We start from the raw sequence: 144179 nt of genomic DNA on the forward strand, positions 1-144179 counted from the left end.
TTTCTGCTTCTCTCTTCCCCCCGCCAAAAGAACTTTTCACTTCAGGTTATCCTGACTCCAAACTCATTCCTGAGTTGAATGATAGGGCAGGGGACATGAGCAGTGGACAGTGGGCAGTTCGCAGCGTCTGCTCATAGGTTGGCAAGGGCACCATCTGGCCTGCTTTGGTCCAGTGGCTTCTAGCTGGTGGTGGCACAGAGCCAGTGGGCACCTGAGTAGTGGTGGCACAGCGGGGCACACTGGTCCTCCAGCTGGCTCCTAAATGTCCAATTTTCCATGGCAGTGCTGAACCCTCTGCAACAGATGCCGGGACCCACAGGGAGTCCACTTCACTCTCTGTCCTATATTCACCGTTAATGACCACACATATCATTGTGATTGTGGCTGGTGAAGCAAGGCAACACAGAAAAGTCAGTTTTACTTCAGAGTTTAAATTGATTGTGCTTTATGACAGTTTTTTTATTACGTTTCAGTGATCTTCTATTCTCTGAATGGCTCTAATTGGTCTGTAAAATTCACTGAGCTATTAAAGAGATCTCTGTGGAGAAAAAGAGAGAACAGGAGCATGCAGTCACTCAAAATTATTCTTATGCCTATGCTTTGAATTGGCAATTATCATCTATGCTGTAAGTATAGGAAAATTGCATGAGTAGTGTAGTTTAAAGCTCATAGTATTTTCCTCATATCCCTGCAGTGTAAACACTGCGCTTTTTGTTTGTCACAGATTCCAGAGCTGTGCAGGACTGACTGGATGCACAAACATATAGAGCCTCTGCCAGAACAAGAGAAGTCACTTTAAGTTGCCATGTTTGTCTGTATGAAAGCAAACACGCAAACAAGTACAAATGCTCTACACTCCCACAGTGCCTATGGCTTTGTTTTCCGGGTTTAACTTTGGCTGCAGCTGAAGCTGAAATGATCAGGAAAGCCACCATTTCACCAAGAACTGATTCATGATGCTTCATTTTCACAAATTGAGCTTTTTTTTTATTATTATTATTATTATTTCTCTCCAACAACTATTACATTCATTACATTACACTGTTTCATTCTTGGCTCCAAGATGATAAATCCTCCTGACTTTGTTGACTTCTCCTGTAGTGCCACCATGAGGTTGACATATTTGGTTTTTGGTGAAATATCTCAACAACTATTGGATGGATTGCCATGACATTTGTTCACACATTTATGCCTCTCTCAGGATGAACTGCAATAACTTGACCCTGTGACTTTTCATTTAGCACCATCAAGAAAAAAATACCTACAAAATTAATGACATTCCCATCAGCCTTAGGTGAATAGTGTTTAGTGTTAATTACCAAATGTCAGAGGCCATCTCTTACAAGTAGTGTGAAAGCACACCCTGACTCTTAGTCTTGTTTCCCTTTATATCATAATTTAAAAAGAGAGATTTTCAAATTATTATCTTTAGTAGAAGAATCTGAGGTAATGAAAGACCACAATTAACCAATGCCATATTATCTGAACAATGCACATATAAAAGAAAAAAAAAGTAATTTGTCAAGAGTCCAGAAAAATGTATTGTGAGTTTCTGCAAACCACAAATACATTACATATGATGTATATGATTAGATGTATATGAGCTGAGTTTCTCAGGAAGGGAGGGAAGGAAGTGGATGCTGTGACACTAAGGTGGACAGCAGCAGACTGCAGTTTGAGGCCATCAAAAGAAGTATTTTTTAACAAGTTTGGGACATATTCTGCCAAATTTGTAGCAACAAAAGTATTTGTTTTTGTTTTTGTGATCAATTTTTAATTAGCACCATTTCTTCAACACAGGTACACTGCTGGTACAGAGAAGCAATAAAAAAGTAGGTATTTTTTGATGAGAGTTTGGGACATTTTCAGCTGTGTTTGCAGCAAAAGCAGGGACTGTTTAATGAGTGTCTTCAGTCATGTCAGTCAGTGTCTTCTAAGGCATTTTTGTGTCTAAACCTAACCACGTTGACCACCAACATTAAAAATTGAAGCATGAAGTTTCAACATATCTGCTACATATGACACATGTAACATGTTCATGGTTTTCTAGAAATGTACAATGTCAGCAATTCTATTTGCAATAGGGTTGGAGATGCAGATAAAACCTAGTAACTGGACACTGAGTTAAGGTTACAAATAAACTTTCATTTTGAAGAAATGAATGTGTTGAACAGTAAGATATCTTTATAATTGTACACCAGATATTTTTGTTAGTTCAACACATAGTCGCTCTATTATTGTGTGCCATGCTCCTCCATAATTCAAATGCAATAAATACAGGATTTAACAGCAAACACAGCTGGATTTTTCAACAGTGGATTATGTCACTGACTGCGACAGAGCCTTTCAGCAGTGCAACAGTTAGTCTAAATATTCATCACTAAATTCTTCACTTGATTTGACTTAAGAACAATTAGAATAAAACCAAATCCCCTTTTCCCCCACAGTGGAATACTAAGGCAGACATCATTATAACAAACCCATGTCTGGGGAGTCAGTTCTCCAAGTGAGTAGTTGGATGTGTTGAAAAATATATCTAAGCCTCATGTTCCTCTGTAAGTTATCAGAAACCTGCAGAAGGAATGAGAGATGAATTCTGTTTCCCTTGTGGCCACTGGGGACAGAAAGCATCCCTGGCTTGGTGAAAGGACTGAAGGGGAAACCTGCTAGCTGGCTGGGACTGACTGCACTGATAAATTTCACAGGGTCTCTCAGAGTCACGGCGCTGTCAGCACAGAGTGATGGGCCATGCCAGGACATGATACACTGATCTAATTGGAGGATAGCTCAAAGACAGTAGACGAGATTCCAGTTGATCTGTAGCTATGGCTCGACTCCTCTGGGGGATTTTTTTCTGGTTTATATTTAGCTGCATATATAACACAAGCAGTTGAATTTTTTATTTTTTATTTTTTTGAAAACCAGTTTTTGTGTCTTTTTTGATTTGGTGCTAGTAGATATGTGAAAAGAACAACTGGTAAATAATGCGAAATGTTTCGTAAATGCCCCCCAGAAACAGCCAAAGACATGAGAGAAGCTTCTTGAAAATTTGATTAAAAGCCAAATGCAATCGATCACAAATGCTGCCAACACAAATGCATCCACTGCACTGAGGAGGAGGTCAATACACTGTTAACACAACATAGGGCATCAGGCTTCAACACCCCACAAACATTTTTGAAACTCTGGTTTTCATGTGTTCTCTCTATTATTGCATGGTCCTCCAAAAATCAATATCTCATCTCTCAGCCCGGTGGCAGGCTTGGAAGAGACCCCAGTCAAACAGCCAATACCCTCTGACAATGAAATATATTTTCCCAGACAAACAACAAGCATCAGTAAGACCTAAGGTGCTCAGACAGCTCCTTGGTTTCATACAGTAGGATTTTTTTTTATTTTTTATATTATAACATCAAGACCACTTTGCTGTTGTTATTAGGGATAATTTACAGTGAGTGGTGAGGCAGGACTCAATGTTCTGGATGCCACAACACTTCACAGGATACACACTGTATGAACCTACTGATGACGGACTGCTGCAGAGATTTAACCTTTGGTATTGTGGTCAGGGGTTAGTCTTATTCACTGCTGCTCTATTAAAAATCTTCCATGGCTCATTCCTCTGCATTCCCTACAATAACTAGTTTTCAACCATTAAAAAGGAAATAATAACCATTACTTCCAAAATGAGACAGATAAACTACTTGCAGCCCCTTGTCATAAATGTCATACATATAGCTTTGACAAGTGAGTTACAACAAAAAGTAATTTTCTCTTCAAATGTCAGACTGTTTCATTTGATTCATTGTAAGAGGCCTAAAATGGTAAATCTGCCATTTCTTTTTCACCAGAAGCAAGAGGCTAAAGCCATGCTAGCAACTCTTTGAGGCTAAATTATGGGCTATATCAGAGCCCCAGGAAGTGCACTGGACTTTGAGGCAAATTTCAAATAGTGGCCAAACAATGTAACAACAACTTCTGGGTCTGTCACATGATGTCATTAGTACCAGAAAGACTTTTCGCTTTTGCCTAACACTGGGAAAGCAACATCTGTATACATTCAACAGTGGTTTTTGCACAGTGGTTTTTGCACTAACTGTATATTTTTGAATTACATACTGTACATTTTGTATATATTCCCTATCTCTTCCTTTTGTAAATACAATTACATGTCTATGTCTGTCTTTTTTTCTATTTTTCTTATCCCTAACTTATTTCCCTCCCCTGTACTGTGAGCATTGCCAACCCGGAAAAAATTCCTTGTTCCTCATTTGTTGAACTTGGCCAATAAACGTGATTCTGATTCTGATTCTGATTTTTGTGAGCATCACAATGGCTGCAAAATCGACTCGTACTATCAGATTTTGAACAATTTGACCCTATTTGGAAAGTCTAGCAAAGCCACATGTTTAAATTATTTTATCTCCATTCAAGTTTGCAGAGCGCTAAACCAGAAGTTAGCTGCTTGACTGGCAAAGGGTGTTTGCTCTGTGGGCCTAACAATGTGGAAGATCCTGGCAATTTTGTACCTGGGAAGTTAAACCTTTGTGGTTTTATGCAATGTTGAGCAACAAACAAATGATTGAGTTCTCTTTATACATTATTGTTCTATACACAGTGCTTTGAGCTAAATGCTAACTATAACATGATAATGTGTTTGAAATATCAGTGCTACCATGAATAGCTTAGCAAGTTTAGCAGGTAAAATGTTTTACAGGGGCACTAAATACATTGTAGGGATGGTTGGGCTTGTGCTGTCCAATAAAACTGTCAGATTAAGCTAGCTAATTTATGTAAGAACAGCTCAAAAACATACATGTGGTTCTTAATTTACGCAAAAATACAAATGCCAAACTCAAGGTGGTGCTTGAGTAAAAGTCAGCGGATTTAAGGGAATGGGAATATCTTTAATAGACTAGCTGTTAGGACACCAATGAACTTTTTCTATCTCCAGAGCCACGCCTCTTGCATTTTCTGTAGCAGAGCAAATTTTCCCTCATTTATCTTATTAATCATCTCATGACCCCTCAGATTTATCTCATGACCCCTTGGAGAGGTTCCAACTCTTGTTTGAGAACCACTGCCTTAAACCAGTTTTGTTTGTTCACTTTTCCTCCTTACACGTATACAACGTCTGTAAGCAAATCCTGCCAGGGAACAAAACACATAGCAAATTGTTTCCCACTGGCATAAATCAAACAGCGGACAGGTCCAGAACAAGACTCACACTAATCTGAGCCGGGTGTCATGTGTATGCAGGCTACATATTCAAGTGTCCTTGTGAAGATAGTATCATTATTTCTCATATCGCCCATATTAATTGGGTCAGCAGCTGCAAGAAGCTTGACCTGTGCTGTTGCTTGGCAACGATTTCCAAAGCATATGGAAAAAACGTAAGATAGAACTTTTCTCGCTGGGAATTACATAATCAGATCAGTAACCTTGTTAAAAATATTCTGATACTATTGAGTCTCACAAAGCAGTCAAAAAAAAGTGTATAACAAATGTATTAATTTATTGGTAACACAAGGTTCAACAGACGAACAGTACACTAAGCAAAACACCGAAAGGAGATTTTCTCTGCTTTAAAAGAAACGCGCACACACACACACACACACACACACACACACACACACACACACACACACACACAGGAACTGAAGGAAGTGTCAATTTTGCAACACAATTAATTGAAAATAGTATTCACAACAAAGAGGCAAACCCTCACTTTAAACCTAAACACAATACATTACACACAGATTAGACCTCGTTTAAGTCCAGAGAGGTTCTGCCCTTTGGTGAGACACTAATATCTAATGTCCTCATAGAGCTGTAATGTATAAAAGGACAATTACAGAACTAAGAGCTGCAAACCAATTATGCTAAATAAATTGACCTCTTCACAGAATGGCCTTTGTCAAAAACAAGTGTAGTAGCAAACACCTACGCACTTCACAAGCCTTCAGCGCGCACACTCTCAGACACACACAACATGCAGTATTAAGTATAAAACATCCTTTACAGACACAAAGAGACACCTCTGCTGCCACAATGTGCGCACGCACACACCCAAAGGGAATTCCTGATTCTGGAGTGTGCCATCAGAATAATAATTAGGCCTTACAGTGATGTATATTATCAATCATTAAATTAATACATAGATTAATCAAAGGAACATTGAAATGGCATATTTCTTTACTATTTAAAGACATGTAGGGGGCATGCCCCCTAAAGACTAAATGAAATACAACTCAACAAGCAGCAGAAGAAACTCTGATTGGCCCAAATCTTGTCAATACACACCAAAGCTTTGTCCGCTGCTAATGCTGCTTTTGAGTCCATTTTAAGTTAAAGTTAGGGCAATGTCTTTAAGGTTCAATGTGTAGGATTTAGGTGGATATATTATCAGAAATGTTATATTATATAATAAATACATTTCCTTGACTCTTATCACCTGGAAATTCGAATTGTTCCATATCGACTACTGTAGAATGAGCAGAATGAGCAGTTTATATCTACATAAGGGAGTGGGTCCTTTTTCACAAATTTAACACTGGCTCTCTGTCAAGACAAGAGGGTCTGAAAAACACAGTTTATTTAAATGTTTAATTCCTTTCTAAAGTGTTTTTACCGATGTAAATCACTGGGTACGTGTCAGAGAAAAAGGTGAGCACACATTTGCAGGTGCTAACAGCTCATCATAGACAAGCTGAACAGTGGCAGAGAAACACTGATTTATATATGTAACTGCTTCATTTGTTTTTACCAGTTCTTATCACTGGGTCTGTTTGTTTTGGAGAGGTGAGACCTCTTCTGATTATTTGGGCTACCATGACAAACCTCCTGAACAATGAACACTCGAGGAATACTTACCGGGAGTTCACGATTGACACACGGGAGAAGTTTCAGCTGGTTGCAATCTGCAGTCCTCACCACTAGATGCTTCTAAATCCTACACACTGCTCCTTTACATTCAAGCAAGTCTGAAATGAATTGTAAAAGTTAAAGTAGCACAAAAATTAATGGAGATGAATATTATAATGGGGAGACAAATATTCAAATTGAATACAAAAAAGTACATTTTAAAGAACTTGTTAAAATGAACTTTGTGATATTTTGATTTAGTTTATCACTTCAGCACACAGTAAGGAATGTGAATCGTGAATCGTTAAACCGTTATTTTTGTTACTTTAGTATATAAGTATAAAAATGCCAGAAAATTTAATTAAATGATTTCATAGCCTTTTCGACACTTTATTAAATGGTTAAAATCAATCACTTAAGAAGTCTTTAACTATTCTGGTGGCACACTCTGGGCTACATTACTTATAATAATGTTGAACAAAACACTGTCATGGCTGGGTTATTAAGATGTGGTTATTTTCGAAAGTTCTGTCCTTTTTGAAAAATTAGTTTTCAGGACATTATAGTATATTACAGCCCATCATAATGCAGAGTGATGCAAAAGCAAGTAATATCATTCCACTCTGTCTATTGTGAATATATCAATTAGATTTGCATAACCAATTATGCAGCAGTAGTATTCAAAATACTGATGTTTTTTTGGTATATTTGGTTAAAATTCTATGCAAAGTACTTACTGAAATGTGTCAAACTTATATCAAGCAATACATTTAGTAATGTTAGAATAATTTAGATAGTATTTGCACTTTACAGAAAAAACTGAAGGGCATACTGTTTTGGACCAAATATATGTATTTCAAAAACCTCGTAGCATAGGAAAATATGTAAAAGGCAGTGAATACTTTCAAAGCCAGTGTAAAGATAAATGCTGCAGGTTTCAGGTGCCTTTAAACATCTTTTTTTTTTTTTTTAAACTTGGATAATGTTTCAAATAAATAAATAATTTTTCATGCTTTTACCATGACTGCAAACCTGCTTTTAAAACTTTTAAGGTTTATCTAGACATAAAGAAGCCCTGAGCTTTGGAGCAGAAGCCTCTGCTGCACTTCAATAGCGTGTTTATGCCAAGGGCAAAACCACCTCTCTGACTGAGTTGGTATTCAGTCCAGGTGCAACAGCCACATAAGCAATCATGAGGTGGCTTGTTGGTTAGATATTTGATCTTAGCTGATTGCATTTATTATCTCTGCAACTAATATCAAGTGAGGGGGATATGAATAGGTTATTTAAGTACATTGATGTTCATCATCATGTCATTTCAACAAGTGAGTTTAACAGTGACATCACATGAGAATAAATAAAAATGATAAAGTCTTAGGATCAAATGAGGTAACCATTCTTGTATGATATGAAAGCATATATAAGACATTAAAGGGAAAGTCCACCCCCAAATCAAATATCCATATTTTTCCTCTTTAATACAGTGCTATTTATCACTCTCAATTGTTTTGGTGTGAGTTATCAAGTGTTGAAGATATCAGCTGTAGAAGATTAGTTGATATCTTAAATATAGTGGAACTAGATTGCGCTCAGCTTGTGGTGCTCAAAACACCAAAAGATAACATTTGAAAAACTCAACAGAAACTCAGCAGAAATCAAGACCCGGTTACTCAAGATATACCACAGAACTTGAGAACGTGAGCAGTTTCATATAGGAACTATTTTCTGTCTATCAAACTACACCCACCAACAGTATCAATGTGCAGAAGGTACATTTGAAAAATGAAGATTAAGTGAATAAAGTTATAATTTTGATGACAATGGAAACTATTATGAAATAGGAATTCATATAATTTCAAAAGCTGGGACTTTTCATTCTGCCTAGCTGCATAAAATTTGTGATAAGTGGGCCTCTTAAGTTAAACAGAACTATCGTCAGGAAGCAGGGGCCTCAGATTCAGCTAAGGGACCCATAACTTAAAGCTGAAATGGATGTCCAGATATGTGCGGCTTTAACATAACTATAGTATAATTTGACATGGCTTTTTAGATTTGGATGAAAACTGTTATATGCCATATGCTGAGTGCCATCTAGCTCCATTATAGTCAAGAGAGGCCAGACACTACAGCAGATATCTCCAACACTCTGTATCTCACACCATAGCAATCTAGACTGATGAATAGCACTACAGGTAACAGGAAAAATATATTTGATTTAGGTGTGAACTGACCCTGTAATATCGCTAACTGTAACTAGGACATCTTCCATGTTGATGCCTATTGTAGCATAAACTGAATATGTTTCTGTCTGTATGTTACGATATGAAATTTCAAGGCACTAGTGTAGTTGTAACACTGGTGTGATGCATTTAAATCCACCTGACTGCAGTGTCACGACTGAACAAATACTCCTCTGATATAGGCACCAAAATAGTTTCCTGTGACAAAATTGAATTATGAAAATGCAAAATTCGAGCGAGCACCATGTCAATTAAAAGTTTGCATTTTGTTTTAAAGATGTTTTTTTTTTGTTTTTGTTTTTTACCAGAATTGGTACCATTTTAGAGGCTTTTAAAAAGATCATTGTACAAAAATATATTCAAACAAATGCAACTGCAGAAGCCGTCAGGACTGGCTTTTGGTGATCATGTAACATCACTTTGTCCCGCTGGATCTCAAGAACAGTTGTGGTCGAGCAACTTGGTCTTATCCAAAGAAAAGAGACGATTTAAGAGCTTGACGAACTGCATCTGGAGCCCGTTTTCAACCCGTCCTGCAGTTATATACTTCAAAGTTTCAGGAGTTCATAAGGTCATGGAGAAAGCTTGTGGACATCAAAAGAGACTGCTGGTTCCTCTGGCTCTGCACTGTCAATCACAATGCTTGGATGTGTCTCTTGGGTTTCCATGGAAATAGTTGAGTTCGTTGAGGGCGTTGCTCCAAAGTGTGGCCCGTCCACTGAGAGAAGCATGGGCGTCCCTGATCGTTTTAGACTGTCACTCATGGTCACATGCACCTCCTCTGGTGTCACACCCATCTCCTTGCTGTACTCCGATGGGGACTTCCTCTTTATCCTCTCATACGTCTTATCCTGGTTTTCCGTGAAAGTCTCGCTGTCCTGAAATCGCCCGAACAACCAGATGAAGAACCCGAAGAGGACAAATGCTGCCAGGCTCGGGATGAACGCCAGGCACTTGACATCAAGGCTGGCTCCGGTGTAGCGGCTGTGGAGAAACATGTCTCGCTCCACGTAGGTGACATTGCTGTTGGGATCGATGTTGGTGGAGCGCCACTCGTAGGTGAGGGTGCTGTGGTTGAAGAAGCTGAGCGTTTCTGGCTCCTCTACTGTGAAGATCTTCTCACCAGGCCCGACATACTGACCGTACTCGTATGGCTTGTAGAAGATCTGGTTTTTCCACATGTTCAGGTCCAAAATTAGCACAAGGAAGATGATACCGTAGTTGAACCACTTACCTGTAACGAGATGCGTGACCTCTGTTAGATTACAACGTTTGACAGATAAGCAAGGAATAAACACGCATGGACTGTACAGACAATTTAACAGACAGGTGGATTGATGTACAGCACAAGACTACTCCAAACAAGATTTAGAGGGCAGACAGATAGATACGCCGTCACCTTCATTTATCAGGGATCCCTCTCTCTCTGCATATAGCTCATGCACACAGACACAGATCCATTTGTAGGTGCTACTTCCACTACAGTATCTTCTAACGAGATCACTACATTACCATGAGACAGCCATCTCCCCAGTTGACTGATAGCAGGCAGATGTCTCCCCGGGTATACGTGACACCTCTCCCTTCCTCTCACAGAGATATGCTGTTAATAAGCTTTTAGTTAAACCAATCACGTCGTGCCGGAGCCATTTCCATAATGCTTAATGGATATGCAATGCATTAGGGTTAACAACCTTTCGTGAATCACTGAGCGTTTGAACAGCTTAACATTTAGCACGGGAACATTGGTTTTGCTTTCTCTTTATGAGTCGGCGTGTGCACGCGGCGGAACAAAATGGAGAAACCGGGAGGGAGAGTTTCGAATGGGGAAATACACTTGCTTGCCGTTAACATTAAGACACAGAGATATGAGGGAGGATGAGAGATGCATCTTGCGAGGCAGGGAGGTACGTGAGGAACGGCAAACACAGTCGTAGCCATGGAGCCACCTGTGTGTCACATCAGCTACACATGCATAATAAATGGTTGCTGTGGTTTAACCGTCAAACTGTTTACCACATGGAGGAAAAAATAGAAAACTGGGGCAGGGCGAGCATGCTTGGTATTAATCACTAATTCAGAAATAGGCCAAAGTTTGTCTTGCTCATGGACATTTTGATTTTTCTACTATTTAATCAGTTTATGAATATGAGTGTTAACTGACTTTGTCAAAAACTATTTAGTAAAGCCAGAGACACTCCTCATTTGGCAAGTGCTTTGAACAATTAATCAGTAGGGCTGACAATTAGTGGTTTAGTGAAAATTATTTTTACATGTCAATGTTATATTTTACCAGTTAAAATGTTAATTTAGGATTTCTGTAAAATACACGCTCTGTCGCCTCGCAGCAAGAGGGTCCCAGGTTCAAACCCGAGCTGGGGTGAGGTCCTGAACTTGGGTGTGGAGGAGGGCATCCATGTGGAGTTTGCGTGTGTCCGGAGGTGTTAATGTGAGTGTAAATGGGTGTCTGCCTCTCTGTGTCAGCCCTGCCCATATCCTGGCAGCCTTTACAGGGCGTACCCCCCCTTTCACCCAATGTCAGCTGAGGTAGGCTCCAGCCCCCCGCAAACCTTAAGAAGATAAGTGGTTACAGCTAATGAATGAATAAATTAATGAATGTAAAATAATTTTGACATGTTTCAAATATGTTTTCACAAATAGAACTACAACTTGACCAGTCAAAATGAAGAATTTGAAGATATCTGCAATTACATTTTGACTAGAGGAAATTCCTGTTTTTTTTTTTTACAACTAAATTGTGACCAGTTACATACAGGGTTCCCACACATTTTTAAGGACAAAATTTTGAAACTTTTCTATAAGACCCATAATAAAATTTCCGAGACCACTCACAACATATAACACGAACAGAACTGTATAGTATGTTACTCCAAATGCTAATTACTGTTTGAAAATTTAACAGCATCCTTTTCCAATCTCTAATAGTTACTAATGTTCGTATTCACTTCAAATACTTACAGTACATCAGTCTGGCACTAGCATTTAGGCATGAGGGAAAACAGAAATGATGATAATTTCAGTGTTTTCTTCATGCATTTGTTTATACATTAATTTATAGAAACAAGTCTGAAAGATAATGCTACAACACAAGAATGTAGGCATGCGCTTTTTTAAGCCATGGAAGTGGACGTGGAAAGTTATCTACAGAAGATTACCGTGATAATTAAAACAAAATTTCATGACTTTTCCAAAAACTCTTGATGATTTTTACTGATTCCATGACTTCTTCAGGCCTGGAAAATGAGATGGGAACCCTGTATAAAAGCAATTGTACTTTGTAGATTAAAAAAAAAGTGTTACAGGTACAAATATAAATTCACTGGATACAATTGTATTTCAAATATCTGAAATGACATTCTTATTAGTTAAAATTCCAGCTGACATGTCATTAATTAAATGACATCACTTATATCATAGATATCATTAATACATTTTGCAGCTAGTAAAAAAAATATAATATTAATGGATATGTCGACCTGTAAATATAACACCATTAAATGTTCATGTTAGGTATCTGTAATTGATGGACATCAATGGTAAACACTGACTTGTAATTGAGTTACAGATATCTATAATTAACATTTTTTCTAGTAAGAAATTTATTGCAGATATCATGAATTGTCCTTTTTGCTATTAGTATAAAATGAACTGTAGTTATCTTTATTTAGAATTGCTGTTGGTGAAAATTACATTACAGATATGTTGGCTTGGAATTTTACTAGTCAAAAAGTATTTGTTGATTTCTACAATGGTTATAACAAATCAAATGTTAAAAGGGCTTGCCATACTCCTCATGAAACAGACACGACCCCGTTCTTTGTATGCAGCAGCCGTGCACGTGTCGGTCTGTACCTGTGATATGAATGTGGTACTCCTCTTTAAAGATGCTCTTGCAGACAGGAAGCTTGACCTTCACGTGTGTTGTTGACATTCCTGGTAGATTCATATCCAGGTCACCCATGAAGTGAGGGAACTCCCAGTCCTGAAACACACAAGCACAAGCACACACATACACACACACACACACACACACACACACACACGCACAAGCACGCACACACACACACACACACACACACACACACACACACACACACACACACACACACACACACACACACACACACATACACAGACACAGAAACACACACACACAGACAGAGACACAGGCCTATGAATGGATCTTATGATAATGTACCCTCAGCTGTAGATAACGGAACACATTTAAATAACCAAGTTGGTGTGACAAATGTCAGCCATGTATGGCACTTTATTGGGTGATGAACACTGAACTCTCTCATACTCGTTGACACAAAGTCTCTGTGGACTCTCTTTAGGCACTGACTGGAGGTCAAACATGGTGCCAGCTGCTGTAGACTGGAGACTGCTACACTGTGTGTTTACAGGCTTGTGCAGTGTACTAATGTGCACTGGGATTTAAACATGTCAAAACACATCAACGGGCACCCCAAACTGACATTTAGAGGCTGCCCATGCCCTGTGGTGTCACTTAGCTCTTTTAGCTGTGTGGTTATAGTTGGTGGTTAGCAGCAGTCAAAACTCTTGATATGTCCATACGCACAAATCTATTAAATCAATTAAAAAAGCATATCTATAGATATAGATATAGAGAGCATATCTATGTCAAAAGGTCTCTTTCTTGTGAAAACCACAATATCCAAAATATCAACTTTTCATGGGCTAAGAAAACAATACTGTGATCATCCTTCTGACAATAAATAAATGTGTTGTATAGTTTATTTTGCTTAAGGAGACAGTTCACCCCAAAATTAAAAAATACATATTTTTCCTCTTACCTGTATTGCTATTTATTGATCTAGATTGTTTTGGTGTGAGTTGCTGAGTGTTGGAGATACCAACCGTACAGATGACTGCCTTACCAGCCATTTCACCACGCATAATGAAGCATGCATCTTCTGCTAGCACCACTGAGCTATTTAACATTACAGCTCAGCCGAGGAGGACGCCGTTAATAATGTCTACATCTCACTGTCAGGAGCACTAGCCTCTTGCACATTAGTAGATGCATGCCTTCCTCTGCGTGGTGGCGTGGTTGGCAGGTGTAGTTCTGTAGAAAAAAAAAAGTTCCTACATTAAACTGCTCATTGGACTATCTTGAGTAACCAGGTCATCATTTCTAGCAGGAGACAGGGCTCTTGAGTTTTTCAAATGTAGTTTTTTGGTGCTTTGAGCCAGGCAAAACCAGGCAGACATACCTATACAGCCGACATCTCCAGCACTCTACAACTCACACCAATACAATTGAGATTGATTAATAGCACTACAGGAGGAAAAATATGTATTTTTTTAACTTTCCCTTTAAGAGGTAGAAGAACTCTACATTTAACCCCTTCAACTGTTCTGAACTATCACCTACATTTGGAGACACATGGTTTTGACTGAAATGTGATAAAATGTTTTTGCTTCTGTGTTTGTTGAGAAAATGAATAATTTATGCGCTGTCTTCTGTTTCCCCAAATACTGACTTCTTCTTAAAGGCTTGATGTTGGAGATGGTTAGAAATTAAATTTCTATTATTGGACATAAATGCCATAATTGCTTTATTTTATAATCAATAAATTGCTACTGTAAGAAGTGTTCTACACACACACACACACAAACACACACACATATATATATGTTTTCAAATATCTGCATTAACTAATGTAACTGTATTTCGTTACCTTGCATCATGAAAGCATGTGATTAAAAAGGCAAACACAGATGAAACTAATGAAAATGACATATAGACTGATGGCAAATAATATTAAAATGTTTTTGAAACATTTCTTAACTGAGCTGACATAATCCTCTCACAAATTAGCTTTATCATCTCTATTAAAAACAAAACAAAACAAGGCACACGTATTTTCAGCCTTTTTCATTTTTAGATTAGCTACACTTCCCCCTCGGTTCCTGTTATTTGCACAGAGCGTCTTGCCGCATCACATTACCACATGTCTGCATTCACTGTATCCTCGTGTGATCCAGAGTCTCCCATGCCAATATCTATGAACAGCCTAACAGCTTGGTGATGGCCCCCTGGATATTAATTAAGTCCTCCACTCCTCTTCCATATCTGCAGTATCTGTTGCTATAGCACTAACAGGCATGGCATTTAAGCCTTGTGCCTCCCTCCCAATAAACAATGAGTCTCTAAGACATACATAGGAAAAGTAAACTGGCATGGTATATCAGCATATCATCAGCCTATGTAAATGTTTATACACATAGGACATAGAAATCTGAAATTTAGATGGGAAATGCAAAGGAACAGCACAATTATACACAAAACAATGAAAAAAGAAATCCAGCTTGGAGGCAAATCCAGACAGGGGTATTAATTAGTTTGAGAACAACAACGCCGATCTTTTCTCATGGAGGTGAGAGATTAACTATGACACCCCATGCTCCAAGATGGACGAGAATGAAGCTGTTGGGAGGTGCTGTGGCGGATTAATTTTTACTGACTGATAGAACGAACAACAGCCGCCAAAGCTTGGGCCGTGTAACAGCGCAGGCTAACTCATAAATAACTGTAGTAAATGTGCTTGCCGTACACTGGCAGAAAATGAGAAGAACCCGTCGTAAACAAATCCATGCAAGCAGGGAGAGATATATATATCACAGGGAGAGGGAGTGACGGGTTCAGAACATCTCTGGGAGTCAAAAGGGAGATGTCAAAATAGGGAGTGTGCCCTTCATGCCACATCAAGTCTGTGGCATTTTCAGAAAGCTGGCCTCAGCAAGACACCGGCAGCTTTGTGAGGAAACACTTCTGTTGGCTGAGCTGTTTCTATATATCTGCATAATCACAATAATTGGGTAAATGAATGAGAAAAACACCACTGTGTGAAGTAATTACTGGCCATAGCAGCCAGAAACGCTCCTTAAAATAATGAATTGTTTCAATAAATAAGTCTAGAAATCACTTTTAATGGTGCAGTTGTTCTAATACATATTACCATGGGAATTATAGTGGTGTCCTTGCCAGGTTTTCTGTGGAGTGGTGTATTTGTTACACACTACAAGATGTTCTCCAATGCAATTGCAGGCTCTCAGTAATTAGCATAATCAACAGAGTAGAAACGTATATTTAGGGGATCTCAAATATTAGTCTTGCAACGTGTCCTCTAATACCCACCAACAAGGCCCTGTGAAATATGTTCATTAAGCATTTGGAGGAGCTGTGTTGAATTAGGCTCGTAGTCAAAGCACATACATGATTGGCCTGCGGTTCTGGCTCCTGGCTAGCTGCGTAAAAAAAAAAAAAAAAAACGCCTTCTCCCACTCTTTTTCTCCTCAATACACAGATATGTGGTTTTTTGCCCAGACAAACACATTTGCATATTCATGAGCCACTGACACAGGCTTTATTGATGTACACACTCCTGTGGGAGGGAGGACATCGGGTGGGAAAAAAAGAGAGGAGGGAAAGAGAAAGTGAGAAAAACTCCAATCTTGTGAGTCATCATTAAAGAAAATAAACCCGGCTCACAGGGGAGTAAGGAGAGGAAAGGGTGAGTTCATTGCTGAGGTCTGGGAGAGGGATGGAGGGACTGAAAGAGAGGAGATGCAAAGGAGTAAACAACAGTTTGTATATCTATATATTTGTGGGTGTTTGTATGTGTGCGTGCATGCGTTTGTGTCCGTGCCAACTGAGTGTGATCAAACGCCCCCCTCGCTGCTTTGTGCCGCAGTGCCCCATTGATGAATAGCAGGGGAGGGAGGGGGAACTGGCAAGATGGGTAGCGGACTAAGCCAAGAGACATCCCAGCTCCCTTCTTTTAATTGGCCACAGGGGAGTGGGCTACCTGCATGACAATGAGAAGGTCGAAGACCAAGATGAAGGAGGCCAGGAAGGCTCTGGAGACCTCGTCGCTGGGCAGGAAGCCTCGATTCAGGTTGTCCCAGCTGATCCAGTCGGTGCTGATGACCAGAACCACCACTGACGTCAGAGAGATGAGCACTGTCCTACAGAGAGGAGAGGAGAGGAGAGGAGAGGAGAAAGAGAAACAAGTAAATGGAGAAAAGGAACAGAGGAAAGTGGGAAAAGGAGAGGAAAGAAGAGGGAAAGGGGCACAGGGAGAGAAGGGTATGTAAAGAGAAAAGATAAAGAAATGAAAGAAAACAAAGAAAAAGAAGAAGGTAAGGAAAGAAAGGAGAGGCAAACAGATGAGAGGAAAGGAAAGGAAGTACAGCAAAGACAAGTGAGCCCAGGGGAGGAGAGGGGAGGAGTGAAGATGAACAATATTGAAGGACCAAGAGAAGGGGGGGGGTGGGGAAAGGGAAGGAAAGAAAGTGGGGAAAGGGACAAGGAGAGAAAGGAAAATGAAGGCGTGGAGGAGGGATAAATCAATGAACGATACGCATTAAAAAAGAACAAGACCTTGAAAATGCCTTTAGATACCATTTCAGAGTGGATGATGTGCACATTTAATACTGTATATCTTGAAAGACAAACAGCTCCTCTTCCTCACCCACGTCAAACGCAAGAAAAGATAAATCAGATAAATTCAGTTCCTCCTTTCACGGACTCAATAATGTATTGAACAACAATTTTAGCTAGATTTGAAAAATGGCAGCAGATGCAGCTTCCAGGAAGATGAATGTGCACAGAACTGTGTCTGTTTGTGGATGCAGAGACAACGCAATTCAAAAAAACCTACTGCATTCGTATTTCCATGTATTTACATATTTAACACGAACCAAAATATTTCAGTTACCTGCATGCTGCGATTACTGTGTGTGTTTTTTCCCTCTTCGATATTTTACTCTCTGAATTTGTTTATGTCACATGACATTGCTGTAATTCTGCACTGAGAAAATTTTTTTCAGCCATCTGAGGAGAAGCACAATGGCTAGTATTATTCTCCTCTGTGCATTATGTCTCAATGTCACCCAGTGATTGCTGTGCTGTTGTGTGCATTCTCACTCCACACATCGGCTGGCTGCATTGCAGATAGAGATTGCCAGCTCATATCCCATCTCACATGTTAGGGAGATACATTTTGAGGGGATTTTATTATTCCACAGTGGGATTCTTCTCCTCAGCCATGGCCGATTTTTCGCACTGTCCTTTGCAATTTGACACGATCCTTCATCGTATATTGGCAAAGATACACCCAGCGATGCATTTATCAATCATATTTCAGGCTCTGAATTTCAAACAATAGCTCGTCAAACCCGGCATTGATTGTGACAGTGCGAGTCGGGGCATCCGTCAATAAAATGAAGGGCTGCAGAAAAAGTCACAGAACAATTCGACTACTTGCATTCTAATCGCAGGTGAATCAATTCTGCGAAAGGAAATGTTAAACACTGCAGCCAAACTGTCTTTGAAGTTTTAGATGTCTACGTTCGGACCTCTCTGTGTACATATCAAATGGATGTCAAACAGTTTCAACAGTATCCTGTTGTTTGCATGTCCTTTCGCTTCACACTATGACCCTAAAATGAACCAGCGGAGAGGCGTTTGCATGTCGTGTTTGACTGACAGCACTGAGCCGCTTTGGTGAATGAACACCGTGGGGACCGTGCACTGGTGGTGTAAGACACTCAAACACTTCTGCACGGCCGTCAAGTAATGGGCATATCAGACATGGTTTGCAGCATTTGTTTAGCAGTTATTTAAGGGTCACAGCTTGTGGTACGAGAAGTAAAAGGCAGGGCTATGGTTTGCCCTGTGACCTTGCTGTGTCCATTGATTTTCACCCTGTTCTTCTAATTAAAGGTGCTGACACTGAGTGAGGGAAGATTAACACGGCTATTGACTGTGTGTAACCCTGCAACGGGCGGGAGAGACCGTAAAACACACACGTGTGCACACACACACACACACAATCACACCTCTACAGAGCCTTGTAGGAATATATAATGCATTTAGTGAGCTAGTAGGTGGAGATAAATTGATAAGAATCTTATCATGTGCAGACAAAGACACACATGCTCCCACAGACAGTTTATCTCAACATACCAGAAGAGGACAATCCTGTTGTTGCCTTGTTTCCAGAACCTTCTGGCTGCTTTGCCCCAGTCTGGGTAGTGCTGATCCTGGAGCATCATATCTGTCACCTGCATGAAGGAGAGAGCATAAAAAATGACTTGATTACTTCTGAGGAGGAGAACAAGACAGTTTAGCTTAGCTAGACTGACAAGCATGTAGTCTGGTTGTGTCCACAGGTAACAACACACGCCGAGCAGCACCTGTAAAGCTCACTAATCAGCACCTTATATCTTGTTATGTAACTGGTGCAAAAAGCAAAGTACAAAAACAAAAAGTTGTCACAGTGACATATTTCCTGGCAGCGTGTGGCGACTTCTTTTCACAATTTGTTTTTTACACAAATTAAACAAACTAGATTAAACGTGTTAATAAGTGATCTTCAGGGTGTTGGTAGAGTTGTCTTTTGGGGAGATGAAGGTTATCGGTTTCCCCCTGCTTTTAGTCTTAATGCTAAATTAAGCTAACCATCTTCTTGACGCAACTTTGTATTTAATGAACAGACATGAGAGTGGTATTAGTCTTGTCATCTCAATCTTTGCAAGAAAGAAAAAAAAATCATATTTTTCTTAAAAAGTTTGTGAGTTTTCTAATAACATGTTTTTGTTATATTTGATAAGTGTTCATGACTGTTTCGCTGTTTTTCTACCCAGCCAGCATGTTTAAAAAAACAAAAAAAAAAGCAATGGCCATGCTAAAACAAAGCACCATCTGGTCGAAGTAAACATTCTCGTTTTAGAGCTAAAAAGTACACTAAAATCAGCGTTCCCACACATTTTACGGACAAAAAATTTTCAATTATTTTTTAAGAATGATTTCTGACAAAGTGGAATCAAATCAAATCGAACTGAATCTCATCTCGTCTACTTGTCTTGCATTTTTCAAAAATATCATAATAAAACTCTATTCAAACACAATTTTAGCTAGCTGGCATACATGAAGGGAGAGACAGAATGCAGTAGAAAATGGAGAAACCTACAAGATGGTAAACGTAACTTCACACATGGGAACATATTTGAGCTACGTTACTTCAACAGCTACAGAGAATAAATTCCACTGAAGATTACTGTAACAATTTCATTACACACAACAAAATTCCTTTCAATGATTTTTACTAATTCCATGACTTTTCCAGGCCTGGAAAACTAGAATTTCATGATATTTCTAGGTTTTCCACGAACATGGGAACCCAGAAAAATATGACTCCGAAGACATCTGAGGCAAGAAATAGGAAATGCAGAATTGTGATTTGTGATGGTGACTCAGGAGCACTGCCTGGTTTAATGGTTTGAACGCAGGTCACGAGCAGTGACTGACATGACTGACGGATGAGTTAGAGACTCACAATTTCAGCAAATATGACAAAACATTTTTTTAATCAAAGTTAGCAACTGTAGCTTTAATATGCCTTCAAGGAAATTGTTAAAACTATAGTATATACTGACATATCGCAAAATAGCATGCTCACAGTGTCGAGGCCAAAATTTAGGTAAATGGTATTTCGGGTTTTAACATGGCAATGCCCCTGCACAACACAAGGTAAAATACAAAATCTTAAAGTCTGTCAGAATGATATTTTAGTGCTCATATGGTTGGGATTTTGGAATTAACAATCACTGAGGGGTGTTAAGTGGGTGGCCCTGTACTTTTGATCATCATGTAAAAATCATATAATAACCATGTCAGTGCACACCGACTGGAATTCATTAATACCCCTTCAGGTCTCCAATTGTGATTATACACAATTTAATTATACATATGCTAAATAATGTATTATCCTAAACAACAAAGGTTATATACACAAGAGAAACGTGACTATATGGATATTCATATCCAAACATTGAATAATTTATATTGAATAACCCTTTATCTGTGATTAAACACTAATGAGCCTGTGATTACCTTCAATAATATTGACTTGATTCATTATTAATGTGTGCGGTTGCACCTGTCTTTCCGTCTTTATCAGTATCATCTTTATGATGTTTTCATAATGTCAATCTAATTGTCATTGCTTTCAATACATAGGTTTTCTCACATGGATGCAGAGTTGTATCAGAGAGCATTTTATACATAAGTATAAGCATGCCCTCTATATTCTTTGAGTAGAGCCACTGCAGGGGCAAGGTCAGTCCGTCAATAAAACGCCTCACTGCAGATACTGTGGTTTGTGCTGAAAAATGGATTTGAATCAGGCAATGTCTGACACGTTTCTGCCGTTATACCGTTGCAAAAACAGACACTTCCTGTTGGCTCATCTGGTGAAGACACAATGTAAATCTGCAAGGCGAAGGAGACACAGAGGTCATCTTCAAAAGTGTCTTGTTGAATTAATCGAATGTAAAAAAAAAAACCTTGTGAGTAATTTCTGGAATCAGCACTTTGCCTTGGCCCAACTTTCTCTCTCTCTCTCTCTCTCTCTCTCTCTCTCACACACACACACACACACACACACACACCTGATTCACCTTCTTACTCGCTGCTTCCTCCATCTCCCTTCTGACCAGACTTCTACATTTCCCTTTCCCCTTCACCTCTGTTTCTTACTCCTTACCTCCCTCCTCCTCTCTCCCCTCCTGTCTCTCCTTCCACCCGCTCTCTTTCTCTGTAGTGTGTACTGTGGAATACTAATGTGACCGGTGAGGGAGCTTGTCAAGTTGTCTCAGCCCCACTCCTCCCACCACAGGTAGTCCACTCCCGCTGGAGCTCTCCTCCTCTCTTTATGTTGACAAATGAACAGAGGAAGGTTTCTCCTCCAACACTCTGTCCCTCCCTGTGCATTCATTGTTTCCTCTGACCCTTCTTAGATCAAACTGCATGTTACTCTGAGGATTTGGTAACAGATTGAACTGGATCGGCACAGAGGGCCTCAAGTGTGTGCCTTACAACTGCTGAGAGAATACACCTGACCTAGAAATCAGATGAGAGTTTGAAGAACAGCTACACCGTGTATCTGTATGATTTTAATATACCAACTGAATAAATTGTGATCTGAAAACACTGCTAAAAGTATCCATGCTTTTAACCCTGCCTGGCTGTAATGCTCATTGCATTCCAGAAAAGATGGATGAATAAATGCTATTCCTTGCTTGTTTACCTCCGGTGGAGCAAATAATATGAAGTTTGGCCAGAGCAGCTGATGCTATAGGACTATCATTTTTGCTAATTAGCTCATTCAAAAGGGTGTATCCATTAAACTTTGGCCCTAAAAGTGTATCTCCAATTTAACCTCCCAGACTTGGCGCTGCATTGTCAGACAGTAAAATGCCATGAACATGTCATGTGGGATGGATTGTAGGGGTTGGGAAAGACTTTCATGTTTATGACATGTGTGCATCATCTCATATGACAACTTGGGATGATTGCATGGCTGCGAAGTTGAATGAGGAGGGGTGAGGGTTAAATTATGTGCATAGACAATACAGCACCATATGCATTATCCATTTGGGTTTCATTCACTTGAAAAACTGTTTTTGCCTTTTCAGGCACTTTCATATTGTGAAGCTGTAGTTGGTAACTTGCATGATAAATAGTTTTTCTCATATTTCCTAAAACTTCACTATATCCTGACAGTAGTGCATGAGACCGATAATAAAATTCACCTGTTCTGTGTTGCAAGAAAGCACTTTTTGTGATGTTACACAGCTTGCAACAATTTTTATAGAAAAATTATTATAATTATTATAGAACTACAAAGTACTCCTAATAACCTGATACAGCCCTGTGAAACAGAAGCAGAGCATATTAAGTCCAACAAATTTAAGACTTAGGATGTATTTATTTATTCTCACAATCATTGAAATGACATTGGTCCTCTGCAAAAAAAAAAAAAGAAAAAAGAAAAATGCCATTTAATGCATTTATCTAAAAATCAGCTGGAATTTGGTTTTTGAAAATGGTTATTAAATAAACATTTGATGAAATTAACTTCTGAACAAATTAATGCTGACCTGTTAGAACTGATAAGTTTGGGGATTTAAATTACAGAATTACCAAAACACACTGCTAGCATGGCTAAAAAAATAAATTCATGTCAATGTTTTTAATAATGCAGGATTTAAATTCAAAATGAAATCTTCCTCTTTGTAAATGCTAACTTATCTAATGTTAAGGATAAATAAGAGTCAAAATCTCACCATCCAAGCAGTGACAAAGTCTCCCATCCATGTCCCCACCGCAGCAATCTTCATAAAGCTCTCATTCCTGATGCCCATGTACTCTGTCACCATGTGAGGCCTGCGAGGAAAAAAGACCAAGTGAAAAGGACATAAAAAATGCAGTATGTGTTATGAGGGTAGTAAAAAGGGGGGAAAAAAGGAAGGCTGACAAAAAAGCCAATGGGGAAAGAGCCAGAAAGAGAGGGTGAAAGAGAAAATGGTCACTGCTGCTAAGTATCATGATGCTAGCTGTCAGAGTGAATCAATATCAATCTGATGCTGTGAAAACAATGAGCGATGGCTTCACCTTCCATAAAGCCCTGAGGATTATAAACAATTTACATCAGCGCGATGGAATTTATGCAGCATCACCGCTTTCATTTGGCCCTGCAGTGTTTGGCCACTTTATCCATTTGCTTGGCAAATTTGTCTCGTGTCGAGTTGATTTCAAATCAACGCTACCATCCCGAAGAGATCCCTCCTGTTAACGTGCAGTTAACATCAACCGCAGCAGCACAGAAGCGAAACACAGACCGGGTCAAGGCACACCATTAGAGAAACAATCTCACATGCAGTAGTATCTGATAAGAAATGACATGCTTTCTTTGGAGTCCTAGTTACGCCTTCATCTCTGTACAGTAAGTGAAGATGAGAAGCTTTTGTGCAGCCCCACAAACCCACGCAACACACACACGCAACACACACACACACACACACAACATCACTCTGTTTTCTCCAGGTAATAACACAGGGAGGGAGGAAAAGTGGGTCAGTCGCCTCCTATATGGGACCTGTGCCGGGGAGAGGAGAGGAGAACAGAGGGGAGCGAGGAGGCCTGTTTGATCTCCTGGCAGCCAGTGTCTTAGAGGCTGAGTGGAGCAGGTGGGCACCCATCACCTCCCCCTTAAGCTCCAGCTCACCCCCCACAGGTCACATTCATGAATATAATAGATGGCGATGGATAGGGCTCTGGCTGTGCTTTCAAGGGGTCGTGCTTGAAGTCAATGGCTCCATTCGTCTTTGTTTTCCTCTGGTCATTTTCTGGCCGCCAGCAAACACCAATAAAAATGTTTCTGTTGTACAGAGGGCTCTGGAAAATCTCACCTACTACCCCACTGGTGTTCAGTTCATTTCCTCTCTCTATACATGTGTTTCCCCTCAATGGTTTATTTTAATTAATCTTCGCTGATTGCATTAAGAGTTCTATTTAGCGCACGGTTCACTTTCCAAATGAGTCGCTGTCATACAAGTCTAAACACTCTCTTGAAAAGCAATAGAGAGTAATCCTTTTAAGCTATTAGCTAATGTAGCAGCTTTAAAAGGTGTTCATTTTTAATTGATGCTAATTGCTCGTGCCTTTTTACATTACACATCCAGATCTGAAAAGCATAATAACTGTTCACAGGCAATACAGAACAATGATGAGTAGTTGTGGCGAGCCAGTAACACAAAATGCCAACTACCTGTTTACTGCGATTGTGTGAGAAATACTCTTCCCTAGGAAAGGAAACATTGTAAATCATATGTCGTCAATGCAGCATGCATTTAACAGATTTGACAGGATTTTATTGACGAAAACGTGCAGTACCGCAGGTGACGTATTGCCTCGCTCAAGCCCGCAAATAAAACGGCCTTGATTGGAATGGCGATTTATATCTGCATTAAGTCAGTTAGACATTCAGTGGCCTGGCACTGCTCCAGTTACCAAGGAGATCCCATTGGGAGTCATTTACCCGCAGCAAAATTCTGATCGATACTTCTGGAAACGCTGTCTGGCACCACATGCAAGCCTTTAAATCTAAAAAAACTACCCCACCGCCAACCCCTGCCCTTCTCACATATTTAATTGAGCAAATGTTACCCCTGTGCTGAAAGAGAGGGTTTTATTTTTTATTTTATTTTTTTCCGCAGAGCACCTATGATGAGTTTGGGGACTCCTCGCACTGCATGATCAGAGGCAGAACTCTCTGACTTATTCATGCTGACTGAAAATTTAATGGCCTTTAGAGCCGGATGACCTAATGAGAGAATTCAGTGTAGTGGAACATCAGTACAGTAGCACCATGAATAATCAGCCCCAAAATGGCTCCCGTAGCTTAATCGCAGAGCCAGTGGCAGTGTCAGTGCCAGCGCGGCCGGCTCAGCCAGCTTTGACCCTCTGTGGAATGTTATCAGGTTTCCCACACTTGTTCAGACAAAATATTCAAGGACATTTCAATGCCTTTCAAAGTCTTGTTCCATCGCATGCAAGAAATTACAATTTTGCGCTACAGAGGGCACAGAGTTATAGAGTTCGGAGTTTGGACGTTACCCCAGTGTGACATTAACCAGAGAAAAAGGCCATTCTAACTGTTGCATTAAAATGGTCATCTGCCAGCCCAGACGCCAGAGGAAGTGTTGGCAATGTACATTTCTGAAAACCACGAATATGCACTGCAAAAATCCATGCTATGGTCTCTAAGTTTGGAGACGTAATTATCAAGTAAAAATGTTTAATATAAATGTGTAACTATTTATTTTCATTGTTTTTACTTTCCCAAAAATCAAAAAGACCAAAAATACATCCTAGTCAATATTCCTTATTATATCTTAAGCATGTAGATTTAGATTTATTAAAATAATTAAATTAGCTTCCTTCACCTGACCATTTGTCATCTGCACGCTTTCAACTTATTCATTCCCTCAACATAATTTCTACATGTAAAACCTAATGAGACTTAATTTAAAACAAAAAAATAAAGAAAATTGTTTTGTCTTAAATTTGAGAAATTGAGTGGATATACTTAACATAAGTAAGTTGAGGTTATTTAGTTGCGTTACCAACTTTAATTAACTTGTACTGACATATACATATATACATCCAAATATATGAATTTGTGTTCACTTTAATTAAGATAAAACATGATTTAAATTAATAAAATTAGTGAACTGTTGCTACTTTTAAAAAAAAAATTCTCAGTGGGTATTAGCTTTTGCAGTGTTTCACATTTTCATGTTTCATGCATATCATATAAACATCCCTACAGTAACATAATATATGGACTGCAGAGCACAAACAAACAAACAACAACACTTGTCTTATGGTGACTTTTTGTGGCGTTGTTTGTTGAAATGAAATTGGTTGTTTTTAAACAAGACATTGAGATGTTTCCCAGCAGCGTTTGAGCCACAGAACCTGGGTGTGGGGACTAACCCGTCCCTGCGTTTCTAGCAGCTTATGTGTCACCAAATGTGGGTGTTTTAAGCCAAGACGTGATCTTTTCCAAGCCACAACCAAACCACGCCTTCACCACAGCATAGTTGAGATACATAGTTTTAACGTAGCTAAAGTTACAAGCAGTAGTTAAAAGACAATGTACAAGTATTCAATGCAAACTCTTTTTCTGGCATTTGGGTTGCATCTGCAGGATTGTGACATTATTTGGTTTGCTTTAATATCTTCACTGTGATGCCTTTGAGATTGCTTGGCTAAAATTGTGTACCGAGACATTTCCTCATTGTATTTAAATTTGACAAAGCTTGAGTTCCTGATGGTTCTCCACTCTTCTTTGTTCAGCCATTACTGCTTATGTTCACATCATAATTCTTCCATCTATATTCACTCCAGTCGAACTATAGCTTTCATCATACAGTGGATCACCTACTGTGCACAAGATTGTTTTTTATAATTAGCTGAATACTGTTGTATATTAAGTTGTGACAGACCAGGCGGTAATTCGTTATCATTGTATTGGAGCACACAGTTACTTTCAGAGCTTTGTATTACGGTGCAGAAATAGTAGGGGTAAGTAATGATTTTTTTTGAGCATTGATTAATCTAATGATTAATTAGAAAATACTAAAAAAAAAAAAAAACACTTCAAAATACCCAAGGCCCATGGTGATGTCTTAAAATCACCAGTCTAAACACTGACTAATCTGCAGTTTATTTACTTTAAAGGGAGGTAATTGTGCATTGAAATAGCGTTTCGTCGTTTAGCGTTTTTGTCCGACTAACATTCCAAAACCCAATAAAACAGTATCACACAACATATGGCAAAGGAAGAGCTGCTAATCCCAACATTTTCCACATTTAGTTTTGCAGTTTTTGATGAAAGGGTGACTAAAATTGTTGATTAATTATCAAAATAATTGTCCATTAATCTGTCAATTGACTAACTAATTAACTGAATTATTGTTCTGTGCACTAATTAAATATACAATATAGAACAGTGGTGGAGGTCTCTGTAGGTTACATAGGCTACCAAAATTGCACACACAAAAAAAAAATCAAACATAAGGGAAAAACTGATCTAAAGATCTAATCCTAATAGACGGTCTGTGGTAGGGGTACCACCTCTAGGCCTGGCAAGGCTCTCTATCACTATCAAAATTGTTTGTGCTTCATTTTCAGTTTATAAAAATTACATATTTTATTGTAAGAAAATACAGCAGTTTAGCCACTCATTGTAATGGAGTAGGGCTGTTAAGAGGTTTTATCAGCATAAAACTATTCAAGCATATTCCCAGTTTAACAGTTTTGATTTTCCCATTTCATCCACAACCCACACAGCAGCTTGGTGCCAGAACTCTTTTGCAATGTCATGCTTTGCTATAAACCACGCACTCTTCCATATATTCATCAACTTAAAGGAAAAACTTAATGGTTTAATTTTTTTATTTATTTTTTATCAAAGTTCCGACTCAAGGATTTCCAACGCCCATGAGAGCCTTGATGATTAAGCTTATAAAACAGCTGCTGAGCGAGCTTTCACCACTCTGACTCATCAATACTCTGATTTCCATTATTTTTTTTCACTGTCCACTTAGACTTATGCACCTTCATGCCGGGCTTCATAAACTTGTTTTCCCTGTCAGACAGCCAGTGATTTAGTGCCCGTGGTAACGGAGTGACCTCTGCTGCCCTGTAAAGGCTGGACTCATTCAGAACATTAAATTGCGACCTTGACTGGTCCAACATTGAAATGCATTGCTTGTCCCGTCTCCGTGCACAACAGTACCTAACGTCGTATTTACAGTATACAACGCTGAGCAGCAGTAGTTACCAGGGAGCATAAAGCTGTCAACACACACTCTCTTCACTATCACTAAAGCATCTCCCAAGGCAACTTAAAACTTCAATCTCAATTCATCACTCAGCACAGAATCAGCCCACGTATTGTATTAAACTCGCTGGAGATTGAGTCCTTTCGTCCTTATCATTCCCCTGGCTCAGGAGAGGGAGTGAATACCATCAGGCAATATCCCGGACAGCCCTGTATCAGGTCCACTATTCCCCCCATGATCTCTGCAGTAGGACAGCAGAGTCCAAAACTAGCCCTTAGTTCCAATATCCATAATACTATACTATTTAGTATGCCAGAAAAAGTTTTAGTATGTCCCAATACAAAGTATGTAAAATGCAGTATGTCAAAAATACCAGAATGTCCTACTACATCCAGCCGCATTTTGCAGTATGCAAGCCAGCATGCTTTTCTGGTTATTCTTACCCACAATCCTTTGCAAAGCTGCAGATTCATCACATCTTGACAGCTGGTGCAATCAAGTGACTGATGACCAGTCACATGGTAATATTAGCAATATATATTGTTTAATTGTGATGATTATAATGATTATATTGTCTGATTGCGTGCATACTGCATACAACAGTACATACTTTGCAAGGGCAGCCACAGTACCTACTACAAGTAAAAAGAAAAAGTATGGGATTCGGAACGCACCACAGGTCTTCATACCCTAACACTGATTTACATGAACATTAGTTTCTTTGTCATTAATGATAGTAAATGAAGAATCTTTGGGTTTTGGACTGTTGATTGGGCAAGACGCAATCTGAAGACTTCCTTTTGTGCTCTGTGAAATTGCGACGTTGATTTCTTTTAACCATGACCACGAGGTGGTTACTACTGGTCCCCTAACCTTAAGTGGTAATTTTAAACCAAACCATGATGATTCGCTCAACATAACCAAGTCTTTTTTTGTGCGTAAACCAGACTTTAATTGCTGATTTAACTGATTTATTTTTCACCAATAATTTGTAATAGGCACAGACTGATGATGTCATCCTGATAGGGGTGTCAGATCAGAAAACAAAGATACGTTTCGTTCCAAAGCGACATATTTTGTCTTATAATTTGAACGACTGTTCATCATTTCTTCTTAAAAAAATAACTCCTCTCCTCTTACTCTGCCGTGAAAGCTGTTACTCCATCAAAATGTCCTGACTTCCTACTTCGCTACAGACAAGAGTCAATCACTTTTAATTTAGTTTTTCATTTAAGTATTCTAGAGGTATTTTAGCACATAGAAACACGATATTCTGCTTTCAGAAATCTGAATATTCTACCCGGAGAACTCCAATCAGTGCCGTGTTTGCAGGTGCAGAATGCAGTATGTAAATTAGCAGTTTGTAAAAATATGTTGATTAGGAGGAAAAGGTTTATCTATCTGCAATGTAAACATCCTTTCCTGAATATGATCATGTGAAAGTACTTGTTTAAAAGGTACCTTGAATATTTTAATTTTTACACATATTGTCACACATACTGTTTTCACGTTACAATGCTATTTTTCAGAAAACCCATGATTTTATACTGTATTTTCTTAGTCTGACAAGTAGAAGTATTTTCTTTTTCCTACCAATTTATCCTTTCTATTAACACAAAATCACTGCGGTGCCCAGTAGCTGACTTGGAAGAGCAGATGCCCCATGAACAAAGGCTATGTCCTTGTCACAGGAGCCACAGGTTTGATTCCAACCCGCGGCCCTTTGCTGCATGTCAACCCCTCTCTCTCCCCCTCACTTTGAAGCTGTCCTATCAAATAAAGTTCAGAATCACCAAATTTGGAAACACATGGTTTGCACTGGACAGCAGCATCCCCACAGTATGCATTCTCACACACATTAGCAACTGGTAAAATAAATACTTGCTCTTGTTTGCTGTGTGTGGTATGTTCAAGCGTCACGACTTCTTCTTTATGATTTAGTCTATATTGAAAAATTGGCCACACAACATGCAAACTGCTGGGCTTTAAAACAATGGAATTGAGATATTATCAGACAGAGTAGTTATGAAACATGAGGTAGAAATGACTAAGTGTGTCTGCGTGGTATTACACACAAACATGCGCACATGCCGGGGCAATCCATCTGTTCTGCTAAAACACCCCTCCCCACCTTCCATTCACACATACACACACAAACACACTTACACTCATCTATAATATGATACATATAGTATTCCCTGTGTACGCACACCGCCATCAAGGTTATGATGTTTATTGTTTACTATGTGGCTGTTTCTCTATATGTGACAGTGAAGTATGAGGTGGAGGCAGGCGGCTGCAGCCACCGCCGACGCTCCTCCCCTCTGTCCCAGAAAACAGCAGGATAATATAATCAGAGAGGAAGTGACCGACTGCACCACTTCATATGGCCCACAGTCTGTGTCTGAGGGATTCTTAGAGGAGAAAAACTGACTTTGGAGGGAAAGCTTTACGCTAACTAAACGCTTGTTAAATACGTAATGAGTCATTTTCGAGATACCAACGTAATGTGCATGTGTAGGAGTGTGAAAGACAGCTGGAGATAAGCTTAGAAATTAGCTGTGGGTGTGTGAAAGTATGAGAGTAGCAGCGTGAGGAAGGCAAAGAAAGATCAATGAATCCAAACTGCGAGATGTTTACTGCAATTTACAAACAGCAACAGGTTTCTATAACAAGGCTAAATGATAAAGCTGTTTCTGAAAATGTCTACCATATTTGGTGTTGTATATATACTAACACAAACAAGTCAGGTCAAAACACAGAAATTCACAAGGATTATTTCTTTTACGGCCGCATAAAAAATGTTTTTATTGTATCAAATTGAAATTATTTTCTCGATTCAATTATTAAACTTTTTGCAAATGAAAAGAGTGATTTCCGACAAAGAATAGTAATTTTCTTCCATTTTGTAGACCAACAGCACAATCAATTAAATGTTTCATCTGAGCATCCAATAGCCAAAAACCTTCAATATTCTACCATGTAACAAAAAACATGAACCAGAGAATTTGGGGTATTTTTGTTTGAAAGATTAACTAATTACAATTTATTGAATAAAACCCAACTTTCAATTTCATAATACAATAATAATAAATCTAGTATCTATTGTTTATTTTAGTATTGCAAAACCCACAAACCATCAGCTGAACTGTGTTCTGAGAAGCTCACAAAACTCTGCTACAGAGAACTGTTGATTGGTTTGTGTGGTCACACCTCAAACTCCTGCACCGAGACAACACAACATGGGCAAGTCTGTTCACTGAACACTCAGAGACCTAACCGAAATTAACTGATAAGTAATGCATTACTGCCCAATGCCATCTATGACTATCTATATTCATATCTAACTTAAGACAGAACAGAAAAAGCTTTTTTGTCGTAAATTTCAGCTTTAAAGCATAATATCTGTATTTTTCAACCTGGACCCCATTTTCCATTTTTTTTGTTTTAGTGACTAATGGAGACGATAACTGTTGAAACTGTAGAGAGTATTGAGCCAGAGCGCTGCAGATGATATTGACAAAACAGGCTACAATGTAACTTCTGGGGGCATATATGCACCGCCAATTTATGTCAACTAAAAGTGCTTGTTTTTTTCCACTGACAGGCAAAGATTTAATATAAGTGTTTGACAATATTATGACAAGTAACCCTACAGAGATTTGTTAAAGAGTAAGATCCTTTTTGTTTAACCAAAAATAGCTCCAAAATCGCTAACACCAAACCCACCAGACTCCATTCAAATAAAAAGTCAACAGAAACCAAATTAGTCTTTAACAAAAAGGTCTATCTCTGCAGGGACCCTTCATAATGCTGTCAGGAACTTAAAATAAAAATCTGAGCTTGCCAGCTGCAAAAACAAACACATTTAGTATATGTAGATGGATGGTGCACAAATGCCCTGAGTAGTTACATTGCAGCCTGTTTTGCCACCGACAGCTGCAGCACTCTCGCTCAATACTGGACCAATTTTCAGAATTGTTGTGTCCATTAGTCACTTAGAGACAGACAAAATGGGAAAATAGGGCCTGGATTGAAAAATACCAAATGTGCCCGTTAAGTAGAGGCCAGATCACAGAACCCATTGTAAGAAATATGCTGCTGTACTGTCGGCAGCAGTAAGTCCCATGTGTGAATGCATGCAACAGGAGGCATCTACATACCACAACATGCTATTTATTCAGCCTTCTAAATCCATTTGTCCATGGTATTACCCCAGCTTAGTGCCAGACAAGCAAACAGACATACGAGGGGGACTAGCATGCACGCAGCACAAAGGCTCATCGTAAACAAAGACAAATACCCTCATACGATGGGGTCTAATCCCACTCAGGGTATCACTTTAGTCAAATGCCACATCCATCCCTCCCTGCTCCTCGTCAAAGATATCCACCAGCTGCAACACTCCCTCTGACCCTGGCTCCGCTCTCTCATTGCTCAGCTTAACCCCTGACATCCATCCGTCTATCCGATTACTGAGTAACAAACAGATGAAGTATAAAAGTCATTTCACAGCTTTACTGTCCAACTCCAGCTCCCTCTTATATCTCCACAAACTCCCTCCCTCTTTCCCTCCACCTCCACTTACTTTACCACCCCCTTACTCTGAATTAGTCGTGATTAATGTGTACGCCACGCATTGGGCCGTCTTAATTAAATAACACCATCTAATTAGGGGCTGATTTCGGCTGGTAATGGCGCCATAAGATGGTGGAATGGGATTGTGTGGCGTGACAAAACATTCATGAAGTCCGTCAAACTCCCTGGGCGGTCACACTCCCTTGGTTTCATACAAACAGCCCCTTCCTAATCTGACAGTTACATTAAAATGCAAATAGCCCAGATGTGAGGGTTTGGTAACAAGTGTGGCTTACAGCTCCCAGGGCGCCACAATGGATGGGCTTTTACCCCCCCCCCGCCTCCGATATGATATAAGTCAGGTAACAGGCTGATAGCTGTTGACCTGGAAGTGGCTGTTTAAATATTGGCACTGTTGGGACGTGTAAGATTGCGCAGTCTGGAAATCTCTTTGAGCTCAGAGATAATGGCTTTGATGAATTCATTTTACATGACTAATCATCATGAATAAATACTTGTCATCCACGCAGATATACAATCTCTTATCGGTGATTGTTTACAGTGCTGGTGGTGCCGTTTATCTTCTTTCCTTGTGGATGTATCGCTGGTTTTAATTAAATCAAGCCCAAGACCGACTGAAAGGTCAAAGAAAATTAAAGCATATTAATGAGCGAAGGGCACGGGCAGCATACAGCATCAGGTCAGGGAGACAGCAGGGAGAGAGATGCCAACACCCCCCTCATCCTGCCTCGCCACACAAACTCATACGCACACTTTCTCGCCCACAAACATGTCCCAGCTAACTTGAGCGAGGTGCTAGACGTGAACAATATGCAGTTGTGTGTGTGGGACGCCCTGTCTAGCCACCACAAGAGCATCCCCTGCAGTGCACCAGCATGGCTAGATGTCAAAGCCAGCTAACCCATGCCAAAATACCTACCCTTTAAAAACCCTTGGCAGTAATAATACCTCACAGCGGCTTGTTCTTTCAGCATAAATGAAAAGGAAAAACACCATTCACTCCCACAGAGGGGCAGCTGCAGTCACAAAGGGATATTGTACTTTTCCTTTGTGCCTTGGTAAAAGAAAAAACTACAACAGCCTCGCTGCGGGGCGAGGGTTGGACTAGTGAGGGGTAGGGAGCGATGCAAATGGGGTTTGGACATAGATCAAAAGACTTAAGTTTCACTGCATCATCAGGGCTGGAGCACTTCCCCCTGACTCCCCATCCTCTCTCTCAGCCACCTTTTTCCTCACTCTGCTGCATCCATGCTTTCGCGGCCCGGAGACCCGTCTACCGAGGGGCATCCTGGCAGAGTGTGAACATTGCTCTTACATGTCGGTCTTGAACAGAGATGTGAACACTAATGGTTTTTGGCAGGGCCCGGGTCCTCAGTGGACACATTGCTGGAGCAGAAAAAAAAGCAGGGAAACAGGGACAAGAAGGGGAGTGCAGGTGTCTTGGAGGCAGCGGGGTTCACTCGCTTTACAACAGCACCATCTGTCTTTGTGAGGAGAGCTTTACAATGTTGAATAACTGATGTCACCGCTGAACACACATCCAAATAATCACGGGTTTTGATGTTGTGTCAGCCAGTTTAATTTTCTAATGGTTGCGACTTTTTATGTCTGGATAACTGAAGCGGCTAATATGGGCGGAGTGACTTGTTAGATGGATGTAAATTATGTTTCATTTTATAAATTATATATAACGTCTCTCAAAAATGTCTGAGTGACTCATTATTTTTCCCTCTGCATCATCCAGATGTCATCTGGTGAAACACTCCTGACAGTAAAAAAATGACAGAAAAAGATCCCATTTTCTTGACATTTCAAGGCGGAAATGAGAGGCAGTAAAAAGGAATCCTCTTTGTGACAGATGCACTCAGCGTGACTGCAAATGTAACTTTTTTTCCCTGAGCAAGCAACATTCATCGTCTCAGTGGGCCTGCCCCCTCTCCCGCTCAGCCGCTCGCTTCTTTTTTCTTGGCCAACCAGAGAGGACGGACAAGATGGATGCCCATGTCACCGGCGCTGGCCGGAGTGACAGATGGGCTGATTATACAAACTCATCCCTCTGGCCGTAGAAAAACACAACACCTTGCCTGCAAGCTAATAGCCTTCATCTGCCTGCACCTTATGGGTAGTTGACGCCTGTTGTTAATATGGAAAAGCAGCACTGTAAGGACAGATCCCATTACAGCCCTGGCCTCCCTCTTGACAGCTTGCACCTGAATAGACACCTGCCACACGGTCTTTTTTTTTTTACAGCCCCAAACACACAAAATGGTAAATCACCTCACGGCGACCTCGTGTCTGGCTGACTGGCTTCAAGGGCATGTTTTCCTTCCTCTAGACGGACACATTGCAAATGCATAAACGGATTCCTGTCACCGGCTTGATGTGTGGGTGTCAAGCTCTGCAGTGCACAGCGGTTTCTCAGCAGGTGCGCTGGGGCAACAGGAGCCAAAAAAACAAAGTGTTAACTGGGAGAGGAATGGCAAACATCTTGGTTTTTGGCCAGAGAGGTGTCAAAAAATAAGTCAGGATCATGGGAGAATAAGCGTGGGGTGCTGAAGGTGATCTTTCAGGATTAACCACCCTCCCCTTGCCTGCTCCTACCTGTGATTTAAAGTCGGGGTTGATTAATCAGACTGCTATCGAGTCTCTGTTCAGGCGAGACGTTTCGATCAATCACGCCAGCCAAAGGGGAGCGCACAGTCGCTCTTACAAATGGGAAGCAGAGAATGAGGGAAAAGGGGCAGAGAGAGAGAGAGATTGAATGGCTTACTCCATGCTCCCAGCCATCAGCAGGAAAAGGTTGTAGATGTGTGAGAAGATGAAGAGGAAGAGGATGGTGCTGAAGAACATGGTCATCCAGGAGCCATGATCCTCGCGGAACATTTTCAGGCGCAGGTATCGACCTAAAGGGAGCATGACAAGGACACTGCTGTCAGTGGAGGTTCAAACAGCATGTCAAAGCTGCTAACATGTATGGCCACGAAAATGGAGATGAAAGTAAATAAATTAGTCACATAGATCAATAACGTCCTACTCTGTCAGACACGTGCCCTTTAGGCAATGAAATGAAGATTAAAGAGCCACTTTGAGGTGTCACTTTCACGGCCTTCAAGTAATTGTCTTATCCTGACCAATTTTAACTGTCACCATTTCATCATCAAGCCAAACAGAAAATATTCCACGCACATGATGTCATGCATCTGTTAGACCTGCTGTCAGCGGATTGATGCTCGCTTGTGTTTTATGATGTGCATGATTAGAGAAATTATTCAGACATTTGTGACCTGTGGTGTCTTTTTTTAATACAATCCTGGCTTGGAATCAAATTATGGAGAAATATCTCTCTGGCAGAGCATGACATTAGTTTAGATATGCAGGCATCTGCACAGAACACATAATCACAGGAGCTTGTCCTCTGGTGGCGGCGCTCAGCAGACCTCATGGAGACAACAAGGTTCATTATACGACTAAAAGCTTGTTTTTGTGCCTTGAAAAGACTGCAGTTTGTGCTTCTAGCTCCTCTGTGGCTAGCTATAAATATAATGACAATGTGTTTTGTATTTTAGCTGATTCTAATAACACAAAGAAAAAAAAATTATACCTTTAATTCAAAGGCTTGCTTTTTTTCTGGTAAGAGTATCATTACAAAAAAACCTTACATAAGTTCAGTATAAATAACTGACATCAACATGTGGATGCAATTAGGTGCACATAATGTAATTGCATAATGTAATAGTCCTTGATCTACCTCCCACACTGCTCGTGTAAAAAAAGCATTCTGCTTTTCACATTGTGTCATGCAGACCTGGGTCAAATAGGATTTACAAATAAAATACATAAAACAAAGTTCAAATTCAAACCACAGATTTAGAGATACCCAAATGTTTGGTCCTTTGTGTTGGTCAAGTTTAAAAAACACTGGATCCCACATCTCCCATAACGCAACAAATAGCATTTTGTTTGACCCTGGCTACAACCTGGAAAGGTAATAATGCTATCGTCTCTACTCGAACAGTGGAAAAGAGCTCAGCTGGCCTTGAATGCAAAGAGAAAAACACAGTAAAGTTTGATTTTTATAAACCTGCCACATTTCTTTATTCTTTCACTTATGCTAAATTTTGACAAATCGTGATTTGGGAAAAAAAATTGTTCATGAGAGAACAAGGTGTAACAAGCTTACCTTCCTGCAAAGTATTACATTATCCATGATTAATAAACATGCAAAAAAAAAACCAAACTACTTAATCAGATTTTAAATAATAAATTTCCACTAGAATCCCCGAGGATGCGAGGAGACACACTCTCCTGGTCGCTTGATGAACTTCCCACTGGTGACCTACCCAATAATGGAATTCGCGTGATTAATGAACGCACTGCGAGCTGGGCAGCCCCTGGTGCTCTGCTCGCCATTTCAAACAGCTAACGAAATGGGCACCTGCTCTGCTCATACACTTTCTTTTACTGTGTCTTCTGTAATTTATACTTGAGTTTCTGAAAACATTCAACGCCTAATTTGACTGCTTGGTCCATGTTTCCTGAGCCAGACCCATCGTGCTGGACTGAAGTTCAATGTAGTCTATGTTATTGAAATACAGACCAGCGAATGCACCATAATTCCTCATCAAAAGTCTCAGCAACACTCCCACCGTGCACTATGCGATTGCTTCTCTTGCTATCCATAGGAAATTAATAGAAAAAAATTGAGATGCCCCCCATCACCACTGCATCTGATAGACATACTCCGTTACAGCTCTACTCTCACAGAATTTGCCTTAAATTTTTGGGTCTGCTGCAGTTAAAGACTTCGAGCAGTTCTGTTTAGAAGGTCAGGAGTAATATCGTATAATAAAGAGGACACATCTCAGTGCCACTGTGGTTAGTAAACAGCAAACAAGATTTTACATAATCAATTCTGAAATGTGTCCATTGTACCATCTTTTCAATTAAAAAAACTGTGGAAAAACACATTTTCAAACAATCTCTGCCCAGTAAATGCTCATGTGTTTCAAACTCCATGCGCTCAGTTTGTATCACAGGTAAAAAATAAACACACTCAAGAAGACCCTGATGACATCACTATGACATCATCTGGGTCATTTTCTCAGACATAAAAAGGCTCAGTTCAGAGCCAAAGAAGACATTTCTTACACATTTTAGAGTCTGAATACAACTCCTTATGATGAGGAAACTGACAAACGTGTAAAAATGGGTAGAGAGCCCCTTTAAATTCAATAATGATTCACAAAAAACAGTATTACAAATTTCTGACACAATATAAAGTAGGTGACTTGATGACAAAACAAAAAAAAAGTGTCTGTTGTGTAGTTTGTGTGCTAACTGCTCACTCGGCCAAAGATCGTTTATGAGGTAAAAGAAGCATCACTGTAACATCACTGTACAGCCCGGTTAATCTTCTCTCTAGCAGACTGTGTCACGTCAGTTTCAGGAGTCATTCTCCCAGTTAAACTTTCATCAATATCATAATTATTAATGAAAGATGATCAAATTTATTTAAAAAGGACAAGTGTGTCAAATTTGGGAGACTACAGCTGTTATTTCAATGTGCAATACATATTTACATATGTGGTACATATTTGACTGAAGTTGCGCAATAAACTGATCTTTGACCATTTATTAGTGTCTTTTGTGTTTGGTTCAATTGTTGATTTTTTCAGTAAAAGAATGTTAGAAATAAATTCCTTTAATTTTTTTAATTCAAAAAGTAATTTTAGCAGTACATTGAAATGGGCACAAAGTCAGAACTGAGGACACATAATATCCATTTATTGCAATGATGGTGTTACTGCATGTTTTCCTCATAATGTGCAGCCCTAACGTTTAAGCGGCATTTAGGTAAATATTAGTATCAGATCAGAATCTGCATCAACAAATACCCAATATAAGGACACCAATGACGACCAGGTCCAAAAAAAAACTTGATACTAATATGATAATATGAACAATCCTGATGTGGTGACCCCAGCCATCAACTGCTTCAAGGTTATTCAAATGACTTTTATGAAATTCTCTATGACTACAAGCTTGGGTATACACCTCTATTTTTACTACTTTAAATATTGCTAACACACACGCACACTCTTTTCCTCTGCTTCGTCTCTCCGAGCTGTGATCCGGTGCCAGAAGCGGCCATCTTCCCAGGAAACAACTCTTTGTTTTTCTCTCCTCCAGCTCAGTCAGCATCCCTTTGAGTTACAGCTCCTCAGAGAACTCATTGTGTTTGTGTCCACACTCACACACACACATACACACACACACACAGAGCCAGAAAGACAGCAAAGCAGAATGCTCCATTTATTTTCCCATTACAGCCTGGCTGGTTCACTCTCCAATAGTTTTACATGCTGTTCAATCTCAGCTTGCTCACTTTTAGTTTTTTTTTCTCCGCTGCACACATAAAAACAAAGATGTTGAGATTCCTACGGAGATGAAGATCTTTGTTGAGTTAAAGCGCAGTAATAATGAATGAACCTCCTGTTGTAGGTTCAAATGTATTATGCAAAAAACGTCTTTAACATCTCAGTAAACAACAGATCTGTAACTTTGGTTATCTATTATTGTGAGCTTTACAGCAGATAATATCAATTTTAATGTTCCCTTAATAACAATAATGAACCTTACATTTTTTGGAGGGTTAGCAAAAGCAAAGTGGCGAAGTGTGAGGCCACACCATACGTCTTGCTCTGTGGTATTTCAGGGCTCATCACAGATGCATAATTGAATTGACTTGCATGGGTGAACTTAATTGCCTCCAGTGCCAATGAGCCCTGGCTTAGATGTAGGAGCACAGTGTGTATCGGCAGATCTGACTTTTAAAGCAGCATGCCGCGCCAGCGAGCACGGCCGCCCTCTCACAGCCTATATGGGCAGGATTTAACTAGGGGGTGATTCAAGAACTATTCAGCCAAGTCAGTTGAGTCACTGCACCTCCCGACAGCAGAGGACCCCGATAAGGTGTGATTCATGAGCACTGCCTACTGCCAGGCTCAGCCCGGCAGGAGACAACAATAACAACACACATGGACAGGCAGCCACACACAAACACGGGCACCAAAAGAGAGAAAAAAAACAAAACTGAGAGGGACTTACTTTTGCCTACTTTCACTAAAATTACAAACACACTCACTCACGTGGGCTGAGATGATACATTACTGAAAAAGATGCACTTACGGTCTGAATACTAATTTACAGTATTGACAGTATCGCTCCTCTTGTGCTATTTATAGTGTTGTGTTTGGGATGAGATCATATCCTTCTCTCATCAAGGTGTTTCCAAGTGAAAATCAAACATGTAGCTGTGTCTCCATCTAGTGGTGAGAATCGGACACACACCAGGGAGCTGACTAGCTGGTATGCAGATAAACACCAGGGTGAAATATACTGTATATTATGTAGGTACATCGAGATGCTGGCATCAGTGGTGGACAAACTCTGTTAGTTGAGTTAAAATATAGATACTCCTGGTCAAATATTACTTCAATACAAGTGACAGTTGCTGAGTCAAATTATTACTTGAGTTGAAGTTCTGGAGTACCTGCTTTTAAAAAAAACTTGAGTATTCAAAATGATTTTTTTTTTAAAAAAAAAAACAAAAAACAAATCTCAGTGCATTGTTGTATAATGTAACAATATATTTAAACATTTAAATGAGGCTGTGATTAACTTTGTGAGTGTTAAACTGAGCAAACATTAAAAATGATAAAAATCATTCTTCACCTCAAAAACTTCAAACATGGACTTGAGATATGGCCATTATTGATCTGGTGGAAATCTTCATCTCCACCAACTGCCGTTACTAACACTGCATAACCAAATACAACTGCCTGCTGATGAGCTCTACTTGTCCTGACCAAATACCTATTCTGAGCAGCGCATGCACAGGGTAGAGGTACAGGAAAACAAACCACATGCAGACATGGATGATCACAGTTTATGTACTTTTGTATTTTACATAAAAGGAAAAAAAAAAAATCTTCCGCTAACTTCAAAGCAAATGTAATGAATTATGAGAACCTTCCTAGAAATGTAGTGGGATCAAAGTAAAATAAAATAATAATACTAAAGTAAAGTACAAATATTTAAAAAAATATACATAAGCACATCAGTAAGTGAATGTACTTTTTTACTGTCCACCACTGGCTGGTTTATTCAAGTCTGACCTTAGTTTAAAAAACTGCTGCAATGCAGTTCGGACAGCAATCTATAACAATGTCCCACAGGAGTAAAATCAGATTTATATCCTGTATCCACACAGCCAGCTAACAATTTGTGACATTGTGGTTATCTTAAAAACAACCAGTGTTTTTTAGAAAACATACTGTGTCCTATTTTCAGGGGGATGGTGTCCAAAACAATCCTAGTCTTAGAGTCCTAGAGTCTCTTAGTCTTAGAGTCCTAGAGTATTAGACTATCTGATGGACTGTGCTGTCTTGTCATTCGAATGCCACATCTGTATTTAAAAATAGTGTCAAAACTATTAATTTATCAATACATAATGATATTGAATATTTGAAACTGTTTCAATACTAATTTTCTATAGCAATGACACACCGGCACCAGTTTTTACTTTCTCTTCTTTCTTTCGTGATTTTACACCAGTATTATGGACAATAAACACTGACATTTCTAAGATGTCAGAGTGAACTGGTCTCTGATTGGTATATAACTCATACAAACATTACGAGCATTGATGAAACCAACTCTTTAAACTCATACCTTCATTTGCTCTCTCTTATTATTAAGGTAAGACGTCCTTGGTATGTTATACTTGCTGTATTTATCTTTTAATCAATTTTCCGAAAATGGCATCAAGTATTGATATTTTTTAAGGTGTTGTGTCAACATTCATTCCAGTATTGTGACTACAGTGGACATTCAGGGCAAGCTGTCTTGATTATGTACATTTTTCTGAAAACAAATTCAGTTTTAAGGATTATTTTCAATTATGTAAATATCTACTCTAACAGCTCATACTGTTAAAACTGATGACCACACTGAGCACAATGCTGCCACTTTAGTACACTGGTAAAACAACTTCCACAATATCTCCAAATCAGCAATGAAATGATCAATGAATGGAAACCATTAATTATTTTATTTGGTAGCCTTTACCTAACTGACACCTAACTGAATCTAATTAAGAGTAAGAAAAAAAATACTGTGATTTTAAACATACTGTAACACACTAATCCTTTTTTTCTGTAATACTTCATTAGATTTCCAAGACAAACTATATTGATATCCCACCATACACAAGACGATGAAAAATGAAATAAAATTAGACTAACAGAAATCTAAAAAATAAAAATATCTTTAAAAAAAGAATTTGCTCCTTCAGCTAATAATCACCAGTGTCCAACATCATCCCACCATACAGCCATCATAAAGCAAGGTACCCAAGCCGAGGATCATACCACAGTAATTCTTAAGTGCATAATAAAGGGTTGTTTTTTTCAGATTGCACTCAGTCCAGCCTGTTTCAGGCAATTAGGGGATTAAAACTGCTGACATTACGGTTATCTGTGTGATAATGAGATCACATGCAATAATTCTGGGAAGTGCTCAGGTTATAAAGTCACTGGATTTATAGGAGTAATCCACTCACAGGATATACAGAAGCCCTGGAGCCAGAAACACAAACGTAAACATCAGTTACACCTGCACTGGTGCACACAGACGAGCAATTACTGAATGTATCTTATATGTTTCAACAGTGGATTGGTTTAATCCTCCATTTCCTGTATTACACACACACACACACACACACACACACACACACACACACACACACACAGGTCTCACGGGTAAGGCAGCGCAGCGACAGCTCCTGACAGATGAGAAGCACACACAGCTGGTGGAGGAGGAGTGAAGGCGACCTGAGATGTGATCACCGGCTCCATTCATCATGGTATCGTTCTCCACCGACTACAAGTCTGACACAGCTGAAGAGGGTGAGTGCAATCTAAACCTGACAAAGATTTTTAAATGTTTTTAGGACTAAACACTTAATAATCTAAATCAAAGTCATTAAACTTTTAAATAATTTAAGATACAATAACATACTAGTGTCGTTTTTTTTTAAGTTACTCTAATTTCCCTCAAGGACTGTTGCTTAAATAATGCCAATACTGTCTTCATTACATTATCACTTGCGGTGTGGCAGTATAATAAACATTCCTGTGTGTTTTAGCACTTATATATTAAAGTTTATCATCATAAAAAGTGCATAAAACTTTAAATAAATAAATAAATCTCTCAATCAGTAGGCACTGACGAGGAGACAGGGAGACATGATCTAGGTTGAAATGTGCTACAGGTTAATCGTTAAGATCTGCTCACCTGAGCAAAATGGATGTATTATCTGTGATTAAATGCAAACAGAGGCCGACACATTGGAGGCAATAGATCAACAGTCCCCAGGTTTCATTGTTCGCAGCACAGTCATGCATTCACTTCCTGAACATGCTGGTGATGTTCAGAGACTATGGAGACAGCTACTGTAAATATAAAAGGGCCCTGGAGAGAGTGGGTGAACACATCTCCCTTAAAGTACTCTCTGATAGCAGGGCTTACCATCAGAGTCAATAAAACAGACTGTGCCTACATTATTCTGGGTTATTAAAATCTTGAAAAAGAAACCAACTAAAAATAACGACGCCATGTAATACAGAATGAATATCCACTGTTTTTTAACCCTATAAAACATTGTGATTTACACACCTTTAGCATTAGAGCCTTTAAGTGGTGGAGAACTGGGTTATAAAACAATTTCTTTATGGGTATTTACTCTGTCTCTTATTCAATAGCATAATACATGTAACGCCCAAAGGTTCACTGAGTCAGTTTGGTGCAATTTTCTGTGACTGACACCTGACCTGGCAGATCTTAATCGCTGTTTGCTTTAAACTATCCCTACTTGACAGTTCAAGCAAAATAAAGAAAATAACAGGAACACTTTGGCAGTGTTGTTTGACTTGATTTGTGGGGTGATAAAGGGGAACTCCACTTATTTTTACCTATCAAGGTCAATTTACTGGTCACAGCAAGTACTACGCAGTCAATAATGACAGTTATATAATGTTTACAGTGGCTCTGCAGGAGCTTTGACAAGAAAATTACTCAAGAAACATTTTAACAGAAAGCATGTGTTACAGACATGAATGTCTGAAAGGCTTGCATTTACCCGTCTCTTTATTTTGACTGTTCTTTTTCAAAACACACTGCCAAATAAGAGCCTCGGATTAAGTCCAACACCAATGTTTTCTTTCTGAAGTCAAGTGCCAATGTTTTTTAAAAAATCTCACTGTGAACAAGCCCCGAGGAACAACGGAAGCTCTGAAGCCACTGTCACATAGTGGCCAAATGTGGAATTACATCGAGCATGTCCATAATGTTATGCTACGACCCAAAACATACTTTTTTCCATAGAATCACATTATGAAAGAGACATCTGTAAATCAGTGGATACATTTTAGGAGCATCACAACCCCCACAAAATGTCTCACTTTGGTGATTTGATGATTTTGGTTTTTGAAAGTCTAGAAAAGCCGCAGGATTAAATCATTTTTATCCCCATTCAAGCTAGCAGAGCGCTAAACCAAAAGTTAGCCATCCACTGGCAGAAGCCTCTCTTTATTCTCAGATCTTTAGCAGAATAATACAGTAGCAGAACTGACTCTTTCTCCTGTTTTCAAATCCCAGAGGTGCTTCTGGAGTTCCTGAACCAGTCAACAGTATTCTGCGGCCAGTTTAAGAATGGCCACTGGTATTGCTACATCCTGCTGGTCCTCTTCTCTTTTGCCCTTCCTGTGGGGATCCTGGGAAACTTAGCAGCTCTTATCAACTTCTCCTGCCTCAGGAGAACCACAAGCACCAGCAATCTTTTCCTCTTGAACTTGGCCCTGTGCGACTCTGCCTGGATCCTCACCCTCCCCTTCACCCTCTACTTTACCTTCCAGAGGCCGCACCTCAAAGACGTACAGATCTTCTGTCAGTTCAAGAGGATCTCCTTCAACATTAACATATACGGCAGCATCCTCTTCCTCACTTTTATCAGTTTCGATCGCTACGTTGGGACGGTGCATCCAATCAGCTCTCTCCGCTGGTGGGATGTGGGTAAAGCCAAGCTGTGCTCAGCCTGCACATGGGTGGCGTTGGTCCTGAGTTCTATTCCTGACTTATTTGTGACTTTTGCTATTCAGCGACCAGAAAACGCCACAGTGTGCATGGACCACATCCAGGGCCCTTTCATCTACGTCAAGATAATCACCATTATCCGAACAACAATAGGCTTCCTGCTACCATTTGGGGTTATGCTGGCTTTTTACATGATGACAGTTCGTGTTTTGTGGCGTCTCCCGAGGGGTAGGGGGCAAGGAAGAGCCCAGAGGACAGGAGGGAAGCCTCTGCGTCTCATCACTGCCGCCATACTCGTCTTTGTGGTTTCCTTTGTGCCATACCACGTCATGATCATCACCTTGGTGTTCATGAGGATCCATAACCAGGTGACACCATCTAACACCAACGTTCTCTACGCCACCTACGAGTTCTTTGAGGCCATGTGCAGCGTAAGCAGCTGCCTGGACCCAGTGCTGTATATTGTGGCTAGTGAGCAGTTCCAGAGAAAGCTGCTGGCCTTGAAAAGACGCCAATACAGGAGGCTGTGCTGCAGAGCCAACAGGAGAGTTGGGGTCATTGGGTGACCAAGCTGATCCAAAGGATGACTTCTCTGTCAAGTTACCTTGACTGCATCAATGTTACACAAATGCCAGTGTTAATGTTAATGGTGCAATTATCATGGCCTAAAGTGGGCTGGTAAATTTGCTGGAACTGGAATGAGAAAAGAAACTTATGAGGCTGCTAAATTTCTATCAGTGCAAAATCAAGGTTAAACCTCATTATTGCATGTTTTGCATTGCAACAACATTTTATCAAAATTTAAGACTTGTTGACTTGCTGTCATGAATGTTTTGTTGCCAAGCAGAAATGTAAATCAGCAGTGGTCGTCCTCATTTGTGCTTTGCAGCTTTACCACGTAAAACCTGTACATATGGTAGTTTGACTGATAGATATTGTAAAAAGAAAAACATTAACAACTGTAGTGCTGCAACCAATGACTATTTTTTATCACTTATTCTGCTGATTGTTTTCTTGATTAATTGGTTTATTAATATCATGTCAGAAAACTGTAACAAATGCCCTTCATTCTTACAACCCTAGTAGACATATTCATATTGCTTCTTTTATCCGTCTAAAAATCAAAAACCAAAAGAATTAAATCTATAAAGATAAATAACAGAGGAAAGCACCAAATCAAGTTTTTTAAGAGAAACTGGCATCAGCAAATGTTTGTCATTTTGGCTTGATTTCTGAAATGATTACCAGATTGAAAAAAATAGCTGCGCAGTAATTTCTGTTGATCAATTAATAGCAACATAGAGGCCAGCGCTATAGGTGTCTGCCAACCATGAATAGGTTAAAATCATACGTTCCATCATACTGTTTATAAAATGACTTAGTATGAGCTGACTTTGCCTATGGGATGTGGAGGTGATGGTGGAGGGTGTGACACCTGGGCAAGAAGCCTGCTTAGCTGTGGAGGAAACCTTGAATAAATGGGTGCAGAAACTTGACAAATGCAGATGCTTCCATACAGGGCAAAAGGCCAAAAACCTATAGTTTCCCTACATTTATCCTTAATTCTATGTGCACTTGTATCTTAACAGGATGCACAGTTGAATGAATACATCATCCTATTATTTGTTTACAGTGATGGTGAGACCAACTCTTGTTATAGTCTAATCAAAACATCTCTGCAAAAACACCCACCAACACCTCCTGTTCAAATATTTTGACAGCAGTGCAGTCAACTGCAAATCACACATGGAAAATGTGATCAAAATTAACAATGAAAGAAGTCAACACCAGGCCTCGACAAACCAAAACATGGCTCATGTTCGGGCACACAGTAAGTGATACCCATCATATCCATATTGATTCCTGAACTATTGATAGCACAGTCTTTCGATCTCAATCAATGCTCTCTGTGTTTAAGTCAAGGGCAGCTCCACTCAATTTGAGCGTGTGCTTTCATCTATTTTAGGTTTCAGAACGCAGCTCGACTGTATCCTGTTTTGTTTTGAAGCATCAGAACAACACTCCTGCCCTCCTTAGGGATCCTAATAAACACCCCTCAAACAAAAACCCAGATTGCAGAGAGCCTTAGCACTGTCTGGATCTTAGCATGTACTTGCATCCCCATTTATCTCACATTTGCTGGGCCGCAGCATCATTTGGGAATAGGCAATGACTACGGCCACTGGTTTCCCCAGAGCTGAACTCCTTTGTAACGTAAGTGTCTGGATAATAAATCAGAGCTGGAAGTGACAACAGAACTCCCTCTGCAGGGAGACTGCAGCAAGTAGATCTGAGGCACAGAGAGCTGGCTACTGGGCCACTGTACCACTGTACCACTGCACCTGTTCCTGGAAGGGGCCTGTTAGATCAGTTCATTTTGTTATTTAGGGCTTGGCTCCAGACCAAAGGAGTCATACATTTCAGGTAAATAAGCAATTTCCTTTTGGCTTGTTTCCTTTGTTTGGTAGCTCTCGTCATTATTGCTCCGTGTCTTTGTCTCCCTGTCCGCTGTGCAAACAGCTTTGTGTTTTGTCCTTTACTGCAGGCACATGGAAATGAACTACATGATACAAGTGCAACACATTAATAATGTCTCTGTAATGATGAAAAATTATCTGTAGGTATATAAAATGGTCAATGCATTTTGGGGGTGGTAAATGTCATTGGTTTCCATTTTGTACTTGTATCTCATTCTAATGACTTTTGTTGAACTGCAGAAGATAAGAACCAAACTGCACATCAACATGAACACACAATGTGCTGTAAACATAATACTGACATATTATCATCTTTTAAAATTGATAGGGTAAATGTATTAGCAAACTTTTGTGAGTCTTGTTTGTAGACATCTTATCCATTTAAGTCCAATATTATGTCTTTTTGAGCTAACTTTTAGTCTCCACCAAATCCTGATGAAATAATGTCTTTTTAGTGTTTTTAGCTGGTAAATGCTCACTATGCCCACTATTTACGCTCACAATCTAGTTGCTAACTGTTACCCTTTTTTCCACTGAAATTAGGGCATAGTGCATATGTGTTATTTAAATATGGAAAAATAATAATATGGGCTGATAATTATGCAGATAATTGCAGATCAGCCATATAGATCAGCCAGGGTCACTTTGGTTTTTGCAGATTTCTTGGCAATACCCTGTGCAGAGAGACTGTGTAGATGCCACAATAGTGCCAATAGTATTAAAGCCAAATTAGACGCAAAATCAAAAATATCACTCAATTTAGTATCCCCCCACCCAACTTCCACTAAGCCATAAAAACGGGTTCCAACAATAAATGTTAACATCTTTATGTTAGATATTTTTAACATCTTTTTCCTTTTTTAAACATTCATAAACATCACTTTAAAAAATCATCATCAACATCATCTCGATTTTTTAAACATCTTTTGAACACATTCTTTTTAAAGACATTAAAGACTTTTAAATCTTTAATGTTCACCCACATTCATCTTCCACAGTCTAACACAGGGCTGGATAACTGGAAACATGAGACTTGGAATATACAGCCGGAGTTGTGTGAGAGTTTGTAAACAGATGTTTTTATATAGTTTTGCTGTTGTTAAACATGATTCTAAATCTATAAATAAATCAATATAAATGCGGGAAAAGCAGTTTTCTTCAGTAATTCAAGGTAAAATGGCACAACTACATGCCTGATCGCATGATTTACAAATAGTCATTTTGTGTGTGTGAAGTTTTCCTTTAAAAGTGACAATTTGCTGCTTTTTTCTGTTAGTATTATTATATTCAGTAACTTTTGGGTTTTAGTTAGATTAAAACAACAGTCTGAAGACATCACAAAACATTTCTGAGGCATTATGATATTGTGTGGTATTTTTCATGTTTTCTGATTTTTATGGACCGATTAATTAATTGATGGCGTGTCAGCGGCTCAGTGGATAGAGCAGGCGCCCCATGTACGGAGAGTCCTTGCTGCAGCAGTCGCAAGCTGGACAACAGCCTCGGCCCTTTGCTGCATGTCGTCCCCTCTCTCTTCCCCTTTCACACTTACTCTCTGTCCTATCTGATGAAGGCCAAAAAAGCCCAAAAAATATCTTCTCAAGTATCGCTCAAGAAAACATTGATAGATCAGTTAGTAATGAAAATATTCAGTAGTAAGAGCCTTCCTTATGTCACGAACTTGCAAACTTATGGTATATTTAATTACTGGAAATATGTATGTTATGCAATTAGAGACTTGAAATTATTAAAGTTCATTATCAAGAATTGAATTAAGAATTATAATCTTCATTATTATGTATTATGGAAATCTAAAAAAGCATTTATTTAATATTATTACATTTTAATTTTACTATTTTGTCAGCAAATCTTTGCTATTAATAATGTAGTAATGTAACTAAGAGAAGTGTTTTTTTGTTTTTGCCTTTCCACACAGAGGACACAAAACACACTCAAACACCCAAATCAAAAGGTCTACAACGGTATACACTTGCCACTATAATAAATTTGATCATCAGTACATTTGGGGGTTTTTCGTTTGTTTTTTTTTATCAATTGACAGTTTAATTTAGTCTACAAAATGCCAGAAAACAGCTAAAAATGTACTGGTTTATTTTAAATTTGAAGTGACATACAACAGAGGAGAGAAGCTGTAAATGTTAAACGTTTTTGCTTTATCAAAGGCTTAAACGATTCAACCATTATCATAATCGTTGTTGAATTATTTCCTGATGATAAATTAAAAGACTAATTGTTTTGACACTAACACGAATGAACATAGGGACATGAATTCAATCTAAATAGTAACACACTCATGGACAATAAAATACCCCGCAGCAACACACATACACACACACACACAAAGCACGCAGAGAGCCTCTATCCTGCCACCCACCCATCCACTCCTATACACACTCCACTTTGACCCGCAGCCACACAGTGCCGTACAGAAGCCATCTCAGCCTTTGCGTGGCACAGTAATAACATATGACAGAACCCAGATGGCATCCTGCAGGCCACACTCATCAAGATCAGGAAAAGAGGGCGAGAGGCACTCCAACAACGCAGCAACCAATGACATGTCTCACGTTCTCCAACACACACACACACACACACACACACACACACAGAAGCTCAGCTGAGCATCTGATAGTGTTAACAGCTCTGTAATTAACAGAAACAGGTTTTTACATCAATGTCACCTTCCCTTGTGCTGTTCAGAGTGTTTAAATGACTCCTTCAGGTGGAGATGAGCGGTCAGCCATTGATTGAATTTAAGTGTCGGTAATAAGATGCAAAGGAGGGTTTAATCCAGTTAGGCAACACTACACATGACTCAGAATTACCCTTCACTTTACCTTTTAAAAGTCGCAGAGCCTTGGAGAGAGATAGGTGAATATATTATGGTAATCTAAGGAGTAAAGCAGCACGAGGAATAAATGAAAAGCAGTTTCACTTTTCAAATTATGGAGATGGGCAGTGAGATAGTCATTAACTGCGAGGGTCAGCACATGAAAGCTTTGGTGCTGTGGGGCTGCATCGCTGCAGAAAGAAAAACTAGTTATGTGTAGGGTAGTTGTTACAAATATTACATAAATTAACACTCCATCTATTGATCAGTTCAGTGTTAAAAGCCTTTTTCTCCCGCCATAACATTGCAAAGATGGAAAACAGAAGCAAAAAGACAGCGATTTTTAGGACCCTACTGAGAAACTACTGCAACAAAACGAGTAATGAAAAAAGAGTAATGTCTGCGTGTCTGAATGATGTCACCAAATTAAGATTAAAAACAAAGATTTCATGGATTCTCAACAATCCAATGTTTCAAAGGAATAGTTTGACATTTGGGGGAACAAAGTAATCTGCTTTTGTGTCGAGCTAGATGAAAACAATCAATAAAACCCTCATACAGCTCTTTCTAAAGGTCTGCCTCTAGATCCGACTCTCTAAAGTTTAACATAATATAGCTTGTTTGATGAATCCGTGCAAACCTAGAATGCACTTTCTTCACAACATCGACGGTGATCTCTACTTCTTCTCCCTGATAGAGCAAAGTTATTGTTTCCTCATATTTCCAGTCTTTATGCTGGTATTGATCTTTGCATCTAACTCTTGATGAGTGTATTTGCCAAAATATCAAAATTATAATTTAACTTTGTAGGTTGGACATAGCTTTGGTGTCTTTATTGACTATGTTTACATGCAAACTAATATTCACTATTTTTCTTGCGACAACATTCTGAATTTGATATGGGCATGGTTGGGTAGTAACATCACAAGTACAGTCACAAGTTGAAAAAAAAAATTATTTTTTTAAGGAACGAGTACTTGCAATGTTCTTTTTTAAAACTGCACTTCTACTCTTTACTCATATATCATACAGTATATTTTTGAGCCAGTAATATACTCTTTACTTCACTACATTTGCTAATTATACCTTTGTTACAACTAGTCTGCTCTAAATGTGGGTAGAGATGGGAGAAAGTGTGTGAGGAGCACCTCAGCTGTTTCCAGCTGGAAGAAAAAAGCACCAGCACCTGTCTTTTCATCATGATGTGATGAAGAGAGAGCAAACCCAAAAACAAGAGGCAGCTTTAAGCAACAATCCCTGGCCACAACTTGTCACACTTTTAGTTACATGATGACGTACTTGACGTGCCTCCTGAAAAACATTGATATCTCCGCTTCTAAAAAACTCCTCTTCTAAAGTCTGCAGCACATTCAAGTAAGTTGCGCGCACTATGGGTGAAAACAGTTTGTCAGCTATGTTAATTTTTCATGTGAAACATGAATCTTTGATGTTATGATAAGAAAGAGCAGGGTAGAGAGGAAGAGATGGAGAGAGGGTGTAAGTTTGTACATATCTCAGTTGTCAGGGCACATTTATTGGAGTATGTACAGCTGTGTGCAAACAGGAATATTAGTGGAATATTCATTTTCTTCAGCCATGGAAAAAGCTTAGAGATATTGTCCTTTTCTAAACATGGGGAAAAGTGGGAATATTTTGTGCATGTTAACACTGTCAGTGGGTTTCATATGTTCCATTCCCACATCATTTTGACCTATGGCACTTTTATTTTCTTGTTCTCATGGATGTTGTCAGTTAAGGTTTAAGAATCCTTTGCTGTCACTTCCCCTGGACTAAGGAGCAGACTGACATCTGTCAGCTTTGATCAATGACTTTTCAAAAATCTGTCACAAAAATCCATTCTATTTTTTAGTCTTTGAGTGATCTTCATATGTTCACGAGCAAGTGTGTGAGTGAGTGAAACTGAGAGACATAGAGAGGGAGTGTTTTTACTAGTGAATTATTGACTGGCTTGGTCTAATTAAGCCTTATAACTAGTCTACTACAGCGCACTTCCACTAAAAGTGACAATGTAAAATGCATTTTCTTAGTCATCCTCTGTGGGTGAAAAATCACTGCAACCTACAGCTTACTCCTTGACCATGATAAGGCCAAAGGAGTCGGTTTTACAATTTAAAAAAAGGTGTCTTAATCTGTGGCTGAATGCAAACAAACTACATTCAAACCGAAATAGACATCTCACAAACCTCGTGACCAAAGATTTAATACAAATTCATAATGACAGCAAGTCTCCCTCTGAATGACCAGAAGTCATTGGCTACCGCCCACTACATTAGAGAGCACACATAGCCTTGAGAGGCCAAATGGAACAGCATAGGTTGTTCCTTGAACCTCAAATGTAGTCTTAAATCATATAATCTGTCACAAGCTATTCATCAGAGAGTTTATTCTTTTTTTCTTCAACAGAGCACAATACTGTGCACCTCTGCCTACTCTAAATAGCAGCATGACAGAACAACATAACTGAATCTAAGGATTGCAAAGAAACTGTTACGCGACAACTGGATTAACATTTGTGTGGGTTTCTGAGGGGGTAAATCCTATATTGTGCCAAACATGGGAAGAACACTAAATTGCTAGAGGGAGGAGGTGTTGTAATTCATTGCAAAATGTTTTTTAGGCCATCATAAATAACGAATGATGAAGATGATTTGTCAGCTTCCAAAAACAATGTCTCTTCCCAAAGTTGGTACAAATTGATTTGAAGTTGAGCATAGCTGCAAACAGAATGAGTGTGAAAATGACTTTGGTTACGTGAAGTACTATGTTTGTGGAATGGTAGCAGGAAAACACCTTCTCAAAAAGTGACTGAAGAAAACACAGAAGCTGTGTTTGAAACTGTTCCCTATCATGGTATATACATAGTGCACTATATAGTGTGTTCGTCATTCGGTAGTAGTGTTTGAATTCTAATTTCATTCATGATATAGTGCAATAAGTGCAATATAAAATACCCACAATGCACAGCAAATTTGAGTGTACATATGATGTACCCTTCATTTAACTCCTATATGCCACAATGCAATGCAGTCATGTATTTCCGGAGGAAGAAAATTCGAGCGTAGTGTCCGAAATCTTGTTTAGTTATTTCCCCTTATAGTTAACTATTTAATACACACTATGTAGAGAATAGTGAGTGAGTGAGTGAGTGAGTGAGTGATCTTCAACACATCTAGATTCTGATACCAAAGGGCATTTTTCAGGTGCTCAAACCTACTATGTTCCTACAGAAGTGTTCCCACTGCCTTCCTACATATCAGAGAGCAGGAGAGATCTGCCGGGCTTTAGTAGAGACATCATGATGTGCAGTAGGTGGGCCATGTGGGCCTGTGTGACAGATCTATAATAGATGATAGATTTTACAGTGGGCCTGGTGCTACAGCACAGCTCTCCTGCCTTACCTGTGATTACATAACTGAAATGTTATGCAGGACACATCTTTCCTCTCCAACTCTCAACTATCTCTTTTCCTCTCTACCACAGATTCACTTCATCTGTCCTCAGTATAAAAACACACACGGACCTGTTCACTCACACATATAACGTCATATATTCACACAAAAAACATCACCACTCTCTCGCACTTATAAACACACCCACACGCAGAAACACAAACCATCTGTTCAGAGGCTTGTTGAAGCACATTAGCTGTACCTGGCTGCAGGATGAGCTGCTCTACACTGTCCTCTATACCCTCAAGCCAATGTGAGCTTACCCTGATCCACACACACTGGGCCTTGGTGTAAAATCTCAGAGAGAGCTAACTAAAGTTCATGTGATGAAGCACCTACTTAACTATTATGAGTCATACACATTAGAAAATGCTGGCGAAGTAATATGTTAAGGGTCTCCAGCTTGCACAGTATTGACTGAAAAAAAGTGCTCTGTGCTGAGTGTGAGATTTATGCACAAATACATAATGTAAAAAAGCTTTAGAAGGGTCAGTTCACAATAGTGCTGAGCAACATACTGATATTATATCAATATCCTGTTATGATACTAAATGGACCTTGCTAGTATTCGGACCACTCAAAACACTTTTACACTTCTTATCACATTCACCAATTCACACAAAGGAAAAACTTGTTGCAATTACACACACACGCACAGCCATCAAGAGAAAGTTTGGGCCCAGTATCATGCCCACGGATACTTTGACATGCAGACTGGAGGAGCCAGGGCTCGCACTGCCAACCTTCCAATTGGTCAATGACCCGTTCTAGCAAAAACAAAAGATGAAGTAGTCCCAGTAAAAATTGTTCACAACATGTTCAGTGGATTATTCAAAGCTATGTGACTCCACAAAGTCACTACAAATAACTCCCCATAACATCACTGCTTCTCAGTTTTACATTTGTGTTGAGGTACAAATGAAAAACAAACGGGAAAGAATGTGTTATTGGAAAAACTGTGAGGTGCTGGTAGGCAGAGGGTATTAGGCAGGCTAGCTTTTACCCTTACTTCCTGTCTTTATGCTAAGCTACGGTAATCATATCCTGATTCCCACACATTGATATCTGGTGTTAAACTATTAAACGTCTGCTACAAAGTTTTGATTTTCTATTTTTGGAGGTGGATCATTCATTAGGGGTATTGTTGAAATACATACACCATTTGTTCATTTATTGCACCACATGCAGAGCGTACTGTGGGCACAGACAGAGCGGCAGTACAGAAGGCGCAGTGAAATTGAAACTGAACTGTTCATTGAACTAGGTCTGAAAGTTTGCTTTCACTCACATTCAGCTGCTCCTCTCATCCATCGATCTGATCTAATCAATTTTAAACGGATCAACTGATTAATTATTCAACAAGGGACCCAAAACTTCCCAAACTGCTTCGGTGAATTTAGAGAGGCAACACAGACACACACAAAATGACACACACAGGCTAGAAAAAAATAACCTCCCACCGTCATCAGCTACCACCACACATAGATTCTAATTCTGTGAGAAAAACTGATTTCCCAACATGTCAAACCGAACCAAACTATCTACATCGATACATAGAAATTGGGTAAACCAGCCTTTACAGTTCATATTGACTAACCCCAAAGATCAGTGTGATTTTCAGACACCAAATTCTCATGTACTAGCAATTTAGGTTCTTGTGAAATTCAATGCAACATTCTTTTGTATGGTCCAGGTCCAAACCATGCATATAAAAAGACGATATAATATATGTAACCTATTTCTTTTAGGCCTTTATCAGATTAACCTGTCTATCTTAGTCTTGGAACTCTCCAAGGACCCAGTATGTATAAAGCATCAAGTAACGCTATTTGAGGTACTGACCCAAAGGAAGAGAAAGCTCCTAAGTAAGGAAACACTACATTCAATGAAACGATTGCAACTTGAGAAGCCAGAACAGCTGGTATTATCAGATCCACTATCTGTCCGTTGTGTACAGGAAAACCACAGTCCTCAAAGCCATTTTCCATTTCCCCTTTTCGTGAGGATTCTGTATTTGCAGAAAGCATCATGTCATCATGCACTCCTGGCTTCCTATTTATGCTCAGAGAAGATGATCACTCAGAGTACCCCCCTCCCCCATGCCCTCCAATTATAGTCATTAATGGTTCATACCAAGAGGAGCCAGGGTGGCCAATAATATCCGGGCCTAAGTGAGTTGTGAAGTGACTGGGAAATGAAATGTGTGAGTTGAATAGGAAGCACTGAGAAATGCTGCACAGTTTAAACAAATGACGGGCTGATCATATTGGAGTCACAGCCTTATGAGAGGAGAGTGAAATAAAAAGTCAAGCTGTCAAGAGTGAGAAGAGAGAAAAGGTTGGGGTTGACAGAGGAGGTGACAAGGACGGCAAGAGGAAATGCATCACGTAGGTGTGAGAGGTGGAGGAAGTGAACCACAGGAGGACTGACTTTAACATATTTGGCACAAAGAGGCGATAGCTGTTGTGTTGCAGAGGCTCTCAACCTGTCAAATCAGAAAAAGTAATTAAAAATGTTAATTAACAATGGCTGTACTCCATTTAAGTGTATCAGAGTCCTGCTTGAATGCATGCTTGCTCACTGGCATGTCTTACTGGGGCACTTAAATGGAACAAAGCCATCACTGATGGACTGTACTTTTCTTGTCAGGAGTCCTAATAGGCTGTCACTGCAGACATTTTGACTTGTCATAAGAGGAAAAGCACAGGTGGAACTAGGATTGTTAATTATGGCACTGTTCCATGTCAGTGTCCCTGGAAGCAAACCAATGAGCAAGCATGCACAATACTGGGACCTTGAAACTGACACACCTAAATGGAATGAAGCTATTATCAAAGGGGAGCTCCACTGATTTAATATGAAAGTCTGTTCACATGTCTTCATGTCATGTCAGCTGAGTCCATGTCTGCTGGGCATAAAGAAGTTCAAAAGTGAACCTCAGTGAGTCTTGGCACTACTAGCATAACACCTGAACACCTCTGTCCAAACTGTTAGTGGTCAAGTTGCACTGTGGGTAATATAGATGTCAAGTTTTGACAAGGAAGAAAAATTCTTGGGACAAAACAAGATGTTATCTCTGGATCTGCTGCCTTGATTTTCATTTTCTCAACCTATGCTAAATGTGTGGAGTTCTCTTGTAATGTTTTCATCTCTTAATATGAGGCCTGTTTTGTGCGTCCGTCAGTTTGTCAGCAGGATTATAGAAAAACTACTGGCCCAATTTTAGTGAAACTTTGAAGAACAATGAAGCATGCCCCAAGACAGAACCCGGTTAAATTTTGAAGCAGATCACGGGGCGGATAGACAAATTATTTTTCACTCATAAGGCATTCATGGTCTGGGCCACAATTACATACTGCTCTCACCCCAGACATTACAAACAGAGCTAGCAGTGCTAACAAGGGCTAACCGAAGGATGGGCGTTACCAATAGTGTAGTGGTAGCTCACTAGGGGGGTGACCTGCTAGGTAGATGGGTGGGTTATCAAGGAAGAGGTGGTATACTCTCCTATGTAATGCAATGGCTTTTCGGCTTACAGGTGGCATACTTTAAACTGCCAGAAAAAGAGTTGGGGATACCCTGTATACCCTGAACCATGCCACTGGGCATTACGCTTCTGCAACAAGACCATCCCTTCACTGTCAGTTGGGATGACATTATCAGCAGTGCTAACAACTAGAGCTGTGCAATTCATCAAAATTTCGATTTCATTTTCAATTTCGGCTCCCAACTATTACAACAACAATGAAATCGAGAAAAAACAATCATTTTTCCACATTTCGTTTTTCAAGCGTACCCTTATTTTGTCTTGGGCCCTGAATGCCATGGGCATGCGCATTTTGCCCCTTCTTCCCTCAGCCTAAGCTCAACACTTACAGCTGATACTACCAGCACAGCAAGTTGTACCACCATGACGGAAGAGCAACAGCATTTCGTGAGAAAATGAGGCAGAACAAATTCCGTTGTGCAGAAACACTTTGGATACGAGGCACCCGACATGGAGCAAAAATTACTAAAATGCAAGATTTGTTACATGGTGGTGTCTGCACCATATGTCAACACGTCAAATCTTTTTAATCATTGTCAGTTTTAACACAAAGTGGTCAATGACCAAATAATAAAAAAACAAAAGGAGAAAAGGACAACCCCATCGACATCCACCGCAATGCAGTCATCAGTTATGGATACATTATACAAAGCAACTCATTAGGAAATATATTAAGGAATTAAAAGAGTACTCTAAATTTTCATTTTTGTCTATTATTTCAATAAGACAAAAAATGATATCTCCTCTCCTCACTTAAATAAACACAACAGATTGAAAAAAGTTTTTGTTTTGTTTTTGTTGTTCACTCTGCAAATGCAGCCCACAAGGGGAGAGTGGGTGTGAGTAGGTCGTGCATCTTTATAACGGGTTAAGAGCCAAAAAAGGTGGAGAACAACTGATCAGATACAAGCAGCAAGAATAATCTTATTCTACTGCATGCCAAAACAAAACACAAATCCTTTTTGCACTTAAACATGCGTAATGCATTGACACATATGATACATTCAGCAGCAGCAGATCACATAATCTCTATTGACTTTAACATTTCCTATAATTGTCTAAACTTTGCACTAGCCTCACAAATCTACTTGAAACAAGAGCCGAAATGATAAGTTATGTAATCGATAAAGCTCACTCTAAAGCATCTTTTGAGTCATTTTTAGGGAAAGGTAAACATCTTTTAGTTTCAGATTTTCTTTTGTGACTGATTATGTTTCGATAATGGATTGTAGATCCCACAAAACAAGCAATTAGACTAAATCATGCTGGGATTTTTAAAATTGTGCACTGTTTACAGTTTCTGAGATTTATAGACTTATGGATTCATGAAGAAAATAATCATAAAATCAATGCACAATGAAAAGAATTGTTAATGCAACCCTTCTTTAACCAGAGTTGAAAAAGAACAGAAACTATTTGCAAATATCTTTTGACCCAGATCTGATGATAAGTGAGAAGAAAGGCAGACAAGAGTGTTCAAGAAAGGATGGGTGCGGAGGCATAGATACAGAGATGAGAGCAGACTGCAAAGGCATGAGAACTGCTTTCAATTATATGACTATTTGCAAAAAGTGAAGTATGAGTGTGAGGCCCTTTTCCCTGGTGAACAGCCACAACAAAAACAACTCAGGAGGAAGGTTGCCTCCCTCAACAGAGCCATTACTCTGCACATTCCATTGCATTATTGTGCGCATGACTTACCAAAGAGCTGGCGGTGGAATATAAACTTTCCGGCTAACAGACCAGTGATGATGGCCAGTATCCAGCAGATTACTTTCAGGATGTTCCATCCGAGGCCCGGGTACTTGTTGAACAGGAAGGAGAAGCAGTTTCCCACTACAATCATATGAGCCTCCGTCTGACTGTGAGAGACGGGGTCCTCGGCGAAGATGAGGAAATTAAAGAAGGTGACCAGGTAGGCCACGATGAGACGCGACCACGGGTGCTGGAAATAGTACCGAAAACGGGCATCTATTTCCATCCTGCTGAGCCCCCCAGCCACACTACACCTGGGAGTCACATACAGAGAGAGAGACAGAAAGTGCTTCTTTTAGTCAGATTACATTACACTCAAATCAGCAGGGCAGATTAGAGTGAAAACATCCCTCAAACTGAGATTAGTGGTAGGACTATAACTGAGGTTTGGTACAGATTGGGATTATGCTATATTCAGACAACTCTGACAGTTCAGCACCAGTGCCAATAATGCACCTACATGGAGATTTCTCAGCGGCTTTCCTTTCAACAGCAAGATTATCACACAAACATGTCAAGGAGGGCTTGATCCGTCTGGATGGTGATGCCAACACCATAAATAATCAGCAGCACGAAAACAGGTCCTACTGATGAAAAGTCAATGTGTTGACTGATCTTACATTTTAACATGACATTTACGCTTTAAGACTAGATTCTTCATCAGCCAGTGAAACAGGGTGAGGTGTAAGTGTCATACCTGGATGAGGTTGAATCTTGAAGAGCTTAGCTGTAAAGCGCTGGCTTTTGAAAGACTTATCCTCTCAGCCCGCCTGCTCTGTGCTCCCCGTAAAAAAATTGTGGCAGCACTACGTCGATGCTTTGCTTGGGAACACCTGCCAAGCAGCGCCGGCGCTTGAGTAACTTCCCGACAGTCCACCCCTCTGTGTTTTAAAAGCCAGAAATCCACTCACCCATGAACTTCATTCTGAAGTCCCTCACTGTAGCCCTGTTGTGACTTTACTGGACTCAACTTCCCAAACCAGTTCCCTTGCTTTGACACTGTTTCCTAAAATACCCTACAGTGGGAAATTGGGGTGATGTAACAGCTTCATAAATAGAGCTGCCACAGTGAGACGACCATGTGGCTATTAAATTTCACCGGCATCATGTTTGTCTTGTCATTATGTGCCACCTTGGATGATGCTAAGCAAGTGATTCCACCAAAATTTGTTTTCTGTGCCTAAAATTCCATGAAACCATGAAGAAAGACAAGAAAAGGAAAGCCCAAGATGCATATTCACTCTAGCCTTGAACTAGCTCTCTCAAAAACTCTTCTTTTTTTCATTTCACACTGCTGCAATTCTTTTAAAATGGTGAATCTTACTTGATTTTATGATTCATGGTGTTATCTTATGATTTTAAGCACTTAATTTTTGTTTTAAACCGATTTAAATGTCATTTTATGCTTGCCTTGCTGACCTGTTTTATGTTCATGATGCCCTGCACATTGTGTTGCATTTCTTGTACAAAGGGTTGTATATAAATAAATTATTGGTATTATTATCATCATTATTATTAAAGAGTGGCTGTGTTGGGGAGGTCCCCTGTCTCCTAGTGCCTTCAGACAGGAGAGTCCCTCATATGTATGGAGAGAGACTCAGCACTCAAAGGACACCCATGAAAGCTAGAAAACATGCAAACACGCCACAAAAATGACTAATCATTCTGTGATATACAGAATACCATGTGCCAGTTAGATAATCATGGAAATACAATGAAGACTACAGATGAATTTGTTAGATTTGTGATATCATAAGCATCATTGTACTCATGTACATCCTCCAAACTCCCCGGCTTCCCTCTAAATCATAAAAAAATACATCTGGACTGCCAATATAAAGAGTCTAAGTGCAACAAGAAATGGCCCCATTATTCGTGCCAGGTCTGGCAATTCCTGAATGGACTGCCGTGTTAAGAGCATAAGCCTGTGACCACACACACACACATCCCCTCTAATGTCACAACAGTGATGACGCCAAATGTCACTTCGCCGACCCCACGTATCTCGGAGATAACACAAGCTTGACTGGAATTATATGATTACACAACTTTAATGTCGATGCACCCAGCGACATCTGGGACGGCCGAAATTCGTGCAAGCTCTACCTGCCTGCACCTCAGTCTTGTATACGTGCATGTGCGGTAAATCAGCGTCATGAACGCACCTGCTCCACGCCGTTTTCCTCTCAATCGACAGCGAGGACGAGAAGCCCCGCTCCCGCACGGCTCTCCTGCCACATCAAGCCGACAGCGGCGCTTTAATCGTCCCAAACACGAGATGATACGGGAGGGTTGTGGAGGGGATTATCCATGCGACCTGTTGTCGGGATACAACAGAGGCACCCCCAAATCCTCTGCCATTGTGCTGGAGCGTCCATGCGCCGGGCGGGCTAGCTCAGCCGGGCGGTGCTTCGTCAGCGGGTTCCCGCCGGACGGTGCAGTTTCCGGGCTGTTAATGGGACGTTGATGCTGTAGTGTGGATGGAGATAGCTGGCTCCACACAGCACGCATAGCATCTGTGCAACGCAATGTAGCCAACACATTGATTCACCAGCGTCAAGCGGGAGCCAGTATAAATAATCAACGTCCTGTGATACACTTCAAAGTAAAAAAAAAAATGGAAAAAGGATTATGTTTTTGTTAGTAAATCTTTTATGGGGGATATACCCTTTTTACTTTTTAACTTTTACTTTTTTCTTGTCGCTGATGTTTCATTTATTTCCTGTATCATATCTGTAGAAGGTACTGTGCCCTATGATGTTGACCTATAAAAATCCCTTTTCTGAAAAAGTGGTCCACACACCTTTATTTATTGTTTTGTTTTTCATTTAATGACATCAACGTTAGGACTTTTAACGATATGTTGTATGGCTCTTTTTAAAGAAGTAAAGTTATTTATTTATATATTTATACATGGATTCTCACAATGACTCACGAATTTCATCCATGTCAACATTTTCCTTTTGTTATATTAGATAATAGTTTTGAAATACTTCAAATAATATTTTTTTATGACAACTAATATTTGTCTGAAAAGACTAAAGTAAAACAACTATTTTTATTGGTGAAAGCAAAACAAGTAAAAATGCATATAATTATGTCACTATGTGTTTTTTTTTCCCCAATTGTAACCACAACATCAGACCTTAAGAAGTATTAAAAGAGAAAATATCCCAAAGTCAAAAAACAATAAAGCTAAAAAAAAAAAACATGAAAGGGAAAAAAGTATAGTCTTCTTACTGGGTGACAAAACACACACCCTTATTTTGAAGACGGGTTTACATTGTTTCCGGTGTGTCGGTGGCTGTGGCTGCCGCTGCTGTAATACAGAGCTGAGATTCCCTCTGGTGACGGGCTGATTTTGCTGCTGTAAAATCTAGTCATTCGTTTATATATTTATTTAAGGAGGAGTAGGAGGGACAGAGAACAGAGACAGGAAGCCCGGTGGCTTCCAGATGTTGCAGGATTTCACGCCAAATAAGATTTGCTGCTATGAGAGGAGGAAATCTCCCCTTATCATAGATCAGAGACCGAAATCAAAATGGAAAAATTAAAATAAAACTTGTTATAATCGCGGTCAAACCGGAAAAATAATAATGATAATAATTATTATTACAGTTGATATATATATAATAACCAATCTAATAATTTCAGTATGCCACTGTGCTTAATATATATACTAGTGAAACCCTAGAAATAATGCATTATAACATATGACATTAAACACAAATATTATAGACAGAAGAGTCCAAAAGAAACAGATATTCATAATATTGTTTCAAATGTCCTATGGTTAAAGTACAACTGCCTTTATTGCTGACTTAGTTTTATCAGCATCTCTTCAGCACATATTGTCACAGGTATTATGTAGTAGTAGTAGGTCCCTGGGAAAAAAACCCAAAACAAAAAACAAAACAAAAAAACTGTTGGGCCCTACTGATTCCCCCGTCACCTGTCACATTACATTTTCATCAGGCCACATAGAAACCAGGACACCAACCAGGACTAATATGATAAATGTCTCTGCTGTAGGCCTACAACCTGGCCTTTTCTGTCAGTCAGTTACTTTAAGACAATGGACCTGTCGCTATCTCCAGCCCCCTTAAGCTCACTCGGACAAACAATAGACCCTTTGCACAGCAATCATTTTGACATGTCATCACAGGAAAAGTACAGGTGTGTTTAATTACATTAATGATAGCTGCATTCCACTTAGATCAGGCTTGGAGGAGGCCTTGGTATTGTCCATGCTGGCTCACTGTAATAGTTTACGTGAAAACCTGATGGGACCAAGCCATCGTTATTGTTATCAGTGTCACCTGTGCTTTTCCTACTATAACAAGTCAAAATGTCTGCTGTGAAAAAGGTCCATCAACACGTTGTTTAAGCTAACAATGGCAGCTGTTAGACACATCCAAAGATGCTATACAGAACTTTTGGGGACAGAACCTCCTTATTTCACACAGAACCCATCAAAAGGGTTTTCACAATGCCATGGTGTTAGCGTTAGCTCGCCTTTGCTTTCTTTGCAACGTTACAGCTAAGTAAATGTTAATGATTTTTACAGCTGTGTGGGCTTTAACTACAACGTTTTGTTACAGCTATCACTGATGTGAAATTGTCAAAGCACTGAAATAGTGAGTTGAACACATGACATGATGAGCTAACGTTACAAAGCTTAAGTAAGCCATAACGTTAGCGGCTGTTACCTACGTTAAGCTAACGTTACCTAGCAAAGTTTGCTGCAAGTTGACATTGACATAATGTATTAGGTTATATATATTTGTCACTTTGCAGTTAATTTTGCTAACACTTTGTTGCCTTACCTTACCAAGTTTAGACATCCTTGTTTATCTTCTTTATGAGGATATTCAGGATAAAACAAACTCCATTCTCTAGCCTCTCAGGATATCTCGTACCAGTGCTGCATTTACCCCGTGTTTATCCTTTAACCATTTTTAAGTTATGACTGCATACATTTAAATAAAACCGCAGGGAAATCAAACTTTCTGATGCTTTTCTATGGAGGTGTACCACCAGGATGTCCAAGTCATGGATCTATTATAACTCAGTCCAAGTGCATGGTTTAGCTGCACAAAATGTGCAATTGGCTTGTGGCGTTTGAGGGCGGGGCTTATCAATTGGTCACTTTGATTTAACACAACTTATTGATTAAAGTGTCACATGTAAGCAAAATATTAACTAAAATAAAGATTTAAGGGTTTTTGACCTAGGCCCACTTTAAAAGACAGGGCAACTGGATTTAGTAACAAGGTAGGACCCGCCCTATAGTTGGTATATAAGTAGTGTAAATTCTTAAATTAATTTACCATTAAATACACTTATGTGCAACCAGTTGAAACACAGTGAAATAAAGGTTGTTTGTGTCCCTGATATCCGTAGCTGCAGTGGAGTTGCCTGCTTTGCCCACTTGGTAGTACTGCAAGGATACTAGTAATTGTAATAAATTTCAGTGGTGGTATTTACTGAAGTACTGTACTTTTGTACAATTGTACTGTACAATTTCGCAGTACTTGTACTTAACTGAGTATTTCTTTTTCAACTTCTACTCCACTGCATTTCAGTAAGGAATACTGAAGTTACTTTGCAGATTATGATTTTGCATACAAAATAAGTGATGAGCTTATAAAATATGATACCTTCATGCACCCAAAAGTGTATGAATTATTTATTATTGGCCCCTCATATACATGGAGCCCCTCATCAACCAGGGGCTACAACATGTTCATGCGCAACAATCCAAAAAATATAATAATGAAACAACTCTGAGATGGGCAATTCTGCTGCATAATGAGTTATTTTACTGTTGTTTATATTGATTTACATTTTCCTATAAGTTATTTACACTGTGGTAATGCTTGGCCTATTTTTACTAATTAAAAAGATATGAAAACTTCCTCTAAACCTGGTATTGTTATCATCACTACTGTTATATCAAAAAACGATTACAAATTAATTATATACATATATATAATAAATGTAAACAATAAATTGTGTCCAAAAATGTTTTACTGTGTCATGTGATTTTTATGTTGATGACGACAGACTCGGGCGGGGCTTCCTGATGTAGTCCATTTCCTGCTTCCCTGCCCTGGTTTCGCCTGAACAGCTGCATCAGCCCTTTATCCGACGAAAGACACAATGTCACATCAAACGGGCATTCAAGGTAGATGCTTTTCTCTGCTTTTAGTGTCTCTGTTGTCATGTGTTTTGCTGTGCGAGTGTGTGATTCCTGGGCGAGCTTTAAGCATTAATTCATTGCAACGAGAAGCTAGCGTCAAGTTAGCTAGCCACTCCTAGCTAGCTCTGAGCTACCGTGATGTGTGTGATCAGCGGTGCCCTGTTTAGGCACTTTTAGGACTATGACACATAATCCCTGAGTATTTAACCCGTTTTTCAGCCACACAAGTCACGGCTGCTCTATATTTTTGTGCACAATAGTGTGAAAGCTATTCATGCCTTAGTCTCTCAGCACAAAGCTTAAATCCTACGTTAGTTTAGCCTTGTAAATGGATGGGCGACGCCTTCATTTAAGCAGAACTGCTGGCCTGGTAGCCGGTGTTCCCATAAACATATGAATAGCGCTGGCAAAACCTGTACTGTGTTATTATACAGACTGACTTTAGGGCGTGACGTCCTGCTACATATGGCAGCACCGCAGAAATGTTTACAGTCTGTTTTGAGGTTAAACAACGTGCAAATTACGCGAGTTTATAAAAGACAGCAGGGTATAACCTGAGTGTGGACGTCTCTACTAACCCCATGTCAACGATTTGTCTATATATAAACTATAATAATCTTGATTTTGAATGTTCGATTGGTTGTATTTCTTACCCCCCCCTTCAAAATTAATCAAGTTACTCTACAGCAGACTTAAGTTTGTATGTCCTTTAAAACTGTAAAGGACTGTTCATTATGTTGTGGTGGTGCAAAAGGTGGAGGCATAACTATTTTTAAGAACTGGAGAGGGACCTAATTTTGTTATTTTGAGGAGCATACAAATGTAAATGGTTATATTTTGTATTTATTTTATTATCAGAAAAATTACACCATTCATTATAGCTGGACACTGAGACAGAAAAAACACATAGTCAAATCTGAGTGTAAAATAGTGATATTTTACTATTTAAAATATTTTTAATCCACATAACTTAACTTAAAATTTGGCTAAAAAAAACCTAACCAGCATACACGACAAGGGTGAAGAACCTAGGGTTTTTTTAAACTTCAGAATTTCGTCTCCAACTTAACACTTTCAAAACATACAAGGGTAAGTTTTCAAAATCTAACTTCTAAGTTATGTTGGACGGAGGGTCATGCATTTTCTGCCAGTCACTCAGTATGACTAAAGGAAAAAATATTTGTTGCCTTGGGGAGGGTAAACATTAGTGCAAAGTCTAATAAAAGCTCCAGGCTAATTAAAACTATTTCCTTTTAGATAAACTTGTACAGCTGACTAGATTATACATGTAGAGAAAAATCAAAGTGTGCAAAACCCTGTGAAAAAATGATTATCTAATGTATTATGGTACGGTATTTAACCACTTACCTTCCTCGTATTTTCAGTTTGACTTGTTCCCCAGCTTTGGCACAGTTTTTACAAAGGGAAACTGCACGGCCATTGTGGCTAAAATAGTCAATACATTGGTTTGAATGGGAATTCACCACCTGTTTTATTGTGCCTGAGTTTGGGGTCAAAGGTGGTCAGCCTTCAGTCACATGTTTACAACTAAGTAAAACCCAACAACATATTCTAAAGAAATATAGTATTTAAACTTGGTATCTTTTGTTGTCCAGTTATAGGACCAAAGACTTTCTAAACATTGCTGCTTAACAAAAAGTCTGTTAAAAGGCAAAATACAAGGGGTACTTGAAATATAAATGTTAATAAAGCCAAATTAGAAGGCAGTTATATATTTTTTATATGATGCCTTACATCTGGTTGTTTTCATTGGTTAGAGAGAATAAAAAGCTTTTAGGTGGGAACTTCTTCAGGGCTCAAAATGGTCATGTTAGCCAGGGTGCTGTTGTCAACCAAGCATGTGTTTAAAAGTAGGAGACTGACCCCTTGTCTGTCTTTTCTCAGCGGGTAATGATGTGAAGGATATCTTTGCCAGTGCCAAGAGTGGAGACGAATATCGAGTCATAAAGATCGTCATTGAGGATGGTAAGCGGCGTCTCAGAGTCCTGAAAATTGTTTACAGCTTCTCGTGCCAACAAAACACTTACACTTCTTCCCAAAGTTTTTACTGACAGAGAAATGTCAACATGATGAACAAATTCATGCACCGCTGAAATGTTTGTTGTACACATCTGCTTTCCAGAGCAGCTGACTGTGGGCGCCACCAAGAAAGCTTCAAAGAAGTGGGATCAGGAGTATGATTCCTTAGTGCAGCCTCTCCTCGAGGATGACATGCCCTGCTATATTGTGTACCGGCTGGACTCCACTAACAACCAGGGCTATGAGTGGATCTTCCTGGCCTGGACACCAGAAAGCTCTTCTGTAAGAAAACCAAGTGGCTTTAATAAAGAGCTTGACGGCATCTGTCCTTTTCTGCTATGAGTATCAGATGGGTGGCGTTACCACATCAAGGCAGCAATTCTTTGCAAGCTTGGTGAAAAGCTGGATGAATGTGGACAATAGTGTCCACATTTATTTCCTAACAAAGTCCTTGAAATGTAAACACAGGTAGATTATGGTGCTTTCCAAATAACATGGCGCTCCGTCTAAACCTCCCATCTCTGACTTAAAATTAACCTCAGTGGTTTTAGGTGCCAAAGGCTTATCTTGCTGTGTTGTTGCCTTGTCCTGCAAATGTGTGTTTTGCATTTGCAGTGTTCCCGTGTTACACAATGTCAACTACTTCATTGACATTTGGTTCCATTAAAACCTGATGATCCACTTGTGGGATAGAGTCACTGCAATTCAAAATAACCATGACAAAGAGGCACACAAATGTTGTTTCTGTAGCAGTGGGAAGAGGAATGTTGCAGGGAGACACCAGTGCCAAAATAAAGTGCCATGCAGGATATTTGTAGCTCTCTAACTGCATGGTGGAATTGAGCTGAAATTCACTTTCTGACAGCCATAACTGAGCTTAACATTCCTGCCGTCTCGCTCAAAGCACAGTGCTTCAGGTTGAGGCTTGTCTGGAAGTTGCAAAATACTTTCACAACCAGGACATGCTGCTACCTTGACTGAAATGGCCTAGTGTGTCTTCATTTGTAATTTTTGAATAGGGATGTCAGTTCAAATTTATTTATATAGCCTGAAGTTTAAAATATTTTTAAGTGCATTTAAAGGTAGTCTGTGGAGTTTTTGACCACTAGTAGTGCTGTATAGCAATGTTTTTTGTGAGTTTTCCAGTTTTTCTTGTCTTGTGTGTGTGTTTCCTTTTTTTTTGATCATTCTGTGCTAAATTCAAATATTTTGTGCGTCAGTGAACGCAGCACAGGCAGAACTCATCATGAGTTCTATTTACAAAAATAAAATTCATCATCCAACACAACTGCAATTATTTTCATAGCGTGAATGCTTCTTTTTCCATCCCATGTTGTCATTCAGTGCTTCTTGAAACAGTATAAAACAGTCATACCGGAACTAAAAGGAAAAGATCAATAAATTGACTTTAACGCTCCGAAACTGCCAGATTTAAGACCATCTTTATAATAAATCATGTAACATAATGACAAAATAGTGACACTGCTCCTTTAAAGTTTTCTAAATAATAAAGATTAACAAACATTTCCTCATATTCTCAACAGGTGCGACATAAAATGTTATATGCTGCTACCAGAGCCACACTGAAAAAAGAGTTTGGAGGCGGGCACATCAAGGATGAGATTTTCGGCACCATAAAGGTTGGTCTTACAACACCAATAGTTGAAGTGATGTGAAAACCTTGTTTATGCTTTCAAGCTTCAGTCACAAACCTTTGGAAACCTAACTGGAACAAGTTAAGCATCAGTCTTATACGTTTATGGGATGTGAGTCAGTCTGTACTGATATGTGACGTGTGAATGTGCTGATTTTTGCCCCTCAGGATGAAATGAGTCTCAGTGGATACAAGAAATATCTCATCTCGCAGGCTGCTCCCCAGCCCCTCACTGTTGCAGAGCAGGAACTGAGACAGATCAAACTAAATGAGGTACAGACACACACACACACAAGCACACACACAAGCACACATACAAGCACACAAACACAGACAAGTCTTTTGGATTTCATTTGATCGTCTAAGGGGAAATAATGTACTTCACTGTGCTTGTGTACACAGAGTCCACTGCCTGTTGACAAGTTGTATGGCTTGAATGTGTTCTGAATTGGGTGTGGATTAGCCTTGTTCTCTGTTTCACTTCTGAAATGGGATGACACTACGTCATCCTTACACTCGAGGCTTCAGTCTGGGGAAAAATAGCTTACCTCAGCCCACAGGAGTGTTCCTCCTGATCACATCTCCTGTGTGTGTGAGATGTAAATCCCGCCAGAAACAGTGTGGAGTATCAATGAAGGCTAGCGATGCATCCTTCCAAACAGCACAAGGTCAGCAGCAGTGCAAGTGTGCATATGCTTGCCCGGCAGTATCAACACAGTGCAAAGATGCTGATGCATTAGAACAGCAGGATGTTGGCAGAGATGAATCTATTAGGCTTGTACAGCACACAGCACATTGCTCCAAAAAAATCCTGTTTACAGTCATAAACGTGATTCAGCCTGTGCAACAAAGTGGTTAAAGAAGAGCTCTTTATGGGAGTTCACATCTATTATTTCCATGTTAAGAGAGGTACATGCAAATGTGGATGCTCGTGAGTACTTTGCAGTGATTCTGCAGAAGCAAAGGTGAGCAGTGTCATTGTGCTGTGCCTTTGTGATAAGATAAAGAAATACCGTAATACGATATCCACTGCTCGCTGCTAATGACGCCAGCAGTGTTTACTCTGCCGATGTGAAGGGCTTTAGGGCTATTCCAGATGGACTTCAGCAGACAGAAAGTCGAAAAACAGCCTCTGAAGTTTCACTTTTAAGACTTTGTTGGACCGTTTCTGTAAATGAACCCAAATGAACTGCTCTTCTTTTTTGGAGAAACTACCTATTCCAATTGCTGCTCTCCCAGCCTGCCACATAAACAAGAACTGTCTTTCTTACCATATATGGGAGTGCTTTGAGCCGCACACTCCCTCTTCAAAGTATGGTCAATTAAAAGCAGCAGAGCAAATAGGAAGTGAGGTTTGTGCTCGTCCCTCTTGACCAGCTGTTGAAGGAAGATAATATACCATTAATCTGTACCGCCTAGATGAAAAAGAGGCTTTGAAATATTTATCATTGCTGTGCCTTGGAGACTGCCTGACTTTTACTAAGCAGATGGATAAAAGACCCGCAATCCTTTTTGGTATGCGAGGTAGCTACATCGGAGGCTCAATCATGTTTGCACGGCATTTCATTTTGTGGGAACAAGGCTCTAAAAATAGATGCAATCCATCAGTGTAATCCCCCCCAGCATTTCCAGTTTTCTGTGTGATTTCGTGGAGGCGCCTTGTCACTGCCGATACAAGCACCTCATGTAATCATCATGCTCCAGCGCTCCAACTGCTTGTTGCTCTTTTAAACCTTTTGACTTTGCGGTGACTAAAATGAAGAATATTTGTTATTTCACTCCAACAAGTCATCAACATGAGTAGGAACCTGAAAGAACATTGATTTGTCCCCTCTCATGATTGAATTTAAAGACCCGAGCTGATTCCAGGAGGAATATTTTTACCGCTCATAACTTGTGATAGTCGGCATGATGACATAATGTCACCGGCATGATGATATAATGTGGCCATGTGGCATCTGGATGCATGTGTTTATGTTTGTAGGCACATTCTCGTGAACACAAACACGTTAGAAACCACAAACTGACTGTGTACTTCAGGTGCTCTTAATTAATTCAGTAATACATTATGGTTTGGAGCATGTTTCTGTATAAAATATGACTATTAATAAAAAATAAATAAAAAAAAACATTTTTGAAAGCCCATCCATCCATTTTCATCTGCTTATCCGAAGTTCGTTGGGACATCAGGCTAAGCAAGGTATTCCAAATGTCCCTCTCCCCAGCAACGTTTTCCAGCTCCTCTTGGGGTTCAGAAGCCCAGATGAGTTAAAAAATAAACTCTCCAGCGTGCTCTGGGTCTACCCTGGGGTCCCCTACCAGTAGGACATTGAGGATGTGAAGACGAAGCCTCAGGAGACATCCTGATTACACGCCTGAACCACCAAAACCAGCCCCTTTTGGTGAGAAGGAGCTCCCTCCAAATCTCTGAGCTCCTCACCCTGTCTCTAAGGCTGAGCCCAGCCACCCTACAGAGGAAACTCATGCTGGCCGCTTGTATCCATGATCTCATTCTTTGGTCTCTACCCAAAGCTCATGACCATAGGTGAGGGTTGAATGTAGATGGATCAGTACATCAAGAACTCGGCCTTGCAGCTTAGTTCCCTCTTCACCTCAACGGTCTGGCGTAGCGCCCACATCTCTGCTGACACCGTGCGCTCCATTTACAAGACCCTGAGATACTTCACTTGGGGCGGTAACTCACTCCCAACCTTTTTGAATGCACTCGCATAAATACCACCCATGTGTTATGTAAAGGCAAATGAAACATTTTTTTATCAGCCTTGTGAATGACCTCATCATAGTGACAATGATGGGAAAATAGAAAGCTAAAGTACCTTTGGTTTTTGTGTGTCTGTGTTTGTGTTGTGTTTAGGTGCAGACAGACATCAGTGTGGACACCAAGCTGCAGACTCTGCAGGGAGTGAACTTCCCTATTCACGAAGATGCTGTTGCAGCACTTGAAGGTTATAGGGACAAAAGACTCCACTACGTACAACTGGTGAGTCCTTAAGAGCAAGTCATTAGTAAGTAGGTGACCTTTACTTGATCAATAATTCCAATAAGCAAATCAATTTTTGGTCTTTCATTCTACTTTGTTAGGAGCGATAGAGATGTTTTTTGGTCAGGAGTTGTTTACAGGCTGAAACAATGAGTTACTCATTGATGCCAAAAAGCCTTTGTTTCCCTCATTGAAATTCAAAGGGTTCATGTCACAAGATCACATCAGTGCAAAGTACAAAGGAATAATTGTATCACTTTTGCTGCTTTGTCTCAGTTTGGCTTTTTGTCTGTTATCCTAAAAACTTTTCAAGACACCAGTATGTTTTGTTCTATTTATCCAGTGAAGGTTGACTGCTGAGCAGAACACCAGTAACTGACTACATTTACATGCACATAAACCTTATTCCAAAAAGGAAAATATTCCTGCTAAGCTGTTTACATGCAGCAGTGCATGCTCCAGCTGTCCAAACATGTTGTTTATCATGCTTGTGCCATTATGCTTCTTTGCATCAAAATAGGATTTCTGAATTTGTCCTCTTTCATCCTTGTGAACGCAGCCTCTCTCTTTCAAAACAAGGGGTATTTCTCCTTCTGACCTGAAATGTAGGCTTTTTTTGGGCATTCATTTCTGCTCCATTCTTACAGACTGTTGCAAATTGCAGTAAAAGCCCCAATTGTGACGCATATATGGAATGCACTCTATACATATCCATAGAATGCTATTAAACCCAAGAAATATCAGCATATCCCTCATTACATACATGTCTTAATCAGAAAATGCTACATTTGGAATAAGACCTAAGTTGGAATACGCAAACGCCGTTCACGTGACCTGTATAGAGTTTGTAATATTTTCATACTGTATTTGGAATAATAGTGGGATATTAGATGTTACAGACACCTTTGAGAGGGAGGGGAGATGGAATTCTAAGCTTGAGAGTAACCTTTTTTTTCTTTATTTCCAATGTCCACAGGAAATAGACTCTGATCAGGAGATAATCCGGTTGTGCAGCACTGAGCCAACAGAGGTGAAAGACTTGCCAATGAGAATCCCAAAAGATGCTCCACGCTACCACCTTTTCCGCTACAAACATTCCCACGAAGGCGACTACTTAGAGTCCACAGGTGAATAGATTTTCACAAGTCATTATGAACAGTTAACAAACCTCACTTATTTCTATACAGCTGTTTTTTTTATGCTGGTCTGAATATTGCTTTTGTCTGCTTTTGTCTGCTCTTCTAATTGTCCTTTTTTTAAATTTACAGTCTTCATTTATTCTATGCCCGGGTACAATTGTAGCATCCGAGACAGGATGATGTATTCCAGCTGCAAAAATAACTTTGTCGACATGGTGGAAAAAAATTTCCTGATTGAGAAAAAGGTGAGAAACTATCTATCATGATAAAAGACTGTCAACAGCAGACGAAACCGTGATCATTTTTGTCACAACCTTTAAGCCCCTGAAAACTTATTCCTAAAATGTATTTCTCCAAAATATAGAATATTAATGAATAAATAGGCAAGTTAAAATTCAGAAATAACATAATTCATCATTTATTAAGAGATTTACATCAGGACTAAGTGCCATGAATGGATTACTGCACTAGCCCTAATTTGTTACTCAGATGAACTGACTAGAAAGAAACACCAAAGGACCTCAAAGAGACACTGAAGGACCACAAAGACAAGCAAAGTTACTGCAAAGAGACACAAAACAACTACAAAGAGACAAAATAACAACAAGGAGAAACCAAATGACTACAAAGCAACACAAAATGATGTACAATTACCTGAAAATGAGAATTGTTATGTTTTCATTATCTTAGAATGAGTCATTTATTTTCACACAGGAAGCAGGTCCTTGTTCATGGAGATCGCCATTTTGTACAGCCCAGAACGGACATACCAAACATCGGTATTATATAGAGCCAGGTTATACTGGTTAAAGTGCTTTAAGTAGTGTTCTTACTGGTTTAAGAAGACGAGACCGCTGCAGATATTTTGGCTCCCTGTAAAAGCCTCCTGAACAATGAAAACTGAAGGAATCTTATCTGGATGTTCATGCTTGGCACATGAGAATTTCAGCTGGTTGCAGTCTAGTCCTTATAGCTAGATGCCACTAAATCCTACACTCAGCTCTTTGATTCTGCAGAGTTTATGTGCTCATTTTTTTTGTCTGTTTCCCAGCTGGAGATCGATAATGGGGATGACTTGACCAGTGATTACCTGTACGATGAGGTGCATCCCAAGCAGTATGCGCACAAGCAGGCCTTCGCTAAACCTAAAGGCCCTGCTGGGAATAGGGGTGGCCGCCGCATCACCCGCAGACCCGTAGACGAAGAGGAGGAAGATTAAACAGACCTCAGCACCCGACCACCACCTCCACCCCGAGCACGTTCCACAGTGGAACATTCCTGCATTTGGGGGAAATCATATTTGACACGCTTATTTAAAAGAATAAGACAACACCTTCAAATTCCCCCCCGAGTTCCCCCAGAGACCCAACTATGCACGCCAAGGACAACTGAGCAATGACACACATCAGAATTTCCATTTGTAGCTTGCCAAATGGAAGCATTTTCATATGTGTTAGTACAGTCACAACAATTAACTAACAATGATTCAAAGAAGCCCAAATAAAGTCAAGCTTTTTACATTGTTGCCAGCTCTGAGACTTTAAAAATGCCAGTGTGACTAATGTGAACTTGCGCCAATATGATAAAATCCCCCCACTTTGAGTTCACATTCTCGAATTCTTAACTTGCATTCCTTAAGTCTGTGTCAATTAATGTGTCCGTGTCTAATGTGTTGTACATTTGTCTCCTACTGTTTGCACAATGAGGTGCTCCAAAGCAGAAACGATATAATTATCCCACTTTGTGTCTATTGATTCATTTTAACAGTGCATTTTATATTGGAAAATTGACTTCTTTTTTGATATAACTGTGGTTTACATGAAAAATCATCTGCTGAGAAACTTATTTTTCTATGCAAGTGCTGTAAATGTACATATTGTAGCTGTGTGATGCTCTATGATTGGTCTGTTCTGGTGATTGTCTGTGTCGGTGAGGATCACAGTGGAAAGAACGGGCTTCCAGAAATATTACATCAATACATCTCAGATTTCACTAAGAGGAAGCTATTCAAACTCTGCTGGTTACCATACAAGAGGGCAGCCAAGCTTCTGGATGGGAAAGGGAATATGATTAGTACCTTGATCAAAATGTCGCCACATCCACTGGTCTGCTGATTAATATTAGGCAAACTACTAAGCTCACCTCATATTTGAAGGGGAAATCTTTTCCTTTATATTCCGTGTCATTCTAATAGAAAAAAAAAATCATGTTTGGTCTTATTTGTTTTCTTACAAATCTTTCTTTTAAAGAAGAAAAATAAAATATTTAAATCACACTTTCTCTTTTATTCATTTTATTCCTTCACAATAAAAAACATGATAAAAACACTGTGGCCAAAACTATTGCTTTCAAATATCACAGAATGCTGTAGAAAAAATAAGCTATAGCATTTTTTCAGGATCTGAAAATTATACATAAAGAATATTTTACAATGCCATTAAAAACATTTGCAGTTTATCATTACAGGAAAAATGTAATACAAAAATATACTTTTTATGCCAGACACAGCCAACAAGTAACATTAATTTCTGTAAAACTTGAGAAGGGTATGCATTTGTCAGTGTGTGCACCGTCGCTGGAGGAAGTGTCGACATCTTGTGTCCTTCCCGGGATGCTACATTTCACTCCTGTGCCTCAACAGCCAGTGAAATACTTTTGACAACTCCTTTGAGCTCCAGCAGGACCTATTAAAACAGATATTAATGTCAATAACTATAATACACGGTCTAAAGAGAAAATGACATTAACTTTTGCTTATTGGCATTTTCACATAAAGACTAAAACTTTCCATCAGATCCAGGAACAATTCAAATCTGAGAAAATTTGTCTTCCTCCAATTCTTCACAGTTGGATTCAAATCAGAGTTTTCGGATTCTTTGTGTCCTGACCTCGGTCAGTGAAGCCTACTTAACAATATACCTTCGCTTAATTAAGGCTAAATGGTAGCAATAGCGAGATATTCAATGGAAAAAAATATTTTTTGCTCTGTCGCTTATTGAAGAGACTGGAGGACTGCAGCTGTATGTATTTCTTCAAAAATACAGTTGCTTAGTCCCTTAAATCTGATGATGTTCTATTTTTCATCAACATCTCCCATGAAAAGATGTTGAGCCCACTAACAGGTTTACTCTGTGTATCCAAAGCCTGATCTGGATTATTCCTCCATTGTTTTCCAAAAACGATTAAGACGGATGAACCACATTGTTACTCTGGGTTACATTTTCTTATATTACGCGATGAACAAGGTCACTGTAGTTTATTTCACATTGATCCATCAAACACAGTCATGCGAACATGTATACATACATGTATAGCAAATCTATCAGCTGTAGATTTGCTATACATACCCACATAAGTGGGATCTTTCCAGCCATGAAACAGCTGTCTGCATCTTAAAATGTATGCAGGGCAGGGTCGTAAAGTGAAGAGGCAATGGTCCCTTCCCTACTTCCCGTCTTCTTGCTTAGACCACACCAATCTTCAAACTCAGCCTTAATTGTGATCTTGTGACTGCCTCTTGCACAGTTGTGACAAAATCTGTCCACAGACAGACAGATATATCAGCTATCATACTAAAATACTCAAAAAAGCTTCTGTGGTAGTTTCAATACTATTGGTGTCACCAGGACTACATTTAGGCATGATGACACACACACAGACTCAGGAGGTGAAAATATTACCAGCCATTGCAATATAACTGCTAGCATGGGGCTGATAGCCACAGAAAGGCTGGGGAAGTCAAAAAAATATTAATATTGGAACACAGAATCCAATTATGGTTTTGGTTGGTTCTTGGGATTTGTAAGGACTTCCTTCACCTGATGTATAAGTGCTCCCGGAGGTCATAATTCAGCTCAAGGTGACTCACAGAGAGTAATGCAAAAGCAAAACCACAATGGCTTAAACTGTACCTGCTTGATGACCGGTCGTCTGTTCTTCCTGTCATGGAGGCAGTTACAGGCCAAAGAGTAGATGCTCTCCACCTGACTCAGCTCCCAGTCTGTCATCTTTTTGTCCAGGAAGTCCTCAAGAGTCAGCTCCTCGTCTTCATCATCTATGTCATACCTCACCTCCATCTGGGAGATTGAGCGGGGGTAAAAATCACAGTACAGGTGACTGAAGACAGTGATGATTTGAGGAAAATATTGCTTAGTTGTCATATTTGTATTACTGACTTTATCATGCTGTATTTTAACAGCAGTTGAAGTTGCAGAACATGATCAGCACAGATAAAACTGGTTCAAATCTTTTCTTCTCCTTTCTTTAATGACTTCTAGCGGATAACAGGCCCTTACTAATTAAATGCAAAGTCTTTAATGAGCTGTAATCGTAAACTGTAGCCTGATGGATAGACAGTGAAAGCATCTTTTGTGCTGCTCACCAAGAACTGAGGCTCGCGGTTGTCATCAGCTGGCCGGAGTCCAGACAATATTTCTAACAACACCTGTAGATGGCAGAGAGATGGGGTTAATCACATGGCTCTGGACGACAGAAAACCTTTATTACTCCTCCGTGTGCCAGGTAGCTTTACAGACACTGTAGTGTTTCCACAGCTGTCCCAATAAGAAATATAAACTGCATATACTGCACTATATGGAAGGTCAGGCGGTTTCACACACTGCTGATCCAATAAATCAATCAACTGATGTCATACAAAGGATAATATGTTTGACATTTGAAGCCACTAATACAGTACAGCTGTGGCCCTTAACTGATGCTGTATTTTTAGTAGGAAATAATGACAGATGATACATAAAACAGTGCTCTATTTTTACAAATGGGAAGAAATGTATACTGTAATGTTTATGCCCTGCAATTATGTACGTGTCAGTACAGAGAGAGTGGGAGAACTGTGCACTCGAGTCAACTGCTGAGTAGCGTTTTATATTTTACATAACGGTTTCTCCTTTCCTGACATAAAATCCCCATCTGTGTGTGCGTGCCTACCACTCCAAAGCTGAAAACATCCGATTTTGGTGTGATCTCTCCCCTCAGCGCCTCAGGTGCCATGTATGCACGGGTACCCACAACCCTCTCCGTCATCATGGTTGTAGACGTCCGCTTGGCCGATGCTCTTGTCAGCCCAAAGTCTGAGATCTTTGTCACAAAATTTTCATCCAACAGGATATTTGCACTAACAACAGACAAGAGAAGTGGGCACTGTTATTCATCAAGTACATCTCATGAAGACTGAGTGTAAATTCACATCGGACTACTATAACCTGTCTGTGTTTTGTGTGTTTTACAAGGAATAAGCAGAGTTTGTATTTTACTAGAATTTACTGACGATCAAAATGTCGCCACATCCACTGGTCTGCTGATTAATATTAGGCAAACTACTAAGCTCACCTCATATTTGAAGGGGAAATCTTTTCCTTTATATTCCGTGTCATTCTAATAGAAAAAAAATCATGTTTGGTCTTATTTGTTTACATCTTGTGCTTGGGACGATATCCCAAGCACAAGATGTGCACAGGCATTTGTAATTCCACTCTAGGCAACACAGAAACCCTACACAGCACTGTTAGTGGTTATCTATCCATCTCACCATCTTTTTTTTTATTCTTCTAATAAATTTAAGCTTGCTTTTTCTGTGAATGTGTCTCCAGGCTATGTAGCAACATGCACCTCCTGCATCCTGATTGCTTGCCAGACTTTCATTTATAATTGTCAACGCAGCCGCCGTAATTTTTGATTGGGAGAGGCATCAACAAGCAAATAAAGAAAAAAAATCTAAGTACGGCCCTTAATCAACTAGATGCAGATTCACACAGGACTACTAATATCACACGACCAAAGAGTTATGCAAAGTAATTTGGAATTTGAACTTAAAACATTACAGATAGGACAGGATTAAGACTGGAGATGACCTCCACAAGTAGAGGTCCTCTGGTAGTACTAATTCTGTGAGAATGGGGTCTAAAAGAGCTATTAGTCAACGCATCTAACTCTCTGCAAAAACATGAACAAGTGTATTTCCTCAGAAGTTGAACAACCTATTTAAAAAAAGATAACTCTGAGGGCATTGATAATGAGGAAAGACAGCTCTTTATGTACCTTTTAACATCTCTGTGGACATGATGGTTGCTGTGCAGATATTCCAAACCTTTTGCTGTCCCCTCAGCTATCAAGCATCTCTGTCGCCAAGAGAGTGGGGGGCTTCCCCCCTGAAAGGACAAAAAGCATTCATCACATTATCTGTGTAAAAGCACAACCTTGTACAGATTAAGGCCCACTTTTGATTGTTAAAAAATGCCAATGACCACCTTCCCAAATAAATGATAAAGAAAAAACAAACACATGACAAAAAAGGAGAATTAATAGACTCAGAATAAACATGTGTTATGCCACTGTCAGCTGTTAATGTTGTGATAACTTTCTGTTGTGCCTGAGTCTGTGCCTTTCTCTTCAGAAATATTCATCCGTGCGCTTTGTGTTTTAGTTTCTCCGGAGCTTTGAAGGCTCTGGTGCCTCATTTGACAGGATTTCACCACATTTAACACACTATCATGAATCTCACTTTAATGCATTCAGAGTCACATTTTTAAACCACATGTTTTTAAGCTTTTACTGCCGCAGGGTTGTCTCCCAAATCACTTTTCAGTTTTAAAACCAATCCATTTTGTGCTACCGCATTGCAGCAAACGTTATCTACAGCAGCTAACAGTGGCAAAACATTTTGTCTCTACCTGTTGATGTGTATATGTATGGAGGATGAAAAATGACTTAAATATTATCAAATAAATAACAGTAACAAAATAAACATGAATAAATATATATCAAAAAAGATAAATGTATTCTTAAATAAAAACTGAGATGTAGAAATGTAATTGTACATCAATGTAGACATACATGTTAAATATTTATTAATATCCAATATCAGCTTCACTATTTTTATATATTGCATTTATTTTTTCTTGTATCTATCTATTTATTTAATTTATTTGTTTATTCATTATTATTATTATTATTATTATTATTGATACTTAAGTCATTTTTCCCCTTAGTATAGTTGGTGCTTACCAAGCAAGCTAGTCGATCAAGCAAAGAACCATTGGCCATTAGGGCATACACCAAACATGGGTGCTGTCCATCACAGGAAAATCCAACCATGTCAACCAGGTTCTCATGTTTCAACCTGCGGAACAAAAAGTCAAATCAAACCAGACCTGTATTTGCAAATAGATCAATCTATGTTGGGCTTAAAGAAATTCTTTGACATGCTGGGGAATACCCTTGTTTGCTTGCTTGCTGACAGAAACAAACCCCATCAATGCACAAAAAGAAGTTACAATGAAGTATTTACGTTGATGGTTTGACCCAGATCTGTATCAACCAAATACATTCATCCTCCAATCAGAGATTACAATTACTGAGTGAAAGTAACTATTAAATCTGAAGGTATCTGTTGATCCCCAGGTTACTACAGGCAGTTTTTCCAAAAACACGTTTAAAGGTGCAGTATGTAATTCTGGACAAAGATGGTCGACTGTTGAATCCCATTAGCAGGTTATCAAATAATGACCGTTCTCATTCCCATTAATAATTATTCGTGCTTTGAATTGGTGGTTCGGTCCAACTACCATCCCAAAGCGTCAATGTTTGACGAGCTGGGAATATCAATCAATCCTTCCCCAGAAATCCATACTGCATCTTTAATGCTTTCGCTCTCTCAAGTTCCATTACTTTGATTAAGATGTCTGCTTCAGAAACAGCTTGTCTACTCTAGCTAATAATACATGCAGATTATGAGATGCCTGTGAGTCACTCAAAACCAACCCGATGAAGAAGGACATAGAAAAAAGACTGAACATACGCTTGCAGAGTTTGGATCTCTTGGTTGAACTGAACTTGCAGCTCGTCCAGGGAGACATCATCCATCTAAATGAGACAATATTTCGCGTTGTGATTTGTCTGCAAAAGTATGTGACTTGGCATGAAAATGTGTTCACTTACAGGAGTGAGCTTTTTCACTGCAACAGCTTTGTCATTGAGGAGACCTCTGTACACAGTGCCAAAGCCTCCCTCTCCGATTCTGCTGCCGCCGTCTGATATGGGACGGTCATCGAAGTTGCCTGTTATCCTCATGAGCTCATTGTACAAGAAACTGGAGAAACCTAGTGAGGGTCACACAGAAAAATCATATTTACTTGAGTGGTCAAGGCCCATTTGCTGCCATCTGCTGGTCAATTTTGTAAAATCACAACATTTCATAGAGGCAGCATTATTTCCTTTTTCCTTCAGCAGAGATCAAGATGCCAGGTACTTCATACTGGTGAAATGTCTACATTAACAATATACATTTACAGTTAAAATCTATGAGTACTTCTGATTATTTCCAGTTTATTCTGCTTTATAGCTCTACTTCACAACAATTCAGAGGGAAATACTGTATTTTTTTTAACTTCTTTATATTTCTTTTACAGCTACTATTTATATTTCGGTAGTAGTCCAAACATGCACATTAGGTTATCAAAACAAAAGTTAAGGTTTTCAGCTCAAAATAACATTTTGTTTATTGCCTTATGATTTACAATTTCCTCTCTAACACAGATCAATACAAAGGACTATATGCATGATAAAAGTCATAGTATACTTCCTTCTCTACAGGTTACTGCATTAACTGAACTCATAAAAAAATCGTATTAAAATGTGGTTTAACTCAGTTTAAAAAAAAAAGAAAAAGAAAGTGAAACCACCTGTGTAGCTTGTTTCACTGCTCTCCAGTAGAATCTGTGGCTGTAGCTCAGGACTGTCAGGTGGCGGCCGTGTTTCCATCTCTTCCAGTAGTCTAGTGGGAAGGGCGCTGTTTGTCTCAACAGCTGCAGAGACATGCTGTGGTTCTGGTAAGACAGCTTCTTCATCTGTGAGTGGAACAAAGAAAAAATATCTAGTTAAGTTATTTTATAATATAATGATATGATTCTGAGTTTGACATTTGTGCATTATCAGATTGTAATGCACAGACACAAAGAAATAATGTGTTTCATAGGAAGCATGCAGTAGATTTCTGTGTACATGTGCAGTAGTTTATTTTTCCCTCTTTTGGGTTGTATGGAAATTACTTGATTTTTGTTTTAATCTTGACTGTCAACTACTGCAAGTCTTTTTTTTTCTGTGTGGTATCATCGTATGCCATCATAGTCCTATATAAAACAGATAATTTCATGACACAAAAATAAGTCTGTTCCCTTTGGTAAATGTTGATGTTCTGCATCTGAGAATTTTTCACTGTTTTTCTGCGGTCAGTTATTAAAGCTACAAAAATTAGTACCAGTAAAGTTTGACAAATCCATTTGGTATTAAGTACCCCATGCTGTTGTAGTTTTGCATCTCATTTCCCAGGGATCACTCGAGTTTTAAAGTAGTGTGGTCCATATTCAGGGATGGGTCAGAATAATTTGAAATTATTGAACACAAATTCAATGACATTTTTGTAATTCGTTGGTGGGTAATACAATCCGTTGAATTATAAAAACAAATCAATCTAATCTGATTACTTTAGGATTAAGCCAAAATCAAGCATCGGAAATATCACACCTTCTGAATAAATAAATGACATAAAATAGCAACAAAGTAGGACAATTGTAAAAGAAACCTTATCTATCATATGCATGATTCATGACTCCATAGAACATTAGTTACAATAAAAAGGGTAATAGTAATGGTATATGTAAATGTATAATAATTTCTCATTTTTTTGAAATTCTATTACATAATCCCAATTAAATGAAATCTGCTAGTACCTAACCCTGGCCTGCACATATAAGCCTACAACAGCGAATGTGTCTACTTCCCAGTAGACCACAGATGTGAAATGTTAAAATCTGGTATGAACTAAGCTTCTCTTTCCTTTGTATGACATTAATCTTTTTTTGTACATGACAAAATAAATTTGATCAAACTCAACCTTATATTTCATAAACGCTCAATGAGTTACTGTGCTCTCTTGCTCAACATACCAGACAAATGTATCTAATTTTCTGACCAACATGAAAAAATATATAAAAATGGGACATTGTAAAACTGTTTAAATGAGGATGATGTGGGTGTTATTGTGTCCATTGACTGTATATAGGGTTAAAGGTATTTTTCAGTCATACCAGGCAGCAGGAGACTGGCAGCAGCCAGTAACTTGTGACTCTTCAAAATGTCCACCAGTTCCCCCACTGTGCTGTTGGTGGTCCCCCAGTCAGCCAGCAGCTCCACTGTGGGACTTTTACCCTGTGCAACAAGCCCTTCAAACCTCCTGAGTCACACACAGTTGATAGACAGGTGGATAAATACATATTAGTATTCTCGACCTAAATTAAAACGGTACATACAGGAGCGTGTCCGCATACCACCCACCTGACATGCTGCTGCGAGTACCTGAGCCCCCCTCCCGGCTTCCGTATGGAGACAATAACATCCCTCCACCTGTCTTGAGGGTCCAGAAAGTCGGACAACTTGCGAAGTAAACTGTAACTAAGGTGGCGGATGTAAGTAGCGGAAGTTACCGAATTATTCATTGTACGACTAAACTAAATCTACGTGTTTCTCTTTCTACGACACAACCAGAGGTTATGTTTTAACTGACCGTTATAATGACATGGCGTAGCAGCTAACAGGACGTGTGTAAATTATCCGCCATTGGGTGCACCCGTTAAAGAAGAACATTAGCAAGCAGTCATTTAGCTCATAGTGGAGTAAAATGTGTCTTTCCGTTGTTGAGCAACTTCCCTAAACGTAACACAGCAGGCCTGTCCCACTCTCAAGTCTCCACCTTCAATGCGGAAATACAAGCAGTGACAGGATAAACGGCGCTGTGCTGCGTGAGCCCTCTGGATGCTGTCAAAAGCCCCGTTTGTTCACTCTGTAGTGTGTTTTGTTCTGCTTTCATTTTTTTGTTATTTATTTTTGATTTATTCATTTATTTATTTTGCTTGAAACTATCACAGAAACACTCAGGAGAAACAAAAAGACAGACAGAGATGTTGTTCTTGCCTTCATGCTTGTAGTGTGACAGTGACCTCTGGTGGACAATAAACAGAACGTACAGGCTACCACACAGAGATTCATGTAAACTACCTCCCCTTCTCTTTTTATTGAGAAAATTAATATGTGCATACCATAAGTAAATACATTTTAAAAATATAAGCAGGAGTACATGCATACAGATTTAAAAAAAAAAAAAAATGTTCCGTCAGGGGATTCACAGGAAAAAATGCAAAATTTTCCAAAGACTTGACACTTTTAATGAACTGAGTGATTTGAGTAGATCCTCTAATCCTTGGAGAAAAGATAAAAAAAAAAATAGGAGGTGACTTTGAGAATTTCTGTGTGAGTAAAAACGTTGCATTTGGAATAACAAATGTCTGATATTCAAGAATGGTATTGTCTGGAATAGAAATGATTTCTATATTGTGTTTACTGAAGGAGCAGGAAGTAGATAAGTGGGAAACGTTTTGTTTGAGAACAGAAATCACAGGAGGGCAACCACACTATCTACCTGTGAATTTTTGTGTTTTTTGTTCAACATAACTGCAGTGATGGGGGAAGTATTCAGATCTTCCAGCAAATTAAAATGATAACACTTCTTTAAAAAGGCTGCTTAATAAAGAAGCTCTTTTATAGCAATACCCTGAATTCCCAGTCATTGGGGCTAGATGGATATATGACAGCAACTGCAATAAAATGACGAAAGAGTCCATAAAAACAAATGACAAGCAGTGATGTCTGTCAAGAATGATAAACAGCAACAAATTATGTGAAATGTTACTGCACTCAGTATGCAGAATGGCCCGATTGAGGGCATTATATTATTATGTATTTTACATGACTGGATTATTAATATTGATGCATTACTCTATAACAATGTGTTGTATTTTATAATCTAATCAAATTTTTGGGTGTAAATCTTGATGTGTAACTAGTAACTACAGCTGTTAGATAAATGTAGTATCTACATTAGATACAAAAGTATCTAAAAACTGTCTGTTGCTAGAGTAAATGTATTTTAGTTATTTAAGACCACTTTAAACCTGTATTTAGATAACGTTAATTCAGAAAGTAGTCCGACCCTTTCGCTTTTTTCATATCTTGTTATGTTGTAGCCTTATTGTTTAATTTCATGTTTGTTATCATCAAGCTACACCCAATACCCTATAATAACAAAGAGAAAACAAGACGTATGATGAGGATGTTTATAATGATGATGAGTGTTATTATTATTATTACTATTATTGGTGTTTCTTTTTTTATTTCTGCAAATTTGTACAGAAAAACCCAGCATCAATAACAATATATATATATATATATATATATATATATATATATATATATATATATATATATATATATATATATATATATATATATATATATATATATATATATATATATATATATATATAACAATAACATGAGTACTGATCCTTTGATATGTCACCTAAAATTTAGCTCAGGTGCCTCATGCATTTTACTTGACTGTCTGTGTCAGACATTTATACGCCTTGATTGGAGTGCACCTGTGGTTAATTTAAACTGATTGGACATGATCTGGAAAGGCAGACACCTGTCTTAACAAGGTCTCACAGCTGGTAATGCATATCAGAGCCAAAACAAAGCCATGAGGTGGAGGGAACTTCCTGCAGAGCTCAGAGACAGGATTGTGTCAAGGCACAGATTGGTAGAGGGCTAAACTTTCTGCATTGAAGGTTCCCAAAAGCACTTTGGCCTCTGTTAATCTTAAATTGAAGAGGTTTGGAACAACCAGGAGTCTTCTAGAGCTGGCTACCAAGAAGGGCCTTGTTAAGAGAGATGAGCAATAATCTGATGGTCACTCTGGCTGAGTTGCAGAGATGTGTGAGGATGGGGAGAAACTTTGGAAGGGAGGACTTTCACTGCAACACTCCACTGATCTGAGCTTAAAGATGTACTTTTTAACTTTTGCCAAAATAAGTTTTTCTCATATTCTTTGAAACTATCAAAATATTCAGATAGGAGTGAGACAGGTGATCTACGAAAAAAAAAAAACAGGTCCCTCTGACTCCTCCTGGTGCTATTATTGGAATTTGCAGAAATCCACCACGCCCGGCAGAGCTCAACCAATCAGAGCCAGGGAGGCTCTGCAGCGTCAATTACAGCTCGCGCACATGCTACACAGTCCCTCCCTCGCGCACGCTCGGTTAAGCTCACTACCATCAGCGCGCGCCTCAGGAGGAAATTACGGATGCAATGGCTGGAAAAACAACCTCCAGCAATGAAAACACTGATTATTCCTCTACTCACAGCAGCGTCAGCAGCGGCGAGGACAGAGTCGCAGAAGAAACCGAAGGCGGAAGCGAGCTAAAAGTAAAGAATTCAACCGAGCCCGAGATAAAAGGATGCTGAACACCGGAGCTGCTTTTCCGAGGTGGCGACAGCTAATGGGAGCTGAAAGGACTCCAAACGACGGTGAGTTAGCCTCATTTCTGCTTTACAGTCAAATTATGTTTTGAATTAATGCACTGTAGGCTGTATTTTGTGTTACTGTGATGTTGGTGTGGAGCTACTGTTAGCCTGTTTCCAATGCTAAGGCTGGTTAGCATTTATTTATTGCAGAGTGGCTAAAAATATTTTTGTGAGGTGACCAGACAGACTTATCAGTTTGGGTTTAGTTTGAGTGACCAGATGGAGGCATCTCCCCAGAGAAAGACACACGAAAGTTTAGAGTTTAAAAAAAAGAAAACCTAAAGGACATTCAGCCACATGATTCTCTGGTTTGATTGAACCGAGATCGAACTGTTTTCAATAGTACATAGAGGCAACCAAGCAGCGCTCATCAGCTGTGCAGTACCATCCCAAAGAAGAAGCGTGATGGTGGCAGCATCATGCTGTGGGAGTTTTCAGCAGCAGAGAGTGAGGGTCTGGTCAGAATGGAGGGATGGATAAATGGAGCAAAGATATTAGCAATGAAAACCTGATCCAGATCGCTCAAGACCAACAGGACAATGACTCTAAGCACACAGCCAAGACCACACCAATGTTTGGAGACAACTCTTTGGATGTCCTGCAGTGGCCCAGCCAGGGCCTGGACTCAAACATCATCTAGCCTAATCTAGCATCTTTGGAGACATCTTTTGGAACCTGAGTAAACCCAAAAGGATCGGCAGTGGATTGATCTTGGGCTGGGCAAAACTGTACATGTACTTGCTGATCAGGTCAGCTGAAACTACTTGTCATTCTGGCAAGGAACACCAGACACATGACAAGAGAAAAACTTCTCAGAGTTATTTTCCTCTGCCAAATCTTCATGCAGTGCAAAACAAACAACCTCATCAAACCCAACTTGTGTCAAACACCAATCGGCATATTGGCAAACAAATGGAAACATTTGCTCAGAAGTGCTCTGAGTAACTTTTTTTCAATGTGTAGCAGCAATACTTGATCTGTTTATGGTGTGTTAGTTGCTATTTACACTGTGTTTTTGAATTGTGATCAGTTCCATGTGGACAAGAGGGCCTGGCTGTCTAGCTGGATGGGTGGGGTAGTGATTTGGGAGGTGTGTGCAATATTAGATGTTAAAACCATGCATATGAAACAGTTTTATTTTATTGAAATCACAACTGTAATCAAACACTTAAACCAAGCAGAGACATGAAACACATTTACAGCCATGCTAGCAGCTCTTGTGAGATTGTGTCTATGCGCAGTTGTGCTTTTCAGCAAAATGGTATGTTTGAATATTAAAATGCTCATGACAGTGCAGTTACAGTGCTAACATGGCGAAAGTTAGTAGGTATAATTTTGCCATTTTCACCATATTAATTTGGTGTATTAGCATACCAACATTTGCCAATCAGCACTAAACACTAACTCCAGCAGAGACTGATGGAAATTTCATACTTTTGTAAGTATTTGCTCCTGAACTAAACTGAAATGTTGGTTCATTTTTATTTTGCAAACTAAGGAAAATTAGGTCTGCAGCCATGATAAACCAAGCAGTCCACAACGACACAACAATGCAAATCAGATCTGTTTAAAAGAACTTTCCACCAGTTCTATTGTGAGGCGGGAGGCAATAATTTATGAAGTGCAGAAACAACGGATGATAGCTTAAGATGTTTCAGATGTGCCACAATCTTTGTAGCTGTTCACCAGTTCTATATCAAAACCTTTTATGACAGTTAAAGTGTGGCTAAACGATGACTCCATGGGATCAAAAATCAAGTCCTTCATTTTAGCCACACTTAGGTGAAGTAATGACTGATCACACCATGCCGTGGCACAGAGGCACCTGTGTGGTAAGAGATGCACTGAGCAGCGATATTTTTTGACATTTTGAGCAGCTGTCGTAGTGTAAAGAGTGAGAAAGTCCGCGTAAGGTGGATGGGTCAAACAAACTGGACTTTCACCCCCAAGAATGCTGTTCATTTCCTGTGTGAAACCAGTGAAAGTTAATTTAATAACTGTGTATTATGCTAGTATGTGTGGTATGCTAAAGTAGTGACATGTCACATGATGTATTTAATGTATGTCACGTGATGTCACATTATGTTAGTAAGAACGCAGTTATTTTGATAATAATCAATAATCAACATGCTTTTGTTGCCTAAACCTAAGGAAGTGAATCTGAAAACATTTTTTACTGTACATTTCCTAAGAAAACCACAGACTGTATAAATAATAGATGTAGCTACCATGATGTCACCGATTGGTTTGTGGATTACTGTTTTGAAGCTTTAAGTTTGGCAGTCTGGTCATCGCAGTTTCAGAAATGATGAGTGAGAAAGCCTGTCACTCTGGCTGCCTGCCCTTAAATATTCATAACTTTAGGCCTAAATAAAATGTATATGGGTGAGTTATAAAATAATGTATCCCTGCACAGGTTTCAGTTGAATGTTGAAGTTAGCTATGGAGACCGTGCAATGAACTACAGTTCTGCATTGGCTTTATTTTTAAGTCTTGGAGGTTGCAGCCTTGTGAAAATGGGACTTTATTTTGAAAAGACACAATGTATGTAATGAGTGTAAATTAAGATGCCATCCCTGAACGTCCAAAACCATTGCAGGAGAGGTGCCTAGAACGTCATAGTATAACTTCTACGTGTATGTATGTATGCACCAATAGTTGTTGAGATGTTTTAGTCAAAGCGGTAGAGCGACCATCATTGTCCTCCATAGATTCACACTGCCAGCATGGCTAAAAATGATATAACACATTTGGGATGCTATACAGTCATATTCATTGTCATGAATGGGTCACAATGGTTAACCTTCACACTGTTTGAAGATACAGTATTTTATGGAATCTAGCGCTTGTTCCTCTGAAGGTTGAATGCGATTATTGTAATTTCCTTGTGTAAGGAAATGTTAAAGAAAAAATGTACAAAAGCATACTGAAAAACGCAAAAAAATGACCTCAAGTCATCTGGAAACTATGTGGCGATAAACATAGTCAGAATTTCAAAATTTAATTAAAAACCCATGATATTTTTAATAATATTGGTATGTGTGATTGTCTCTTTGGAAACCAGTATAAAGTTAGTGGAAACACTGACCCAAAGCATATGTCCGTCTGATGCAGCAGCAACAGATGTCACCAACAACACACGCAAAATCAATCTTTTTATGTCATGTTTGATTTTTAGGAAAATCTTGACGAGTCCCAGTGACGAGAAGAGACTTTTATGCGATTTTTAACAGCTGAGCAGCATTTAAGTTTATCCTCATGCAAACAATATGATGATCAAAACAGTTCACTCTCACATGCAGGCCTGTTTATCATGTTTTTAGGCAAGGTGGATGATACCAAGCGTGACACTCTTCATAGTAAAAGCTTTCTTGTTACTCATAAACTAAGAGAGACTACATTTTTTCCCTAATGGACTTTTTACATCTTCTGACAATGGATGCACATGGTCTGAATTACATGAAAAGCAGACTAAACCACATGTGTAAACAAACTGCAATTAAGTTATTTTGTATGGAGCAGCATAATGAGTGCCATTACTGCCATTGTGGTGGCCAAGAGTGTGTATCGTCTTTATTCCTGATGTTTGATGCAGGCTTTCACAAACACGTAATTTTGAATTTATGAGCTTAATGGGAGTTCATCAGTGGTTGTTTGTCATTTTTTTATGTATGTGTATGTATGCGGCTGCAGTTGTGTGTACCGGCACTTCTGTTCTATGTGCCTGCCGTCTGTATGTGTGTCTGTGTGTGTTTTACATCGGGGTGTAAACACAAGCCAGAGGGGGTGAGCAGTTGGGTGTAATATTTGTAACGTAAAGCTATTGCTGGGTGCCTGAGCGACCTTCAAAGGAGCCCCATGTTTGATGAGACCACAAACCGCTGAGCTCTCAGATGAATGCTGTGTGTGTCATTGCATCTGCCGGTGTGGGATAGCCCTCACACCTGTGCACAAGAGCTTCTTTGAAGTACCCAATCGTCTCCTGCATGCCTCCTCTAACCTTAGTGGCAGGATCCCAACACCGCACACACACAGTTCGCACGCAGAGACAGGGAGCAAGGCCAAACTCTGGGCTCTCCTGTGGTGAGCTGGGAGATGGAGTGAGCTGATGTGGTGGAGGGAGGGAGGAGTGTATGAGTAAAGGAAAAAAGCAAGAGAGGAAAAGAGTGTAACAGTGAGCGAGGTGAAGGAACAAAAACAGAAAAATGTAAAAAGGGAAAGCTAACAGAAAAAGGCTACACAATAACTATAATAGAGAGGGGGAGAGTAGGAGGATGAGAGGATCTAAAGAGGGGTGAAAGAGGGAGGAAAGTTACGAGGGAGAGCAGAAAGGGAGGTCTCCCGCAGTTTGGGAACAAGGGCAAAGGCGGGAGAAGTGCCAGAGTGGCTTAAATCACCAGGGAGAGAATCAGCAGGTGGAGGAAGTGATCAGAGGAAGTCATATGATGTCAAGGAAACCTCCAGGGTAAACGAGGACACATGAGATGAGAGCTTGTACTTGATGCAGTAGGAGAGATAGGAAGGCCGTGCGTCCCAGATTTGTGACTCTCATCTGTTATCATTACCTCTTTGTTACAGAGCAGTCTGTTTTTCTGGTAGTTTTTTAAAACCCAGGTTATAGGGTATAAAACGTACCAGAATCCTTAAATTCCTTACCGTTAACCGCTAACCCTGCTTATATGGACCCCCAAATAATCTGTTTGGTGCACTTTTTTCAAGCTCAGACTACGATGTTTATTCGAAAATGATTGCCAAAAGTGACAAATCTTACCCAGTTTCAACAATAAAAAAAATATAAATATGTAATCTGTGAAAATGGAAATTAACATAAATTTAAATGCATAATCCTCATATTTAACCGTTTAACTGTTGGTACATCATACAATTGAAGCTAAAAATCTTTTTTGATCTTTTTGCAAGTTGTTTAGGATTTTGGAAATACCTTAAAGGTCCAGTGTGTGTGATTTAGGGGGTTGTATTGGCAGAAATGGAAGATAGTATAGTAAGTGTGTTTTCTTTAGTGCATTATTACCTGAAAATAAGAATTGTTGTGTTTTTGTTATTAGAGTGAGATGATTTTTTTTCCACTTTGTTTCATTGCTATGTTTCTACAGTAGCCCAGAATGGACAAACCAAGCCGTGTTTTCATGTTGGCCAGATTGCGGCCCCCTCTGCCATGAAAGTATTAAAAAACCTGATCTGCAGATAGTTTGGCTCCTGCTAAAAACCTCTTGAACAATGTAGACTTGAGGAATCCCATCCTAGAGAAGTTTCCGCTGGTTGCAATCTTAAATCCTCAGCGCTAGATGCTACTAAATCCACTTATGTCTTAAACACTGTTCCTTTTTAAAAGTGTAATTAGTATTGTAGAACAATTCACTGGATTCTTGAAAAATTGTCGATAGAAAAATGCAACCTTCACTTCAAGATCTTAGAAATAATAGATGAAGATCTTAAAAAAATAATACAGGACACTGAAATGAACATTAGAATATATCAGAATATAGTAAAACTAATCAAGCAAGATATAATGCGAAAGATGCTTAGCTCTGTCTCGACTGCAGTGATAATACAAAAGCACAGCTGTCCTTGCATAAACCCAGTTTGTGTTTATTATTGTCTCATACCACTTCTCAGGCTGAACACAAAGGCTACTAAGTAATTAAGTGTTTAACAGCTAAAATAAGACAGCATAGCAAAATGCCCTCTGATGTATGTCTACAAGCGTGGCTTTGAGTAATTACCGGCTTCAGACAGGTGCATCCAGCTCATTAGACTGAAACTGGCAGATTTATGTTCACAAGTCAACACCGCAGAGGCAGTGTGTACAGTCGCTGTGATTAATTAGCAGTCTTGTCGTGTAGTGTAACAGTTCACCCGGCTCATCAGAGGTCTCCCATGTTGGAATTCAAATGAGCCAATTGAATGGGAGGACCCGCTTTGGGAGACAGAGAGGAGCAACAGGGGGTATGGGCACAGCATCAGGCTCGAATAGAGGAGCTTCAATGTATGTTTGTAAGCCCACTGCCTGTCCATACAAGGCTTTTAGCAGTGTGCCACTGATGGACATTCAGAGTTCACTACAGGGAGTCTCCTCTCAAACCGGAACACTGTTCAGCCAGTTTAATGTATGAAAATCTCTGCGAGTGTAAAGAATTTGATCAGCTTTTGTTTTTGGGGTGGGGGTTATTGCTATGATATCAGAACATTTATAGCTGTGTTTACAGAAAGAGCCCTACCATGTGTTTGATTTGCTGATTTTGTCCAAATGAGGGGACTGTAGTTACCTTTGCAACACATAGAGGGCAGTAGTGGCTTACAACTCCTTATAACTGACTAATGTGGTCAACAACACATGTTTAGACATGCAGAACACAGGATATGGATCAAACATGAAATCACATAAAAAATGAAATATTGATATTCTGTGCAGAGCTTTCAAATGACTGTGTTTCGTGTGATGTGAGGCAACATGACTCAAGTTGACCAAATTAAAGTCATTTTGGTGTTTAAATGTAAAACTTATGAACAGCAAGTTGTAATGGCCTCCCTATTTCTCTTCTGTGGGTTGTAGCACATTCAGAAAATATCTGTAGCAGCTGTTCGCTCAACCAGCCCTTTCCCCGAACCTGTGACACATGCACACGCACACGCACACACATATGCAAACTCACACACATATCAACAGCTCATCAGGAGTCTACTTCTGAAGAATGATCTGGCGGCATCTTGAGTGGCAGCTCGCCATTGCGTTGCACTCGAGTGGTCACCGACACTGCCTGATTGCAGGAGGTTGCCCTCTCATGTTCCCTCAAAAATCTCTGGCCACAATCCCAAAATTATCTGTCCAGCCGAGCGCACCAGCATGGGAAAAAAAAGCCTCCCCTGACATCTCCTCGGCTCGAAAGCTACTTGTTAGTTGGGTGTATTCTGGGACATCTGGCAAAAAGCCACTTGTCATGCAATGCAAAGCCATGCACGCAAGCACCTGAATTTAACACAGCAAGACACATGATCACAAACTGTTAGATATGTATACTGTATATATATAGTGTGTGTCTTGATTTCATATATTTGATAATAAAACTGAGTTGATGAAAATAGAGTTGAAAGTATACATTTGATTTGAAATACTAAATGCTGGTCTTAACAAAGACGTGCAAAACACAATCGAATTAAAACAGCTATTCCACAGCTAGGGGTTGCACTTGGATGAGCATTTAATATGTATATAACATTTCCCAAAATTCACAGCTGAAGGCTTTGAGCAATTTGTTTTTGCTTTCAGTTATGCTGTTGAAACTAACAGACCCTATTAATTTGCAATGACAATGTACATAAGTTTGGATTTATATAAAATATGAAAGTTGGCATGGCCATTGTGTATGAGGACTTAAGTTTGTGTGCTTGGTTTTGTCGGTTGTCGTGGGTGTGGTTTCCAATTTAATTAGTCTGGTTTGCATCTTATTAAGCTATGTTTCCATCTGTTGAATTGTGTGGTCACTTTGATGTATCACAGCACCGACTGGGTTGGTGTAAAACTTTGTAAATGATCCTGTGTTGGCAGGGTCCAACTATCTTTAGGATGCACACGTTAAGGTGGCTAGCATTAGCTTGTTGAGCATTCTCATTTAAACTATTTCTAATGTTGAATTTGTCATCTTTCAACGTTTTGGTCTGGATTTCCACGGAGCTGTCCTGGCTTGATGCTTGCTTAGTCATTAGTCAAACTGAATGTTATATATAAATTTCACTGTATTAAGGAGTAACTGAATACAAGTAATGCTGTTATGTATATAAAAGACAAAATATCAGTGAGTGTATTCTGTTACAGATGCAGTTAAAATTGGTGGTAATCTCAAAACAGTGTCTTTAAAACAAATTTCCTTGAAGGGTTTACTTCATTTGTTCTTGTTTTATTTTCTCTAACATGTCTTAACTGAATGCAAACCCACTGAGTTTCTGATTATGATTTGCTATCTGCCCAGTCAGTTTGAACGTTTTGACAAGTAAACAGAATTTTCATTTATAGGCCCAATTCAGTCTTAAAGCGGAAAGGCAGTGATGTGCTAGTTGTAGTGTCTAGCCTTACTAACTTTACATACAAATAAACTAATGCAACTGTTAAAAAGTGTGTTCACAGGCATATATTTTTTAATTTTGTTGGCAATTCATACTTGCTTTTGTACTGTTTACTAGGGCTGGGCGATATGGCCTCAAATCAATATCACGATATATTGAGCAGTTCACCTCGATAAGTTTAAATGGACGATAACCCTGCGCCCCCTGTGCAAAAAAAAAGTTTGGCCATAGATGGGGCTGTGGCAGTTACATTCATAGTATGACTCCCCTGGACCTATTTATTGCAATTATTTTGCCACTTTAAAGGACTGTAAAACCACACTGTGGAAAATACAAATTAAGTGCTTTTAGCTGTTAAGATTTATTGAACAGCTGATAAGCACAGATTACTTGAAATGTAAACGATAACTTAAATTTCCTGCAAACACAAAGTATTAAAAATACAATCTCTAATAAACAAATTCTAAATATGGATATTACAAAGAGCTTACTCCAAAATGGCCACATTCAAGTTGTCAAGTAATCAGGTTCTCTATAATGAGAGAAACAAGTTGCATCCCTTGTAAACTAAAAGCAAATGCTTTGGTTATAGGCTGCTGCCTGGTGGTGGAAGCACTTGTTGCTGGTCCTGATCGCTTCTCGCTTTTTTTATGTCTTCGAATTGAATAACGTGGTTGTACTGCAGGTGGTGGAAGAGGTTGGATGTGTTACTGTGACTTGTCGCCACAGTATTTTGGCACAGTTTACATTTCACATTTTTTTGGTCGACATCGTCCTTGCTGAACCCAAAATACTGCCAAACGATTGATGAAGCATTTCTTTTTGGAACAAGCTGCTCACCTTCTCCCTCGACCACATCAACTTCGTCTACTTCAGCCGCCACAGCAGCCGCTGCAACTTTCAAACCGTCCTCCATCTCCTCACCTCTCTTTCCCTGTTTGTTACAGACTGGGTGGGGCGGAGTCACGTCTCCGACGTAGTACAGCGTCTTAAAGGGACATGAGAACATAGCCTACCTACACGTAACCAAAACCAATTTTCATTTTCTTTTTTTTAAACACCGAATATACCGACATGGGCAAAATGACGTCGGTTATCGTCGTAAATTTCGGTATCGATAAATTTTCGGTTTATTGCCCAGGCCTACTGTTTACTTTCAGAGGAACCATTTCTTCATTTAAAGTATGGAAGCTTTATGTTACATTTGTGTGCTGTCAATCTGCCTTGTTGTGATCAGTAAGTCTCCAATCAATTTCATAGCTGATAGGTAGCTTACCTGCTTTGCATACATGATTCAATAGAGATGCATTTTTAACATATTCAGCCTGGACAGAGCATGATTCTCACTTACTATTAATTACTATTATTATTAAAAAAAAACTAGTATGAGACACGCAACCCTATAAACAGATTTCTAAAAAAGTATGTGCAGTGTCACTTCTGCATGATAGTGGCAGAGAGGACTGGAGCTAGGACTCTGTTATGTGTTTTTGCTGTGAAATTGTATGACTAGTACAAATGAGCTCAATACGATTATTTTGGAGTATTCTAAAAGTAATCCAAAGTATTTTGAATATGTGTCTTAGTTTGGTTAATCTAATACAGTACATTACAAATGACACTTTTTAGGGTATGTATATGTATTTTTAGGGTAATCTGCAATGGCATATATTTAAAAGTAACCATCCAAACGCTGACTTTTGATCAATTGGTGGTTTCCCTTTCAGCAAACACATTATGTAGCTTTTAATCAAATTTAGCACTTTCAAACAAGATCTTTTTTTTTTTGGTTTACTTTTATCGATTATTATTTTTATTTTTTGTAGTTTACGTCTTTGATACATTTTAGTTTTTCTGCTACAAACGTACCTGTTTTCTAATGAGAGCTGCCACTTTGTTTATGTATGTACACAATGCCTCACTTCCCTGTGGTCAAAGCTCTTAACTGCACAGTGCTTCTCATTGAGCCTATAACCTCCATTGTTTGGATCAAGATTTCTATGGGGGATCCTTTTGTGCGGGCTCACCAAGGTATAACTGGGGCGTAATTCATGTGATGGGGGGGCTGCTGCAGGTCAGCAGTGACCCTGAATTCTGAAAAGGCCTTCTTATCTTCTTGAAGCAAATCATTGATGGTAGGTAACCTCTGCCACTGATGCTTTGCTCCACTGAGGGCGGAGGTGAAAGGAGCCAGCGTGGCCCTTTGACATCCCAGCAGGGACCCTGTAATCCAACGCTCGTCAGTGCTAATCCAGATCTTCACAGCCTCAAAGAGACCAGCAACACAATTGCGTGTTGCAATTGCTAACATTCCCCTGACATTAACAACCAGGTATGACCTTTAATATACAGATGAATGGAGGAGAACAAATAGGGTTGCTAGTTCATTCTTCTTTTAAATCTGCAAGGAAAAATTATAGGTTTCCTCTTTGACAATGGCAGACTCTGATTGGCTGTGGCCAGCAAGGAGTCAAGGGTCAAGCCAGTGACATCTGAGTTGGTCTCTCCCCCTTTTCATTCTCACTTGTGCCATGCAATTTTCCATGAGAAATGCCAAAACACTCGAGAGGAACTTTCTTTGAGATGTGAAGAGTTTCAATCCCAGGTGGGCTGGGACACTAATCTGCCTGAGCCTCTGTGCACAAAAGCAGTTTTTTTTTAATGGTTTACAAATTCCTAATTTGTTGAAGGTTTTCTGATCTCTCTTTTCTTGGTTTTTCCCTTGTATTGTCATCCTGTAATACTCCAGAAAATACCAGTCTTTAGTTGGATAAATAACCTGAGGTGGATTGGGGTGGTTGTTCCCATCTCTCACAATGAATAAGCTGCGCTGAGACTTCAAAGCAGGTCTAGACCTCAGCTTTGAGGCCTTGAGAATATTCTCAGCGCACAAATGACAAAAGACTGCCACAGGTGGTTTATTCTTCAAACTATAAAACAATGCTCCACCTTATTTGTTCCTCACTTTTTCTTGAAAACCTGTTGCGACACGTTGATGGATGAGGTTAAGGGCTACACCAAGGAAAGAGTAAAGAAGAGAAATAAAGGGGTTAACACACTGACATACACTGTAACCTTTTTGCTAAGATTTGCCTGTTTGCTCTTCAATAGTTAGAATAATATGTCACACAAATACGGCGTACAATACTTAAATGATTTACATGGAAATGCACTTGGTCCACTTGCTATCAGCACATACATAAAAACACAGAGTTCCTTTCATAGAAATCTAGATTTTTAGGTTTATTCTTAATAGTTAAATCAGTTGTTGTTCATGGAATCACCCTCAAAGCTGCCTTTCAATTACACTCAATGTTAAAACTCGCTTAATCCATTATAATAAACAACAGATGTACAAAGGAAAATATTAGTATCCAAGTCACAGCACCTTGGCAGCTCAGGACTGTGTTTTCTTTGTGGTCAAATAATAAATCTCATAATCACCCCTCAGAAGTACAATCATTGAGATGCCATTCATTACAACACACATTGTGAGTGATTATTATGCGATTCATCCCTCTCAATCTCCAAAACTGAGGCCGTTTTGTGCATTGATTACACTTGAGGTTAACACCCAGCAAGCCCTTATAAAGTACACTCATAATGCCGAGTCATCCTAATCCTGTGGATTTATATTTCTCCACAGTGAAAACTGTTGGTGGCTGAATGTTTAGTGGACTATAAATAAGAACAGCTCACAATAATGGTGGCTGTGGATGATATGGAGGATTGAACACATCCACCGCAGGCTTAGTCTGTGGATTAAACAGCACAACAATGGTGGACAGGATGATCATGTGTGTGAGAGGTGAGGAAGTAAATGGCTCTTTTGTTCTTTTAGATTTTCAGATTTTCTTTGTTGTAAGTATCTCATTGCCTTCTTTGTCAATGTCATCACAACCGAAGTTATGAACTTCAGTCACTAACTGTACTACACGTACACTGGATTAGTATGGATTCTGTTATGTACACCCTGCAGTTCCTTTTCAATTGGTCCAGATCATGTTATGTTTTTACCAGAGAAATATCTGGTAAAAATGTTGTCACATTAAATTTCCTGGTGTGACGGTGGTGCAGTGGTTGGCACTGTTACCTCACAGCAAGCGTTTTCATGTTTCTGGAGCCCTTCTGTGTGGAGTTTGCACTTTCCCCCCAGTGTCAGCGTGAGTTTTTCCCTGGTTCTCCGGCCTCCTCCCACAATCCAAAGGCATGCAAGTTAGGTTGACTCGTGACTTGCCCGTGTGTGTAAATGGTTGTCTGTCTCTTTGTGTGTTAGCCCTGTGATCGATGTTCTACCTAAAACTCACTAAAAGTAATGCACTATAATTTGTGTTTGACCCACGTAATGGTTAGCCCAGATGCTGTGACTTATGGGCGGCATGCTGTTCTTCATCTGGGGACAGGAGGAAAGGAGAAAGTTAGGCGACGCGGTACACAGTCGACTTAGGAAGGTGGTAAGGATCGATCAAACAAATAGCTCTTTGACGCAGGAGTTTGTGTCTTATGTAAAACCAAAAGTCAATGGTGAGTGATTTTAAGCTGCGTATGAAAGTCATGTCTTGTTGAGTATGTGACACTCAGCCATGACTGTTTTCCTTAACCTAACCAGTAGGGACACTAATCCATAAACTACACGAAACATTCTATGACGATACGCACAGCCCACAATGGATTATGTGACACTGAAAGATTCAAGGGATAAATGTACTCTGTCAAAAGAAGGCCATATTTCTCAAAGCCTTTGGCATTTTATTTTGACATATTCAGTTTTGAAACACGGACTTTGAAAAGTGTAAACCCGAACTGGGATGCAGAATATGTTAACAGACGACAGTAGGGTTGCCATTTTTTAAAGATCAACTGTGTTTTCAGATCCAGATTTGCTTCAGATATTTTGGTTTTACTGGATCTGTAGAAAGCCTGTCTTGTGGATCCCATTGAATGTTTTCAGAAAAATCGCTATCTATACCTACCTACCTATCTCAGCAATAAAGCTTTAAATAAACTGTTGTTGTAAACCAAAACTAAGACCTATGTTGTAAGAAAAAAGCTTTTTTCCTAGTACCTACAAGGGTGCTAATCCTGTTATCAGTTGTCTGTATGTTAACCCCTCTAGTGTTTCCATCAAGAACAGGCCTGACTTTTCCAATAGATTTCAAGTCACTCACGCTTCACCTTTTGCACCTTTGGAAAAACCTGTCACGTAAAGGAAGGCTTGTGGATGTTCAGAGCAGGGGCCCCATTTCCGAGCACTTAGCTGTCATGTAAATCTGAGGGTGTCATCAAAAACCCAAACACATAGTGCTGTCTTCAGCGCTGCATGTTTCAGTATGTAGCCCAGTAGAGGTACTACTGTAGGGCATGGAAATTAACCGGAAAAAATAAATATCCACAATTATAGCTTAAAGGATCGAAAATAACAAAGTTGTAAACTCCCTTAAAACTCGGCTTTCTGAAATGGGGCTGCCTAACATAGCAGAGTGTGTTGGTAAATTATCAGTGTGAATCCTTTTAACTTCAATCACCATCTTTGGGATGTGGAGATGATTGCTACATGGTGTAATTGAAGAGTAGATCAAAAGCAGAGGCAGAAGTGCTCGCTGGAGACGAGTGTCAGAGTGCACGGAGTGAGCTGCAAGTACAGACTGTGGCACTGTTGGGAAACTGAGTCCTATAGATTACAGGCCTGGGATTATCATTATGACAGTCGCTGGGTGAGAAGCAAATCGTACCCAGAGTAGACTGATTTGGAAATGATTTTAACAATACAAAGGTTTGACTATATGATTAGGTTGGATGGGGTGTGCTGGTAATACTGTAGTGATTACATTTGCATGACAACTGAGATGAGAGTTAATAATCTATTATTGAAGTAAGTGCAAGAACTATTGGCAGAAGTTTGTGGCTGGAGGCATTATGTTTTCAGTTTGTCCGCACATCTGTACATCCCATTCTCGTGAACGCTTGTGAACAAATATCTCAAGAACACCTCTATAAATTCTATAAATATATATGTCTATAAAGTTGGCACAAACGTCCACTTGAATTTGTTGAACTATGAACTGATTTGACGTCGGTGGTCATAGGTCAAAGGTCAAGGTCACTGTGACCTTGCATTCCCTTTCATTCTTGTGATGCAATATTATGAGAATTCACAAGTTAATTAGGACAAAATTTCACACAAGCTAGGGTGACGCATTGACGTAATCCATCACGTAAATATGTCGATTCACGTAATGTGTGTCGACGTGTCACACCGTTTCGCACCTTTTCACACAGCGTGTGTCATGAGAGCGTGAGCAGCGCTGATTGTGTTGGGGTTTTTTTCGGCACTCATGTTATCAAGTTAGAGCGTACACACTGCTCGCCCGAGTAGCGCTTGTCAGGCACGTCTGAGCTGTATGTTAGCTGCAGCACATCTAGAGAAATGGTGGTTCGCCGTTTTTTTTACTCGTGACGCTTGCGTTTGTTGACTCTATACTACTTTACACTGCAGTTTAAAGTCTCTCTCTGTCACAGAGGTGAGGAAATACAAAAATGTTTGTTTTACCTCAACTTCCTTGCTTCCCTTTCAAAACAAAAGCCCTCTGACTGTGTCTTTGTGGACAGAATGCCATAAGTTGCTGATACAATGCATTTTATTTTGAAAAATGTATTGGACGGGGGTTGTCAGCTGTGCAGGAGCTTGTATAACTTCATAAATGAGTGTAATATGTGCTTATAAATATAAAAATTACTATTTTGATGCAGAGAGAATGCACTAGTTATAATTATTTCTGTTGGAGAAAATTTAAACTGTTATTCAACTTGCGCTAATTTTACTGTAAGATGTTTTGTTGGACTGCTAGATTTGAGGTTTGTTACTGTAACAAAGAGTAACTGTTTTGTGAAGTGACTTGAATTTTACATTGTTTTATTTATTTTGCTGTTGGATTGCTAAATGTAGATTGCTCTACATTCCTTTTACTTGAGTGGAACAAGCTCTTGCATTAATCATATTTTGGAGAGACTTTATATCAGACTGTAAAACACAGATTACCAGTTAAGACTGGGCTATTTTTTGTTGGGGAGTAATGCCCTGCAGTGTATGACAAGTTTTAAAATGTTATTTTCAGTAAATTTGTTGTTATATTAATCGAGTAATAAAAAAACAATAGTTAGTGTAATAAATAATAATGGATAGATTAATCCATTAATTGAAAAAATAATCGATAGATTAATCTATTAAAAAATATATTAGTGCAGCCCTACACACAGGTATTTAATAGGCCATAATGATGAAGTGATGCATTTTATGTCCAAAGGGTCAAAGGTCAACTTGCATCATAATATTCTGCAAAAAAACACTTGGCCATTATACAACATCATAACTCAAGAAGGAGAGACATTGGTCAGATACTGCATTGGTGGCACTAATCTTGGCTGTTCTGATTGTAGAGATCTTCTTTGCTGCTGATGTGTGTGAAGGATCTGAGTTTTCACAGACATGGATGTGAAATGTGGGTGCAACTTGGCTGTTTCACAACATATACAGATGTACTGCAGTAATTCTAGTTCATATTAATCCTTTTTTGTATGTTTTCTACAAATGTTCCCTTTAATCTGCTGTTCTTTATCTAAAATTTGAATTGAGACTACGTGCTCCTTGATATCTGTTTCATCTCCAAATAAAAGAAAAAAGTTCAAAAGAAAAAATTATTTAATTCTACAAACTTGATTGGAATTCTAGAAAACCCACAAAATATAATATAATTTACAATAGAATATGTACAATTTGTACAAAGTGTATATGTTTTTTATGTGTTATCACTAGACGTTAAAGGTTATTGTCCTTAAATGCTTGTCTAACACTGAAAATTCTTTGAAGCAGTGTTATGGTGTGAGGGTTTAGCAATTTCTTTGTATACATTAGACAGGGACACTGGTCGACACTGGTACCATTTACAAAAGTATAGGTGAACTCAGGTTAGGGCCCATTTCATTCCTGACAGATCACCTTGAGTATTTGTCCAGCAGGCCCCCCTACGTTCCACCACAAACTACCTCACATCCATCACAACATACACAAACTCCTAAACTCTTGAATGTGCCGTACCGCACCCTGTCTGTCATTGATAGAGTACTGATGCTATCAGGGGCGCATGCCGCCAGGTCTGGAGGAGGCTGGAGAACACTGTTTGCTCTCTGTGGGGCACGTACTTTTTTCTGCAGCTACTACAGCTGGAAGAGGAGCAAAAGAGAGAGGAAGCTCAGATTGAGCTCCTCTTTCTAGCAGACCTCCTGGATAACTGAATGTCTCTCAAGCCCCGCCCCGCTCAGTCACTGAGTTTTCCTATTCCGCTTTAAAACGACACCAGTGAAATAAAGGTCTTAAATATGCACGTGCTAGCCACACATTTCAGGGAATAAAGTCAACATCCTCACCAGTTGTTGATCCATTTAGAAGATGTGAAAAAAAAGGAGCGGCATGATTCTTGTATTGCAATGTAAAATAAGAGCTAGTTAGCCTTTGTAGAATCAGGTGTAGTGAGTGTATAGAGCAGTATGATAAGAAAAATGCAAAATCATAATTGATTATAACCATTTGGAAGCTTAACTTGCAACAACCACAGATTTGCGCTCAATGCTTTGTGGATAAAGACTAACTAATACTATTGCAAATGTAAAGTAGCATCCTGGGCCTGCTCCTATGCAGTGAGGGAATGCTACACAGTGAATGCATCATACCAAGCTATGACAAAAGAAAGCACCCTCCACAGTCTTTAGATGCAGAGTGGCCCCTGCACTGCAGCCCCACACACATCACTTTAGCATGTGTTGAAATCCAAAGCTTGACAGTCTTGCCGTGCCGAGCTCCGGTTGCGAAGCTCTGATTGCTTTTCAACAGAGGGGCTTAGCAAACTGTCAATTAAGACAAGTGTTGTTGTAGAGAGAATATCTCACCAGAATCTCCAGCCCTGTCAGGAGAACAGCAACGGCCGCACCACAAATTTGGAAAATCGACTGATACACTTCATTGGTCCCGGGAATGCTCGCTGTCAGTTGTAAAGCTAAATTATCTTCATAAACACATGACTACCACACAGGTCCTCAGGGACAAGGAAGACAAATTGAGGTGTTTCAAGATGGAGGGAGATACTCACCAGGGTTTTTATGGGTCATATATTTTAAGTGTGATGGAGAGAGGGCGTTTGCACGTTTGCACACACAATGTTTCTCTTGGTAAAGCAGGGGGGTGAGTTTGAAGGCTGCTTGGTATGTGAGGACTAATGTCTGTGGGTAACAGAGCATTTATTTCTTGTGATGTCTGAAGAGGTGTCATTACCTCAAATGTCCTTTGAGACAGTAAGCACCAGGTCAAAGGGCAGGGAGTGCACTTTGTGTCCCTCTGCGACAGACTGGAGGAACAGGCTGATATGCTTTTGGAGGAGAAGAAAGCTAGATTAGTGACTGGAAAAAGACGTTTAGATATTATTAGCAGAAAAGAACAGAAAACAGCTTGTTTAAGAATCCCATCAAGTTAACATGTAAAGGACTAATTGGTCTGTATTTGGTCTCAGACAGATTACATGTAAAGCCAAACACACACAGTTCAGACAATCTTATATCAGCAGCTCAGCAGTTATTCGCACAGTCTGCTATTGTATGCAGTCTGTGCATGTGCTTGTTTGAACCCAGTGGTTACTTTAATAGAATTTGTATTTGTCTCCACCTGCATCTGGAAAAAAAGACCAGTGCCTTCCAGGCCATGATTACATGTTACATTTTGTTGTAACATTTCTAATTAGAGAACACACCGATGCAGAGGATGTGGAACAAGTTGAGTCACAGTTGGTTTGGTGTCAAGAACACAGCATTTTATTACTACATATTTATTCAGTTACAATACATTAGTTTACTCACTTTAAAAAAATACTTTATGGACTCAGTCTTTTTCACTTAATTTCTTTTTAAAAAATTAAGAACTATAGTCTTTTTCCTGTGCAGGAAAATCCTTCTGCCCTGATGGTGACCCTGCAGGGAGGCAACAAGGCTCTACAGCACTGTACCAACATGCATTTTTCCATTGTTCCATGTGTGATTACATCCATGATGTAATGTCAGTGTACTACACCCACCCTAAGGCTACAGTGGGACTTCTGCTGTTGGTGGAATAATTTGCAATCTCCTGTTTTGTTTATTTTACCTCACATCGGATGGAATTCCCCTCTTATCTAAATCCAATAATTACTTAAACCTGGATGTCAAAACACTTTCCATTATTATCAGAGCTTCTCTCCCCTTTTTCCTTTGATGCCAGTTGTTACCGTGCAGGAACACAGTCCCAGGGTCTTTTTTAGCTCAACTGAGTTGTCAGGATCTATAACCACAAGAGTCCCAGAGGACAGAACGACTGTTTGTCTGATCTCAGGATGTTGTGCGGACTTGTCAGGATTAAGACAACACAGTACTATATCTAGCTTTCGTTTATGACCAGTCTTAAGATGTGCTGTCTGTTTACAGAAAACAGATCAGGCTTTTCATATTAACAAAACAAGTTATAAATAAATTGAAAAATATTTGCTGAGGATGTTTTCTTACTTTAAATGAAATCCCCATAGTCACAAAATACCATTATCTCCATGCAAGCAATGCTCAAACATCGATTCAAATAACTGCTCCAAGTTTGAAAGAGAGACCTAATAAGTAAGAGACATATAAAAAGAAGTAACCCCTGTAAAGTTTTCACAGGCCTCTATCTCTGCTGCTCTGTACAATGTACTAACCTGTTTTTTGGCCTGACTGTGACGTTGAATGTGACACACCAAAAAAACAGAAGTCTATCACCTATTCTTAGCAGGTTGACTTGTGTTTAAACCCCCCTCAAAAAACCTGTTTACCAGCTGGAAAAGGGTTGAAAGGGTGAATATAAAGTTATGGGACCAAAGCAGAAGACAAATGCCACTTTATGTGCACATGCTTTAATTAGACTGCCTCTTTGATTATTTTCTTTGTAAAACTATAGACTGATTTTATAATTTCTTTGAATCATAAATGCAAACATCAGAAGTGAAAAATTAACATTAGACTCTTAACAAACTACACTATGGTCGAATGACATAAACGCCACCATAACGGTGCTGTAAAGCTGTGTTCAGTGTGATGATGCTTAGTAGTCTCAATTAGCCACTTTTTAGCAACCGGCTTTTAAAAGATACACAAACAATCAAAATTCAAAGTTTGGGCACAACGTATTTTATGTTGTTGAACAAAATGTAAAAGTCTCTTAAGCTTGTGTTGACCATATGCTGCTAAGTCTTCCAGGATTTGGGACTCATTCCTGCAGCACCCTTACTTTATTTGTAGGGGATTTGTGTCACAGTGTAACTGTCATTGTAAATGTTGGAAAATGGAACTGAGAAATAAGTCACTGACTTTGCACTTTGTTGTGTATTTCAGTAATGCAATCCCTGACTCACAGAGCTGAAGTAATAGCATTTAGAAATGGGACACTTTTTTGTGCATGACTGCAATGACTTTAGCAGTAAATGGATTTCCTCCAAATTTGATGGCCTGTTTAGCACTCAGCATAATCCCTCTTTTGCAGAGATGCTTTGTTGTTTTGGGTGTGTGGTTGGTTTGAGCTGTTGTTGATTAGGTTTTAACTTCTGGGCTGGTTTTTTTTACTGAACAGATCTTGGTGCATTGGCTGCATTGCCTTCACATTCTTCTGTCCCCCGAGTGACCTTGAGGCATGAGGGATAGTGTTTTGGGGGCAATTAAAAGTTGGTTTAGGCATGGTTAAAAGTACCAATGAAAACACAAAGCAAAGGGTTAAAGGGCATCAGTGACTCCGCATCCAAAAGGCTTTAATTCCACAAGTTCTGCCGATAGAAACCTTTTATTGGGTGAAAAGATAGTTTGTGAGAAGGTGGGCATTTTGCAGATAATGATGAATTATTAACTGCAGATTGGGTGTGATTTATGTAATTTTGGCCATCATTTCTGCAGGTTGTGATTATGTTTCAAAGTAACTGCTAAGATGTGGGCACAAGGCAACATCACTGCATTGAAGTCAAGTTATTATCAGTCAAATAGTCAGACAGGTTGTAAACATACCAGTGTTGCAGAAATTATTTAAAACACTTTATTTGGTGACAAAAGAGAGTTATGCTGCTTTCACATTGCATCAGGAAGAAGGTAGATGGCAGACGGAAAACACCCTCTGGATGGCACGGTGAAAAGAAACTAATGTCTCATCCACTAAAATGATATCTGAGTTTCCCTCTACTGTCTCCCCGATTCCAATGCAGCCTTAGTGCCCCCAAATTGTCAGTGATAATCCATTATCACACTGGAAAAAGTGCATGCAACAGCTAAGGAAAGTAAAATAGGTCAAAGTTGAAAAAGGAGGTCAAACCGTAAACTGTTTGATGTTTGCAACAGAAAGTTTGGCTCTTGATATTTAGCTTTTCTTGATAAACCCAGGGATTAGTTTTAAATTAATAATTGGACTTTTTACATGATTTGCCTTGTTGAATCGATGGTTAAAACAACAAACAGCACCCAAGTTAATGAAACCAGTATTTACCTTTATTCCTTTACATTAAAGGTCCAATACTACATTCTTTTCATAGATTTTCTCAGCTCTAAAGATGGACCAGATGGTAATATATGAGGGAAGAGAGAGGCGAACGAGTGCAGGCAAAGCAGAAGGCTACATTACTTCCTCCAGGGCTGGCACTGCATGTCTCAGGCTTTTGTGCTGTATATAGCCTCACTAAAGTCATTACTTTCTTAATTGGACCAGCTCAACATGTTTTCTCAAAGTCTTAAGTAGTTTATGATTCAGAGACACAAACACTAAGGACTGTCGTTTCCCCCCAGCCTCAGGGCGACAGGCCTGCATGCCATGTGGAGAAGCAGGAAGACACCTGTGTCACATTTCTCGTGATCTCTGTATACAGCAGCATGCCTGCTCTGATGACTGAATTGTACTCAGCTTATTGTATCCTGGGGGTGCAGTCTGAGATGAAAGTATAATGGACAGCCATGTCCTTTTTGAACCTCACCAAAGACACTGCAGGGTTTAGCAGGGACATGGGGATGGTGATTAGAAAGTGCACCAGTAGGATGCTGTGTTCACTGACAATCACCTTAAAGAGAGTTCATTCCTCCTCAGTGATTGCTATAGCATTCATGTGATTTAAAGTTGCATGTGAATGAGCAAGCTGGGCTGCAAGCAGCTGGAGTTTTCTGTGCATTTGTTGTAATGCAATGTTTGGGACATGTTGGAGGCAATCTAGGATGATTGAATAGAAACAGAGGACCCTTCTGGTGATCCATTCTTTTGATTTACTGAGACAAGAAATTCCATGTAAGTAGAAAGAAAAGCTTTCTTTCATAGAAATGGAGTTCAATCCCCTCACTTGTCTTGACAAAGACGACTGGTTGGCTGTAGCAGACTTATAATCAAGGCTTGAGAATACTGAATGTATAACAGCGTGTGCCAGCAGACCACTTTGGAATATCATGAAACTGCATCACTAGATTTTTTTCACTTGATGTAAAGTTTGCTGATTCACACCTTAAAAAACTCTGGGGACATCACCTTGATGCAGCACAAGCTCTGATTTTATTTTGTCAGTATGGCAAAAAAAAATCAATCAATCAAAAATGAAAATCAATCAATCAAAATGGGCCAAGTCCCTCTGAGGGGTTCTCCTGCACGCTGGGCTTGGCTTTGCTACCTGCACAAGGAGGAGGCAGCAGAAGCACGGAAACTGTGAATGTGTGATGCGTCGGTGGCTGTGGCAGGACCTTTCCGTGCCTCTCTCCTTTTCTTTGGCAGGACCAGGAGCCCCTGCGTGGGGGCCACCCCCTCTGACATCAGCGGGGCCCCGCAGCCCTGGGAAGTTGAGCATGTGAGCTTCCCCAGGTCATTAGGGAGAGGCTTGAAAAGACTGTCACCAGGAAGGAGATAAGCCGCGAGGGGCGCAGTAATAAGGCCCTGAATAATAGCCCCTCTGTAGAGAGCCACTGAGGACACAGACCCAGGGATTAAAGGGAGACTGAAAAGGAGAAAGTCAATGGACCTCTACAAAAATATGAACCAGAGTGTCGGTGAATGGTGGGGGGGGGGAGTTATCAGCATTCTGGGGGCTCCTTCACTGGGCCCCATCAAGCCCAAGGAGAAGGGAGGTGTTCTGTGTTGGAAGTCTCTTCTGGGATGAGACTGGCTATTTTAAAACAAGGTATTTCTGCTGTGTTGGCATGTAGCATTGAAGGCGCCACACAGAGCCTTATTTCACACGCACTTGCTGACCCTGCGATTCACTCAAGTAATGCTCAAATCTCTGAGTTGCTGCGCAGCATCTTTGCATGTGTTGTATTCATACTGAGGAAGAATATTTATATTCCTGTTTTCTGTGTATTCTACAGACTGTGCATGTGTTAGTGATTTGTAGATCCCTGACTGCATGTTTTAATCTCATGGTTATTGTCAGTGTAGTCCATGGGGGTAAGTTCCTTCTTGTTGGTTAGTCTTGATAAAATATCTATCCGTGTCCACACTTACGCTTTCATTTTAAAATGGCATTCTAAAATGATAGCAATCTCCGTCCATATAAGTATATTAGCACTATTTCAGAAATAGTTTCCCTCCATACTAAAATGCCTGAAAACACATCAGTCACATGACCATTCAGGTACACTGGTTATGTGCATGCCACTGACAACAGGAAGCAGATTATCTTTTCAGCGATTGGTTGCTCAGTAAAATACCATGCTAGAAACTTGAGAATGCGGCCAGAAGAAACCTGTTGCTTCTGCATGAAACGCAGCAGGACAGCTTGTAACGCTGCCAGTAACTGCATAATATAAGAATTACAGTGGCTGCTATAAGGCAGACAGGACTTTCATGTGGGCGTCCAGTTTTTGCTTCCCGTCTGATTGTGATGTTTTTTTACACCATACCATGTGCCTCCTTCCCCTAATCCTAACCATCTGTGTGCGTTTGTTGATGTCCTGGCATTGGTTGCCATGTGCTGTTGTTGCCTTAACATAACCCAGTGCAGCGTAGTCCCACCATGTGCTTGTGTTGACATCACGGTAGTGGCATCCTGGAACATAAAGAGCAAACTCAAAAGGATACCTAGAGAGGTATATAGACGTGAAAGTCCCCTGCAAAGTGGCAATATGTGATAGCTTGGGATGAAGTAGTGTTATCAGAGGTCTCTGTTTTCAGGGTTCCAAAATACTGAATTAGTATGGATACTAGATGTAAACATAGCAGTAGAATTTGTTTTAAAATGAAATAGTGTGGATCTCGCCTCATTCATACTTTTTGGTCCAGAAACAGTTCAGGAAATATGAACTTTGCCTGAATGTGCACCATTTGATAGAGTATGCAAAGCAGAGTAAATTCTATAGAAAACAAGGAAAAAGGGATTCTCTATTGAGTTATCTGTCAGACACAATTGAATCCCATGTTGTAGTGGTTCAAAGTCTGCCTTCAAGATTTCCTGTGACAGGACAGTTGTTACAAGTTCAAGTCAGTGTAAATCTATAGTGCTGTGTGACTTTTTATGTTGAAAATCCCTTTTCTACCTCCAAGCCTGTTCCTTGTGCTGCATTGATCACCAAAATGAGTTCAGATTGTCAGACGGTTTGGCCCACTGCCCTCTAGGATGCATGGGTTGTAACACAAACCTACAGGGTAATTCGGCTTCATGCCAACTATTGAAGGGAAGAAAACATCACAAAGCCCTCTAATCTGTCAAAGGAAATTCAATTTTTGGGGACACCCAATAAAATGTACAGTCGGGGGGTCTATTTGTGAGTCGCTCTCGGGGAGGTTGCAGCAACTGATGAATTGCCAAGTAATTAGGTCATTCCCTTCAATGCACACTATCTGAATCAATTTCCGATCTCACCACAGTGCTGTGCAGCTTCCCATAATGTGAGCCACATTGTCAGATGCTGGGAACAGTAATATGAAGCAGACACGTGAGGCCGAACTCAGGTGGGCCCGATCCCATCTGCTGGAGCCATGAGGGCTCTGTCAAGGCTGCCCTTCAACCCTGCAGCACTTGCTTTTCTTATTGACTCGTATCCAGGAAGTGGACGTAAACAACTGCATGTTTTGCATGGAAAACAGCCTGGCTTTATGAGTCCTGCAGTCACACACATTATACCAAACACAAACAGATCTTAAACCCTACGAATGCCTCAGAATTTCAACGCACACTTTCTGTGGTTACCCAGTTCTTAACTAAAGTGAAGGCATGCCCACAAATGAAGCCTGCCCCTTTCACTCCAACACTTCAGTCCAAGAAGTCTGTTAGCAGAGCCCCTTGAGACTCAACCTCTCTCCTCACCCCACTGTCACCTCCCACACAGCTGCTTGCCGCCACATTGTCCCCCCATCATTGTCAATGTCACTGTCACCACCATGCACAACATGCGCCCACCCTACCGCTAACCTTTCCTCTCACCAAGCCTGGCCCCTGGGGTTTTAGCTGTTGATTGTTCTTGGACACGACTGTGGAGCCGAGTGGCGAATCAAAGCCCTGCACTCCCGCAGCAGGAGACCCCCTCGACTCTGGCTTGGTCTAGCCCGTTCGGCAGCCCACGGCAACCAGACGTCACTCCCCAGATCTTTGCTTTTAGGAACCCTGCCACTCCCCCCACTCTCCAGCCACAATCCCCAGCCAGGAGCAAGCCCAGAAAGACAGGCAGGTCTGTGAATAGACTGAATGGGCATTTCTTCAGGCAAGGCTAATGGGTGGTCCCTTTACCTCGGGATTGGACTGCATGGAAGCAGCTCAGCCAAAAGAGCTCTCATGCAATGTCACCTCGAACAATAATCGGCAAAAACGCTCCAGAGTTTGGACTTCCTGGAAAGACATTTACTTTGCCCCGTTTTCTTTTTGTTAAAGGGATTTTCAAAGGCAGCTCTTGCTTAGCAGGGAAGCTGTCTTGAACTCAACCCCCTCAGCTTCTCTCTCTTTCACCCTTTCCTCTCTTTTCTCTCCCTTTCTTTGTTTGCTCAAGAGGTGTCAAGGATGAAGGTGTCTTTAACTCCCAAAGCTTTTACCTGGGAATTTGTCCATCACTCACATGCCACTTGTCCAGTTCGCTGAAGCAGAGTAATTTGTCCATTCACCGTCCCCATTGATGTCTTTCCAGTGTTTTCCTTTAAAATGTTAGCATTAGATCTGCTTTTTCTAACACTTATTTGAGCACATATGGTGGCCGCGGTCCAGCAGGACAAATCCACGTGACGTGTTGTGTGAGCCCTGGTGCAGGTGAGCGCGCTTTCCATGGCTTATGTTGTGCAAACAGAGGCTGTCGAAATGCAACAAGGCCTCTGAAGGAACCACACCAGACAGATCTATGTCTGTCATCTCATTGTGGGAAACACACACATGCACACCGACACACGCACATCGACACACGCACACACACATACACACACAAATGCACAACGCTTGCACAGGCTGCATGTAAAGGTGCCTTTGATCAGAGTTTCTCTCAGATCTTCAGCAGCTTCCCTGCCATTTAGTCTTGTTTACACAACTTCAAACTCCAACTAGCAGAGGGACAATACCTGGAACACTCATATGGGGGGGGGTTGGGGAGATGTATAGTGGAGGACATATTTGGTTAAGTTTGGCCTGAGTTTGTCTTGTTGTTCAGTTTTCAGTCCATCATTATCAGCGCTGTCATCACGATTGTCATTCTTCTCTTCCTTCCTTGACATCTCCTTTATTTCTTCTTACTGTTACCTCAACGTGTTCTTTATTTCTACACAACACTCAGAACACCTGTTTGCATTTGCCTCCGACAAAATATACAAGCGTGTCAGTTTACATGCAAAATAATTGTACTATATATATATATGCCTCCATGTTTCCTTTGCTTTTCTACAACAGTCATTCAAATTTCACATTAATAATCGGACACCGCAGCTGCAGAGCAGAGGCAACATGATGAGACATGAACTCTATCATGGACCCTATCATGCTGAATAAAGATTCAACAGTGTTTCACGAGCTGCAGCGTTCGGGTGGATACTGCTTAAATGTATATAGGAAACAGAGCCGAAGTGGATGGATGGGAGATCAGAGCCTGGTGGAAGCTGTGATGACCACGTGCTGAGCTCATACAGCAGCCCACAGCCCCCTCATGGGGGTAGAGGGCTAAATGAAGACCACCTGGACTGGGGCTAATCCCCCAAACACTATCCTCCTTCCCCAGGACCATTTCATGGATTCATGCCACAGGATTTACACAGTTTTGGATTTGAAACAGGCCTATGATTTTTTTTTCTCTTTTGGTTGAAGAGTAGATGGAAGTGGTGGGGAGGAAGGAGGTATTGAATCTTGAGTCTCTGATGCCACAAACCTGATGAAGGTCAGAGCTCGTGCACACTGCTGAACAGTGTGTCCACTTGGAGGTTGTTATGAGTGACGGCTTTGTCATCATAAAATGTTTTCATTCTCAAATCTTCAATTTCCAGTTCCTGTTTTGGATCAAGAATTTCTTATCTGGAAAAGCACAAATGGTTCTTATTACCGAGCTGTGCATCTACTTTCTCTTGCACATGTGCACAAGTTTTATGTTCATATCTGTTGGTTTTTTTGCCAAATCATATCTGTTATCAAACCACGGGACTACTTGATACAATTGGAACTCGAGATGAATACGTAGAGAATTGAGGTCTTCATTGTGGTTGTATTTAATCAAGATTAGATTTGTGGATACAGGATCTTTTGAAGTTGTGTAGCCTCAAACAGTAATCTGGCGTCATATTGGCTTTGTTGCAACAAATATAAATCACCTACATCTGTGCTGCACAGATATGAGACACACACAGACCTACATGCACACAAGCGGACAAACAAACACACACAGATAACATAATTAAATAAGCTACAGAGACTGGTTGTCTACATTTATCGTAAGATAAGGTCAGAGTGGATAGAAAGGTGTTGCACCCATTTCCTGTTGGCTGCAGGTAGTCCAAGTATTAAAGAGAGAAAACAAAAAGCAGAAAACTGAGGTGTGAATGTGCACACAGTTGGTTCCTCTGTGAATTTTTTGCCATTTTAAATCGTGATGTGTTGTGGTGATGCAATCAAACGGTAAAATCCAATTCTTTACTATAAATTGATTTCTACACCTGAGAAATCATACGTACTTTCCAAAAACAGATGGTAAAAAACATGCAGTAATATGTTGTTTTTATTTCAATTGTTGTGGGATTCTTAATAGTGTGTGTCAGCATGTTAACTAGTGTCTGTAACTGTGTCTGTTCATTGGTATGTGAGTGATTTCATTGTGTTTTGTACAATTTCAGCTCTGTAGGGTTTATGCTTGTGTGAGTGTAGGTTTTCGCTTGTGTGCATGTTATCTTGTGCATGGTTTCAATTGTGAGTTAAAGTTTGAATTATGAACAGTATGATCCCTAATAGCCGGAGCACCCTACTTGTTTACACGATGTGAAGGGATCTACCTGACTCAATGATTTGTTTTGTTGTGTGACAACAGCATTCATATATTAGAGTAAACAAGCTAACACCACTAACAATAGATTTGGAATGTGGAACATTTTTTTTTACCAACACTAGATATTAAACAAAACCAAGAAACAGCAGTGTTTAACTTGCTGTGAGCTGTAATCTCATCACTTCTAAGAAGGAGAGCAGTCCCTCTCTCCTTCTGTGCCAAGTATCCGCTCCATGTCGCTGCCTGCATGTCCGCAGCTCTGCATCAAAGAGTGGTGTGAAAATCAAGAGCCTTCACTCCGCAACAAAATCTGGAGAGCAGAACGTCCCCAGAAGCACACTGCACAGCACATGGACTAGCATAGCAAGCAAACAAAAGAAATGACTGCTCAACTTGAAGCAATCTCAGTCGACTAAGGGGTCTCTGACTGATAATTTTAAAGTCCATATTTATAGGGGCAGCCCTACTTATATGCATATTACCATGATTTGTGCATGCCACTAAAAACACACAACAGAAACACACACAATATTGTGCTCTTTTCAGTTGCTGTATGTTGTTGTTTCTCTTGCACACTCACACACACTCACACACACTCACACACACTGTCCTCACAGAGCACCAGTGGGACTTGTAACAAAGTATGCAGTGTGAAATCTCAAACGTCTTATCGTGGAGCATTCTGACAACACTAATTTTAGATGTCTTAGTATCTCTGAGGCCGGGTTATCTGTGTCTGAAAGTTCCCTGGGCCCTCTGAGAGCTGCCATCTTTCGTTCTGGGACAACCAGGTCTTCATCAAGGGACACCTTGAAAGTTGTGTTTGACTGTCAGCTCAAACAGAGATTGAGATTGTGTGTGTGTGTGTGTGTGTGTGTGTGTGTGTGTGTGTGTGTGTGTGTGTGTGTGTGTGTGTGTGTGTGTGTGTGTGTGTGCAACACCTTTTTGCTGGAAGGTTCTAATCCCACTGTAAGAGAATGAAATGAGGCAAAAAGTCCTTTGTAAGTGCAGAATAACTGAGCTCAGTGGGTGTATAGTAGGGTAGGACGGGTGCTGTGTTAGACAGACTGACACTGTTTAAATGTAAACAGTGTTTCCTCTACACTCATTTAGGAGTGGCGGCCCGCCACTCCTAAATCCTACCCGCCGCTCCTTCAAATGTCGTTTTTTTTTTTGGTTGTTTTTTTTTTTTAAAATTGCAAATACACCACCGCCGCATCACAGCACAGTCACAGACTGCGTTGGGTGTCGCAAGTGCTGAGGCAGATAACTATCTTGCTCCGTATCTACTCTTTGGGGTAGATACCACCGCCCCCTCCCACCCCCCAACAGAACTAATTGGTGCTGACGTTAATTAGCTACTCGCATCCAGGCATCAGGTCGGAGAGTCAGAGGAGTGTTGGCTTGAAAATAGCGTGCAACTTACCGGAGAAAAGGTAGACTTATTAGCTTAAGAAAACTTATCATAGATTTTATTAGTTAAATAAACATTCGCAAAATATTGATGGCCAGCTAAGGTTACGTAGCTTAAGTTAATTGGGCCCGGTGCCAACTCAACTCAGTGTCGCTAACGTGAGTAAACTAATTGATAGCATTAAGCGATATACACGCCATGATGTAACTGCTGACTGCATTTTCAGATGAGCTTGTTCAAATATTTTTCAAAGAAGAGAAAGACACCTGATGAGGATGGTGCTAGTCAGGTATCATTAGCCTTTTTACTGACTCAAATTATGATGGTTAGGTAAAAAATTATGTTCACACTTGTAATCAAATGTGACGTGAGTATAACTTATCTAACGTTAATGTTTTATGTAATCGTATAAGACAAGTAACAGACAGGGAGGAGCAGTGCAACAAAGTGAAGGAGAGCAGAGTACAGGAGGAGGAGTGCCGAGTGAAGGAGCAGGAGAGCAAAGTGATGGTGCAGGAGAGAGAGATGAGAGTAGAGGAGAAAAACATAAAGGGAAACACAGGCTATCAGGCTGGGACCCTAAATGGGTTGAAAAAAATAAATAAAAATTATTGTTTCTATTTGTAGGTGAAGACTGACTTGAGAAACAGGCTGCAGGGGGATCACCTTGCAGCATGTATGCTGCTGAGCATCAGCGGGCCACCTCTTGGGGAATTTCCGTACAACAGAGCCTTAGAGCTGTTCTACAAAAAACCAAGAAAAATCCATTGTTCTGAGCCTGGGTGCAAACTTTGCCACTGATTACAGCCCCATCAAGAAATTATTATTTATTGTTTTTATTATTTTATTGTTGAATTTTTGTTATTATTTTTTATTGTTACATTCAGCCTTTAAAAAGCGTCATTTGTTTACGCCGCCACGGCTCCCCGGAGAGCCTGCCCCCGCTGCTGAAAAAAATCCTAGAGGAAACACTGGTAAAAATGATATGTGTTCAGCTGGTGACCTCAATTAATCATGATACAGAGGGTAGCTTTTGAAAAGCTATATATCATCTCATTTCTCATGTAAGTGATCTTTTGCCTCTTCATTTCAGTTTAAGGTGTTTTGATCGGCTTTGGTGACGGTGCAGCTGTATTTTTTTTAGTTCAACCACCGTCTCTCAAACCTCTGCACTCCTCTAGTGCCAAGTGATCAACAGGAGGTTATTCACTGTTACACAATTTCATACATCTAAAACAAAATGTCACACTTTATTCTCACAGTTCTTAGAACTGTCTCTCTGTAAAACAAGACAGGAAACTATCTGTAAAGTGGAATGCAAATTCCATCCTGGAGGCTTGCCCAGTATCTCGTCAATGTCAAAGAAGGCTAATATACAGGCAAACTCTAATGTATGATTATTCTGTATGGCGGACACTTGACTCTACCAAAAAGATGAGTCTAAGGAATAATTATTTTTAGAATTGTTTATTTATTGGTGTCATTGATCAAAAATCCCTTAATAAACTTTGAGCATATTGTAATTTAGGTAGAAATGAGAGCGAACACTAGACTTCTGCACCCCCTCTTGGCTCTACATTCAGGACTTAGAAAATTTAGCCCATTACAAGAGACTTTGGCCAATCACAAGTCATGTCAGAGGCAGTGCGTCTCTGTTGGCTGTTCTACAAATGCAGATGTGCATCCATGTCATTTGTGGTCTTATAAACAGAGAGAGAAAGGAAAGTGCAAGGAGAGGTTAAGGGAAATGGCTCCAGGTAGCGCGACAATGAAATAAGAATAAATAAATTAGTGTATAAGATACAATGCTGTTTTAAGCATGTGCATTTGCCCAAGGTTGTTTAGGGGGCTTAGGAGAGAGAGAGGAGATGTGAGTAATGCCTTGTTTGCTAGTTTACTTACAGCATTCTTCACTTCATACATGACACCAGTGCAATATTAGAACAGTTCAGAATTTTAATAACATGGTATACACAGACAAAAGTTGCAGGAAAGTACAAACTACATTTGAATAGCAAAGAAATATGCATACTTTTATATGCTAGATCTGCTTCCAACTTAAGTATTTATTGGCCCTATCCAAAAAATACGAAAAGAATAACATGGAATTATACATTTAAATTAAATACACGTATACCAGTGAGTCAAATGTTTTATGATACAAAATGTCAACACATAATTGATCAATAAAAACAGAAACAACATCTAATAGGTGAATATCATCCATTATTCATCTGGGATGTGGAGAAATAACACTGTACTCTTGCTCAGCATCTGCCTTGCTTAGGGAAGCATAAGTGTTCATCTCTTCACAGACTTTCTTCTGCAGATGTTTTCCCCTGCAGTTTCAGAAGAAATAATAATTGGAAAATTTCAGATGGTTAAGAGCTTAAAAATGATTCAGACATATATTGTTGCCATCCTCAGATTATCAACTTGTCAAGACAATTGATGTTAAACGTATTGTTGAGTTGGTTGTGGATTATGGTTTGCATCCAGAGCATTATGTTCTCACCATTTGTGAGTGCAGACGATCAGGCTGGTGAGCAGGACCACGTTCAGACTGAAAGACACACTGGCAACGATTCTCCAGGAACGGGCTGCATCAGACTTTTGGCTTCCATCTGATAAATCTATGGGAGTTGAGTGCAGTTTTTTTTTTTTATTTCTCCAGAATCCACAACTCAGATAGACTAGTTTGAATGGTGCATTCACTGATGTGCAGATCTGACAGCCTACTCACGCTTCAGCTTTGAGTTCTCTGTGTCGTTCTGGATTGGAATGTCGATCTCGGCCCGGCCTACTTCATTTCTGCTGATGCATTTGACACTGGTGTTTTGGTAGTCAGCAGCAGACATGGTGATGGTGCTGTTTACTGTCTGGATGCTGCTCGAGCTGGTGACTGAGAAGTCTGTGAGAGAAGGCCAGGTGATCGGTGGCAGGGGATTCCCCCGACTGATGCACACACAGACCACAAGCTTTCCTTCAACCGTGCACTGGGAAGCAGTTTGGATTTTAGGAGGAACTGAAAGACAGAAACATTCAAATATGGGCTGGAACCATTTCAAATTAATACTGTTTGTATCAAGTCAAACAAATGCTGCAGCCTACTTACATTTCACAGTTAAGGTGACAGTCGTGTTGACGACACTGTGACCATAATCTGCCACACATGTGATGCTCGTGTTGTGGTCATCTGCTGTAGGAGTGAGGTATAATATATCTGTAAATGGCTGATGCCAGCCAATATGTCGGGTCACTGAAGGATTACCATGAAGCACTATAGACTGCCCATGAGCATTTGTCCATTCCCAGTGGAATTTCGGTTTGCTATAGCATACTGCAGCAGCACGACATCTCACTGTGTCATATTGTCCCTCCTTCATGGTAGAAGTCTGAATATCTGGTCTTCTGGTTAACGCTGAAAATATATGAAATCAACATTATTACAGCTTATTACAGAACAGCTTTTTTTGTCATTGAGTTTTGTTGTCAGAGGTATAAAGAAATAGTTCAACATTTCGGTAAAAATAACTTATTTGCTTTCTTTTTAAGAGTGTGATGAAAAGATCAATACCACTCACACGTTGTGCATAAACAACAGAACTGGAATCATTTAGAATGAAACAGCTAACTTGACTATAACTTTCAAGATTTGACCACAGCTGACCAGTTAACCAATTGTCACTTATTTGTTTGATCCGTACACAAACGAAAAAATGTAAAAAAATATGTGGTATGTAGGGGAGTTGCATGTTGTAACTGCATATTGACTAAAATGTTGAACTGTAACTTTAAGGCATGTGTAGTTCTCGTTATAGTGCATCAAACCATTTACCAGAAAATACTTGTTGGCACTAAATGTTTTTGCAAACCACAGGGGAGTTACATTTTTATGTTATTATGCATCAGATTTGTTGAAACTTAAGATTTTAACAGTGCTGTGTTTTACTTGTGGTTATGTTTTGACACAAAAAAAACATTGGTTATGATTAGAAAAGGATCACGATTTGGTTTAAAATACCTCATTTTGGGAAAAAGCAGTGCTGTTTTGGTTAAAAAATAAAAATGTTCTTCGGGCCACAATCCTAGCGAGAAAAGCAAAAGCAAACAACCGCTCATTCTTAGGCCAGAGTCCCAGCTGGAAAAGCAGTGATGTCTCAGTAAAACAGCTGCTTTTTAGTCACAAAGCAGCAGCTTCCCGACCACAATCCTGACCATAAAAGTAACAATGTCTCTGTAAAAAAAAAAAAAATCACATTTTGCGAACTAAAGACCATTGGAAAACAGCAAAAGATTGCTAAAAAACTCCCATGTTTGGTGCCCTAAAAGTTGCTGGATACATAACAAAGAATTGCTATTTAATTGCTGTTATTTAATATTTGTGACCATTTGTCTGCAGCTTGGCAGGTTTCTCATCTGGGTTACACACCATCCCCCACACCTCCAGATAACAAAGTCAGCTCAGATATTACTTGTTTTTTTTAAAAACTTTAATATTTCACGTTAGAAACGTAAATAGATATGTATACAATGTGCTAATACAACATATTTGTGGTTCTCAGAAATGTACATTGCCAACATTTTGTTTGGGCGAGTGAGTGGATCGTATGCATCAAGTCTACAATGTTGCATTTTTAACATACCATATAGTAATATATATTTTATTATATATAAGAACAGCTAACATCAAATCACCAAAAAATGTATTACTCGCCAGTTACTGAAATCTGAACCCTATTTGGAAAAATGAACTGATAACATTCCCATTCTAGTTTGAAGCCATACTCATATTCTCCAGGTGGTAGGCCATCTATGATTAATGTGTCTTTTGTCTCAAACTCTATATAAAAAAAAAAACTGCCTTTACAGTTACAGTCATATTCTCTGGATCTCCTTTAAACCAAATCTTTCTATATGGAACTGTAACTTTGTTTATCGGAAAAGTAAATTCATATGGGATTGAAATACAGTCCCCAGATTCCGCTTCAACGTGTGTGGTCACATTGATTGAAAACTCTGTGTCATTCACAGTTTCTGACAAATAAAGAAAAATTACAGTTATGACAATTTCCAAAATCTTCTACTGTGTGGGATGTATTTGGTTATATTTACTGTAGTTTAAGGTACCATGCATCTTACTGTTGACACAATGAAGCTGGCAGATCCTGGCCTTAAAAAAGAGGTAGATCATCACCGAGTAGATCAAAGTCATCCTTGTGTTTTGGAGGAACTGGGCAGCAAATTAAATATATATATTACTAAATGGCAAATATTACACAATAAAACCATTTTATATAGTGCATTGTATTTTGTCATAGCACATTTATAATATCTAAACTTTTTTTGCTGAGCAGTTGGATGATGACTTTATTTTTGTTTTCAGCAGTCTGAAGTCAAATTAACAACTAAACAAAACATCAGCAAACACCTTTGCAGCTCTGCGCAGTTCAACATGTAGTTCTGTTGTTTTAAACGGTGTACCAGGAAGTGGTAATGATGTGGTCATAAAGTGATTTGGAGGAAACCCTATATCTTTTTATTTCGGTGCATTCTGTCTTTGATATGACACACACACACACACACGCACACACGCAACATTTGGAAGATCTGTCCATCAGATTGTTGTAGAAACTGTAGTGAAAAGAATGCAAACATACATATTATCTCTATTTTCTGCCCAGTATGAAACACTTTTTGGCAACCAGTTACAAGCTCTGGAATGAAATCATTTCAAATTAAACAAGAAGTGGAACCTAACTGTCTGAGTTAACTATAGACTGACCTTCATGCTGCTGTGAAGCAGAGGAACTGAGTAAAACCCCAACCACCTTCTTTCAAAATGATAAAGTAAAAGCAAACCAAATTATTTCAGTGAAAAAAAATACCTACACAGTATGGCAGCAAGAATCCAAATAATATTTGATCGTTCCTGTTAAACATTGAATAACGTGTAATAACAGTTGGGCTGATGGAGGAATTACTGTTCACAATTCAGATGCAGCCCTGAGATATAGAAGATCAACCCCATCAACCTGTTGCTCAATTCATTAACTTCAGTAATTATTAACTTACTTCTCTATTTTGCTTTTGGTAATTTAATACATAAATAAGCAGTGTAAGCAGTCCGAGATTGACTTGTGCACTCCCAAGGTAAAACACAGAAAAACAGACTAGATAAATATCTTGATGGAGTTTCACAAGGCTCACAAGTGAGTCAATCCTCAGATACAACAATTTTAAAATGCCCAACTTTACTGCAGAAATAAACATGTTTATAGCCTGGGAAAAAAGTTTTGGTCTGTAAAGCTAATTTCAACATTAAGTGAATTGTTAGTGAATTGGTACATTTTTATATAACTTACCCATTTACATTTTGTTAAGGCTGAAAGTTATGCATAATTTAAGGCGGTATCGCTCTAAGTGAGAAGCTGTGCCACATTCTATGGGTCACATCCACTCCTCGCTCTTCCATAGCCCCACTCCCTCATCCAAATATGGTCACTTTGACTGGGTATATAGCCAGTAAAAGATAAATAGACTTACCAATCACAACACAAAAGAGTGGCACCAAAAATAAAGCTCCTGCACTTTATTCTTTAAGTCGTCAAAACTGATTTTACCTCCAGAAGTAGGCTACATGCAAAAGAAAATGCATTAAAAATGCATGTTAAGTACCAACAAAAGTAAAAATAAATAAACCTGTGTGGACACATTTCAAATTGACAATACAATAAAAAATGAACTAAAGTTGTGCCTCTGACCGGGTAGATGGCCAATCACAGTTTGGGATAATGGGCGGCAATGGGCGGCAATGGGCGGTGACTCACGCCAACCTCAGAACGTTCCCCGCATGCACTCCTGGTCTGTGGAGAGATGACACTATAGTCTTGCCCAACATCTGCTTTATTCAGAGTAGCATAAGTCTTCATTTCTTCACAAAGTTCCCCGTGTTGACTTTTACCCCTGCAACTTTGGAAGAAAAGAATGTAAAAATATGATTATCTCATTTAATTTATCTCATTTAAGTATTAATCTGTTTTGAGATAAAATGTCATTTGGAGCTTTACCTTCATTTATCAGCTTGCTTTAACGTTTGGTATATAATGTTTAGTATATAAAGAGTAATTTTAAATTCTTACTGTTTGCTAGTGCAGATGATCAGGCTGGTTAGGAGGACCAGGTTCAGACTTAAAGACACAGCAGTGATTATCCAGGGAAGGTTTGCATCAGACTTGTGATTTGCATCCAACTCATCTAAAGGAATACATAGTTTGAACTCAATGAGCTAAAGAAAGAGTGTGCAAGATTTAGAGGAATTAAATGGCATCTAGTGGTGATGGTGCAAATTGCAACCAGCTCAAACTTCTCCTGGTTAGAATTTCTTCAGTGTTCATTGTTCGGGAGGTTTTTACTGGCAGCCGAATAATCCACAGAGGTCTCTTCCACTCCAAAATGAACTTAATTTAAACCACTAAAAACACGGAATGCAAATGTTTTACATTACAAATCAGTGTGCCAACCTTTTGTCTCTGAGAATTTAAGATTTAAAAAGGTGAATAGTTAGGGAAGGTCTCTCCCTCTTCAAAACAAATGAACAGTTAAAAAAACTGAACATTGCAGTATCACTTTATAAAAAACGTGAATGGCTCTATCTAGTGCTAGGGTTTGGTTTGTCCATTCTGGGCTACTGTAGGAACATGGTGTAACATAACTATCTCTGTACCTCCCCGCTCCCTATGTAGATATCAACGGCTCCCTCTAAGCTAACGAATACAAAACAATTCGTATTTTCATGTGATGACACTAAAGAAAAATACTTATTTTATGATAATCGATTTTTGCCATTATATCCCCCAAATCATACACACTGGACCTTTATATTCACCATGGAACACATTTTTTTTAGAGTATACCCTGCTAATCTTAATCTTACATAATGACACCGCACAGAAGATTTGACGAACTACCTACTTCTGGGTCTTAATTTCTTTGCATCGCTTTGGATTGGAATGTCGATCTCGGCCCGGCCCACTTTGTTGCTGCTGATGCATTTGACACTGGTGTTTTGGTAGTCAGCAGCAGACATGGTGATGGTGCTGTTTACTGTCTGGATGCTGCTCGAGCTGGTGACTGAGAAGTCTGTGAGAGAAGGCCAGGTGATCGGTGGCAGGGGATTCCCCCGACTGATGCACACACAGACCACGAGCTTTCCTTCAACCGTGCACTGAGACGTTTGTTGGATTTTAGGAGAAACTGAAAGAAAGAAAGAAAGCAGTGAACCTTTAACACCTACAAACCCTAATCTGTTCAGAGGGGTTGCAGGTGAGTGGAACATGCAGCGTACTCACATTTCACTTTTAAGGTGACAGTTGTCTCAAAAACACTGTGGCTATAGTTTGCCACACATGTGATTTTGGTGTTGTGGTCATCTGCTGTAGGAGTGAAGGGTACTACATTTCTATGATGCAATATGTTGTTTTCATCATAACCACGAAGTAAAGACTGTCGAGCAGCCTTTGTCCTTTTCCAGTGGATAGTTGCTTTGTTAAAACATAAGGGACGAGCGATACAACGTAGTATGGCACGTTGTCCCTCCTCCATGGGAGAAGCCCTTACAATTGGTCTTTTGGGTACAGCTGAAAATAAACACGATCCAAATAAAAGACTTCAATTCAACATATACCGTGATATACTGTATATCTAAGTCTTGCAAAATAAACCGGTCAGTTAATATCACTGAGTTGTTACTTACCAGAGACTGAGATATGAACTCTCTTCGTAAAAACAAACGTCTGATTACATTCCCATTCCAGTTTGAAGCCATACTTATATTCTCCACGTGGTAGGCCTTTTGTCCTGAAAGTGTCTTTAGTCCCAGATTCTACTTTGTCAACAATTTCGATACTTTCTGTATTCTGTGGATCTCCTCTGAACCAAATCTTTCTATATGGAACTGTAACTTTGTTTTTTGGAAAGGTCAGCTCATATGGGATTAAAATACAGTCACCGGATTTGCCTTTAATGTGTGTGGTCACATTGATTGAGAACTCAGAGTCATTAGGAGTTTCTGCTAAAACAAAACAACAAAATGCAAAATTACTACAATTTCCAAAATTCTATTCAACATGGGATGTATTCATTTACATTTGCTGTAGTTTAATATAGAACGGATCATACCTTTGACACACTGTAGCTGGCAGATCCTGGTTTTAAAAAAGAGGCAGAGAATCGCTGAGTAGAGCAACGTCATCTCTGTGTTTTGGAGGAACTGGGCAGCAAATTAAATATTTATTAATCAATGATAAATATTTCACTTAATAAACAATTACATATCCTCTGCCTTAGTATATTTTATTTTAAAACAGTACATTTGTACTATTTAAACATACACAAGGTCTTAGTATTAAAGTGTACAGTCTCCACTCACCCCTCAGATTGCTGGCACTGCTGGTTGTTCCTGTTTGGTCATGTCATCAGTTTCATGTCATGATCTTCGATTCTACTTTTTTTTGTTTTTTCTCTCAACAGTTGGATGAAGATTTAATTTTTTTGTTTTAAGCAGTCTGAAGTCAAATCCATAAATGTTCAAAACAAACAGCCAAAGCTTTTGTAATTCATCAACATGCAGTCCTTCTATTTTTTAGTAGCGTATCAGGAAATGGTTATGATGTGTTTTGCAGGAAAGATAAGGTTGGTGCTGCACAAAACAGGAAGAAAAAGGAATGACCATCAGACTGTTGGAGAAGCTGTGATAAAAATGAGGCATTAAACTACGCAGTGTAAGCAATTGGAAGTCCACTTGTTCACTTTTGAAATACAGTATTACATGGAAATACAATAAGAAAAGCAAGAAACTGTAAAAAAGTGTACAGGGTTTCACTCTATCTCTGGTGGAAAGCTACACAAACGATATAATGTAATTTGGTGTCTAAAATGTCGATTTAAGTTTCTGTTTCTGTCCTACATTTTAGGAATATACTTTAGCCGACCAGTATTTCCTTACTTATAATGTGTCCTCATCTCAGTGGTTACAGGATGGGGCAATGTGGCTGGGAGAAAAAAACGCTCTCATAGAGTCTGTGAGGAACATCTGTGTGTGTGCTTTTACAGAACTTAAAAAGATGAGAAGTACTAAGTTTTGTAATGCAACGATCATACAAAGAGAGAATTACTAGAGTAAAGTGTGAACTGACTTTTAAATACACAATCAGTTTTCTCTTCTAAGTGTAGGAATTGAGCAGAAGTTCCCCAGAAAGCAGTAACAGTTTTTCTTCAGTCAAGCTTGTCTTTTAGGCAACATAATGAAAGTAGAGAGCCCTCACGCCAAACTCACATCGGGTGGTGTTATCTATTTCCATGTGACCTCACTGTTATATTTGGTTGTTGGTCACAAATAGTGCAGCAGTTGTCCTGCCTTTGGCCTGTGGCGATTCATAATTGCTAATCCTATAATTTGTCCTCTTTTTTTACAAACACATGGGAATCACAAGTCAATTATTAAATGAAATGATGTGTCTGAGCTGTTGTGGATAAATGTAAAGCACGGTTTTACGCAAAAAGTGCTGGTTTGAAATCTGATCCTCACCATGGTAGATGCCACACCTCATGTGAGTTAGAGGGCAGGGGAACAGGAAATTTAAGTGTGTGTGTGTGTGTGTGTGTGTGTGTGTGTGTGTGTGTGTGTGTGTGTGTGTGTGTGTGTGTGTGTGTGTGTGTGTGTGTGAGTGTGGTTCATGTATACTGATGGATGTCATTTCCAAGCATTAAGTCATCAAGTTAGAAGCTGGCGGAGGAAACTACACTGTACAAAACCTTAGACACAACATTTTTGCTCCCATTTTTTTACAGGTTTAAGTTGACTTTTTTATGCACTCAACTGATAGATTTATGTGCATTTTTGGTCACAAATTTGCAAAAAATCATGTTAGAGAGCACTTTCTCTTTCAAGATAATTCGTTCTCATGACAGGTGTGGCACATTCGGGAGTTTTTACTTGGGTGATGTGAGGGTCTAAGGGCAGAGGGATGTCGTACTGTAAAGCCCTCTGAGGCAAACCATTTTTGTGATAATGGGCTCTATAAATAAAATTGACTTGACTTGACTTGACATCTAGTTGCTGATGAAACGGCATTGTTACTACACACTTGTGCCTTGGAATGGTCACAATAAAAGACCACTCTAAAATGTGTTGCTTAATCACACAACACAGCGCCACAGATGTCCCACGTTTTGAGGGTGCAAGTTATTGGCATTCTGTTTATTGGAGTGTGTGCCAGAGCTGTTTCTCATGAATTGAATGTTCATTTCACTACCATAAAATATCATCAATGTCATTTCCTTGACTTTGACACTGCATCCCACCAGCCTCACAACCACAAAAAATTCCTCAGTTATGCAAACATTTGTTGCGTCAGCTGTACGGGTTGCTGGTCTCAGATGATCTTGCAGGTGAAGACGCTGGATGTGGGGGTCCTGACCAGATGGGGCTACATGTGGTTTGTGGTTGTGAGGCCGATTAGATGTACTGTCAAATTTTCTAAAACAATATTGGAGACAGCTTATGGCATGTTGACTGCAGAAATGTCCACCAGAGCTGTTGTAGATGAATGAAATTCATTATAGTACCATAACCCATCTCCAATTTTATTTTTCGTTAATTTGGCAATATATCCAACCCTCCTCTCAACTGCAGACCAAAGTTAGCCACACCTGGTCAGGACCTCCATGTCCAGTGTCTTTACCTGCAAGATCGTTTGAGACCAGTCACCCAAACAGCTGTTGTTATAAATCGTTTGCCTAACCAAAACATTTCTTGTTAGGAGGGTTGGATGTACTGCCAAATTTGGGGAAACGACAGATGTCATATGGTAGTGAAATGAACATTAAGTTATTTGCAAACAGCTCTGGTGGACATATCAGCATGGTAATAGCATGCTCCCTCAAAACTTGTGATATCTGGGGCATTGTGTTATGTAATAAAACTACACATTTTGGTTGGCCTGTTATGGTGAGCATCCCAAAGCACGCCTGTGTAGTAATTTGCAACCAAAATTTGAGAGCAATAAATCTATTATTTGCATAAAAAGTCTTAGATCTGTGAAAAATAAGAGCAAAAACAAAAGGGTTCATTTTTTTGTCCAGTGTATAAAGGAAATAGGGAATAAAAATGTTCAGACCAGGGCCTTCATCACCTATGACCTCAAATACATGGCTCCATCTCCAGGATGTTTTGTGTATACTCTGTACTATAAGTGGACCAACAGAAAGATCCAAGGACCCCCTACTGGACTGTCATCAAATCTTATGAGTCACTGCCCACTTAAAGTTCACAGCTGTTAATATCCCTAATACTAGGCAGCTGTCCCTGGCAGGGCCACTTATCACTACCAGATCAGTCCACTATGTGACACAAGAAAATGCAAAGCCCTGAAAGTGAAATGGTCAGCATTTTGCCTCCTGGTCAAGCGTAGAGTAAAACATCATGAGTGCTGGTGAGTTGTGTAGAGTTCAACCACGACATGCAAAATAACAGATGGCTGATTTGTGTCTGTTTATAGGGAGTTCTGGCATTTGATATCAAAATGTTTTCTTTTGTCCACTGGACCATGTGAACTGAAAAGCCAATTTATCCACTTTCAGGGAAAGACAAAGGCAATTTTTACATGGGGTAAAAAAATTGACACTTGCTGGTGATGTGAGAAAAACGTCAAAAGTAATCATCACCCACTATTTCTATCATGGTGGGGATGGATGCACCGTTGCCTGCGGACAACTGCAGAAAGGGAATACATTTCTCAGTGAAACCTAATCACTCAGAGTCAGTCATGTGACTTGTATAGCAGGCGTCATGCTGCGAGTGGAGTCACGGTGGGCCCATCCTTGGCGTGAAGCGCTCGCATAGCTTCTGTTTAGATCATCATCCCATGCGTAACTTTTATGAGTGTGATGTCTTATTACAGTTTATTACTCTCTCTGCTGCTGATCTTTTTAAAGGCAATTTCAGCATTAAACATGATCTCACTTCTCTTGAATTTATTATTTGCCTCCCCATTTTAAGAGTAATTGATACAGTCATGTGATGAATTAAATTTGGTCTTTATGACACCAGACCTTTCTCCCTCACACCCTAACCCAAACACACACACACACACACACACACACACACACACACACACACACACACACACACACACACACACTCACACACATACAGAGCAAGCCCCACTTTTCTGTTTCACTTCTGTGTCTCCACGGTCCCTAATAGCAGTGGAAATGTATGCAGTTCTTGGTACGGAAAAAAAGAGCCAAGTAAGTGTTTGGCCCTGGAAGGGATCAGCTGAGAAGTCACAAAGTACAGATGAGGGAGTTTGTAACGGTGCATATTTGGAATCAGGCCATTGCTTCCAAGGTTAAACCTGTTTATTGAGAAATACAGCTCACATATGGAGCAAATCTGGCCTGTAAAAAGACAGAACACAGGGCAAAAAAGAGGACGTTTAGCACCTCTCTGGTTATGAGGCATTAATAGAAAACACATAATTGATACAAACAAAGATAACTGGGTAAGACATAACAAGGTATGGTATGTGCTGTGTCGTTGAAGGGCTCTGATACACCAAGCAGGTGGTGGCCTGCAGTGGTGGACAAAGCACACAACTCTTATTTCTTGGGTCAAAGTATAGATACTCCTGGTCAAATAGTACTCCAAACATGGACTTGAGGTATGGCCATAGGTGATTTGGTGGGGAATCTCCATCTCCATCTGCTGTCATAGCCATAACCAACACCATATATCAATGTACTAACACCTGCTGATCACCTCTGCTCTCTGCTGATGAGCCGCCCAATCTGAGAACCCAGCTGTATGACACAGAGATACAGGAGCACCACTCTGACAGAAACAGACCACACGCAAAACTGCATGATCAGAGTTTTTAGACTTTTGCATTTTAAAGACAAAAAAATAATCTGCTGACTTCAATGCAAATGTAATGAGGAACAAGAGCCTTTATAGAAATGCTGTGGAGTCAAAAGTACAATATTTGTCTTTAAAATGTATTGGAGTCAAAGTAATGAGTTTACAAAAAGTATTTAAAAAATCAGGTTAAGTACAGATACTCAAAAACTGTACTCAAGTACAGTAAATATTCTTACTGATGGGCCGTCGCTGAGTATCTGTCTGCTTAGTTTTAACAGTGTGTCCTGCTCAGTTAAAAATCACTCTGATTGCCAATTCAGCTCAGCACGGAAGAAGAAAAATGGAAGTGAGGAAAGTAAACAAACCTCTTAACTCAAGGGTTTTGTAGCAATTGACCTCTTTAGCAGAAACGGTTAAGTGGTTGTGTTATTGTTCGCTAGCGCATGGTAAATATCCTTTATTTCTCAATATTCGAGTTGTGTTTTTAATGTGCTAACTGGCTAATTAGAGTCTTATCTGTTCTGTCAGTCTTCTGGTTTGCCTTTTTTAAATGATGAATACAGACAAGCGCCGCCTGCTGGTATGGAGAATTATTTCCTCTCACGCAGGTGCGGTATGTATGCGCTAGATGTAGTCTTGGTGGTTTGTTCAAGTGCAACTTTTTGGCTGTGGCACCACTTTGTTCCTCGCTTGTTTCTTTTTAAGTAATCAGGATTCTGTGCTCTATATTTCAAAGTGTAACAGGTGGTTTCCTTGCACAACCCTTCCTACGTCTATCACTCAGCAGGCTTTTGCTTGTGATGTAATGACCTCAGCAGTATGATAATAAACACTGACCTTGCCATGAAAAGAAGATGTCAAAATAGAAGATCTGTTTGTGTGTGTGTGTGTGTGTGTGTGTGTGTGTGTGTGTGTGTGACATCAGAAAGACCTCATCATTTATTTGTACAACTGTCTTTACTACAGTCATCACACTGTAAAATTAAAAGCCTCAGTGTTTTGTATCTTTCCAAACAGGAATCTTTTTGTTTTCCGTCAACCTTTTTTTTTGTTATTTTGTCACAATATGATGATTCATCAGCGAGACAGTACTCAGGAGAGTGGTGAGAGAGTGCTGCTTTGACATTGTTTAACAGCTGTCTGCAGGGTGAAAACAGACAATAGCTCACTCAATGGGAGCAGGAAAGAGGTTGACAGACCACTGTGTTTAGAGGGCAGTAGGAATTTAGCAGCTTATGAAGCTTTGTTGCAGCAATGGGGGTGGAAGCCTCTTTAGGATGGAGGGGGGTCTTAATCTGCGGTGCAAGCCAACACATGTCTCAGGTGGCCGAGCTCCTTGATCACTGCACCATGAGATGCACCTGAACGGTTCGAGAAGGGGGAAGATGGGAGCGGAGGATAGAAAGGGAAGGTGTGGCCAGTATGTTCTGGTGACTCCTTCAGTGACACAGTAACCTGCTGTCTACATCCCACTGACTTTTTGATTTATCCTCATATGAATCTCAGTTATTGCACCCTGCAGATATGACAGGTGGAGTTCAACACATGCATCTTGTTGCTACGTAATACCTGCTGAGCTGTAGAGTACTTCTCAAAGCTCTGTGGACTGTCATGATGAACTTGTTGTCAAATACAGCTACAAGAATATGCTGTGATGTATTGCAGTTTGTGGTTACACTCCTGTGAGGAATCATTCTCCGTGGTCGTGTTACAATCTCTGCACAGGAGACCTCGCACACGTGCAGATATGAATCAAAGAAAGTCGAGGTTGCAACCCCGTGAGGAGTGGCTGGTAAAGGCGAGGCCCTGGTGTGTATCAGGAGGTACGGATCGCTGTTATGACTGGGGAGTTCAAACCCATTGAACCGTGAGACGGAGAGTGGCTCTGGAGCTGTTTGAGCTCTCAAGCCTGCGCTTGGCTCAAGTTTGGGGTAAAGCAGAAGGGTGGAGTCCAAGTCTGGATGATAAATCACCTGACATGTCAGTGGCAGAGCTACAACTGCTGCCTTTAGTTAGAGTATAGTACAGTACAATAAAGTAGGAATAACTGAGCAGCCCTTTGTCCAGTGATTCTTGGAGAGCTCTGAACATATCTGGCAGGAATCTGTGGTATTGATTTTGTTGATTCAGTGTAATATGATATTTTAATGTAATGACATTAAAGTTTTGTTTCGGCTCTATTCACATGGGTCAGCTATTTTAGACTATCTGTCAAGTCTCAATATCCTTGAATTAAAATGGTAAAGTAAGATGATTGTCAGCAAAAATGGGTATTGCGATCATGGCATAAATCAGTGTCAAAACTAGTGCTGAGTGGAGTAAATGACTGACCAAGCACAGGAAGATCAAAGAAAAAAGCGAGGAGATAAATTAACCCTTTGAAACCTGGATCGGCATCACTTTTCTTGTGCTGCACTCTGACACCTTTCACAAGTCTTTAAACCTTTGAACCCTGAGCAGTGGTTTGATTTCTTTCAAAAACATAAGAAAAAAGCAATGAGCAACTTGACCAGAAATGTCCCACAAATTCCAAGTAATTAGATATAGAAATGCATTAAAGATAAGCCAGGAAAAAATGTCCAGAAAACTATATTCATCATGATCAGAATTCTTTGTTGAAAAATGTGTTCAGAATAATTATACATGTTTGTTTTTGTTTTTTGCTTTTCTTTTTTAAAAATTAATTAAAAATAATTTTCTTGGACATTTTACAAATTTCATGCCAATTTCTGAGTCTTTTTTTTTCCCAAGTTGCTCATCCCCTTTTCATGTTTTTGATAGAAATCAAGTGAATTCCATCAGGTTTCAGAGATTAAGAGAAAAAAACTGCTTTATTATACAACTTGCATAAAAACAGATACAGTGAGAAAACAGCCAAAGAAAAGAACCAGATGGTGCACAATAAAAATGAAAACATATTAATGGAGGACAGGGCTTGAATTGTCATTAAATGTTTTGTGGTTGGCACTGCAAATCCTCAAAAGCCATAAAATCAAATGTACCATAGTTGATACATGATTTCTTTTGATGTGTGATGGTTCACCACAATTGATTACTCCCATAAGGAGACAAACCCTCGGCCACGTCTTTCACATGCACACATAGCTGGAGCCAAGACTCTTTCCTTAGTCAGATGTCAGTCTAAAAACATGTGCATGCAGGTTAAATGGACATCGAGACATGTACTGTAGCTGATACTTTGATCTAGAATGATTAGCTATGACGTGCACTATTAAAGGGGAACTAAAACTCATGTGTTATTCTTATAGTCTAATTATAGCCCCAAATTATTATTAAACACAAACAACTCTTTTCCATATCCTAAAACTACAGTGCTAATACTTACATTTGTGATGTCATAGGGTATAAAGTCTGGAGCTGGTCTACAGACAATGAATTTGGAGAAAAAGATGATACTGCGAGCATCCAGGGTAATGTTCTCAGTACATGGGTATGTTTTCTGTTTCTGAGCTGAGAACAGTACAATAAGATAAAGCTTATTCACGTATTTATTAAAAAAAAACAAAAAAAACCAAAGAAAAACACTCCAAAAAATCAGGCTAAATTCATTGTATATGGAGGAGCTCCAGGCTTTATACTTGATGCCATCACAAATTTTAGACTTTGTGATTTTCTTTAGACTGTGGCTTTAGAAGAGAGTTGCCCATCCTCACTAATATTGACTGAACTTTCCTGGGCCATGAAAATAACATATTAGAATTCTTAATGTAGGTGGTGTTGCCCTTTAATGTAAACTACAATATAAAAAGTTACTAATTCAAGATGTAGCAGCAGGATCAGAAGTGCTAGTATCAATGCCCCCAAAATCTTATTGACCTTATTTGTTAAGATGTTACACTGCTTCATACTGGGAAAGAGCCACGTCCTCAATAATTAGTCCTCCTTTCAGTAAACCGTAACCTCCCCTTTCCCCTGACCCCACAGGGTCAACGGTGGCTAAGGGCCATGCAAAGAAGAGGGCCAGTTCAGAACATATCATTGTACATATGAGGCAATGAGATGGCTAACGTGTGAAAACTAACCAGCTGCTGATCAGCACTTTGTTATTGAGATATTGTCATTTGATCTGTGAACCAATGGCCTCAATATGGGCACAATTAGGAGCTATCCTGAGGGCATGACTTCCTCCTGGATTTTATAAGACATGGAAGCGTCACAGGCTTAATGACAACTGATGATTTTAGCTTTTTGCAGTGAGAGCACACTTTAAATGTGAGGATACAGCAGTATATTAAGGCCCAAAGCAGAAACTGACTCATGTGCAGAGCCCTGGCACTACATCTGGCAGGGATTTGGGGTGTTTCATCCATTAACTTTGGCATCTGTGGAGAATTAATGAGTATGTGGGTAGCTACATTAAACCTAAATAAGCTATCCAGTGCAGTCATATGGCTAACTTTAAAATGTGCTGCAGGTGATAAAAGCTAGTTAGGGGCTGGCTGGGTGAAATGAAGTTAAAGTGATTGCTCAAGGCATTGGCACCTGTATGCCATGTTGCACAGGATCCAGTAGGTAAGATGCCTGCAGTGGTTGTTGAAGTCTGAGAAAGCCTCACATGTGGAGCCTATCATTATTTTCATCCCAAAAAATGTTACTGTAAGTTTTTCAGAGTCCTTTTGCCCCAAACTTTTTCATGAAACGGAAAAACATATTTAATATATATTTCTTAAATGTAATTAAATTAATTGTTTTATTTTGCATAGGGGTATTTTAGATATTATTACTGTACTTTTTATTATTACTTGTTTACTAGTTACATGTTGCGAACAATATTTGTTTCTTCCACACAACTTTCTTACTCACACTCACATGCCTTATGTTATGTAAAGATACGCCTTTTTGCCACAACGTCTTTCTGTTTGTTAAATTCAGTTCTTTTTTTTTTGCACATTCTCCCTCAGCTCTCAATGATGAAAGAACAGTGACAGTGGTTTAGTGGAATGAAAAGCCTCACAGGAGGCTCGGAGACTGAATGAATAACACATCAGGGAGGCATCAGAGGAGTTACAGTGGAGAGATTTTGCTGAAAAATAACAATAACTTCATCTCAGGAGCTCTGAAATCCAGATGCAGTTTGGACATTGAATATTTGAATTGACTCTGTCCATTCTTTTATGAAAGTTTTCAACTATAAGAAAAGGGAATGTGTGAAATTATTTTATTTGCAAGTGTGTTTCCAGATGTCTTTCAGTGTGAGTGCACTTTATGAGGGTTTATTCTAGGAGATGTTTACGCATTTACATAGAAAATATGTGAAAACTGGATAAATAGGAAATTCTGAGGTGCACTGAGCTCTCTATTAACTTTTGTGATAAAACGGTGTATGAAATATTAAAAGAAATGAAACATGAATGGGATTTTAAAGTTTATTTCATATATTTTAGATGTGATCTCCAGCATAATTGCAGTGATGACAGGACCATATCTGATACTGAGCAAAAACACATGAAAATTGATGTGGCAAACCAGTGTTTGGGCTACCACTGACCACACTGTGATTTTAGCTGAAATGTGTCTGAAATGAAACCGCTAAGTTCAGAGAGAGAGACAGAGAAACAGAGAAAGAGACGAGTGAGAAAGAGAGACTTTTAAAAAGTAATAGCCATGACTTGGAGACTAGATGTTTTGTATCAAAGAAAGAGCTAACAGGATCCAAAAGTGTTTCCGGTGAGCCCACCGAGTCTAATTACTCACAATGCTGTGACATTAGTCTTCAAAGGACATGAAAAACAAGACTCCTTTCACACGTCCATCAACTTTGTGTAAGACTTTACGTGCCCAAATGATTAACGAGAAGCTGGCCACATCATGGCCAAGGAAGTCTAACTTCCTCCAATAGACGACAGTGAAGAATGGCTCATAATGCCCTCTGTGCTATTTATTTTGTGCTTTGATTGCCTACTATTTTCCCACGAGTTATAATTACATACTGTGGAGTCAAACTAATAGATTAAATGTACAATACAATTAATATTAAGATTAACATGAACTTAAAACTCATGTTCTCATTGAGGTTAAGGAAGTATTTCACTGCTGGAAAGATGGTCTTTCAATAAAACTAGGCTGTCCAAGCAGTCAAAGACGCAAATACTTTTGAAATTGGTGCCACATGACCAGTGAAAACAGAGGAAATGGCTTTTGCTTTTGTTCAAGAGGTAGAAAAACTACAACTACCAAAATGCATGCACCACCACTGATGAATAAATGACAAACATCTTGATCCTTTTATACACAATTTCCTACCTGTAATTGACTAATTGACTTTGGAGGGCTGTTCCATGGATGTATTGTAATGAAGTCTGGATACAGCCATGGGGGCGGGGCCTTGTTCATCACTTTGAGAGCTGCTCACTGGTGCAGAAAGCAGAAAAATCTCTTTTTCCAGATTGAGAAATGTGTAAAATACCCAAATCTACTGGCCCATAGAGCATGGGTAGTAGAGATTAACGGCAGCCGAACGCGGCCGAGTATGCTCAAGCAGATAACTTCCACCAGTGGAGCGACTGACTTCCGGATTAACGCCTCACTAGCTTGAATGACGGTCTAAAAAATGTAATCTTGCTGTTCTTTTAGACTTTCGAAATGTTATCAAACTGGATAGTTTACATCTAGACATGGATATAAGATGTTTCACGGGGGTTTTGCAACTCACAAAAAATTATTTACTGATTTACAGACGTCTCTTTCCTGATGTGAGTCAATGGGTAAAAGTCTTTCTGGGCCAGTGTCCTCACGTGACCGACTCAAACAGTGTAATTCCATTTTCGGCCAGTATGTAAATTTTGCATCAACTCCTGGCGCACTTCCTAGGGGCCTGGACTGTTCACATGCCTGTAACTCATAAAATCAGTAATTACAATATTTCCAAAGTGCACATGGAAGCAGCATTTGTATTATTTAGCCTATACACGAATACATGCATGCTGGCGACAAACAATCTCAAATTACAGTTAAACTGTAAGCTAAGACATGTTTCTAAAAATATTTTAGGCAAGAAATAGCAACGCAGTAACAGAATCTTGGTTCATATGAAATAAGCTCTGTTAAATTTTACTGTTTGATATCAGTTTTTTAATTCCTTTGTTTTTATTGTACAAAAAACAGAATGACACCCGCTTCTTGTTCACAAATTCTTGTTATTTAACCAAACAGTGCACTTAAATATGTTTCTGAAGATATTTTTAGGCTGCTGCACACTGAGTTCCCAGTTGATTGGTTTCATAAATCATTACTGAGGCTGAAATCTGAGGCTCTTTACATTAAGTATTGATTTAACGCATTTTGGTTTCTTTTACACAAACAGTGCTAACAATGACTCAGTGACTCAGCCCATCTCCAATCTGAAAGGTGTTTGTATGTTCAGCTACATGTATCAACCTATTTGGGTGAACACATTTCTTTGTCCTGTTATAGTATAGTTATAGTAATAGTTTGTCCTGCCTCAGCTTCGACAAAAGCTGATTGTAATGAAAGACAAAAAGAGACTGATACTGGTTTCGACATGTCGGAATTTAAAAGTATATATATAAAATATTGATTGGACAGACACAATTTTATATATAATATATAAAAATATAATCGGATATTCAGCTGATATTCAGTTTAATATATATATTGCTGTTAAGAATTCCTGAAATGTTTTTGTTGAAGACCAAGCTGTGTACTGAGTGGGTCATTTTACTGTTAAAAAAATTACCTGTCAGCAACAGTGCCGAAAAATGAAATCAATTACCCATGTGATTTTGAAAAATGAATTGCATTTCTGTGCAAATTACTCATCAGCAAAAGTAATTTCTTAAATCACTCATCACTCCTGAAATAGAAAACTATATTTATGTTTAATAAGAAACCAGCCTACATCATTGATACTAACCATCAGCCACCACCCAACACTCAAACAAATAAAAAACCCCAGCATATTCCTGTATGAATTTTACCAGACAAGCTAACCGAGAAACCACAGCAGCGTTATTGGGATTAGTTAATGTATGAATTTTAAATTGTAATCCCCCCCAAAAAAGGGAAAAAAAAGAAAAGAAAAGAAAGCGTTATCAAATAATGTACAACTACAGTCACACTGCATTGTCAGTGCTCTCTGGTGGTCAAACTATATAATGGAGGCACTTTTTAAAGGTGTGCTGCAGTTTCTTGTTTCTTATCGGCTGCCATTCAGCCGGCAGATATTATCAATGATAAGCTAATATTGGCCAATATATTGACCCCGTCATTCAACAGACAAACTCTACAGTCCATTGTGCAAAACAAATATAAACTTACTATTTACCCTCTCAGACACATGGTAAGTCTCTAAAGTGTCAGCCTACTATATCAATATTATTTATTTATCTTTTTGTTTTATCATAGAAGATTTTGAAATAAAGTCAGCTTAGCTACAATGTCATTGTCTTGGATAGTTTCCTCGAAGGTTTTCCATATTTTTTATTAGCAATAATCATTATAAGGACAAACCTTAAAGCTTGATTTCAAGATAATTTATTTATTTTTGGGTGGATCTTCAGTCTGGCATATTTTATTTTCAGGCTTTTTAACACTTTTAGAAAAAAATCTTTATTAAAAAAAAACACATACACAACAATAACGAAAGACAACCATATTAACAAAGTATATGAACATGAGTCTGAGTAGAAGAGAGAAGAAAAGCATTTGTGGGCTGATGAAAATAAAGGGGAAAAAATGAGATACTTAACATAAAGTAAATAAAGATAAAAAAAATAATTAATAATGCCACATAAGTATATAACAATAATTGGTCCACATTTGAGAGTAAACTCTATTGTTTTTCAGGGAATGTTATATTTTGCATTTCTACACAAGACTATCGAGCAGTTAATTTGCATATGTACAGTTCATACATTAAAGGGAGTTGCAGTACAAAAAAATAAAATAAAAACCTATGAATTTAGCTTTGTGTATATAGTATTTGGTCATAATGCTAATTGTATTAGTAAACAAATTTTCTCGTCTTTCTTTCATAACTATTCCACTACTATTAACTACTATTACTTATACACTTAAACACACACGCACACTGAAATGAATTTCTGTAGCTCGGGCTTTTTAGCACTGCAGCACTCCAGCCTGCCCCGTGTGTGGTGGTCGTGGCGCACTCAGCATTGGCTCGGCAGCCTATAGGGGCGTTGCTTCGCGGCTAGTGAGTGCTTAGGGTGCACGGGGTGTTCTAGGGATGGCTAAGGGAAAGCGTACTTGGCACTGATCCCTCCTTTCAGTATAGACTGCAGTTTACATTAGGCAGCATTTTTTTTGCCAGCGGGATGAATGTGTCATAAATACTTGTCGTTTATAGAGGGTAGTGGTTGCATGTTTAGTAATGCGATGAGGCCAGTGCACTTTGCAAGACTTGCGCTGCAGAGAGCCTCCGCGGATCCCACGACCTGTTGCTGACAAGCCGGGGAAAAGGAGAGGGAGAGGGGGAGCCGCTCGGGAGAGACAGAGGGTACAGCCTTGGAGACGAGGTTTCTTCGCGGAGGAAATCATGCAGTTTGCAATCTGGCTGGTTGGACTAATGTGTCATCTGTCAGCGCTTGTCCGGGACACTTTGCAACACCGATTGCATCCGAAACAAGGTAGCGTTTTGTTGTGATTGCGGTGAAGTGATAGTGTCGGAGGTGTTTGAACAGTGATCTGTGGTGTTTGGGAATGATGCCTGGTGCGCTGTCAGCCTGCAGCTGCATTTATTACATTGAGCTCTTAATGCCACCACTTTCTCTCTTTACTGTTTTTTGCAGAAAGCTTCATCAAGCAGCTGTCATCGTATGAAATCATCACTCCGCTCCGTGTGAATGACTTCGGAGAATCATTCCCCCACAAATTGCACTACAGGAGGAGACGGAGAAGTTTAAATGATGACCTGTCGGGTTTACGGGTTCACTACAGGATTGATGCATTTGGGGAACGCTTCCATCTCAATCTGACCGCAGATTCCAGCTTCATCGCCCCCTCTTACACAGTGACACACTTGGGAGCGGAACAGAGCAACGACACGGACACACACTTCCATGACCCGAGCGATATGCGCCACTGCTTTTTCCGCGGACAAGTCAACGCCAAGAGCGACTACCCTGCCGTCTTCAGCCTGTGCACTGGCCTTGTGAGTATTGACTTTTCACTACCTTCAAACGTATTTTTTGTTAAGTCGCTTTAATCAAGCGATGCTGACAGGCCTCCATCCATGCATGTCCCCCGTAACCCGCAGCTTAAGTGAAGTGTGCAGGAGTGTAACAAGAGCAAGTGTTACTGGGCTAATGTCACTGAGGAGGAGTGCGCGCAGCACTGCAGCTCAGTGCCTATGGGGAGATGCACAGTGTAGTCTGGGCATCAAGGTTGCGTGGTGGTTAGTGAGTGGGGTTGATGAAACAACAAACTTCCATCCTGTAGCTCAAGTGCTCATGAGCAAGATTGTCACTTTGATCAGATCCAGCTGAGGTTGCTGCACTTTGGCAGGACTTTTATTTCGACAATTTAAGACATTTGCACCACAAATGGATGCAGAAATTGCACACATTTGTGCATTAAAACATACACACACAGGATGCAGAAAATTAAGTGTTTGATGCACCAAATTTTCTGGATGAGGATCCCCATACCCTCTGTTTTATACTTGTCCCTCCCACTGTTGAAACAAAAACCTACTCCTTTTCAAGAAAGTATCACTAGAATTGCAGACAGGGTTGAATCTGCAGTATGTGCAGTTATTTAAGGTCATGCTTGTGCTTTTACCTAATCAACCACTTCTTTGCTTCCACAGGACATCTCTACATCTTTTCAAAACGAAATGCAAGAGCAGCTGACTTTCTAAAATGATTAATTAGTACACAGAGTAGACGATTAACTGAAAATTCAAAGGTATTTATCAATCACAAATGGCAAACATTTGCTGGTTTCAGCGACTCAAATGTACTTTTTTACACTTTAAAACATTGTTAGTTGGATATGTTTGCATTTAGAACTGTTTGTTAGGCAAGAGTTAGGGTTTAGGGAACTTGTGATGGGAAGTTTTTCATATTTTTCCATGTTTCATAGACTTAAGAGGTATTTGATTTATGGGAAAAATAATCATCATATCAGCTGTTAATGAATGTAATCATCAGTGGCAAACAGCCCCAAACAACAGATATTATCATTCAGTGTAAAGCAGCTGTTGCTTGTTGATTGCCCTTTATCACATATTCTAGATCTCACAGGGCTGTAATTGAATTATTGGGTAATAATGAGTTTATGGACCTGTTTTAGCTGTACCATGAGGATGCTGATGCCTATGTCCTTTAGTTTGCTGACTCCGGTGTGAGAGAGTCTGATGAGTGTTGAAGGGGATGACTTCATGGGTCACATAAGGTTACTGGTCCAGGGGCAGGGGGTTGACCTCAGTCGCGCCAGCCGGATTCTAGCGTGGACTCTGCGTGGTGGGGGCTGGCCTCAGCAACTCAGACAGGAGGGCCTTGGAGTCTCCCTCCCCATCACAACCCCTATCAGTGACATAATCCTTATTTTAGATAGGTGCACTGTGTACAGTACAAGGATAGCATGTTGATCTAGCACATTGACAATGCATACAGTGATTGCACTCCAGAAGAAACCTGGTAGGATAAAAAAAATAATTGTGTTTAAGATCTTACCTCGCATTCAGTGTAGCTTTGGAGAAATATACATAAATTGTTTTTTCATGTTTGTATAGTAATGTAAGACACAAGGTATGCTGGAATTATCTGGGTAATAAGCCTTTAATTGCCCCTCTGCCCAACTTTGATGTATGACTCGCTTATCCAAACATGTTTGCATCCTTTTTCAAGCAATCTTTGTTGCTTATCCGCATCATCACTCATTTAGAATGACAGGACAATAGAGACAGCACCAGAGGCTATTGGGTCATAAATGTGTCCGTATCTGATCAGTGGGGCTTAATGGCCGGCACATTTTGTTGGGATGAGGTCATTAAGGAATAATTAAGTCCTAAAACAAAGGGGTCATTCTAGAAAAAGCAGGTTCCCCTTTCGTCCAGAGTTGCTCAAAGCTGTCCCCAGGGGGGATTTGCGGGGGAGGCGGGGTTGAGGAGCTTTTGGCCTTTTCAAAGTGAGCTGTGACGGGCAGAAAAGGGGAGAAATGCTGTGAAGAGGAGACAACTGCCAATGAAGGTTGTGTGTGAGGAACTTAAGGATTGCTTGCACCGTGGGAAATGTCCCTGAAGGAGCTCGCTCTCTCAGCTCACTCACATAATAGAAGTGTGTGGTGAGTCAGCCTGTCCTGAGAAATGAGGCTGTCTTCATTCCAACACCAAGCGATGTACCTCTGTGTAAAGATCAGGCACATGACACCTTTGTGTCCTATTTAACTTTAGAGATTGACTGCAACTGTGCGTCACTTTCGAATGACTCAGCGCCCACCGGGTTTGAAAGTGTCTTTGTGGGATTTGATGAAAACAGATGTGTGCCAACAGTCATTCCATCCATGTCATGTTGGCGACCTCGCTTCAAATAGGAGTCCCTCAGTTGTAAGGTCCGGTTCAGCACCCGCTACTGAACAGCAACCATTGTGTCTGTCCAAACTTTTGCCAGATTTGCTGCTGAGCTAATGCTGGGAAACGCTGAAACTCTGCCCCCCTCCATTGACTAAAGAGAGCATTTGTCCGTTCAGCCTTCTGTTAACGCCACATGAGAACTTTAGAAAGCCTCCGCCACAATCATCTAATTAGTTAACTCATCATAAATAGTGATTTACAAGATACAGGTAAACATCTGCCTGCTGTTACACTGTATGAATCATTTATTACATGTAGATCACTACAACTGGTAGTTGTAGTAAGGCTGCAACATTGTCATTTTTCAATCTGGACCCTGTTTTCTGTTGTTTTGTGTCTTAGGTTCCCAACTGATCCAGCCACGGGGACCATATTTCTCCGTAGTCATTTGTTTAAGGTCACATAAGAAAAATGAGCACATGTTCATTTTTTTCCGCAAATGTAAACAACATGTTGGCGCAGAACACAAAGAAATAAAACATAATGCTAGCATAAACAGAAATGATACTTTAAAATAGAAGCTCTGTGCCGGAAATTCACTGTTCTTCAAAATATAGTGTGTTTTCTACAAATTTGACATGTTCACAAGTCACTTGTGGTCCATTCAGAATGGAGCCGCAACTCACTTTTGGATTGCAGTTTGGAACCACTTATCTAAGTGACCTATGGGAACAACAGTTTTTGAAATTGGTCCAGTATTGAGCGAGACCACTGCAGGCGGCAGGGGTGAAACAGGCTGCAGTGTGGCCAATGTCCAATAAAAGTACATGTTTTTTTTACTGACAGACCCAGATTGCTATTCTGTGTCTGATAACTTTATTGAAAAGATCGCTACAGAGATATTTTTGTTAAGGAGTAAGAACCTTTTTGTTTAACCATTAACAGCCCCAAAATCACTATTACCAAATCCACCAGTCATTTTAGTATGTTTAAAGCCAGCATATTTTCACATCTAAATTGGTAATTTGATTGATGGACGAACCACGGCGGTTTGCGTGAGTTTCATTTTGTTTCCGTCAATTTTGAAGGAAGTGTGTTCTTTGAGGGTTAAGATGATAGCGATTTTGGGGTATTTTCAGGTTTAACAAATCTCTTACAAAAAAATCTTATCTTACTCTTTAACAAAAAGGTCTGTTTTTGAAGGGGTTCCATTCCATAATGTTGACAGACTCTTCTGATAATAATCTGAGCCTGTCAAAGGCAAAAACAAGCACTTTTAGTTGAGGTAAATTGATGATGCAAACATGCACTGAATGGTTACAAGGCAGCCTGTTCTGCTGCCACTGTCCATAGCGGTCTCACTCAGTACTGGACCAATTTCATCAATTGTTGTTCCCATTAGTCACTTAGACTCAAAAATATGGTAAAATAGGGTCCAGGTTGAAAAATACCAAATTTTTCTTGGATTAAAAAGTGCCTACAGCTTTGTGCAAATACTATCAGCACACACTGCCATGCCTAACACACAGTAACTGGATTCTGTCAATACTTTGATTCATTCATGCATTGCAGAAGCAGTTTTAATTCTTCCACACTGACTTGTCAGAGCTGGAGAAATAGTAATAATGCAGGAAGCCTTATAAGTACTACACATTGACAAACATTGATGCTCTGAGGCAATCTTTTTCTTCAGTGGTGTGGATGCTTCTATTTGGTGCCTTGTTTTTACAAGCTCATTACTCTGCAGTGCTGAGCACATGTAGCACTCAATGCCTGTCACACTTTGGAGGATGTATGTTTCATGTGTGAGAGCCAACTAATCTTTCACCCTTTGAAAGGGGGAGAGGAAAGGTACACATACAGTTAGTACACATTTTCCCCATATCCGTTTTGTATGTTTTCCATTGTCAAACGTCCGTCACTCGTGGGGATGGTTATGGAATAATGCTGCCTTAAAGAAAACATTCCAGTGTCCAATATCCTGTTTAAGTGTGTGCATGAAATTACCATACAAACACCATTGTGCCTCATGGCTGGGTGAGCTAAGAAGCTTTGTGAGGGACTGAGCTGCCAAATCAATATT

The 144179-nt window shown here is 39.6% G+C and overlaps 6 protein-coding genes and 1 pseudogene across 16 annotated transcripts in view; 3 read left to right on the forward strand and 4 right to left on the reverse strand.

The window, feature by feature from the left end:
- Positions 1-6062: 6062 nt before the first annotated feature.
- Positions 6063-64247, reverse strand: tmem117 (transmembrane protein 117). 4 transcript variants are annotated; one of them, XM_088080357.1, is made up of 8 exons: positions 64031-64247; positions 59151-59458; positions 35722-35854; positions 23286-23385; positions 19123-19220; positions 16961-17120; positions 12978-13107; positions 6063-10338 (listed from the first exon to the last, which is right to left on the reverse strand). In XM_088080357.1, exons 2-8 carry the CDS (start codon positions 59428-59430, stop codon positions 9677-9679), a joined length of 1563 nt encoding a protein of 520 aa, XP_087936483.1. In that variant the 5' UTR covers positions 59431-59458; positions 64031-64247; the 3' UTR covers positions 6063-9676. The 4 variants fall into 4 exon arrangements, with proteins under 4 accessions (XP_087936483.1, XP_042351388.2, XP_087936484.1 ...); XM_042495454.2 differs by lacking the exon at positions 64031-64247 and adding an exon at positions 61370-61994; XM_088080358.1 differs by lacking the exon at positions 64031-64247 and adding an exon at positions 60116-60185.
- LOC148189210 (P2Y purinoceptor 1-like) lies at positions 42874-45830 on the forward strand. Its single transcript, XM_088079447.1, has 2 exons — positions 42874-42899; positions 44632-45830. Exons 1-2 carry the CDS (start codon positions 42874-42876, stop codon positions 45668-45670), a joined length of 1065 nt encoding a protein of 354 aa, XP_087935573.1. The 3' UTR covers positions 45671-45830.
- A 1003-nt stretch (positions 64248-65250) lies between the features above and the next one.
- twf1a (twinfilin actin-binding protein 1a) lies at positions 65251-75515 on the forward strand. The gene is made up of 9 exons (XM_042495612.2): positions 65251-65391; positions 67312-67392; positions 67550-67728; positions 68991-69086; positions 69269-69373; positions 71976-72101; positions 73078-73228; positions 73370-73485; positions 74292-75515. Exons 1-9 carry the CDS (start codon positions 65367-65369, stop codon positions 74457-74459), a joined length of 1047 nt encoding a protein of 348 aa, XP_042351546.1. The 5' UTR covers positions 65251-65366; the 3' UTR covers positions 74460-75515.
- A 1-nt stretch (position 75516) lies between these two features.
- Positions 75517-83983, reverse strand: irak4 (interleukin-1 receptor-associated kinase 4). The gene is made up of 11 exons (XM_042495611.2): positions 83591-83983; positions 83344-83489; positions 81940-82104; positions 81197-81357; positions 81057-81121; positions 80264-80378; positions 79298-79407; positions 78188-78374; positions 77622-77684; positions 77152-77316; positions 75517-75924 (listed from the first exon to the last, which is right to left on the reverse strand). The coding sequence occupies exons 1-11, from the start codon at positions 83749-83751 to the stop codon at positions 75862-75864; spliced, it is 1401 nt and encodes a 466-aa protein (XP_042351545.1). The 5' UTR covers positions 83752-83983; the 3' UTR covers positions 75517-75861.
- A 1866-nt stretch (positions 83984-85849) lies between these two features.
- Positions 85850-144179, forward strand: part of LOC121950377 (A disintegrin and metalloproteinase with thrombospondin motifs 20) — a 156281-nt gene continuing 97951 nt past the window's right edge. The window contains exons 1-2 of one of the 2 annotated variants that reach the window (XM_088080363.1): positions 85850-86677; positions 139371-139732. In XM_088080363.1, coding sequence (XP_087936489.1) covers positions 86608-86677; positions 139371-139732 — 432 coding nt within the window. In that variant the 5' untranslated portion in view covers positions 85850-86607. Of the gene's footprint in view, positions 86678-138800; positions 139209-139370; positions 139733-144179 lie in introns of those variants that run through there. The other variant, XM_042496359.2, reaches the window with a different exon arrangement.
- On the reverse strand, positions 117596-122091 carry LOC148189211 (sialic acid-binding Ig-like lectin 9; annotated as a pseudogene). The gene is made up of 6 exons (XR_015777043.1): positions 120804-122091; positions 120379-120698; positions 118777-119082; positions 118405-118686; positions 118177-118294; positions 117596-118000 (listed from the first exon to the last, which is right to left on the reverse strand). The product of XR_015777043.1 is annotated as a sialic acid-binding Ig-like lectin 9 (transcript).
- Positions 122239-125333, reverse strand: LOC121950634 (sialic acid-binding Ig-like lectin 10). 6 transcript variants are annotated; one of them, XM_088080359.1, is made up of 7 exons: positions 125092-125333; positions 124842-124932; positions 124417-124731; positions 124013-124300; positions 123636-123917; positions 122804-122918; positions 122239-122627 (listed from the first exon to the last, which is right to left on the reverse strand). In XM_088080359.1, exons 2-7 carry the CDS (start codon positions 124912-124914, stop codon positions 122441-122443), a joined length of 1260 nt encoding a protein of 419 aa, XP_087936485.1. In that variant the 5' UTR covers positions 124915-124932; positions 125092-125333; the 3' UTR covers positions 122239-122440. The 6 variants fall into 6 exon arrangements, with proteins under 6 accessions (XP_087936485.1, XP_042352634.2, XP_087936487.1 ...); XM_042496700.2 differs by having other exon boundaries at positions 122239-122633; XM_088080361.1 differs by having other exon boundaries at positions 122239-122633; positions 124013-124096; positions 124417-124734.

This window comes from Plectropomus leopardus, chromosome 7 (genome assembly GCF_026936395.1).
Source record: "Plectropomus leopardus strain MGB_pleo_1.0 chromosome 7, ASM2693639v1, whole genome shotgun sequence".
NCBI classification, from domain to species: domain Eukaryota; kingdom Metazoa; phylum Chordata; class Actinopteri; order Perciformes; family Serranidae; genus Plectropomus; species Plectropomus leopardus.

Bases quoted from the DNA above. Each gene is read 5' to 3' on its own strand.
- LOC148189210 (XM_088079447.1), top strand. From the start codon at position 42,874: ATGGTATCGTTCTCCACCGACTACAA. The intron at 42,900-44,631 runs GTCTGACACAGC...AGAATAATACAG, and splicing joins TCGTTCTCCACCGACTACAA to TAGCAGAACTGACTCTTTCT.
- tmem117 (XM_088080357.1), bottom strand. From the start codon at position 59,430: ATGGAAATAGATGCCCGTTTTCGGTACTATTTCCAGCACCCGTGGTCG. The intron at 23,386-35,721 runs GTAAGCCATTCA...TTTTCCTCGCAG, and splicing joins CTGATGGCTGGGAGCATGGA to GCCTCACATGGTGACAGAGT. The intron at 10,339-12,977 runs GTACAGACCGAC...ATCTCGTTACAG, and splicing joins GTACCACATTCATATCACAG to GTAAGTGGTTCAACTACGGT.
- twf1a (XM_042495612.2), top strand. From the start codon at position 65,367: ATGTCACATCAAACGGGCATTCAAG. The intron at 65,392-67,311 runs GTAGATGCTTTT...GTCTTTTCTCAG, and splicing joins ACATCAAACGGGCATTCAAG to CGGGTAATGATGTGAAGGAT. The intron at 67,729-68,990 runs GTAAGAAAACCA...TATTCTCAACAG, and splicing joins GGACACCAGAAAGCTCTTCT to GTGCGACATAAAATGTTATA.
- irak4 (XM_042495611.2), bottom strand. From the start codon at position 83,751: ATGAATAATTCGGTAACTTCCGCTACTTACATCCGCCACCTTAGTTAC. The intron at 81,122-81,196 runs GTAAGTGAACAC...TGTCTCATTTAG, and splicing joins CAGTGAAAAAGCTCACTCCT to ATGGATGATGTCTCCCTGGA. The intron at 80,379-81,056 runs GTATGTTCAGTC...TTTGTTCCGCAG, and splicing joins GAGATCCAAACTCTGCAAGC to GTTGAAACATGAGAACCTGG.
- LOC121950634 (XM_042496699.2), bottom strand. From the start codon at position 124,914: ATGACGTTGCTCTACTCAGCGATTCTCTGCCTCTTTTTTAAAACCAGG. The intron at 124,301-124,416 runs GTAAGTAACAAC...GTTTATTTTCAG, and splicing joins AGTTCATATCTCAGTCTCTG to CTGTACCCAAAAGACCAATT. The intron at 122,919-123,635 runs GTAGGTAGTTCG...GTATTCCTTTAG, and splicing joins AAAGAAATTAAGACCCAGAA to ATGAGTTGGATGCAAATCAC.